The 144179-nt window shown below is 39.9% G+C and overlaps 3 protein-coding genes and 1 pseudogene across 3 annotated transcripts in view; 3 read left to right on the forward strand and 1 right to left on the reverse strand.

Moving 5' to 3' along the window:
- Positions 1–36903: 36903 nt before the first annotated feature.
- LOC127238877 (60S ribosomal protein L29-like) lies at positions 36904–37398 on the forward strand (annotated as a pseudogene).
- A 1858-nt stretch (positions 37399–39256) lies between these two features.
- Positions 39257–58839, forward strand: LOC127238873 (bile salt sulfotransferase 2). The gene is made up of 6 exons (XM_051207636.1): positions 39257–39419; positions 40803–41011; positions 42623–42749; positions 49793–49887; positions 55266–55443; positions 58619–58839. Exons 1-6 carry the CDS (start codon positions 39287–39289, stop codon positions 58729–58731), a joined length of 855 nt encoding a protein of 284 aa, XP_051063593.1. The 5' UTR covers positions 39257–39286; the 3' UTR covers positions 58732–58839.
- Positions 58840–77287: 18448 nt separating this feature from the next.
- LOC127238874 (bile salt sulfotransferase 2) lies at positions 77288–98529 on the reverse strand. Its single transcript, XM_051207637.1, has 6 exons — positions 98308–98529; positions 96628–96836; positions 94576–94702; positions 90291–90385; positions 82911–83088; positions 77288–77588 (listed from the first exon to the last, which is right to left on the reverse strand). The coding sequence occupies exons 1-6, from the start codon at positions 98438–98440 to the stop codon at positions 77476–77478; spliced, it is 855 nt and encodes a 284-aa protein (XP_051063594.1). The 5' UTR covers positions 98441–98529; the 3' UTR covers positions 77288–77475.
- A 34803-nt stretch (positions 98530–133332) lies between these two features.
- The window catches only part of LOC127238448 (binder of sperm protein homolog 2), a 16339-nt gene continuing 5492 nt past the window's right edge, over positions 133333–144179 (forward strand). Inside the window, exon 1 of the mRNA XM_051207066.1 lies at positions 133333–133401. Within this exon, the coding sequence (XP_051063023.1) occupies positions 133333–133401 (69 nt within the window). The remainder of the gene's footprint in view (positions 133402–144179) is intronic.

A 144179-nucleotide genomic window follows, 5' to 3' on the forward strand; every position in this document is an offset into this window, starting at 1 on the left:
AAGATGAATATGGCGATTAGCATGTTCCCTCTGAAACTCCAAATAAATAATGGAAGGAACAGGTTGTGTTCTCAGGGAACAAAAGTCTCTACTCATATCACATTTTGTCTGTCCTTGCACCCAGGTATGAATTAAAATGTGGAACTTGCCATTGATGACTGAGTATGAGATTTAGGTCTGTTTTTGTCTTGCCCTTCTCTTCGGCAAGCAGACTAGCCTTGGTAGAAGTACATTAATCAGAATCCTACAGCCTCGGTGATTCCTCAATATTTCATGCTGCTTAGGACATTTGTGGGAGATGAATCTTTGTGCTTGCATGGCTGGAGACAGTTCTTATGTGTCACCCTGGGTACCACCTTGGAGCCACATTATCACATAGTTTCTCTAGCCTTGTTTTGTCACATCATACCAATCCTCCATCCTACCTCATTTTATGTATCAAGAGTCCTACATGTCTATGTGTGTTTCTGGGTAGTTGCTAGAACTAAGATTTCCAGCCAGCATTCTCACCAAATCATACATGTCTTTCTCTGACTTCCTTTTTTTAATTATTATTATTTCTAGATCTGGTAGATCTGTACTTAGAACCAATGTTCTAAGTACAAATGGAAGACTCCCCACAATATTCCAGAGAGAAGCCAGAGTTAAACAGAATTCTAAAGTAGTTTTGGAGTCAATCCATTCATTTGGTCACCTATTTATTCTTAACTCTGCCAAGGGAGAATCCATCCTTACAGATAGATGCTCTGTGGGCTCATTTTCCAAAATGAACTCCAGTCTGGAACCTTCTCTTCTTGATTATCCTCCAGGAAGGATTCAAAGTTTAGTCCAAAAGAGTACCTTAAAGATGCTCAAACCCCAGTTAAAGCTGCAAACAATGGTCAACCCACAGAAGGGGAAACCTAGACTGACCCAGCAGTGGCTGAATGTCCAGCCTCAGTGGAAGCTTCATGCAGTTCACAGCAGAGATGTAACCCAAGGAAATAATTGATACAAAATACTTATCCTCATACTCAATTTCTATGCAGCTCTGATAATGGATTTTTAAGGAGCTGGACACATGTGCAGACTCAGACTTGGAGTTACATTCTCAATCCGATACCTCTCAATCTGGACAAACAGAGGATGCTTATCTATCACTGCTCCTGCCAATGCAGATACGGAGTTTCTCAGCACATGCAGAGAGAAGAGTTCTATTCCCAGTTCAAGCCCAGCTTGGAAATTTTGTGCCATGGTGATCAGGCCTGTCAGAGTACCCTGCTTAGACCCTACAAAGAGTTTGTGGATGGCCAAGACGCACATCAGCACCTGCTGCCAACCTTAGCCGTTGAATCCATAACAGATGCAACAGGAGCTGAAGGTGAAGCCTCAACCCAAGCTCCAGTTCTCACTTCAGCTGCATCCTGAAGGCCAATGGATGCTCATAGCTCAGGTCTGTCTACTAAGGTACGCTGCCTATGATTCCTTCAAAAACTGGTCACTCTTACAGACCTGGTGACAGATGCATCATTACCACACCCAGCCTCACTTTTCACTGTAATAACAACCCTTGGTCCAGGCTAAGAATTGGTATATCATGGAAGAGGTGGCTTTGCAGAAAATGTGCAGGATATTGTAGAATGTGAGGTATTGAAAGATGGGTCTTCCTGTGTTCTCAGGACTACAGGTCACATCCAGGTGTTGGTACAATTTACTTAATGTTGGGCCAAATTATGAAGAACTAAGAGAGCCAAGAGGAGTTTGATTTAAATCAATTTATTGGTTTAAGATGAGGTATACATAGGACAATGGTTTGATTCAACTCACTCATTCAAGAAGTCCATAGGCTGGGTGTATGAGCTCACACCTGGAATCTCACAACACGGTAGCAAAAGCAGCATAACCGGATGTAGGGGCCAGCCTGGTCTACGTGAGGGAATCCTTTCTCACAAATCCTGAAAACTCTTTACATATTGTACTCACATAATGAACAGTTATGTATGAAAGGATCCTAATACAACAAAAATATGGTCACTGAAAAATGAATGCTCTTGTGTCCAAATTCTCAGTTACAAATTTTACAAACTGATATGTGGGGACAAAAGCCGGCATTTCCCAGCAACACAAATTTGGAATTTACTCTCAGCAAAGAACTACAAAATGTAATTGCTGGCAACTGCCTATGATCCCCATCCCGCAGTAGTTGAGGGTAGTAGTGTCAGAACGATCAGAATCAAGAGTTGTTGTTAAAGGAACCCAAGTACTGAGAAGTGTTCAAAGAAGTCAGGTTGGCACAGGTTGTCTAGAGAGGCATCTAATTCACCCAGTTTTTCAACAAAGACCGGGTCCTGGGTGGCAGTAGAGCATAGATCATTATCTGTGGCTGGATTGTTGTCAGCAAGTCTAAAGTCCCTTCCTGTTCCAGCATCCTTAGTGGCAGTCTCTGGAGCTATTGTTGAATCTGTGATGATTTCATCAGTCTTGGTAGAGTCTCCATCTTGGACTTGAGCTGGGTGTGCAGGTGATGCAGTAGAGGATAACTCACCTGGGATTCTGTCTATTGTTGTAGGAGCTTGGCAAGCCTGGCCACACTTCAGGGCTTCATATAAGAGAAGCTTGTTGGTCTCCTCAATGGAGAAGACAGAATCCGGTTCCGGAAAACAACTCGGACTGAGTGGAGGAGCAAAGCTGACACTGCCATAGGTCTCACTTGTGAAAAGACTGGAATCTGAGTCAGGAGAAGCAATGGAGAGGCTGACTGCTGGAGGAGAACTAACAGGAAACTGTTTCTGCAACGTGGATTCCTCACAAGCAGAGGCCATGAGGACAGGGTCCTTGGAGATGGAAGGTTTATCATGGGCATCCTTGCCTTCCTTGCATGGTACTTCTCTAGACTTCTTCCTCTGCTCCTCCTGCTCTATGGATCTCTTCCTCTTCTTGTTAATTGCCTCACAAACCTGATCAATCTTGGACAAAATGGATGCCTGGTCTAGTGTATTGTTCAATGGATTGAGTTGACAAGGAGAGTTCCCAAGTGACGGTCGCAGACATATGGAAGAAAAGGACTCTGACCGTGGGGCAATATTCGAATGGCCGAAAACAGGAGTACTGGAACCCAGTGGTCTCTCACACACGGAACCTGAGCTGGACGAACATACAAGCGGGGTGCAATCTTTGGCAAGTTCATCTTTACCACAGGATAGGTGGCGTACCTTCCCATGTACTTCCCTACTATTTTGCACCTGCTGGCTCTCCCTAACTGGACTCTTCAAAAAGCATTCCTTCTCAAACTTGTAATCGACACTGGAGAAGTCTGGTTCATGCTGTGAAGAAGTGCTTGAAGGCATATCTTGAGGAGGACAGCTCACTCTTGAATGGCTCTGGCATTGGGAGTCTTTACTGGGTGATCTGTCAGGAAAGACGGAACTTGCTGGCGAGGCAGATGTCTCCTGAGATTGGCAGCCAGGACTCACATGTACTTCTCTGGCCTTTTGCTTATTCATTTTAGCACGCCTGTTCTTGAACCAGATCTGGAGAAACAAACCAAAGTGATCAGGAGAGACCGAGTGCCTGCTTTAGCTCAAAATCTGAAAACGCTGAAGGAAATGCCTGGATCTTCTTTCTTCTCCATCACCCTTCACCGATTTAGAAGAGGAAGTGGTACAAGTCGCATGAAGGCAGGATGCATGGAACTTGAAGCCAAAGATTATAGGAGGTTCTCAAACAAGGACCATATTTGAATGGAAGTCATTATGTAGAGGCTACGAAGACTCTTTGGGGCACCATTCTCCCTCTGTGTGCCACAACCATTCAGGATTAGGGAAATTATGAAGATAAAACCCCATACTTAGAACGATAACTGCAGAATTCAGGGAAGTGTTCAGATAGCTGTTGGAGGAGAGGCTACCCGATAAGAGGAAAAGGTGACAATAGACAGTCCATACCTTGATATGTTGCTCATCCATGCCAAATATTTGAGCCAGCACCGTGCACTCCTTCTTCAGGTACATGCACTTGTCAAAATGTTCTTGCAGTATCAGCTGTTGATCATGGGTAAACACTCGGCACTTCTGCGGCCTCCTTGGATCATTGGAAGACTCTTGTGAATTTAGAGGAACCTGGGCAGTCAGGACACCTTGTGGATACGGTGGAGCTGAGGTACTTGCAGAACCTTGGGTGACTGGGCTCACTGGAGAGCTAGAGGGTCCATTAGTTGGAAGTGTATCGGGTCCTCTAGTCAGTTTTTGACCAAGTGGAAGTGGGACGCCACGGGGAACATGATGTCCTGGGACGGCATAAGAACTTGGTTCCATTATGAGATCTTTGTAGAGTGGAGGAACTGGAAATAAAAACAGAAATACATCAGAGAATCCCACAGTCCTTTTTCCCTCCTCTCATAGATCCCAGTCATCTGTTGCGGTGTTGGGAGACAACATATCGCTCGGGTCTCCTTCATTCTGGAAAACACTGCACAAGAGCACAGTAGGTGAGGCAGTAGCCTGGAGTCTCATCAGTACTATTCTTCAATTTACACCCAACTTTGCCCTTATGTGATCCCAGCATTCACATCTACAACGTGATCCTGTAAACATTTCCTGTGTTTTAACAGGATTGTCTACCCATCTATCTGGGAATGGGGTGACCTTCAAACTCCAAGTACATATAAATCTCCAGCTTGTTAACAAATATTTTACTCTTTTCTCTCCCACTTCTCTCCCACATCAAAACAGCTTCCCATAACGTACCTATCATATACACACTCTTCCTTGAAGTCTCAACTTGCTAGGAAGTCAGTAGGTTGATTTGCCTTCCTCAGATCCCTGTGTTTGAACACTACTCCAGGGACCAGTGGTTAAATATATTCTGGAGACCCACCACTCTCCACCCACTCTCGGGCTCCTCCTCTCGACTGATCCTCAAATCCGTTGCCACACCCACACTTTGTTGCCCCTCAGATCTCAGTCACACCCCTGAGAGTCCTCACTGATTCAATTATAATTGTTTGTTTGGCTTGTTGTTGATGCATGTGTTCTCTTCTAGCCCCGCCTAATCTGGAATTTGTTATGCTCACCAGGTGCTCTCTATTCTCAAAGAGATTATCATGTTTACCCTCCTTACTGCTAGCCTTAAAGGTGTGGCTAATCTGGAGCCCACACTGTTTAAATACTCCTTGCAAATGAATATGGAGTGACAGGTTGTGTATCAAATGGAAACTGAGGGAATTGACCTGACCTGCTTCATGCTAAATTTAGAAGAAACGGGAGCTTTCTATATTGCCCAGTTTGGTGACTATCCAATTAAATGCCAATTACTTGAATGGTTATGGCATTTAGGACCATTTACTGCTCCTATAAGCCACATTGTGACAACTGTCCTGTTTGGTCTTGGTGTTGTCAAAGAAGGACCGGTAGTGGAAGGCAAGCCTACATTAACTACACAGTAGCTCCAAATCTTTCCTGAGGTACACGAGACCCTTCTTCAAAGGGTAAAACAAACACCGTGCTAAGTAGAAAAAAAGTTTCTCCATACCTCTCTACATATTCAGAGAAGAATATCCATATACTCTTTTTATTATCAGAGGCTGCAAAATAGCCAGGCCAGGGGCACATAGCTGGGATTAAAGGTGTGTGCTACCAATAAGCAGTTTCAAAAGTTACCTAGTTGTCACCTCCACCTTCTGATCGCCAGACAACCTTTCTTTTGCAGATAATAACTAAAATGTCATACAATTATATCATTTGGGTAAAAAGGAAAACAGGGCATGCACACTACAAATTTATCTGAGCGTGAAAGTTGCTCTTCAGTTTTTTTTGACAATGAACATTATTACCCTGATTCAATTGCCATTCTTCAGAAGAGAAGGAAATCAAGGTGGGGGGGGGCATGACTGAAATTTGTGGAGAAGACCTGGCATGAGGAAAATGACAAAAATTATCTGAGATGGCTGGAGATATACCTTCCAGCCTCATCCTTCATCCCATACTAGTACCCTCAGATTCAGCTACACATGCATTCCAAGTAGATTTGCTTTTAAAAATCTTTTTAAAATACCTTTAAAAATCACAATTTATGTCTTCTTTACCATTCACAAATATTTATTTACATGAAATTCCAGATACATGTGATACAATCTATTTACACAGTTATTTCAACAGACTTGGCTTCTCTATTTTCTCTACAGGTAATGAGAAACTCTAAACAATCTACTTCAATTTACTTCTCGGGGTTTTTTTTTTTTTTTTTTTTTTCTTTTTAACAAAGTGAGGTCATGCTCTTTCAACTTGACATTTGTTGCTAAGTGCAAATATAAGATCCTCCCCAGTTTTAAAGCAAGTAAACTGCAAGTGGGTTTGCAATTTCTCAGACCAGGAAGCAGACAGAGTTCGGCTGAGGGTTTTATGGGAGTAAAACTACAGAGAGTTGCTGTGCCACTGGTGTGGGTTTGGAACTTAACTCAGCTCCTCTGCAAGAGCAGTGGGTGCCCATCACCACTGAGCTCTCTCTCCAGTCCCATAGAGCAATAATGATTCAAATCATGTGTTCTATTCCCTGTCCAATATCATAATACACAGAGTCCATTGAAATACAATTTTCCCTTTGCATATATGTATGTATGTATGTATGTATGTATGTCTATTTGAAGTGACTGGATTCAGGACACATTTTGTCACAGTGCAATGGGTAACTTTATTTCCTGGGAAACTGAATGAACTCTGTCTACTTAATATGTAAGCACAGCACACATTCACATAATGAAAAGTCATATATCTAGTCAATAATGCAACTAAGCAACGCACCACAGAAGTATATTCTAGCTTCCTTGTAGAAGATAGGTTTGTGTGTCTGCCCACAAACTCTTAACTCAGTCTAGTAGAAATCAGAAGGAATCTTGTAGGAATTTTTGTTTGTTAGTTTTGAAGTCTAGGATCCTGTGATGAAAAAGAGACTGCTAGACTTTGTGTCAAACTCATTTCTCATGAGAGCTCCCAACCGTGGCCACCTGTATGCTTCCACATTTTTTCAACACAGAGTCTCAATAAAGTACCCAGACAGCTATATTTTGAAGATTGCCTGCCTCCCACATGAGTGGCTGGCATTACAGACCTGTAACCAAGACTCTGTTTTGTCAGCTTTTGAGGAATATCCAAATTGTTTCCGAGTGTACACTCCCATCTGCAGCAATAAGGGTTCCTCTTTGTCCACATCTTCACCAGAATGAAATGTCTGTTATAGTTGTTTCTCACCACTTTGAGTAGTTAAGAGATGATCTCAAAATATTTTTTATTTGCATTGACTTTCTTCTTTGGTTATGCGTGTGTGTTCTTTACACATTTTCCTTTTGCTTGTGAGTCTCATCTTTAACAGATGAGACTTTAACGGCCTACATTCACATTTGAAAATATTTTTTAATGATTTGTTTTTATGTTCATTGAAGTTTGCTTGTGTGTATGCCTGGGCAAGTGTGTCTGATCTTTGGACAAGGGTTCTTGTGCATTTGAGATGCATTTCATAAATGGGGGATTGAACTTGGGTCCTCTGCAAGTGCAGTTGGTACAATTAACAGACCAAGTAATGTTTTCTCCACTCTGGGACAAAGTCTCTCTGTGTATATCTCATTCATGGAACCAAGTCTGTAGGCTAAGCTGCCCTAAACCTCAGAATTGTGCCAGCCACTGGTTCTGCATTACATTACCACTAACCAACCCTCACAGTTTGTTGCAACTGGGAAAACAATCAGAATATATTCTGTGCCCCATATTCAGGTAAAATCATTGTTGGCTTAAATGGAATCCATATAATTTTGTGTTTGCATGTGTCATTTATTGATGTACTCATTTATTTTTTATGAAAGGAGAATAACCAGAAGTTGAATGGCCACAATGTGGTTAAGAGCTAGGGGAGTGGAAAGAATATGAAAAGTACAAATATGCATAGTGTATACATCCACTAACACATATTAGAGTATTTAGGGACTACTTTCTGTGTAGTTCCAGCATGCCTGGAAAGTTTGCATGGAATTCAAAGAAATCCTAGTGCTCCTACCTTTTCAGTCTTGGGATAAAATAGACCCTGTATAAAGGGACTAAACTATAGAGCATACAGGATAAAATATACTTTTTCAAAGAACAGTGATTACTGTGTGTCCCAAAAGGGCTTACTAGATAATTGGAATCATTTAAAAAATGTCAACTTGACCACTTTCATCCATTTGTGATAACACAATTAGCACATGAGAATATATGTAGTTTTTAAGGTAAGTTAAACTTGGACAAGTTATGATCATAGGGCCTGAAGGTCCATCTCCACACACAACAGAAATTTGCACTCATTTGTCTCCAGCAAGAACTTCCTTTGATAATGGAACCCTTGCTGATCCTCTAAAAGGGAGATTGAGTCACAGACTTGTTCATTGTGTAAATCTAAAGTGGTGTTCTGTGCATATGAATTTCCTATCTCAATCCCCTCTTTTTTCAAATGAAAAGTTGGGGTCACATATTCGTAGCTGGCCTGGAGTACACTCTGTAGCCCCGGATTCTTTGAACTTGCAGTTTTCCCATGTAACTGGGAGAAGATATCTGTGTCCCTGAGTCTGCCTCCTTTCCTTTGTAGCCTTTGATATTACTTAGATCGTAAGATTGTTCTTTGAATTTGAGAGCACGGACACTCACTTAGATATACCTGTGTTTTCCTTGATATCTTTCTTTGGAGGCAGGGTCTCTTGTAACCCATGTAGTCATTGGAGCTGTTGTTTATTCAGGTCTTTTCTTCAAGTCCTGATACCCTGTGTTTACTTCCATGGCAATAGATGCATGTTGTATCAACCAGGTATGCAGCTGCATTAAATTGGGCTAACTACAGAATGGTTTCTCAGATCTGACTTAATTTTACAGAACTTTAATTTGGAGGTTCCTACAGGATGTAAAGTTTCAAAAATTGTAATTGAAATGAGAAATCTGGTGTCAGCCTCTACTCTTCCTGTAGACATAACCTACTAAGTGCTCCAAAGCTTGGAAGATGAACCTTAAAGACATTTGATTTTGATCTTCATGGTTAACAGGATGGAAAGAGATAGATATTTCCTACCTGTTTCTTTTTATAATTTATTTTTATTTTTCATATCGATTGCAGTTCCCTCTCCCTCCCTCCCTTCCTCTGTCTTTCCCTCTCTCCCACCAGCTAATGCCCCCCAACAACCCTCCCCCATCTCCCCCCCCCCACTCCACATGTAGGGTGGTGCCCACCAAGAGGGGTCATCTAAATCCCTCCAGTCATTTGGAGTAGGCACTAAGCCTTCTCTCCTCTCTGTAGGTTAAGGGAGTATCCCTCCAAGGGGGATGTGCCCGCAAAGTCCTTTTGTGCACCAGGAATACATCCTGGTTCCACTGTCTGAGTTCCCTTAGACTGCTCAGGCCTTCTGGCTGAGACTCGTATTCAGGGAGCTGAGGCAGTTCCATGCTGAATTCCCCCCTATCAGTCTGGGGGCCCAGCCAGTTAGCTCCTCCCTGTTCAGGTCAGCTCTCTCTATGTGTTTCTGCAGCCTGGTCTTGTCCTCTCTCTCTGCATTTGGATTCCAGTTTGGCTCAGTGTTTAGTTGTGGGTGTTTGCTTCTGTTTCCAATGAAAGACCCCCAACACACTATGCATATTGCCTGTTTGAGCTGCACTTGGCCAACTTGCCAAGGTCAAGTTATGGGAAAGTACAGGAGGGAACCAGGTGTTGCTCTCATCTGACGCCAACCAGATATCTGTGGTCTGCAGCTTGGACCAAAGCAAGGTCAGCAGGAGGATATCCGGGAACAGAGGGTCCTGGGTACATTCTGTCCAGACCACCAGAATGCTGAGATAGTCATAACTGAATTCTTTGTATTCTTTGTGCCCAACCTGAATAAACAACTGTGCCCTCGGTTAACCACAATCGCTTTATTTAGATGGAACAATGAAATCCCTATAACCATGCTTCTGCTTCTGTAAGCCTGCTTCTTGCCACCCCAACCCTATATAAACTGCACATGTTTTAACCACGGCAGCTCAGTCTCCTGAAAGACTGAAGCATTCACAGGTATCTGTGTGAGCAATAAACAGCCTCTTGTGCTTGCATCCAGGGGTCTGATCTCATAACTCGGGGCAAGGGCCTCTCCCTGACAGACTCCAAACTCTCGGGGTCTTTCACCAACAGGTACATCTTTCACCAACAGGTACAAAATGAGGGCTCCATGATGGTGGATAAGTTAGTCATCAATCTCATTATCAGGGAAGCACATTTATGGTAGCTTTTCCACTATTGCTCAAATTGTTAGTTGGGGGTCAGTATTGTAGGTCCCTGGACATTTCTCTAGGTTCAGTTTTCTCTTCAAACCTATAATGGCTCTCTCTTTTCTGGTCTCTCTCTCTGTCTGCCTCTCCCTTTCTCTCTCTCTCCCTCTCTCTCCCTCTCTCTCCTCTCTCTCTCTCTCTCTCTCTCTCTCTCTCTCTCTCTCTCTCTCTCTCTCTCTGGTACTTTCCTATCCTCCCCTTCTCTTTCTCCTAGTTCCCTCTCCACTCACTGCCCCCCACTCTCCATATTCTCTAGAGATCTTTTCCATTTCCCCTTCTTTGAGGGTCCTTATATGAATCTCTTAGCATAAACCTTGTACCCTAGTTTCTCTGTCGGTGTGAATTATAGGCTGGTGATCCTTTGCTCTATGTCTAATATCCATATATGAGAGTGTATATATCATGTTCCTTTTCTTGTGACTGAGTTACCTCATTCAGGATGGTCTCTCAAGTTCCATCCATTTGCCTGTGAATTTCAAGATTCCATTGTTTCCCCCAACCCGTGCTGAGTAGTATCCCATTGTGTAAATGTGCCACATCTTTATCTATTCTTCATTTGAGGGGCATCTAGGTTGCTTCCTTGTTCTTGGTATTACAAATAATGGTGCTATGAACGTAGTTGAGCACATGTCTTTGTTTTATAGATTCCTACTTTTTTTTTAACCTCGAAATGTGGGTCCTATAAGGCTTGTGAAGTTACACACAACAAAAGACCTGTAGTGATATTTTATTTTCAATCTATTTCCCGTATTTTTCTTTTTTATCACCCAATGTTGATAGTTGATGCCAGGACCTAATGTAAGCTAGACCACTGCTCTGACAATGAGCATCACCTGGCCCTGCCAGGTTAAATTTACACTTGATTTAGTGATTAATTCATATCACCTGCCCATGGAAAGGATGCTTCCCGGAAACCGGCCCAGAAAACAGGTTTATTCCATGACACAGTATTCCTGGACAAGCAAAAGTTCACCTGGATATCCTGTATTTCCAAAGCTGGTAGTGACTGGACCCTGGGATGCAAATTGAGGTTCACTTGGTACTATTAAAGGGAGGCCAGTTCTTCACAAATAGACACCAGCACTGTCTATTAAAAACCTGCTTACTCTAGGAAAAATCTGTGAATGGACCTAAGACACTTTCAGGACTATGCCTTTAATGTTTTCATGAGATAAGGATCACCTCTTAGTAGTTGGGAATCCCCTGAGTTTGGGTATCAGAATGAGGTTCTATATGACCCAAGTAGATGGAATGTGTGCTGTCACTATTGCAGAAGGTGTTACAGACAGGAAATTCTAAGTCTGAGCATGCCCTTTGCCATCAACCTGGGGTAGTCAATCTCAGCACTGAGGAGGGAGAGGCAGTGTGAACTGTATGTGTTGGAGTTCTGCCATATATATAGAGTTTGATATAAGACAACACTGGCTGTATAGAGAAATGAAACAAGAAAAAGAAGAAAAACAATAAATTAGAAAAACAAAGAGCAAGCATAAAAGAAAGAAATAAAGAAACTAGGAAGGCAAGGAAGCAAAAAAAGGAAAAAAAACTACTGGGTGACAGCAATAGGAAGAGTGTGAAATTTTCTAGAGCAACAAGCTGTCCTGAAAAGGACAGCAACAACTGGAGGGCAATTTTTTCTGGATAGGTGCCCCAAGAGTACTGGATCCCCATGATTTGGCCAAGGTCCTGTTAGTTTATGTGCTCCCTAGGAAACTATTGTCCACACGTCAGTCCAATAAAGAAAGTTGCTCCTAAATGGATCCAGATTGTTGGGGCCATAGTGTGTCATTGTCTGCTGATTGTGAGGGCCAAGAGGCTGCAGAGGAGGCTGAGAGGGTCATTGGAGAAGACATTTAATTTGTCAGGTAATTGTAGAGTTTCAAAACCAGGAGGGGTCTGCTTAAGATAGGATAGCCTTAGTTTGCTGAGGGCGAGTTGGCCACAAACTCCTGTATTAATGGCGAGGCCTGTGTGGGGAGCCTTGAATTGACTACCCCAGGTTCCCTTCACTCCTTAGTTGGAGACAGAAACACCAGAAAATGAACAGACATCTGCGATTTTTATGCTCTGTTGAGTTTCCTTTGCATGGCTGGTCTTCCTGCTCTGAGAACTTCTGTTAACATAGGAGTTGTTTGTAGGTTTACTATTTAGAAAATGAAGAGCTTCAGGAAACAGAATTAATGGTAGTTAGAAATATGAGGCAGTGGTGTCAGCCCTCCTGCCTAGGAAGACTGAAAACACTTTGTTAGTGCTGGTAATCCTTGATGAGTATAACCCGGAGAATGTGGAGCTAATCTATCCATTTCTCACCTCCCAGGTTCTCCAGTATGACTCCATAGCCACCAGTGCATAGGGATCTCTTTCCAGATCCATCAAATTTGGGGCTGGAGAGAAGTCTCAGTGGTTAAGAACACTAACTTTTCTCCCACAGGTCCTGAGTTCAGTCCCCACAACCATGTGATTGCTCACAACCATCTGTACTGGTAACTGGTGCCCTCTTCTGGCCGATAGGGATATATGAAGACAGAACATTTACACATAAATAAACAAAAATGATGTTAAAAAGAATGTTCCTGCAAATGCATACAAAGTAAGCCCCATATTCCTCAGTTTTCTATAAAGCAATCAAATTCAAACTGCATTCACATGCATATATAGAAACAAGTTTACAGGTATATCAATATCCTGCAAGGAAGTTAAATATTCCATTATGTCTCCATGTGCCCTAGTACACTCAGGAATTCCAATGCAATCCAAAGTCCAAAATCAAACACCTGTGTCTCCAAATGTCTCAAAGTCCTCTACTTCCTCTGGGAAAGCTACTGCAAGGAAATTGTTCCTTGGGCCCTCAGTGCCTGAAAAGAGCCAAGGTCAATAAGTGTCCTCAGTACCATTAACAAAACCCAGTTTCCCTATTGACCTTGGTGGCCTAGTTTCCTTAATATCACCTAGTATCAGTTATTTCTAGTTGTTAGGGTTACCTAGGACCTGTAGGGTCATAAGATGAATATGGCGATTAGCATGTTCCCTCTGAAACTCCAAATAAATAATGGAAGGAACAGGTTGTGTTCTCAGGGAACAAAAGTCTCTACTCATATCACATTTTGTCTGTCCTTGCACCCAGGTATGAATTAAAATGTGGAACTTGCCATTGATGACTGAGTATGAGATTTAGGTCTGTTTTTGTCTTGCCCTTCTCTTCGGCAAGCAGACTAGCCTTGGTAGAAGTACATTAATCAGAATCCTACAGCCTCGGTGATTCCTCAATATTTCATGCTGCTTAGGACATTTGTGGGAGATGAATCTTTGTGCTTGCATGGCTGGAGACAGTTCTTATGTGTCACCCTGGGTACCACCTTGGAGCCACATTATCACATAGTTTCTCTAGCCTTGTTTTGTCACATCATACCAATCCTCCATCCTACCTCATTTTATGTATCAAGAGTCCTACATGTCTATGTGTGTTTCTGGGTAGTTGCTAGAACTAAGATTTCCAGCCAGCATTCTCACCAAATCATACATGTCTTTCTCTGACTTCCTTTTTTTAATTATTATTATTTCTAGATCTGGTAGATCTGTACTTAGAACCAATGTTCTAAGTACAAATGGAAGACTCCCCACAATATTCCAGAGAGAAGCCAGAGTTAAACAGAATTCTAAAGTAGTTTTGGAGTCAATCCATTCATTTGGTCACCTATTTATTCTTAACTCTGCCAAGGGAGAATCCATCCTTACAGATAGATGCTCTGTGGGCTCATTTTCCAAAATGAACTCCAGTCTGGAACCTTCTCTTCTTGATTATCCTCCAGGAAGGATTCAAAGTTTAGTCCAAAAGAGTACCTTAAAGATGCTCAAACCCCAGTTAAAGCTGCAAACAATGGTCAACCCACAGAAGGGGAAACCTAGACTGACCCAGCAGTGGCTGAATGTCCAGCCTCAGTGGAAGCTTCATGCAGTTCACAGCAGAGATGTAACCCAAGGAAATAATTGATACAAAATACTTATCCTCATACTCAATTTCTATGCAGCTCTGATAATGGATTTTTAAGGAGCTGGACACATGTGCAGACTCAGACTTGGAGTTACATTCTCAATCCGATACCTCTCAATCTGGACAAACAGAGGATGCTTATCTATCACTGCTCCTGCCAATGCAGATACGGAGTTTCTCAGCACATGCAGAGAGAAGAGTTCTATTCCCAGTTCAAGCCCAGCTTGGAAATTTTGTGCCATGGTGATCAGGCCTGTCAGAGTACCCTGCTTAGACCCTACAAAGAGTTTGTGGATGGCCAAGACGCACATCAGCACCTGCTGCCAACCTTAGCCGTTGAATCCATAACAGATGCAACAGGAGCTGAAGGTGAAGCCTCAACCCAAGCTCCAGTTCTCACTTCAGCTGCATCCTGAAGGCCAATGGATGCTCATAGCTCAGGTCTGTCTACTAAGGTACGCTGCCTATGATTCCTTCAAAAACTGGTCACTCTTACAGACCTGGTGACAGATGCATCATTACCACACCCAGCCTCACTTTTCACTGTAATAACAACCCTTGGTCCAGGCTAAGAATTGGTATATCATGGAAGAGGTGGCTTTGCAGAAAATGTGCAGGATATTGTAGAATGTGAGGTATTGAAAGATGGGTCTTCCTGTGTTCTCAGGACTACAGGTCACATCCAGGTGTTGGTACAATTTACTTAATGTTGGGCCAAATTATGAAGAACTAAGAGAGCCAAGAGGAGTTTGATTTAAATCAATTTATTGGTTTAAGATGAGGTATACATAGGACAATGGTTTGATTCAACTCACTCATTCAAGAAGTCCATAGGCTGGGTGTATGAGCTCACACCTGGAATCTCACAACACGGTAGCAAAAGCAGCATAACCGGATGTAGGGGCCAGCCTGGTCTACGTGAGGGAATCCTTTCTCACAAATCCTGAAAACTCTTTACATATTGTACTCACATAATGAACAGTTATGTATGAAAGGATCCTAATACAACAAAAATATGGTCACTGAAAAATGAATGCTCTTGTGTCCAAATTCTCAGTTACAAATTTTACAAACTGATATGTGGGGACAAAAGCCGGCATTTCCCAGCAACACAAATTTGGAATTTACTCTCAGCAAAGAACTACAAAATGTAATTGCTGGCAACTGCCTATGATCCCCATCCCGCAGTAGTTGAGGGTAGTAGTGTCAGAACGATCAGAATCAAGAGTTGTTGTTAAAGGAACCCAAGTACTGAGAAGTGTTCAAAGAAGTCAGGTTGGCACAGGTTGTCTAGAGAGGCATCTAATTCACCCAGTTTTTCAACAAAGACCGGGTCCTGGGTGGCAGTAGAGCATAGATCATTATCTGTGGCTGGATTGTTGTCAGCAAGTCTAAAGTCCCTTCCTGTTCCAGCATCCTTAGTGGCAGTCTCTGGAGCTACTGTTGAATCTGTGATGATTTCATCAGTCTTGGTAGAGTCTCCATCTTGGACTTGAGCTGGGTGTGCAGGTGATGCAGTAGAGGATAACTCACCTGGGATTCTGTCTATTGTTGTAGGAGCTTGGCAAGCCTGGCCACACTTCAGGGCTTCATATAAGAGAAGCTTGTTGGTCTCCTCAATGGAGAAGACAGAATCCGGTTCCGGAAAACAACTCGGACTGAGTGGAGGAGCAAAGCTGACACTGCCATAGGTCTCACTTGTGAAAAGACTGGAATCTGAGTCAGGAGAAGCAATGGAGAGGCTGACTGCTGGAGGAGAACTAACAGGAAACTGTTTCTGCAACGTGGATTCCTCACAAGCAGAGGCCATGAGGACAGGGTCCTTGGAGATGGAAGGTTTATCATGGGCATCCTTGCCTTCCTTGCATGGTACTTCTCTAGACTTCTTCCTCTGCTCCTCCTGCTCTATGGATCTCTTCCTCTTCTTGTTAATTGCCTCACAAACCTGATCAATCTTGGACAAAATGGATGCCTGGTCTAGTGTATTGTTCAATGGATTGAGTTGACAAGGAGAGTTCCCAAGTGACGGTCGCAGACATATGGAAGAAAAGGACTCTGACCGTGGGGCAATATTCGAATGGCCGAAAACAGGAGTACTGGAACCCAGTGGTCTCTCACACACGGAACCTGAGCTGGACGAACATACAAGCGGGGTGCAATCTTTGGCAAGTTCATCTTTACCACAGGATAGGTGGCGTACCTTCCCATGTACTTCCCTACTATTTTGCACCTGCTGGCTCTCCCTAACTGGACTCTTCAAAAAGCATTCCTTCTCAAACTTGTAATCGACACTGGAGAAGTCTGGTTCATGCTGTGAAGAAGTGCTTGAAGGCATATCTTGAGGAGGACAGCTCACTCTTGAATGGCTCTGGCATTGGGAGTCTTTACTGGGTGATCTGTCAGGAAAGACGGAACTTGCTGGCGAGGCAGATGTCTCCTGAGATTGGCAGCCAGGACTCACATGTACTTCTCTGGCCTTTTGCTTATTCATTTTAGCACGCCTGTTCTTGAACCAGATCTGGAGAAACAAACCAAAGTGATCAGGAGAGACCGAGTGCCTGCTTTAGCTCAAAATCTGAAAACGCTGAAGGAAATGCCTGGATCTTCTTTCTTCTCCATCACCCTTCACCGATTTAGAAGAGGAAGTGGTACAAGTCGCATGAAGGCAGGATGCATGGAACTTGAAGCCAAAGATTATAGGAGGTTCTCAAACAAGGACCATATTTGAATGGAAGTCATTATGTAGAGGCTACGAAGACTCTTTGGGGCACCATTCTCCCTCTGTGTGCCACAACCATTCAGGATTAGGGAAATTATGAAGATAAAACCCCATACTTAGAACGATAACTGCAGAATTCAGGGAAGTGTTCAGATAGCTGTTGGAGGAGAGGCTACCCGATAAGAGGAAAAGGTGACAATAGACAGTCCATACCTTGATATGTTGCTCATCCATGCCAAATATTTGAGCCAGCACCGTGCACTCCTTCTTCAGGTACATGCACTTGTCAAAATGTTCTTGCAGTATCAGCTGTTGATCATGGGTAAACACTCGGCACTTCTGCGGCCTCCTTGGATCATTGGAAGACTCTTGTGAATTTAGAGGAACCTGGGCAGTCAGGACACCTTGTGGATACGGTGGAGCTGAGGTACTTGCAGAACCTTGGGTGACTGGGCTCACTGGAGAGCTAGAGGGTCCATTAGTTGGAAGTGTATCGGGTCCTCTAGTCAGTTTTTGACCAAGTGGAAGTGGGACGCCACGGGGAACATGATGTCCTGGGACGGCATAAGAACTTGGTTCCATTATGAGATCTTTGTAGAGTGGAGGAACTGGAAATAAAAACAGAAATACATCAGAGAATCCCACAGTCCTTTTTCCCTCCTCTCATAGATCCCAGTCATCTGTTGCGGTGTTGGGAGACAACATATCGCTCGGGTCTCCTTCATTCTGGAAAACACTGCACAAGAGCACAGTAGGTGAGGCAGTAGCCTGGAGTCTCATCAGTACTATTCTTCAATTTACACCCAACTTTGCCCTTATGTGATCCCAGCATTCACATCTACAACGTGATCCTGTAAACATTTCCTGTGTTTTAACAGGATTGTCTACCCATCTATCTGGGAATGGGGTGACCTTCAAACTCCAAGTACATATAAATCTCCAGCTTGTTAACAAATATTTTACTCTTTTCTCTCCCACTTCTCTCCCACATCAAAACAGCTTCCCATAACGTACCTATCATATACACACTCTTCCTTGAAGTCTCAACTTGCTAGGAAGTCAGTAGGTTGATTTGCCTTCCTCAGATCCCTGTGTTTGAACACTACTCCAGGGACCAGTGGTTAAATATATTCTGGAGACCCACCACTCTCCACCCACTCTCGGGCTCCTCCTCTCGACTGATCCTCAAATCCGTTGCCACACCCACACTTTGTTGCCCCTCAGATCTCAGTCACACCCCTGAGAGTCCTCACTGATTCAATTATAATTGTTTGTTTGGCTTGTTGTTGATGCATGTGTTCTCTTCTAGCCCCGCCTAATCTGGAATTTGTTATGCTCACCAGGTGCTCTCTATTCTCAAAGAGATTATCATGTTTACCCTCCTTACTGCTAGCCTTAAAGGTGTGGCTAATCTGGAGCCCACACTGTTTAAATACTCCTTGCAAATGAATATGGAGTGACAGGTTGTGTATCAAATGGAAACTGAGGGAATTGACCTGACCTGCTTCATGCTAAATTTAGAAGAAACGGGAGCTTTCTATATTGCCCAGTTTGGTGACTATCCAATTAAATGCCAATTACTTGAATGGTTATGGCATTTAGGACCATTTACTGCTCCTATAAGCCACATTGTGACAACTGTCCTGTTTGGTCTTGGTGTTGTCAAAGAAGGACCGGTAGTGGAAGGCAAGCCTACATTAACTACACAGTAGCTCCAAATCTTTCCTGAGGTACACGAGACCCTTCTTCAAAGGGTAAAACAAACACCGTGCTAAGTAGAAAAAAGTTTCTCCATACCTCTCTACATATTCAGAGAAGAATATCCATATACTCTTTTTATTATCAGAGGCTGCAAAATAGCCAGGCCAGGGGCACATAGCTGGGATTAAAGGTGTGTGCTACCAATAAGCAGTTTCAAAAGTTACCTAGTTGTCACCTCCACCTTCTGATCGCCAGACAACCTTTCTTTTGCAGATAATAACTAAAATGTCATACAATTATATCATTTGGGTAAAAAGGAAAACAGGGCATGCACACTACAAATTTATCTGAGCGTGAAAGTTGCTCTTCAGTTTTTTTTGACAATGAACATTATTACCCTGATTCAATTGCCATTCTTCAGAAGAGAAGGAAATCAAGGTGGGGGGGCATGACTGAAATTTGTGGAGAAGACCTGGCATGAGGAAAATGACAAAAATTATCTGAGATGGCTGGAGATATACCTTCCAGCCTCATCCTTCATCCCATACTAGTACCCTCAGATTCAGCTACACATGCATTCCAAGTAGATTTGCTTTTAAAAATCTTTTTTAAATACCTTTAAAAATCACAATTTATGTCTTCTTTACCATTCACAAATATTTATTTACATGAAATTCCAGATACATGTGATACAATCTATTTACACAGTTATTTCAACAGACTTGGCTTCTCTATTTTCTCTACAGGTAATGAGAAACTCTAAACAATCTACTTCAATTTACTTCTCGGGTTTTTTTTTTTTTTTTCTTTTTAACAAAGTGAGGTCATGCTCTTTCAACTTGACATTTGTTGCTAAGTGCAAATATAAGATCCTCCCCAGTTTTAAAGCAAGTAAACTGCAAGTGGGTTTGCAATTTCTCAGACCAGGAAGCAGCCAGAGTTCGGCTGAGGGTTTTATGGGAGTAAAACTACAGAGAGTTGCTGTGCCACTGGTGTGGGTTTGGAACTTAACTCAGCTCCTCTGCAAGAGCAGTGGGTGCCCATCACCACTGAGCTCTCTCTCCAGTCCCATAGAGCAATAATGATTCAAATCATGTGTTCTATTCCCTGTCCAATATCATAATACACAGAGTCCATTGAAATACAATTTTCCCTTTGCATATATGTATGTATGTATGTATGTATGTCTATTTGAAGTGACTGGATTCAGGACACATTTTGTCACAGTGCAATGGGTAACTTTATTTCCTGGGAAACTGAATGAACTCTGTCTACTTAATATGTAAGCACAGCACACATTCACATAATGAAAAGTCATATATCTAGTCAATAATGCAACTAAGCAACGCACCACAGAAGTATATTCTAGCTTCCTTGTAGAAGATAGGTTTGTGTGTCTGCCCACAAACTCTTAACTCAGTCTAGTAGAAATCAGAAGGAATCTTGTAGGAATTTTTGTTTGTTAGTTTTGAAGTCTAGGATCCTGTGATGAAAAAGAGACTGCTAGACTTTGTGTCAAACTCATTTCTCATGAGAGCTCCCAACCGTGACCACCTGTATGCTTCCACATTTTTTCAACACAGAGTCTCAATACAGTACCCAGACAGCTATATTTTGAAGATTGCCTGCCTCCCACATGAGTGGCTGGCATTACAGACCTGTAACCAAGACTCTGTTTTGTCAGCTTTTGAGGAATATCCAAATTGTTTCCGAGTGTACACTCCCATCTGCAGCAATAAGGGTTCCTCTTTGTCCACATCTTCACCAGAATGAAATGTCTGTTATAGTTGTTTCTCACCACTTTGAGTAGTTAAGAGATGATCTCAAAATATTTTTTATTTGCATTGACTTTCTTCTTTGGTTATGCGTGTGTGTTCTTTACACATTTTCCTTTTGCTTGTGAGTCTCATCTTTAACAGATGAGACTTTAACGGCCTACATTCACATTTGAAAATATTTTTTAATGATTTGTTTTTATGTTCATTGAAGTTTGCTTGTGTGTATGCCTGGGCAAGTGTGTCTGATCTTTGGACAAGGGTTCTTGTGCATTTGAGATGCATTTCATAAATGGGGGATTGAACTTGGGTCCTCTGCAAGTGCAGTTGGTACAATTAACAGACCAAGTAATGTTTTCTCCACTCTGGGACAAAGTCTCTCTGTGTATATCTCATTCATGGAACCAAGTCTGTAGGCTAAGCTGCCCTAAACCTCAGAATTGTGCCAGCCACTGGTTCTGCATTACATTACCACTAACCAACCCTCACAGTTTGTTGCAACTGGGAAAACAATCAGAATATATTCTGTGCCCCATATTCAGGTAACATCATTGTTGGCTTAAATGGAATCCATATAATTTTGTGTTTGCATGTGTCATTTATTGATGTACTCATTTATTTTTTTATGAAAGGAGAATAACCAGAAGTTGAATGGCCACAATGTGGTTAAGACCTAGGGGAGTGGAAAGAATATGAAAAGTACAAATATGCATAGTGTATACATCCACTAACACATATTAGAGTATTTAGGGACTACTTTCTGTGTAGTTCCAGCATGCCTGGAAAGTTTGCATGGAATTCAAAGAAATCCTAGTGCTCCTACCTTTTCAGTCTTGGGATAAAATAGACCCTGTATAAAGGGACTAAACTATAGAGCATACAGGATAAAATATACTTTTTCAAAGAACAGTGATTACTGTGTGTCCCAAAAGGGCTTACTAGATAATTGGAATCATTTAAAAAATGTCAACTTGACCACTTTCATCCATTTGTGATAACACAATTAGCACATGAGAATATATGCAGTTTTTAAGGTAAGTTAAACTTGGACGAGTTATGATCATAGGGCCTGAAGGTCCATCTCCACACACAACAGAAATTTGCACTCATTTGTCTCCAGCAAGAACTTCCTTTGATAAGGGAACCCTTGCTGATCCTCTAAAAGGGAGATTGAGTCACAGACTTGTTCAATGTGTAAATCTAAAGTGGTGTGCTGTGCATATGAATTTCCTATCTCAATCCCCTCTTTTTTCAAATGAAAAGTTGGGGTCACATATTCGTAGCTGGCCTGGAGTACACTCTGTAGCCCCGGATTCTTTGAACTTGCAGTTTTCCCATGTAACTGGGAGAAGATATCTGTGTCCCTGAGTCTGCCTCCTTTCCTTTGTAGCCTTTGATATTACTTAGATCGTAAGATTGTTCTTTGAATTTGAGAGCACGGACACTCACTTAGATATACCTGTGTTTTCCTTGATATCTTTCTTTGGAGGCAGGGTCTCTTGTAACCCATGTAGTCATTGGAGCTGTTGTTTATTCAGGTCTTTTCTTCAAGTCCTGATACCCTGTGTTTACTTCCATGGCAATAGATGCATGTTGTATCAACCAGGTATGCAGCGGCATTAAATTGGGCTAACTACGGAATGGTTTCTCAGATCTGACTTAATTTTACAGAACTTTAATTTGGAGGTTCCTACAGGATGTAAAGTTTCAAAAATTGTAATTGAAATGAGAAATCTGGTGTCAGCCTCTACTCTTCCTGTAGACATAACCTACTAAGTGCTCCAAAGCTTGGAAGATGAACCTTAAAGACATTTGATTTTGATCTTCATGGTTAACAGGATGGAAAGAGATAGATATTTCCTACCTGTTTCTTTTTATAATTTATTTTTATTTTACATATCGATTGCAGTTCCCTCTCCCTCCCTCCCTTCCTCTGTCTTTCCCTCTCTCCCACCAACTAATGCCCCCCAACAACCCTCCCCCGATCTCCCCCCCCACTCCACATGTAGGGTGGTGCCCACCAGGAGGGGTCATCTAAATCCCTCCAGTCATTTGGAGTAGGCACTAAGCCTTCTCTCCTCTCTGTAGGTTAAGGGAGTATCCCTCCAAGGGGGATGTGCCCGCAAAGTCCTTTTGTGCACCAGGAATACATCCTGGTTCCACTGTCTGAGTTCCCTTAGACTGCTCAGGCCTTCTGGCTGAGACTCGTATTCAGGGAGCTGAGGCAGTTCCATGCTGAATTCCCCCCTATCAGTCTGGGGGCCCAGCCAGTTATCTCCTCCCTGTTCAGGTCAGCTCTCTCTATGTGTTTCTGCAGCCTGGTCTTGTCCTCTCTCTCTGCATTTGGATTCCAGTTTGGCTCAGTGTTTAGTTGTGGGTGTTTGCTTCTGTTTCCAATGAAAGACCCCCAACACACTATGCATATTGCCTGTTTGAGCTGCACTTGGCCAACTTGCCAAGGTCAAGTTATGGGAAAGTACAGGAGGGAACCAGGTGTTGCTCTCATCTGACGCCAACCAGATATCTGTGGTCTGCAGCTTGGACCAAAGCAAGGTCAGCAGGAGGATATCTGGGAACAGAGGGTCCTGGGTACATTCTGTCCAGACCACCAGAATGCTGAGATAGTCATAAATGAATTCTTTGTATTCTTTGTGCCCAACCCGAATAAACAACTGTGCCCTCGGTTAACCACAATCGCTTTATTTAGATGGAACAATGAAATCCCTATAACCATGCTTCTGCTTCTGTAAGCCTGCTTCTTGCCACCCCAACCCTATATAAACTGCACATGTTTTAACCACGGCAGCTCAGTCTCCTGAAAGACTGAAGCATTCACAGGTATCTGTGTGGGCAATAAACAGCCTCTTGTGCTTGCATCCAGGGGTCTGATCTCATAACTTGGGGCAAGGGCCTCTCCCTGACAGACTCCAAACTCTCGGGGTCTTTCACCAACAGGTACATCTTTAACCAACAGGTACAAAATGAGGGCTCCATGATGGTGGATAAGTTAGTCATCAATCTCATTATCAGGGAAGCACATTTATGGTAGCATTTCCAGTATTGCTCAAATTGTTAGTTGGGGGTCAGTATTGTAGGTCCCTGGACATTTCTCTAGGTTCAGTTTTCTCTTCAAACCTATAATGGCTCTCTCTTTTCTGGTCTCTCTCTCTGTCTGCCTCTCCCTTTCTCTCTCTCTCCCTCTCTCTCCCTCTCTCTCCTCTCTCTCTCTCTCTCTCTCTCTCTCTCTCACTCTCTCTCTCTCTCTCTGGTACTTTCCTATCCTCCCCTTCTCTTTCTCCTAGTTCCCTCTCCACTCACTGCCCCCCCCACTCTCCATATTCTCTAGAGATCTTTTCCATTTCCCCTTCTTTGAGGGTCCTTATATGAATCTCTTAGCATACACCTTGTACCCTAGTTTCTCTGTCGGTGTGAATTATAGGCTGGTGATCCTTTGCTCTATGTCTACTATCCATATATGAGAGTGTATATATCATGTTCCTTTTCTTGTGACTGAGTTACCTCATTCAGGATGGTCTCTCAAGTTCCATCCATTTGCCTGTGAATTTCAAGATTCCATTGTTTCCCCCAACCCGTGCTGAGTAGTATCCCATTGTGTAAATGTGCCACATCTTTATCTATTCTTCATTTGAGGGGCATCTAGGTTGCTTCCTTGTTCTTGGTATTACAAATAATGGTGCTATGAACGTAGTTGAGCACATGTCTTTGTTTTATAGATTCCTACTTTTTTTTTAACCTCGAAATGTGGGTCCTATAAGGCTTGTGAAGTTACACACAACAAAAGACCTGTAGTGATATTTTATTTTCAATCTATTTCCCGTATTTTTCTTTTTTATCACCCAATGTTGATAGTTGATGCCAGGACCTAATGTAAGCTAGACCACTGCTCTGACAATGAGCATCACCTGGCCCTGCCAGGTTAAATTTACACTTGATTTAGTGATTAATTCATATCACCTGCCCATGGAAAGGATGCTTCCCAGAAACCGGCCCAGAAAACAGGTTTATTCCATGACACAGTATTCCTGGACAAGCAAAAGTTCACCTGGATATCCTGTATTTCCAAAGCTGGTAGTGACTGGACCCTGGGATGCAAATTGAGGTTCACTTGGTACTATTAAAGGGAGGCCAGTTCTTCACAAATAGACACCAGCACTGTCTATTAAAAACCTGCTTACTCTAGGAAAAATCTGTGAATGGACCTAAGACACTTTCAGGAATATGCCTTTAATATTTTCATGAGATAAGGATCACCTCTTAGTAGTTGGGAATCCCCTGAGTTTGGGTATCAGAATGAGGTTCTATATGACCCAAGTAGATGGAATGTGTGGTGTCACTATTGCAGAAGGTGTTACAGACAGGAAATTCTAAGTCTGAGCATGCCCTTTGCCATCAACCTGGGGTAGTCAATCTCAGCACTGAGGAGGGAGAGGCAGTGTGAACTGTATGTGTTGGAGTTCTGCCATATATATAGAGTTTGATATAAGACAACACTGGCTGTATAGAGAAATGAAACAAGAAAAAGAAGAAAAACAATAAATTAGAAAAACAAAGAGCAAGCATAAAAGAAAGAAATAAAGAAACTAGGAAGGCAAGGAAGCAAAAAAGAGAAAAAAACTACTGGGTGACAGCAATAGGAAGAGTGTGAAATTTTCTAGAGCAACAAGCTGGATTGATTTCCTGAAAAGGACAGCAACAACTGGAGGGCAATTTTTTCTGGATAGGAGCCCCAAGAGTACTGGATCCCCATGATTTGGCCAAGGTCCTGTTAGTTTATGTGCTCCCTAGGAAACTATTGTGCACACGTCAGTCCAATAAAGAAAGTTGCTCCTAAATGGATCCAGATTGTTGGGGCCATAGTGTGTCATTGTCTGCTGATTGTGAGGGCCAAGAGGCTGCAGAGGAGGCTGAGAGGGTCATTGGAGAAGACATTTAATTTGTCAGGTAATTGTAGAGTTTCAAAACCAGGAGGGGTCTGCTTAAGATAGGATAGCCTTAGTTTACTGAGGGCGAGTTGGCCACAAACTCCTGTATTAATGGCGAGGCCTGTGTGGGGAGCCTTGAATTGACTACCCCAGGTTCCCTTCACTCCTTAGTTGGAGACAGAAACACCAGAAAATGAACAGACATCTGCGATTTTTATGCTCTGTTGAGTTTCCTTTGCATGGCTGGTCTTCCTGCTCTGAGAACTTCTGTTAACATAGGAGTTGTTTGTAGGTTTACTATTTAGAAAATGAAGAGCTTCAGGAAACAGAATTAATGGTAGTTAGAAATATGAGGCAGTGGTGTCAGCCCTCCTGCCTAGGAAGACTGAAAACACTTTGTTAGTGCTGGTAATCCTTGATGAGTATAACCTGGAGAATGTGGAGCTAATCTATCCATTTCTCACCTCCCAGGTTCTCCAGTATGACTCCATAGCCACCAGTGCATAGGGATCTCTTTCCAGATCCATCAAATTTGGGGCTAGAGAGAAGTCTCAGTGGTTAAGAACACTAACTTTTCTCCCACAGGTCCTGAGTTCAGTCCCCACAACCATGTGATTGCTCACAACCATCTGTACTGGTAACTGGTGCCCTCTTCTGGCCGACAGGGATATATGAAGACAGAACATTTACACATAAATAAACAAAAATGATGTTAAAAAGAATGTTCCTGCAAATGCATACAAAGTAAGCCCCATATTCCTCAGTTTTCTATAGAGCAATCAAATTCAAACTGCATTCACATGCATATATAGAAACAAGTTTACAGGTATATCAATATCCTGCAAGGAAGTTAAATATTCCATTATGTCTCCATGTGCCCTAGTACACTCAGGAATTCCAATGCAATCCAAAGTCCAAAATCAAACACCTGTGTCTCCAAATGTCTCAAAGTCCTCTACTTCCTCTGGGAAAGCTACTGCAAGGAAATTGTTCCTTGGGCCCTCAGTGCCTGAAAAGAGCCAAGGTCAATAAGTGTCCTCAGTACCATTAACAAAACCCAGTTTCCCTATTGACCTTGGTGGCCTAGTTTCCTTAATATCACCTAGTATCAGTTATTTCTAGTTGTTAGGGTTACCTAGGACCTGTAGGGTCATAAGATGAATATGGCAATTAGCATGTTCCCTCTGAAACTCCAAATAAATAATGGAAGGAACAGGTTGTGTTCTCAGGGAACAAAAGTCTCTACTCATATCACATTTTGTCTGTCCTTGCACCCAGATATGAATTAAAATGTGGAACTTGCCATTGATGACTGAGTATGAGATTTAGGTCTGTTTTTGTCTTGCCCTTCTCTTCGGGAAGCAGACTAGCCATGGTAGAAGTACATTAATCAGAATCCTACAGCCTCGGTGATTCCTCAATATTTCATGCTGCTTAGGACATTTGTGGGAGATGAATCTTTGTGCTTGCATGGCTGGAGACAGTTCTTATGTGTCACCCTGGGTACCACCTTGGAGCCACATTATCACATAGTTTCTCTAGCCTTGTTGTGTCACATCATACCAGTCCTCCATCCTACCTCATTTTATGTATCTAGAGTCCTACGTGTCTATGTGTGTTTCTGGGTAGTTGCTAGAACTAAGATTAACAGCCAGCGTTCTCACCAAATCATACATGTCTTTCTCTGACTTCCTTTTTTTTTTATTTCTAGATCTGGTAGAAGAACCAATGATCTAAATACAAATGGAAGACTCCCCACAATATTCCAGAGAGAAGCCAGAGTTAAACAGGAATTCTAAAGTAGTTTTGGAGTCAACCCATTCATTTGGTCACCTATTTATTCTTAACTCTGCCAAGGGAGAATCCATCCTTACAGATAGATGCTCTGTGGGCTCTTTTTCCAAAATGAACTCCAGTCTGGAACCTTCTCTGCATGATGATCCTCCAGGAAGGGTGCAAAGTTTAGTCCAAAAGAGTACCTTAAGGATGCTCAAACCCCAGTTAAAGCTGCAAACAATGATCAACCCACAGAAGGGGAAACCTAGACTGACCCAGCAGTGGCTGAATGTCCAGCTTCAGTGGAAGCTTCATGCAGTTCACAGCAGAGATGTAACCCAAGGAAATAATTGATACAAAATACTTATCCTCATACTCAATTTCTATGCAGCTCTGATAACGGATTTTTAAGGAGCTGGACACATGTGCAGACTCAGACTTGGAGTTACATTCTCAATCTGATACCTCTCAGTCTGGACAAACAGAGGATGCTTATCTATCACTGCTCCTGCCAATGCAGATACGGAGTTTCTCAGCACATGCAGAGAGAAGAATTCTATTCCCAGTTCAAGCCCAGCTTGGAAATTTTGTGCCATGGTGATCAGGCCTGTCAGAGTACCCTGCTTAGACCCTACAAAGAGTTTGTGGATGGCCAAGGCGCATATCAGCACCTGCTGCCAAACCTTAGCTGTTGAATCCATAACAGATGCAACAGGAGCTGAAGGTGAAGCCTCAACCCAAGCTCCAGTTCTCACTTCAGCTGCATCCTGAGGGCCAATGGATGCTCATAGCTCAGGTCTGTCTACTAAGGTACGCTGCCTATGATTCCTTCAAAAACTGGTCACTCTTACAGACCTGGTGACAGATGCATCACCCAGCCTCACTTTTCACTGTAATAACAACCCTTGGTCCAGGCTAAGAATTGGTATATCATGGAAGAGGTGGCTTTGCAGAAAATGTGCAGGATATTGTAGAATATGAGGTATTGGAGGAGGGTACTCTTGTGTTCTCAGGACTACAGGTAACATCCAGGTGTTGGTATATACAGTTGAATAGTTTAGTCAATCTTTAGAGTTTGTGCAACTGCCAACTTAAGTGTGTTATGCTTCAAGATTTATTTTATCTTTTAGATAGTGGGAGCTGTGCTGAAGCTTCTAGCACTTGTCCATCCTTCTCCAAGACTGCAGAGATTATAGGCACATGCCACCACAGCACTCAGAAAATTTATATGGTTTCACACTGGGGCTGAAACTATGCTGCCAAGGCTAGCCTCGAACTTTCTGTAGCCTGCTTCCTTTTGTCACCTGGTTGTTGGGATTATACCTGGTAATCGAGTTTGGATAGCAATTACAAAGAAATTGCACATAGAAATCCTGGGGGAAAAGGGAATTAGAATCGAAGCAGGTAGAGGGATCTAGGACAACATAAGAATATGGCCTCTGGAACCAAATAACCAGGACTCATAGGGCTCACAGAGAGAGAACTGACCCTGCAAGACCCTGTATTGAAGTGAATAAGTTAGTGTATGGAGAGATGGCTTAGGAGTTATCAGCGTGGGCTGCTCTTATAAAGAACCTGAGTTCAATTTTAAGTTCTCCTATGACTCACAGCTGAGTATAACTCCAGTTCCAGGAGATCTGGAATATTCACACAGACGCAAATGCAGTCCAAACTCCAATTCATGTAAAACAATTTTAAAAAGAACTGAGTACATTCTGAATATTTGTTATGATTATGTAACTTGGTATTTTCTAGGACTTCGAACAGTGGGAGTGGGGGTGTTTCTGATTCCCTTGAACACCCCTTTCTTTACATTGTGCTACCTTAACCTGCCTTGATAAGAGGTTTTGTGGCTAGTCTCATTGGATTTTGTAGTGACAGGCTTGGTTTTTATCACCGGGAGGCGAGCTATTTTCTGCAGGTAAATTGATGAGGAGTATGAGGAGTATCAGGTATAGGTATAGGAGTGACATGGGGAAAAGATAGTAGGAGGAGAGGAGGGACATGAAAATGCACTGAAGATGCATATGGAAGAAAAAGAAAAGAATCATCATGGAGTTTTCTCTTTGCTTTCCTTTTCTTTCTTTTCATTTTTTGTTGTTTGTTTTTGTGTTTTTTTGTTTGTTTTTTTGTTTTGCATAGGGTTTCTCTGTTTTTGAACACTGTATGTAGAGTAGGTTGGACTTGAACTGACTGCAATCTCTCTGCCTCTGCCTCTGCTACTGAGTGCTGGGATTAAAGGTGTGTGCTATTACTGCCTGGCTGAGGGTTTCCTTCCTTCTTTCCTTCCTTCCTTTCTTTCTGTTTATTATTTTTCTTATTTTACATTTTGATCCCAGTTTCCTCTCCCTCCTTCCCATACCCCCCAACTCCCCTCCCATCCCATTCCCCCAACTCGGTGATGCCTTCCAGGAGGGACCATCAAAATCTGTCAAGTCATTTGGAGTAGGGGCTAGGTCCTCCCCCTCAGGGTTTTCCTTTGCCAACTAAATTGGGTCAAATTTTGTGGTATACAAAGTAATTTATATATAGTATTTTCTTATGTAGCCCAGGCTATACCCCATGTTCTAGCAATATGATTCCTGCTTCCCAAGTGCTGTGATTCCAGATGTGTGTGGAATGCCTGTGTTATTGTAAACTATACATTACTAACTTTTCACCAGTTATTATTTTTCATTATTTAAAATGGTCTTTGAGTAAAATTTAATGTATATCTTACTACTTTGCATTGAAAAACATCAACGCTTGAAAATACTGAGAGTCAGCCGGGTGGTGGGGTGATGGTAGCTTGGTGGTGGCACACTCTTTTAATCCCTGAACTTTGAATGCAGAAGTGAAAGACCTGCAGAGTGTGGACCCTCACGCTCCCACTCAGGAAAGGCGACACCCCAAATCACTCACGAGAAGCGGTCTCGATGCAAATACCATGAGTTTTTATACCAAGCGCACTGGGGTCCACAGTCATACGTCACACAGGGGTAGAGGACTGAGGGCCTCGAGGGCAGAATTGAGATGGTTTTATAGGATTTACATCAAAGCTAACAAAGCCAGTTTCAAAGCCAGCCTGTTATTTTCACTAGGCCTAAAATCAAGATCATGGAATAGTTCAAAACTTGGAATGGTTAGTAAGGTTTCCTAGGCTACAGAGATTTAGTACACCTGCAAGGGTTTTCTTTCTCAAGAACCAGCGGGCTCAGTGGCCTTGTCCTTGAGCGGCTGGGAGAATGTACTTTTCACTCAGGGAGTTATCTATATCTATTAGCAGAGGTTCTTGTTTTCTCCATCTTTCCCTTTTTGCTATGAGTCCTATCTTTTAGTTACTATTTTTCTTTGTGGGCAGGATGACCCATAACAGTTCCCAGACTGTTGGTGTGGATAACAACATTCTTCAGAAACTGGGTGATTATGAATAACAACAACAAAAACAATAATATAATATCCAGAATCCAGTCATCGTAATCAAGCTATTTCATGTGCTTTTCCTGAGTTTTGCATGTAGCTAAGGTGATTGTTAAATACATGCTGATGGACTTTTTTTTTAACCCCTAACTTTTAGTGGTAATTAGAGAGTTAAGCTGTATTTTCATCCTTTCAGAAGGAAGTGCATCTATATGAGTTCAAGACCTATCTGGTCTACAGTGTGAGTACAAGGAGAGGTTCCATAGATAAACGGAGACACCTTGTCATAAAAACAACAAAAAATACTGGGGATAGAGATTGCAGACTCTAAGCTTGCATTCTATGGGACAGGAGAGATGACTCAGTGAGTTAGGGAAATTCTTGCTTTACCATGGAAGGGTAGTCCAGATTCTAACCTTTTTTTTTTTTTTTTTTTTTTTTTTATCTTGATACAGGCTTTCTGTGGGTAACAGCTCTGGCTCTTCCGGGACTCACTTTGTACACCAGAGTTGCCTCAAACTCACAGATGTAACTGCCTTTGCCTCCAAGGTGCTGGGATTAAAGGTGTGGGCCCTTAAAACCTGTTTGATAACCTAGAATGTTTCAAGCATGTGTTAGTTTACAGGAACGTCCCTAAAGTAGGGCATCATGGGTAATAGTCAGTCCTTAGTGACTGGAGGCCATGTTTGCTTCAACTTTGCATTCAAGGAGATTCCTTATGAAGAATAAAAGTCAGTGTTGTAAAAAATTGAAAAATAGCAAACTCATAGTTTTAATATTAATTTGTAAGTGGACTGTGTGAGATATAAACTTAGAGTTTGCCTTAGTAAAAGACAAAATACAAATGGGTGATGTATAGCTTAGTGGGCTGACTGGGACATCCTCAGCATCAAATCCCTGGTGTGGTGACCCATGCTGCAAATAGTTAATCCCAACTCCTCCAGGTCATCATCAGATACAAAGAAAGTTCAAGGCCAGTTAAGAATACATGAGGCCCCACCTTTAAAAAACAGTTGTGGGATACACCTTTAATCCCAGCATTTGGTAGGCTGTGATAGGGATATCTAATAGTTTGAGTTTAGCTTGGTCTACAGAATGAGTAACAGGATAGCCAGGACTACACAGAAAAAGTCTTTCTTGAAAAAAAATGGAATGATTAAAAAAGTATCCTTAGATAGAAAATTGATCGTCTCTTGTACAAAAACATTGTTCTCCTGTTTCCATAGCTTATATCAAGAGCAGCTGCAGGACCAGTGTTTTCAAAAATGTCGAAGAATTGAAAGGATGAAAATACAGCCTAACTCTCTAATGACCACTAAAAGTTAGAAATGTAAAAATATCCATCAGCATGTATTTAAAAATCACCCTAATTGCATGCAAAACTCAGGAAAAAGAAATCACATGAAATAGGTTGGACCCGATGGCCAGTTTCTGGAAATTATTATTATTATTCATAAACACCAAGTTTCTTAAGAATGTTGTTATCCACAACAACAGTCTGGGAACTGTTATGGGTCATCCTGTCTACAAAGAAAATTAATACCTACAAGATACGGGACTCATGGAAAGAAGGGAAAACTAGAAAGAACAAGTACTGCTGCCAGTAGATATAGGTAACTCCCTGACTTGAGAGTATATTCTCCATGCCCCCCATTATCATTTTTTAAAATATTTATTTATTTTATATAACCAAGTCCATTTAAATGAAAACAAACATTTATAGACAATATTTGGGAATTTGGACGTCGTTCTTTCCAAACTACTTCCTGCTGGTAAGGGGCGCTGTCATAGGGGATTCTAAGAAGATGCAGAAATCCTGGCTGTAGTCTTAAGGCTGCTTTGTCCAGCTGTTTTGAATGTAGGATCACCTCGTACTCTGTTTCAGGTGATCTGGCTTGATCAAACCACATTAGTCTGGAAGGAGTCCACAGCTTTTCATTTTCTGTGGAAATAAATATAGATATCCTTTTCCCCAGTAACTTGTCCTTGAACTTAAATTTTGGAGTCAAAGCATTTTTTATTTAATTTATTATTTTACATGTCGATCCCAGTTCCCTTTCCCTCCCTCTGTCCCTCCCTCTCTCCTTCCCTACCTCCTTCCCTTTTACCCTCTCTGCCCTCTCACATGCACCCTAACCACCCTCCCCTCCCCCCACCACAATTCCATATGTAGGGGAATGTCATCCAGTTGGGGTCATGTAGATCTGACAGGCCATGTGAAGTAGGGACTAGGGCTTCTCTCCTGTCTCTAGGTTAAGGCAGTTATCCCTCCATGGAGGATGTGTGCACAAGGTCCTTTTGTGCACCAGGGATACTTCCTGGCTCCACTGTCTGAGGTCGCTTAGACTGTTCAGTCCTTCTGGCTGAGACCCATATTCAGGGGGACCTGAGTCAGTCCCATGCTGGCTACCCAGCTATCAGTCTGGTGGTCTGTTAGCTCCTCCTTGTTCAGGTAAGCTGTCTCTATGTGTTTCTGGAGCCTGGTCTTGTCCTCTCCATCTGCATCTGGGTTCTACTTTGACTCAGTGTTTATGTATGGGTGTTTGCTCCTGTTTCCAACAGGCATTAGTTGAGGGCTCCATGGATAAGTTAGTTGTTGATCTCACTCTCCGGGAAGGGCATTTATGGTAGCCTTTCCACGGAAGCTCAAATTGTTATTTGGCAGCAGTCTTGTAGTTCTCTAGACCTTTCTTTGTGTTCAATTTTATCTTCAAACCAATATTGGCTCCCTCTTTTATGCTCTCTCTCTCTCTCTCTCTCTCTCTCTCTCTTTTTCCTGTCTTCTATTCCTAACCAGGCTCAATCTTCCTAGTCGCACGTGTTTTCCTTTCCTCCCCCTCGTTTTCTCCTACTTCTGTCTCCATTCGCTGCCCCCCCACTTCCCCTGTGCTCTAGGGGACTTGTCCCTTCCCAGTTCTGTGAGGGACTTTATATGAATCTCTTAGAATGCACCTTGTATCCTGGTTCCTCTGGCGGTGTGAGTTATAGGCTGGTGAAACATCACTATGTCTAAAATCCATATGAAATCCATATGTGAGTGAGTACATATCATTTTCATTTTTTTGTGACTGGGTTACCTCATTAAGGATGGATTCTTCAAGTTCTGTTTTCTAGTTGGTCATTTTTATGTTTCACGTTTTGTGTTCTTCCTGTCAGCTCTCTATTGCCGTCTCCAATATTCTGAACCTTTTTTCCAAACACTCTGTTTTTCGGTCTGTTTTTCAGGTCTCTATTGTCAATTTCAATATTCTGAACCTTTTTTTCTAAGGATTCTGTTTTGTGTTCTAATTTTCAGCTCTCCGTTGTCATTTTCAATGTTCTGCGTTCTGTTTTTTAGCTCTCTATTGTCATTTTCCATATTTTGAATCCTTGTTACTAAGTCTCTTATGGTTAGTTCCAGTTCCTTATTGTTTTCTTTAATCTCAAACCATTTCTTTAAGAATATCATAATAATGATGAAACCCATTACTATTACAAAAAATGTATATTTTGGTTAAGTCATGATTTTCTTCTGTTAAAATTCCTTCTATATATGAAGTAAAAGAATTCCTAAAGTCCTGCATCATAAGATTATCCACCATAGGTATGGAACAATTGATCTCAGATATTATATTTATGGTTGTGAGCCTAGCCTTTAACGGCTGAGCTATCCCTCCAGCCCGATCTCAGATATTATATCAGCTTAAATTGTGAAGAATGTTGCAATTACCTTAAGTGTAATTCTGCTGTCCTGGAACTTTGATGGTTTTAGTTGTAGATCTCAACTTGTAGTAGTTACGACTGGAGGTGACCTACCAAATAGTGTCCAGCAGTAGATGATCCTTCTGATCTTGGTCCCTGTAGAATAGCTCTAAACAAAGTAAGGCAAGTGAAATTTTGTTTAACGAATGAGTGAAAGGAGCCTTGTGCAAATTGCTGGGACTGCATGGCTAACAGGTGTTGCCTCCCACTGGTGCTGCTGGGCGCTGGGCCATGGGAAATACACAAACAGGATGGGCATCACGTGGCTCTGTGCTAATGCAAAGTGGGGAGATAGGCAAAAGATGAGAAGCAGTGAGTGCCTTCTCAGGGCTGCTGTGGAGGTAAAGGAGTTGTAGGACAGAGGCAAAGGCAAGAGACCCTGGCTGTTCGGGGATGGTGGGGGAAGGCAGCGGTGTCTGCTGCCTGGGTGAAAACCAGGTCCGGTGAAAATCCGGATCCTGCTTTTGACACCAGATATTGATGTTTAATAAAGATCAGGAGAAACAAATAGGCCGAATAGATGTTTATTCAGGGAGAAATAACTCACAGCATAGACAGATGAACACCAGCAGGTTCCTGGACTCAAGGATGCCTCCGGATGTACCCCTGTCCCTGTGCTGCAAGTAAGAGAGCTCTCCGAGCCCCCTCCTCAGACTTAGTTCCCCTAGGTAACATCCAGCCCTGTCTCCACCACCAATAGGCGTGGCCAATGTCACAGGTACAGCCATGGTGAATATCTCACTATACTGGAGAAACCCACAGACACAGCTGACCTGAGCAAGGTGGAGTTCATGGACTTCAAACTGGTAGCTGGGAAAAGCATAGGACTGATCCAGACCTCCTGCACATGGATGTCAGTTAGGAGGCCTTGGCAATCTATGGGGCCTCTGTTAGTAGATTAGTATTCATTCCTAGTATAGGTATGAATTTTTGGGGCCCATTCCACATAAGTGGATACTCTTTCAGCATAGACACTCGGGGAGAGGGGGAGGACCTAGGCCTTGCTCCAAATGATATGACAGATTCCCCATGTAAGGCTTCACTCTTCATGGGGAGTAGAAAAGAGATGGGATACGGGTTGATGTAGGAGAGGGGGTAGAGAAGATAGAGGAAACTGGGATGGACATGTAAAAAAACGTGTTTCTAATTTAATTTAAAAAAATTAAAATAAATTGGTCAACGTCTTTAAAATTAAGGAATTTAAAATTAAAACTACTTTACTCCAGTCATAATGAATGGCAATTATTGATAACCAATCAAAACCAAAGCTGGTGAGAATAAATATTTGTGAATAAATAAAGTCTAACTCTCATTATCTTTTTGTGTGATTGCAAACTGTTACAATAATTTTGGAAAACAGTGTGGAAAATGATGGCATGGCCTTGGTACACTATTCCTTGGAATATGATGAAAGAATTTCCTATGTTAATCTATAAATAGTTCCCTAGCCAGGTTCATTATTTCCCTATTCACATAGCTAAGAAATAAATACAACATGAATGTCCTTTATCCAATGAAAAAACTGATGAAAACATGGTACAAATACACAATAGAATTCTTCTGAGCTGTGGAAATACCTAAAATCATGATATTTTCAGGTAAAGGGGTAAAACTAAAACGTATTATACTACTATACTGAGTGAGGTAACCTAGACACAGAAATACAAATATTAAATGTTCGCCCTTATGTGTGCTTTGTGTATTTCAAAATGTAGATGTGAGTGTATAAGCAGGAATACGTGCAAAACCGGTGAGTAAAATGGGACCAATTGGGGAAGCAACTCCAGACACTGGATTAGCATGCAAGTGCTACAAATGGAAAAATAAAATTGTAAGACCCTAATTCCGGGGTTCTGATGGGCCAATGGGAGAGCCCCGCGACACAAACTCAAAAACCAGGAGATGCAACAAGCAAGAGGTGTTTATTTGAACGTGTGCACTTGGGTGTCAACAATCTCGGGGAAAGCTGCACACCCCGCAAAGGGTCCAGGGACTTTTTATAGAGAAAGACCGCAATCAGCATACATGCAATGGGCACAAGGTGATTGGTTACAAAGTATAGTCTCATGTTTGAGAGGTCAGCCAGGTGTGACCTGTTCTTTAAAGGAAAACCACAGAATGACTTGGGTAGTCCCCAGACTGTCCATTGGCCAGGCGTGAGCCAGACAGGGCTGGTCATCTGGAATCATTTGTTCCAGGGTTGGGGTCTATTTCCTTGTTGTGGGCCAAGGCCTGTGAGACACTTCTTATCTTTGTTTCTAAAGTCTTTCATACTCTGGCTTTCTCTTGGCTGTACATTTAGAGCCTTCACTTATTCCACAAAGGTTTGATGATTCAGTAACTAGCCCTATTTAACAAGATCAGTCCAGCATATAACCACTAGCCCCATCACCATAGTAACCCTTCTTGTTCTCATAATTCGTGATTTTCCCACCCATATCAACATCCATTCTTTGTGATTTTCTATATTCTGCTTGCAAGATCAATTATCCTTCCCTTTTCCTACATCATTGCTCTGTAAAGTCTTTGAAAGTAAACAGAGGAGCTTCCTCTTTCTCTTCCGGTCCCAGGCGCTTAGGGTGCCGCCGGATACTGTTCAGACATGGCCAAGTCCAAGAACCACACCACACACAACCAGTCCCGTAAATGGCACAGAAATGGCATCAAGAAACCCTGATCGCAAAGATATGAATCTCTTAAGGGGACTGACCCCAAGTTCCTGAGGAACATGCACTTTGCCAAGAAACACAACAAGAAAGGGCTGAAGAAGATGCAGGCAAACAATGCCAAGGCAATGAGTGCACGCGCAGAGGCCATCAAGGCTCTTGTGAAGCCCAAGGTGGTAAAACCCAAGATGCCAAAGGGTCCAGGCTGAAAACTCAGCCGTCTGGCTTTCATCGCTCACCCCAAGCTTGGGAAGAAGATTAGAAACTACATGGCCAAGGGTCATAGGCTCTGCCAACCAAAGCCCAAGGTTCAAACCAAGGCAGAGGCCTCGGAGCCATCTAAGGCCCAGCCTGCAGCTCCAACTCAGGCTCCCAAAGGCACCAAGGCCCCATAGAAATGGTTTCAGCCACTGTGAAGACAGATGGACTGGTGTGACACATCTACACACTATCTGCAGATGACCTGTGCCCTATGCTGTTTTTACAAATAAACTTGAGGCAAGATCTGTTAAAAAAAAAAGAAAGAAAAGAAAAGAAACAGAGGAGTTTTCAACTGCTTCTCAGTTCACAGAGAGTTATACAGAGTGACATAAAAGTAAGGATAATAAATAATACTAAAGGTGCTTGAAAAGACAATCATATTATCTCATATTTATCTAAAAAGACACATAAAATGCTTGTATATGTGTATATATTAACATGTATTTTTACAAATTTGTGGCACTTATAATAATATTCCCTGCCCCAAGTGCCATAGACTATGAAAGAAAACCTCAGTGCCATACATGAGAACCCTCCTGGGAAGTTTGGAGGTCAAGAGACCTCCAAAACAGCAATATGAGCTACTGTTGCCCTTGATTGGCTCACAGACCTTGAAGCTAGTTTTCTGTTGCAGAAGCCACAATACACTTCAGCACAGAAATTGGGGGACGTGAACTGAAACTGACCCGGAATCTCTTCCGTGAGAACTGGTTCTCCCGAAGTGAAAGCTGCAAAGGAGGAAGTGCAATCGCAGAGCCTCTCCAGGTGGGTTATATGTGAACTGTACAAAAACTGGACTGGCAAGACAGGCACAATGGGGCAATAGTGGAACTTTCACTTTGGGGGTTTCTAGTGCTGTCTAATTGGACTAAGGCCCACTCATCCAAAGGGAAGACATGCCTGGTACTATAAACATTCTAATGACAGTTTCTTAAACAAGTATACTTTTTAGCTGTTTTCTAAGTGCCTGTCTTTAGACACACAGGTAAATATAGTCCTCACCCCTCATCAAAGAAACTACTTTTTGCAATATATGGAGACTATCACAAAATCTCACAACTGGTCAGAATGCAGAGAATAATTGACTCAGTGGTGCCCAACTCCAACTGATATATCTGCAATGAATCCCTTCAACACAAGGCTTTGGAAAAAACAAAGAGGAGTAGAAGAATGTCCCCAGAGGTGGATAATCCCTGCTGATAGTGTATTTCCCAAGACACAACAGGGAAATACACCTACACTTGCAATAGTATATCTACACCAATGAACCAGCAAAATGGCACTTATGAGGATGGGTAAATTCTACATGGTCTTACCCTTAGGTGAAGAAATATGGCAAGACAATGGCTGCCAAAATACAAAGAATCATCTGCCTTAAGGGGGAAAATCACATATTGGTTGTCTAATCACACATACTCAGATCAGAAAACATTCACATACACACAGAACTAAACGGATTCTGTAGGTTACATGTACATGTGATCTTATTTGTGAAGCAATGAAAATTCAAGAAGAGATCACAAACATGTGAAAGGGAGGGAGGCATTGGAAGGGGAGTGGGAGGGTGGGAGTCATACAGTGCACCCAAGGCACCATGACCTTCTCAAAAAATGAGCACTACTCTTATAAAAGAATGGCACATGTTAAAATTTTGGGTGCTGTCTTCTAATTTTATGTATATTTCAAACCATTCTGAAAGCTAAACTGCATTAGAAAACATTTTAAATCATATACCATTTCTATGTCCTAGTACTTGTTATTGAGTTTCTAAATTGAGGTCATGAACTCAGGCTCACAAATGCTGTAGAATGATCTCCGAATGAGTTCATGGTTGCCTAATACAACAACCTTTGACTGGTTGTTACAAAACCTATTGCCCCCTATCAGTAGCTAGTTTTACAATAAACTTTGAGTGTTAATGATTTCTCTTGTCTGCATTATAAATTCTACCCCTTAAGATTTGCTATAAGCTGAACAGTTTGCTACAGCTGGGTCCTAACAGCACCCTCAAAGCTCTTTGCCATGTCAGGCTACATTTGGTTTGAAGGCATACCTTTTCCTACTGTACATATTCAAAAAGAAATACTTGAAGAAATCCGTCATAAGTTTGTCATCAGAGATAAAGATACAATCATAGTGGCTTACCCCAAATCAGGTAAGGACCATCAGTAAACGTGATACTAAATTGTATGAGGAAGGTTCAGTCTTTGATCCTCATTCATTTGGGTGGCAAATGGAGTGGTCTTTATATCTGATGTTTGAAATGTTTTGTGAGCACGGAGAGCTGTGCATGAGTGCGTTTCCACTGAAACTAAGATGTCTCGACTGGTCTGTGTTGGTGGAGGATAAGTTAAGGTGAAACAGCAGTGGCTCTGACACTGTTGTGTCTCTGTGTGGAAGTCAGAGTGGGAGAGGGAGGATGATAAGAATAAACAGAAGAAATAACATCAAGAGGAATGGCGTGGAGGAAAGAAAATGTGTAGGAGAGGCCACTGTCCAGTAGAAGAACTTGTCCAGGTAGTGGAAAGAGTCTCACAACACAGAGAACCAAAAAGAGGCACTGTGGGTGTTTTGGGGAGAGCTGTTAGAAGGGTGGTAGATATAGCGGACATTAGATAAGTATTAGCTTGCTGTGTAGCAAAGCAGCCAGCCAGTAGCTCTTGCCTCTACCAAGGCTGAAATGCAGATCTTGTCTTCCCTGTCACTGGAAACTGGATCCTTGAGACCCGGTGATTTTTTTTCCTTATATACCTCACTAGTTCCGGGTTTGAAGTTGTGAGCACTGTTACTCTTTTAGACTGATTCACTTTAGTGCATTTACCTCTGTCTCCTGAGTACTGGGATTAAAGTTGTGTATCACCACTTCCTGTAATCTATGGCTCACTACTGTGGCTGGATTTACCTTTAGATCACCAGTAAAGCTTTATTAATTTATAAACAATATATGACCGTATTGATGACACCGAAAGTTAAATAAAATGGAAAGGACTGGGGTGTTGGGTTGCATGAAAAAGATTCACACATAGGCCCAGAGAAAGAAGCAAGAGAGATATCCATTGACAAAAGAGCATTTAAAGAGAAATACAAGTGAGTGTGGTAACTAGATACAACACGATTTATTTACCTTAAAGAAAAGCAATACTCATCCATGCACTGCAGCACGGATATATCTCAACAGCATTTTATTTAATATAAGTAGCCAGTCTCAAGGACAGATGCCATGATTGCACTGATGGGAAATATCTGACATAGTCAAATTCCCTGTACCAGAATGTAAAATGATGGTGGCCTAGGATGGAGGGATGTTCAATAGGCAGGTGGAGTCTGTTGAGTATAGAGTCTCAGTTTTTCCAGTGTAAGCACTGGGGATGTATTGGATTAATGTTGTTTATACTTAAACAATGTGGATGGACACTGCAGACATCACATGCTTGTGTGCTTGAAAATAGCTACAGTAAAAATTGCATGGGCATGTACTCTACTTGAGGCTTACAAGTACTGCTGAAGTGAATTACCATATCTTTTCCTTCTTATTCAGGAACTAACTGGATGATTGAGACTGTCTGCTTGATTCAGACCAAGGGGAATCCAGAGTGGGTCCAATCTATACCTAGCTGGGACCGCTCATTCTGGGTAGAAACTGTATCAGGATATCAAAAATTAATCAACAAGGAAGGACCACATCTGATCAGCTCTCACCTTCCCTTCCATCTTTTCCCCAAGTCTTTCTTCAGTTCCAAAGCCAAGGTCAGTGTCTAGCACTTGAGAAATCTTGGCGAAATGTTTCTTGACCTTATTCTACTATGAGGGGCCTGAAGTGCACACTGAATGTGCAGGTTGTATTGTAGAATCTGGGATTATCATGCACTGGGTGATGTTGATGTGTCCCCTCCTCAGAATACATCAGAGTACACAGCTGTCAACCACCACACAGTGATGCTGACCTGATGTATGAGATAAAGTTAAATATCAACTAGAGCATCCAGAAAACTACATGCATAGGTCAGGCAGAGTTCAAACATTCATGTCCAGTGAATACTATTCTTTTTGCTGTCATTAAAGTCAATTAGCTAATTTTGGTTTTATATCAACCCCATACCTATTGGTGAATCACCTAAGGCAGGGTTGCTCTTAGGGGAAGTAGCCAGTGCAAACACCAATGGTTTAGTCATGGACATTGCTCAAACACAACTCATCTGTAGCCATTGTGACTTGCTGTGTCTAGCTGTCCATCCAAAACAGTAGCAACAAGAATCGCCCATGTCACTGATAGAGGACCCCCAGATTTGATCAGAGATATCCAGGTTCTGATCTATCATAACATTTTTTTTAGTAAGATAGTTCTCTGGAAATTCTTCCACCACAGAACCTAAAAATATTTTGTACTTAAAATACAAAGATAAACTTAGAGAAATTATCTCTCTTGAAAACATCACAATCAAGTTGTGTCCTATACGTGTGTCTTATCTGGATTTGGCAAACTCTTGGCTGGAGAACATGAGGCCTAAGGACATGAATTCTAGAATAATGTCACAAAGAGCATCAGTGTAAAATATAGATTTCAATTTATTTATTTTTGAGATTATAATTACACATATCATTTTTCCTTTGTCTTCCTTCATCCAGGCTTACCCATATGCCCCTACTTTTTCTCTTTAAAATGTATGGTTTCTTCTTTCATTAATTGTTGTTACCTAGAAATATGTCTTCTCAATTCTCAATTTTAAATACAACCTGCTTAGTCTGTACAAAGTTACTTGTATATATGTTTTCAGGGCTGAGAACTTAACAATGTATAACCCATTGCTATGCTTTTCACAGTGGATGTATATTCCTCTGACTCTACATTTCTTCATTGCCTGAATGTCTTATTGTTCACCATTTGGCAATGACACACTGGTTTTGTGCTCTGCACCATTATTCTTTTGAGAGTTGTATTTGTTAGTTACACTTACAGAAACCAATTGGATTGCCATATTGAAGATAGATTTAGCACAATACTCATCACCCTGTGTAAACAAGATGTCCTTTCACACGCGATGCATGGTATTAAATCAGAAAGATATTGATCTTTGCAAGTGTAGAATTAATCTTGGATTTTTGTTATAATTGTTTTGCTTTTTCAGTAATGGTGATCTCTATTGTTTACTGTTCCATTTTTTTGTAAACTAAATAAAACTGTGTAAAATGATTCTTTGTATAAATATTTTGTACTTACATATATGTTTTGTCCAAACAAAAATGATAAATGGTTTTAGAATCCTCATGGATATTTGATTGACATTTTGTATAACTTATGCTAGTTAAAATGTGGGGAATGACCATGTTGACCTTTGTGTACATGTTTTTCCATTTAAGATGATATATATCATGAGAAATCCCAGAGATGTTCTTGTGTCTGGTTATTTTTTCTGGCGTGCGGCAAAATTTGTCAAGAATCCAGAGTCACTGACAACTTATTTTGATTGGTTCCTCAAAGGAAATGGTGAGTGTCCTCTTTAACAAAGATGTTCAGGGAGGCTCAGTGACATTTTTATGACAAGGTGCAATTATAGCTTAGGCTGGTCTTGAACACTCTATATAGTCAGGAATGACCTTGAAGTTGTTTTTCTTCTGAATTTCCCTCTTGAGTTCTTAGACTACATGCACCTACTGTCATGTCTTATTAACTTAATTTTGGGACTCAAGCTCATAATATCAGGAATGTTATCTAACTTGGATACATTCCTACACTTCAATGTACTCTGTAGTTTTCACTTGGTTCCCTATTATCTCTCTACATTCAATCAATCTATGGCTCTATTTAAGGCTCGTTACCATTTTGAATGTTATATTGAAGTCATCCTGTTCTCACACACCATTGCATAACATGGCACAGCCACAGCTTACCCCATGACACACCTTCCTGGCAACAATGGGGTATCTGGTCTTCCCTGTGATCCTTTGTTGGTGTTAAGTGGGAAATTATCCAAATAGACACTACAATTTTAACACAAGATTCCCCACTTATGGCACTCTTTCAGAAGATGCACGAAGCACAGCCCTTCAGAAAGAAGTATATCTTTGAGTGTGGGCTTTGAGAAGTTTTTAATTATTCTTAATTAAATTTATGTATTTATTTTATATCCTGACCACAGGTTTTCCTCCCTCCTCTCATCCCATTCCTTCCTCCCACCTCTCTCTCTACCCCACTCCCAATTAACTCATCTGTTTCTCTTCAGAAAGGGGCAGGCCTCAGCATGGGTGTCAACAAAGCATGGTATATTGAGATCAGGTAGGACTAATCTCCTCTGCTTGTATTAAGGCTGGCAGATGCAGCCCATTATGTGTAATAGGTTCCCAAAAGTCAGTCAAACAATACAATCAGGCCCTGTGTCCCCCACTTGGAGTCCTACAAGTAGAACAAGCTACACAATAGTCACATATATGTAGAGACCCCAAATCAGTTCTATGCAGACTCCCTAACTGTCAGTCTGGAGAGTTTGAGCTCATACCAACCCATGTAAGTTCTTTCTGTGGGTTTTGTGACATGACCTTGACCCATGTGGATCATCCAATCCTTAATCTCTCTCTTCAATAATTGTCCTTGAGGTAGGCCCAGGGCTTTGCTGTGAGTTTATGTTTTTCTGTCAGTCACTGGATGAAGGCTCTCTCATGACAATGTGGGTATTCCCTACCAGATTATAGGAGATGGACAGTTAAGCCTACCTATCCACTATTGATAACAGTCTTAGTGTGAGTCATCCTTATACATTCATTGGAATTTCCCTTCCATCAGGTTTCTCCCTGATCCCAAAATGCCCCCATCAAGATATCTCATTCATTTTTTTCCCTCTCCAACCATGTCCCCAAGCTAATCTGTCATGCCCCCACCCAAACCAGCCCCAAGTCAACCCAAGAAATCTGTTCCATTTTCCTTCACCAGGAATAACCATGGGTAACTGTCTTGCTTTGGGCACTCCTTGTTACCTATTCTTTCAGAGGATATGGATTGTAGCATGCTATACTCTACTGTACATCTATTATTCACTTATGAGTGAGTACATATGTTTGTCTTTCTGTGTCTGGGTTGCTTCACTAAGGATGGTTTTCTGGTTCCACCCATTTTTCTTCAAATTTCCCGATGTCCTTGTTTTTAACAATGTTGAGTAATACTTCATTATGTAAATTTACCTCCTTTTCTTAATCCGTTCTTTGGTTGAGGGGCCCATAAGTTGTTTGCATATTCTGGCTATTATGAAAAACAATGCCATGAACATAGTTCAACAATTGTACTTGTGGAAAGATTGAACATCCTTTGGGTATATGCCCAAGAGTTGTATAGCTGGGTCTTCCATCAGATTGGTTCCCAGTTGCAAGTGGAGTTCTTAATTGGTTCAAATTTAAAAAAAAAAAAAAAAAAAAAAAAACAGGAGTCTGATATAGAGGAAAATGTTGACCGATCAGGAAGAAGGAACAAGCCATCAGCACACCTTACCTCCTTAGTATCTCAGCAGACCTTCACATTAACCCATTCAATTTTATGTTCCCTCCATTCACATTCATACCATAGGTGTTCAGGAGATCATACCTGTGAGAAGGAGTGGACTGGGGATGGACTAGGGAGGAGGGCAGGGGGGATGAAAGGAGGCAAGTGAGAAGTGAGGAGATGAAGGGTGGGAGGGGTGAGAGGGAGAACTGCAGTTGGATTGTAAAATTAAATAAAAAAAATGAAAACATGAAGTTATTAGCTGTGATTCCATCTCAAAATGTACTTCCTGCATTTTCCTGTACTAGAGATTTTTGGTTTCTATTGAGTTTCTTGGTGTATTTGGGAGTAAAGTGAATGCCAGTACCTCTCTGTCTCTCCGTCTCTCTCTCACTCTCGTGTGTGTGTGTGTGTGTGTGTGTGTGTGTGTGTGTGTTATGGGGGACTAAGATCTAAATTAACTCTCCTAGACTCTTCTAGTTTTCAAAGCACCATTTACTGAAGATCTTGTCTTATTTCCAAAGTATAATTTTTGCATTTTATAAAAAATCAGGTGTTTTCAGTTACATGATCATATGTCTTGGTTTTCTTTTTTTTATTTATAATTTTTTATTTAATTTTATATAAAAGTCCAATTAAATGAAAACAAACATTTATACACAATATTTGGGAATTTGGGCATCGTTCTTTCCAAACTACTTCCTGCTGGTAAGGGGTGCTGTCTTGGGGGATTCAAAGAAGATTCAGATATCCTAGCTGTAGTCTGTAGGGCTGGTTTGTCCAGCTGTTTTGAATGTAGGATCAGCTTGTACTCTGTTTCAGGCGGTCTGGCGTGATCAAACCACATTAGTCTGGAAGGAATCCACATCTTTTCATTTTCTGTGGAAACAAAAATAGAAATCCTTTTCCCCAGTAACTTGTACTTCAAGTTAAATTTTTATCATTTCTCACAAATCTTGATTTCAAATCTGTTCTGTCAGTAACTTTCTTGTTTTCTGGCTCTATTTGCCCTAAATATTTTCATTTTGTTGTAAGGTTTCATCCATCTTTTATGAGTATGCACACCAAATATATGCTCTCTACTTTTTAATTTCTATGTTTCATCCTGTGATTTTGATTAAGAATTTTTCATCATTAACATTTATTTAATACTGAAAGTTGTCTGTTGATTCTTACCATTTTGATGATTTTGGCAATAAACTCAAGCTAGATTTATGTTGAAGTTCTTTTACCACTTGGATTTGAATTTTGTGCAAGACAGTGGATATGGATCCATTTGCAGTCTTCTTCATGTTAACATACAGTTATGCTAGCATCATTTGTTAAAGAGGTTTTCCTTTGTTCATTGTCCTATTTTACCTATTTGTAAAAAATCAGGTGTTTGTAGGTGTGTGGATTGATATCTGTGTCTTACATTCAATTCCATTGACCCACCTATCTATTTTTATGCCAATATAATAAAGTTTTATTACTATAGTTCTGCAGAATCATGAGTAGAAGTTAGGGATGGTGATGCCTCCAGAAGTTCCCTTATTGTAGAGGATTGTTTTAGTTACTTTGTGTATTATTGTTTTCCACATGAAGTTGAGTATTGTTTTTTTTTTCAAGATTTCTGAAGAATTGTGTTTGGATTTCATGGGATTGCATTGAATCTGTACATTGCTTTTTGTAGGATTACCATTTTTATTATGTTGGTCCTACCAATCCACGTGCATCAAAGATCTTTCCATTTCTGATATCCTCTTCAATCTCTTTCTTTAGGAACTTAAAGTTTTTGTTGTACAGGTCTTTTATTTGTTGGTTAGTGTTACCCCAAGATATTTTATAATTGTAGTTAATGTAAAATGTGATGTTTTTCAGTCCCTTTATCATTTGTAAATGTGAGAACCACTGATTTTTTGAGTTATTCTTGTATGCTACCACATAACCGAAGGTATTTATCAGTTGAAGGAATTCCCAGGTAGAGTTTTTGGAGTTATTTATGTATATTAACTTTTAATCAGCAAATGGTAAAAGTTTGACTTCTTCCTTTCCAATTTGTATCATCTTTATCTCCTTTTGTTGTATTATTGCTTTAGCTAGAATCTTGAGTGCAATATTCACTAGAACATGAGAGCAGATAACCTTATCTTCTTCCTGGCTTTATTGGATTCATGTCTATTTAAGTTGTTTATCAGATCTCTATTTAATTTTAGTATGTAGTACATATCCATAAAATTGTACATTTCTTTTAGATTTTCCAATTTTTTTTTCTTACGAGGAGGCTTTTATTTTGTATGTAGAGCTGCTGGGGTGGGGGTCTTGCCTGTAGCCACCCTAGAGATTACACCGGGCTCCACACACTAGCTTGGAAGTAAGGTGACAGAAACAACGACTTAGCCAATCACATAATTACAAAGCTGGGGTTTCCAGCAGGGCTCCAGGTGGTCAGGTGTGGCTTCAAGGATGTCTTAGGAAGCGGTGGCATGGGAGGGACAAGCACTGAGCCAGCCTTGGGCCGCCATGATGACATCAGGGACAGGGTCTAAGCAGCAGGTGTTTCCAGGGATCTCCACCCACATTTACTTGGCCAGGGGGTTCCTGAAGCATCTGCCAGCAAACTTGGCCTTGCTGCCCAGCTCTTCCTTGATTCTAAGGATCTGATTGTACTTGGCCAGACGCTCAGATCGGCAAGGGGCACCAGTCTTGATCTGCCCAGTGCAGAGCTCCACCACCAGGTCAGCGATGAAAGTATCCTCTGTCTCACCAGAGCGATGGGACACCCAGCCATTGGACTGGGCCAGCTTACACGCCTGCAGAGACTCGGTCACAGAGCCAATCTGGTTGACTTTGAGCAGGAGACAGTTACAGGACTTCTCGCTGACAGCCTTGGCAATCCTCTTGGGGTCGGTGACTGTGAGATCGTCCCCAACCACCTGGATGCCTGCACTGGCGGTGAACTTCTGCCAGGCTTCCCAGTCGTCCTGGTCAAAGGGGTCCTCGATGGACACCATGGATGAAGGATTTATACAGGTTAGCCAGCTGGTCAGGTGTGATGTACCTGCTGGCATCATCAGGAGACTTGAAGTCCAGGTCATACTTGCCAGACCTGAAGAACTCAGAGGCAGCCACGTCCATGCCGATGACCAAGAACCCACATGTAATCATATCTAAACAATAAACAACTTATGGAGTGAGAGAGTATAAGCAAGGAAGTAATTTTCCCAGCCAGTTCTTTTACTAGCAGGCTTAATTTTGCAGTTATAAAGAAAGTATAAATTGCCTTATTTGTTATATCAAAAGGTAATCTTAGAAGTACAATTGAAAGAATCAGAAATCTAAACTTTTATATATGAAAAACACTTGCTTATCTCTGATTTAATTCCTCATGATGCATACCTATGCTTCCTATGCATTGAAAAAATTTTATATCAGGATGCTGATGGCAGAAATATGCAAAAGTAATTAATTGACATATTTGATCATCATCCTAACAAGAAAGTCACAGCAGCATAATAATTGGGCTGCTTTGTTCTTGTTCCTTCACATCAGTGAGTCCCTCTCTCTCTCTCAACTATGTGCCTTTCTAAACTTTGGACTATTTCCCCAGGGTTTTTTAACCTCAAAACTGTGATATGACAGACTCACCCTCCCTGGGGAGCAGAAAGGAGATGGCATGAGTGTTGGGAGGGGGCGGGAAGGATGGGAGGGTGAGGGAACTAAGATTGACTTGTAAAACAAGCTTGTTTCAAATTTAAATACAAATCTATCAAAAAAGTAGAGGCAATTAAAAGACTTAAAGTAAAAAAAAAAAAAAAACAAACAAAACAAACAAAAAAAGCTACTTCATGTCTAGCCTGGTCTACAGAGCATGTTCTATAGTAGGCTCCAAAGCTACACATGTTCTACCATGTAAAACAATATTTTTTTCCTAGTTATTGATGAAAGTCTCTACAACCTGAATGTGCCTGTACACTACTGTCTGGTATAGGCATTGGTTAAAATTCAGAAACTTATGAGTACTTTAGTGTGTGATGGTAATCCTAGAGCTCAGGAGGATGAGTAAGGAGGGTTAAAAATGAGTTGGTAGCAGACAGGAAGGAGTGATGAGCAAAGGGATCAAGACCAAGCTAGAGAAACTCACAGAAATTGCTGACCTGAACAAGGGAGAGTTCATGGACTTCAGCCTGATAGCGAAAACCAGCACAGGATCATCCAGACTCCCTGAATGTGGGTGTTAGTTGGGAGGACTAGGCAGTCTATGGGGCCTCTGGAAATGGATCACTATTTATCCCTAGTACATGAATGGACTTTGGGAGCCCATTCCACATAGAGGAATACTCTCTCAGCCTAGACACACAGGGGAGGGCCTGGGCCCTGCTCCAAATGATATGACAGACTTTGAAGACTCCCCATGGAAGGCCTCACCCTCCCTGGGGAGCAGAAAGGGGATGGGATGGGGGTTGGTGGGGGGACAGGGGAGGACGGGAGGGTGCTGGAACTGGGATTGACATGTAAAACAAGCTTGTTTCAAATTTAAATAAAAGACATTTAAAATAAAAAACACTATGAACAATAAGATTTTTGCCTAACTGTAAGTCATATTTATAGTTTGATTTTAGCTATAATGCACACTGAAAGCCATGAACACATCTCTCAACATTAAGATTAAAATGCTTAGCTAATTTAGCTTCTGGGTCAAAATTGTTTTCTTAACCATTGACCTAAGCCGTACATAGTCTGTATGTCTCTGCAACAGAAAAGAACTCTGTGATAGTTCCTTGTTCTTATTTTCTATCTTCTGCAGCCCCTGCTATATCGCTGGCAGGGGCTAAAACTACATCTTGCTTTTACCTATATTAGTTTCTCCATTAATCTTTGCTTCCTGGTGGACCAGTCTCCTGAAATTTTATTGCCACCTGCTGATGCTGCGACATAGCCACCCGTAAAATGTCACATTGAATATTGTAAATTTGATATTTCATAGTAAAACTAGCTGACATTTGCAGAAAAGTGAAAACTATCAGGCAGACCTCACACCCATTGTATGTACTCAACACTTCCTTTCTCCCTTCACACAGTGCCATATGGGTCATGGTTTGAGCACATCCGTGGCTGGCTGTCCATGAGAGAAAGTGAAAACGTCCTCCTGCTGAGCTATGAAGACATGAAAAAGGTAACTGCCTCTTAACAGCAACCACCCCGCCTCTCACCAACTCATCCCATGAAGCACCCCACTCCATATCCCCACTCCATCTACTTTGTAAGAGTTAGGTTCATGAAAAGTTCCTAAAAGTGAGACTATGCCCTATGTCCTTTTTGGACCTGCATTTGGCATTTCCTATCCAACATACTTCTCCATCACCCTCATCTTCTATACCCTACTCCATCCTGAGTTAGGGTGGGATTGGTCACACTTGAACTACAGATATTTTTGAAAACAGATATCTGTTTATGCAACATATTCCACACATCTGATAATCTAGTGGTGTGTGACAAATGGGTAAAGCAGGGTGATTTCACTCTTGTACCCAAACGTATGCCATCACCATTTGCCGAAGCACAAAGGCATGACATCCATCTCTGAATCCTGGGAGAGTAAAAGTGTGGGAGTCACATGAAGAGTACTCTGTGAGATTCAAATCTGACCAGGTGAGTACAGGGTGCAGCCAATCAGGGAGAATGGTGTCCTCTACTGTTCACTACAAATGGTTTTTTGCATTGTGGGCTCAAATACCATGGAGATTTCAAAAGTTGTATTAAATAATATAAAAAATGTTTTTGTATTACACAATGGCATATGTCTAAATATATTGATAGGCTATACCCTTCTTGCATCATGGCAACTCGCATGTAGTTGAAATGCCCCACAGAAGGTTAGAAATATGGTCAAGTACTGTGAGTGTGACTCAAATATACCTTACGTAAAATACTAAAATAAGCATCTTGCCATAGTGCTATATAACTGTAAACCTAGCACTGGGAGATAGAGACAGATTCAAGGGTTCTACATCGTGCTTGGTAGTTTGGTGATCTTGAGGTCAACAATTAAGAAAAATATTTTTTAAGTTAATTTATGTGTTTTATTTTCATTTAGTTAAAACATTTTTCCTCTAATGATGGAAATATAATGACACCAAACATTTGAGCAGTACCTCAAAAGTTTAAGTAGTTTGGAAGTTTTGGTTTAAAAGTAACCATCATTTACATATCAGATGAAAGCATCAATGTTACTTTTAACTATGCAGGAAAAATAATTATTATGTGGGAAATAAGAAATTATGGGAAACAAGGAAAAAATGTATGCAATTCGGACCCCTTGATCCAACCATGGTAAAAGAAATAGTACTGGGAAACTCTCCAGCTGGCAGTCGGAGAGTACCAGCTGGGGCAGTGTTGGTACACACCCTTAATCCCACTTCGACACTAGCTATCACATGGGAAACAAGATTCCAGGGCACAATATTGGCCGATGGATGTTTATTCAGGGATTAATCACTTACTGCAGAAACAGATGACTGCAGTTTTCCCTTCCAAGGATAACTCCAGATACTTCCTGTCTCTGACCAGGAAATAAGGGAGTGAGCTGGGGTCTAGGACTCCAGAACTGATCCCCACAGGTCAAACCTGCACCTGTCCCCATGCCCTAATGGAAGTGGTCAGGGCAACACGTGTGGGCAGGGTGGATATCTCACTACAGAAAAATGCACTAAGCACACAATCTGTCAGAGAAAACGTTACCTTATCCTTATAACTGTATAAAAAATTAGTTAAGGATGATAAGAAAGTTTTACAACTATTTTCTGTTTTTACCTTATAGAATTAGACTCAGTGATGATGAAGGCTACTGATAATTCTGCATTCTTTGTTTTTGTTTTGATTTTTCTTATTATAATTTTAATATTTAAAACAATTTTTAAATTTAAACTTATTATGCTCATATTATTTCCCTCCCATGATTCCTTCCACATATTGTCCTGCCCTTACCCACCCAACCTCAAACAAGCAAAAAACAAAACAATAAAGCCACCCTACCCAAAATAATAAAACATTGAAACAGAAAAAGTCAAGACACTGAGCTGTAACCAAATAAAAGGACACATACACACAACACTGTGGAGTCTATTCCATGTTGGTCACCTAACCCAGACCACGAAAACTGCCCTGGGATGGTTGATATACCCAGTGTCACTGCATTGGAGAAAACTGGTTTTTCCTCTCCCAGCAGGTATAAGTGATAGTTCAGTTGTTAACCTTTACCCTCGTGGCTATATTTTCATTCATTCATTTTAAGTATAACAAAATTAGATGCAATATGATGAAACAACATTATCACCTAAAATTTGGACAAGACAAACCAACAAAAATAAAACAGTGCAAGAAAAGGCAAAAGCAGAGAACCACATGTTCACACATCCAAGAAGCCCGTAAGAACACTGAGCTGGAAGCCCTGTTTATAAGCAGAGAAGTGGTACAGGCTGCTGTGACCCTGTGCATACTGTTGCAGTCTGTGGGTTTACAGTAGCTTTTCTCATGTTGGTGTGGAGAACTTGATTTGTTGGAGTCCTTCCCCTCTCTCACTCTTATACTTTTTCTTCTTCTAAAGAGTTCTCTGTGCTCTAAAGGGAGGCATTTGGTGGAGACACACCATTTAGGACTGATTGTTGAAAAGTTTCTCACTGTGCGTACTGTCTGGCTGTGGTCTCTATATCTGCCCCCAACTGCTTTGGGACAAAGCTTCTCTGATGACAGCTGAGTAAGCACTAATCTGAGCTCAGCAGAATATCATTAGGAGTCATGTTGTCACTCATTTTTAGGGCAGTATTATTTGGTTTTAATCTAGGTTCCCAATATGTCTAGTCCCTGATCACCAAGTATCAAGTATGTGTTCCATCTTGAGGAGTGGGCATCAAGTAAAATCAGTTATTGATTGGTTATTCTTTTTTATTTATTTATTTTATATAACCAAGTCCATTTAAATGAAAACAAACATTTATAGACAATATTTGGGAATTTGGGCGTCATTCTTTCCAAACTACTTCGTGCTAGTAAGGGGCATTGTCATGGGGGATTCGAAGAAAATTCAGAAATCCTGACTGTAGTCTGTAATGCTGCTTTGTCCAGCTGTTTTGAATGTAGGATCATCTGGTACTCTGTTTCAGGCAGTCTGGCTTGATCAAACCACATTAGTCTGGAAGGAATCCACATCTTTTCATTTTCCATGGAAACAAAAATAGAAATCCTTTTCCCCAGTAACTTGTCCTTGAACTTAAATTTTGGAGTCAAAGCATTTTTTTTATTTAATTTATTATTTTACATGTCGATCCCAGTTCCCTCTCCCTCCCTCCCTCCTTTCCTCCTTCTCTCCCTTTTACCCTCTCTGCCCTCTCACATGCACTCTAACCACCCTCCCCTCCCAACCACCACCCCAATTCCATACTTAGAGGAATGCCATCCAATTGGGGTAATGTAGGTCTGAGAGGTCATGTGAAGTAGGGACTAGGGCTTCTCTCCTGTCTCTAGGTTAAGGCAGTTATCCCTCCATGGGGGATGTGTTCGCAAAGTCTTTTTGTGCACCAGGGATACATCCTGGCTCCACTGTCTGAGGTCCCTTAGACTGTTCAGTCCTTCTGGCTGAGACCCATATTCAGGGGGACCTGAGTCAGTCCTATGCTGGCTTCCCAGCTATCAGTCTAGTGGCCGTTAACTCCTCCTTGTTCAGGTAAGCTGTCTCTATGTGTTTCTGGAGCCTGGTCTTGTCCTCTCCACCTGCATCTGAGTTCTACTTCGACTCAGTGTTTATGTATGGGTGTTTGCTCCTGTTTCCAACAGGCATTAGTTGAGGGCTCCATGGATAAGTTAGTTGTTGATCTCACTCTCCAGGAAGGGCATTTATGGTAGCCTTTCCATGGAAGCACAAATTGTTATTTGGCAGCAGTCTTGTAGTTCTCTAGACCTTTCTTTGTGTTCAATTTTATCTTCAAACCAATATTGGCTCCCTCTTGTATGTTCTCTCTCTCTGTCTCTCTCTCTCTTTCCTGTCTTCTATTCCTAACCAGGCTCAATCTTTCTGGTCGCACATGTTTTCCTTTCCTCCCCCTCATTTTCTCCTACTTCTCTCTCCATTCGCTGCCCCCCCACTTCCCCTGAGCTCTGGGGGACTTGTGCATTACCAGTTCTGTGAGGGACTTTATATGAATCTCTTAGAATACACCTTGTATCCTCGTTCCTCTGGTGGTGTGAATTATAGGCTGGTGATCCTTTGCTCTAGGTCTAAAATCCATATATGAGCGAATACATACCATGTTCCTCTTTTTGTGACTGGGTTACCTCATTCAGGATGGTTTTTTCAAGTGCCATCCACTTGCCTGCGAATTTCAAGATACCATTATTTTTTTTCTGCAGAGTAGTATTCCATTGTGTAGATATGCCACATCTTCATTAGCCATTCTTCAATTGAGGGGCATCTAGGTTGCTTCCAGGTTCTTGCTATTACAAATAGTGCTGCTTTGAACATAGTTGAACAGATGGCTTTGTTGCATGGATGTGAATCCTTTGGGTATATGCCTAAGAGGGGGATTGCCGGTTACTGTGGTAAACTAATTCCCATTTCCCTGAGGAACCACCATACTGATCTCCAAAATGGCTGTATGAGTTTGCACTCCCACCAGCAGTGGAGGAGTGTTCCCCTTTCTCCACATCCTCTCCAGCATGAGTCATCATTGGTGTTTCTAATTTTAGCCATTCTGGCAGGAGTAAGATGGTATCTCAAAGTTGTTTTGATTTGCATTTCCCTTATAGCTAATTCCTATTATTAGACTTGAGGTTTTCATAGTGCCCCAGTAATCCTGCAAGTTTTTGATGTGAATTTTTTGAATTTCACATTTTACTTGTCAAATGTATATATTTCTTCTACATTGTCTTAAATGCCTGATATTCTCATGTCACTCACTTTTATTTAGTTCATAATGCTGAGATCTGTAATATTTTTTTCTAGTTCCTAATTTTTTCTTTGCAGATTTCCTTCAGTTTGAATTTTCTTGATTAATTTTATTTCCACTTTCATGTATTAAATGATTTTAATAATGACTTTCCATTGGGTTTTTATAGATTTCTTTATGGGTTTTTGTCCATTTCTTCTTTAAGGTCCTCTGACATCTCCATACTGGCTGTGTTAAGTTTTTTTTTTCTTGTTTGGCACCTATACTGAAATTCTCAGACTCTGCTGTAGTAAGGTTTCTGGGCTCTAGTGAAGAAGGCATCCTATCTGGAATTTGGGTGAGGGAGGCTGCAGCAGATGTTCTACACAGAACTATGAATGAGACTAGAAGACTGGATTTGGATGAGCAAATTGAGAGGTGAAGATCTGCCTTTAGCTTATCTGCTTCCATGCCCAGCTTTACCTATGGGTTCCCTAGGAATGCTTTTCATTTCATGATGCCGTTTCTTTCTTCATGTCCCTTTTTTCATCATCCATCCATAGTCCCTGTCTCTGCATCTGTGCTCTCAGAAGTTTCTGTTTCTTACCCACATTTTTGTTTCTTCTTCATTTAGGAAACAAGAAGAATGGTAGAGAAGATCTGTGACTTCCTAGGAAAGAAATTGGAGCCAGATGAGCTGGATATGGTCCTCAAGTACAGCTCCTTCCAAGCCATGAAAGAAAATAAAATGTCCAATTTTAGACTTATGCCAAAAGAATCTGTTACTCATGATTTTGTTCTCATGAGAAAAGGTAAAAAATTTTCTTGCTTTAAAATATGTCAGAACATTTGGAGGGCTTATTGCTCTAAGGAAAGAATAAGGAAGAGTTGGGAATGTTTAATAATATGTTGCCCTTCAATTCATAGTTTCTCAAAATCTTATAGGGGAAATTTTCTATGGTGATCATGTGGGCTTCAAAAACTCTGAAAAAACTGATTTTTTTCTGGGAGAAAACTTAAGGAATGTAGAGGGTGATGTCCAATGCTTTCAATGCTAAACAAATTGGTAGACATATTGCAAGTAGGCTTTGAAAGGCTCCCTGTATCTTAGACCTCAACTGTAAAGAAGATGTTGAATTTATGGGATCAAAGATATATTTGGGATGATAACCACAGTAAACACTTGTATTAACACCTGGAAAAGATGATGAACATGTGAAAGATTGCTGACCCACACTATAAAGACTAAGCAAAATTTTCACTACTGTTAGAATCTGATAGTATTTGCCAACCTAAATTAGGATTCCTTCAGGCTCATGGCTGTTCTTTTTGTTCTTTTTTTTTTTTTGAATTGTCTGTCCTGAAATGGTTATATTTATCTTATCTATGTCAGTGCTTCCTTTCTATGCTGGGAGCAGATTGTGGTTGTGATTTCATAGGTGTAATATCAAGGAAGTATTTTCCCAGAAACTACCTGTGTTCTCACCTGCACCTTATTAGCAAACAAGTGTTGGTATAGAGCTCAGGGTTGAAGAAAGAAGTTGGGCATAGAAGCAGGAAGTGGGGAGCTATGATTTTAATTTTCTTCTCCCAATAATTTACATGTTTCAGGCTTAACCTTCAATCCTTCTCCATCATAGTGTGTAAAGATCATGTCCTAGGATTTAAAGACATGAAGAGTATGAATTGAAATAAATAAGTTCAAATTGTCAGCAGGTTGTATTTAATACAATACTCCTCATGTCCTCACTAGAGGAAGTTTCAACTCAGATTTGAGCACACATACATGCCACCTCAAGAATATGGTCATCTATACAGTAAGGACTGAGGCCTCTGGAAGAATCCACTGCAGTTTTAAGCTTCAAGCAATAATTTTTCACAAACAATTTTGGTCATTATGATTCCATATTTAAATACTGCAGAATATGCAGTCCATGGAGATGGTCATTACAATTCAGCCACTGTTTATTTAACAGAGCTATTATGATGATATTGTCATAATCAAGATATTTGATAGGAATTGTCTTCTGACAAACTTTAAATATATTGACCCTAACTAGTTCACAGTGGTGTTTCCTAGACAGAATGTGTGAACTATTAAACATTTACACTGGTTTCCTGAGAAGACATTAATCTGAGAAACAGAGGGAAGACGACCTAGGTAGAAGTCCACTAGCTTAAGACCAAAAAAGGAAAATGAAACCCAGAGAAGGTCTTCACAACAAACTTTTACGGGAACTACTGCCTCCAGAACTATGAGGAAGTTCCTTCATAACAAAAGTTAAATCACCATGAATTATGGTTATCCTGTCTGCTGACACCAGAATTTGAGGAGATTTTAGAAAGAAGGAATGAAGGGAAATACATGCTTGCATGCACACAATATTTTGACATAGGTGCACTTAGAACTTTGTGTATGTACCTGTAAGGACATGTTTCTCTCATATGGACTGAATTATTCCAGTGGGCAGTCCTACTGAATTTGCTGAGATTCTTGTGACTTGGCTTTCAGTCTGTCTTGTCAGGAGCCAGGCATGCTGGGAGAAACAATATCAAAATTTATTCTGTAATGAAGATAATAATGAAACTGAGAGTATCAATGTATATTATAGTTACCCATCTTAACATAGGGTAATCTTATAATCATATCAAAACTTTATTTGAATATGCTGTATCAATAATTACCATTTAATTATGAATGCTTTATATTTTATTTTATAATACCATTGGGGATTTTAAGTTAATAGACATGATACAAAAGAAATGTAATGTGATAAGGGAAAGCATGACATCTATTGTCAGTGTTTTTGGCTTCAAATCCACATTTATCACTATCATTTGGGATAACATCTCAAGGACTAATTTTCCTCATCAGCACAGAGGGAAAAAGGCCAGTACCTCCTTCACTCATTCACAAATGCTTTCAACAATTCTGTATTGAGTATGTGCTATATTTCTGGTATGATTTAATAATGAATCCTTTGTTGTTCTTAGAAACATTTTACTTTTCAAATATATGGGATATGTATTTCAGGCTTTTATACAAAGAGAAAATTTGTAAAAGTTTCATACCTATGAAATAAAATTGGGCAGGGGCTTCAGAGTTCCAGTTGGAAGGAAAATATGAAAAGATCATAGTGTCATTAATAAGGGAAGAAAAGTACAGGAAGTGACTATATGGATAACATCAGCAGTCTAGGATGAAGAAACACACAATGCAATGTGAGCAGTTACACAATTTGACATCTCTATTGTCAAAACTGAAGACATACTAGAATGGAGTGATGAGAACCAATGCATGGTAAAAGGGATGCGAAAAATATCATGTAGGTGTTCATGCATCAACAAACACCATATTGACTAAAACAGATATCAGCTGGTACTGAACTGTTCTACCTGGGAGTAGCTTGGTCTCCTGCATTTGATAGAAGGATCAAGATAATTAGCCTATATCTCACAACAGTATGTATCTCCAACATCAGGGGGTCTAGTACCTAAATCCATCAGAGGCACCTGTATTCATGTGCACCTATGCACATATAATTAAAATTAATAATAGAAGATGTTTTAAAAGTTCCTTGCATGCTTTGTAGAACTTCTATATGTAGAACCTAAAATGTAAAAAGAACAATTAAAATCTGCTTGGATAATTGCTATAAGAAACACTGTTGGGTTGGATAGTGTGATGGAAGCAGGTGTAAGGGGATGCAGGAATAATCTGGACATATATTAAGGTAGAGCCAGTTTTGATGCTGTTAGATTGTATGATTGATACACTGGGACAGAAGAAGGAAAGACTATGTCCTCACAGGTAAACGTTTGCATATTATTTCTAGGCATAAGGCATTTTCTCCAGGACGTCACCACAGTCCCACTTTTACCCGTGTGGCCCTTGTCAAGCAGATGCTAAGAACATGGGGAGGAAGGTGTGAAAGCAGAGCTGAGATCACCATTAACCCGCCTCTGTGTCTGCTTCACCTTCTCTAGGCGTAACTGGGGACTGGAAGAATCACTTTACAGTAGCGCAAGCTGAAGCCTTCGATAAAGTATTCCAGGAGAAAATGGCTGGGTTTCCTCCAGAGCTTTTCCCATGGCAATAACCGCTTAAGACTTCATGTGTGGACAGCTAGGTGTAATTTCAGGTTTATTTTTCCGTACATGTGAATGACTGCATGAGGTCATAGAATAAATCTTGTTATTGATTTGTGCGGCAGTCCTCCACTGTGTTGGCATCAGCTTGGCCGATTTAATATTTTTTGCTCCTCTTCTCTCTACCATTCAGTGTTTTTATTACTTTGGCCCATCCATTCATACCATCCAGCTTGGCACTGCTTTGCTGGTTCCCTATGTAACAAAGGGTCAGTCTTAGACCCCTGGTTTTGACCATATTTCATTACTGCTGCTTTCAGAATTTCATCATCGGTATTTGATCATAATCTGAGTCATCTTGGCAATGTAGTGGCCCACCAATTGCACAAGTGGAGCTTCAAGAAAGCAATAAAGGTGCTTTGGGTCACAGGATGCAAAGAGGCTAATTCCTCCAAAAACGACACTCTGCTTTGAAGAGATCTGCGTGCGCAGCAGTGGTTTGAGATCATTGAGATTGAATGACCTGCTTACTTTACACAATTTAACTGACAATATCTCTTTAAAAAGTAAACTGAAAATGAAGAGCTTTTTGAAAAAAAGACTAGCTAAGTACATAAGTATACCACATGAAAAAGTTCTCAGTCCTACACTCCCAGCAAACGCTTTGCTTCAGTCAATAAGTTATCTGAACTAGTGGAAGAAAGTCACAAGGAAACTTGGAGGTGGTGGTGTACATCTTTAATTCCAACAATTGGAAATCACAGGCAGATAAATGAGTTTAAGGTCAACCTGGTCTACAAACTGAGTTACAGAGAGAAACACTTTCAAGGGGGGGGGGGGTGGGAAGTACATGGACATGGAGTGATTTCTATCAGAAAGGTTGAATCTAGAAAACAATGTTGTAACTTACAATATCACAGATAAATATTTAATTGGAAAAGACCCACAATTTACTTCTTAAAAACCCAAAAGTTAAAAAGCACTCCATGTTCCTGTAACAGATGAACATTTCTGCTAAAATAACATAAGTAAAATAGATTTAATAGAATGCTGAATTTTTGCTGAGATATCCTTTCACTTCACAGACATTAATTCAGGGCCAGAACTACTATTCCTCTGGTTGTTAAAGTCTCAGGCTTTAGGCACTTATGAAATGAAATGTCTTTTGTGTCAGAAGTGGTAAACACATTTTACTACACTCCAGGCCATCTTTCCTGTGGCCTCAGAGTTTAGACAACTCTTCCATTACACAAAACAAATTAGTGTGTGCTTACTTATTGAGACAGGTCTCCATGATGTTCTGGTTGTCCTGTAACCCACTGCACAGTCCATATTGCCCTCAAACACACAGAGATCTATTTGCCTCTGTATACACAGTGGTGGGACCACTTCACCTGTCTTTAAAGGTTTGTTTCAAATTATGTATTTGTGGCTGGGCAGTGGTTGCACATGATTTCAATTATAGCACTCAGGAGGCAGAGGCAGGTGGATCTCTGAATTCAAGGCCAGCCTTATCTACATAGAGAGTTCCAGAACAGCCAGGGCTTCAAAGGAAACCCTGTTTTGAAGAACCAAAAAATAGTATATCCGGGGGGTGATTTGCGTAACTAAGTTCAGGTGCCTGTGGTAGCCAGAGACAATGGAAGGACAGGTGGTTGTGAGACCTGGGATTTCATCAAGTCAATTTGGGTAACCCAAATTCTGGCCTCTTCATGAGGGGTTCACACTCTGAATCACTGATCCAAATATCTACCATCCCTTTACTATATTTTAGTCATCCTTAACATATACAGCATTCTTCCATGACTTCCTGAGAACCCAAATTTTATCCCATCATATTCTCTAAAACTGTCCTTGACCAGATGACCAGTAAAATGTCTGTACAGTGACTACTTGAGAGTTTTAGAGACATTCCTTCTTTGAAAAACAGCAGACTGTGTCAGCAATAGGAATGTGACAACAACAAAAAATGTTATCTATTTCAAATACAGAGGCTCTCTATTTTATGATGATAATGAACAGCACCTCTAAACTGTAATCTGCCACTTTACTTAAATGTTTTACTTTATAAGATTGTTATTGTCAAGGTAGATTTTCACAGCATAGAAAATACTACCAAGGACAGAAGTATAGGGAGGAAATACTTAACCAAAGGAAGACGGAAACTTCAAATCCTTTATCTGCAAGATTCATGTCAGCAGGATAATATGGCTCTAAACTTCTGGTTTTTCTGCTTTCAAGAAACCAGTTCTTTCATAGGATTGTTACACTGCCTAGATGGGGCATCCTAACCCGTGTGTGTGTGTGTGTGTGTGTGTGTGTGTGTGTGTGTGTGTATTTCTCTAACACTCTGGTAAATGAGGAAGATAAGTGGGATGAGAATGAGGAGAACTCTGGGAAAGGTAGGCAGAATGAGCCTGCCAAACATGGTCACCATGTAGTAGAAAAAAAGGTAGACAGTCTGAAAATTCTCTGGTAAGCCAAGTCTATGTGGAAATACATAGATTAATAGAAATATGTCAAGAATTAAGATGGAGCTAGCCAGTAGGAAGCCCTAGCCTCTAGCCTCAGACAAGAGTTTCATAATTAATAAAGCTTCTGTGTGTTTATTTGGGTCTGAAGCAGTTGCAGGATCAGACAGGACAAGAAAAACGCCAGAAACAAAATGCTACCTAACAACAAATTTCCATGTAAATCCTGAAAATCTTAAAAAGGGTTTCTAAAAACAAAAGAACAGAGACAAGTATAGCTTCTTGGTAACATCATTTTTCTAGGATAGGCTCTGTTTTCTAGAGACAGAGCTTCTTTAAGGGAGGTTCCTAATGCAGCATAAGTAGCAAAAACCACACAGCTCTTTTATCAATGGTGTCTAGCAGATAAAAGACTCATGGCAGGAAAAGATAGAGATATAAAGTATAGACAGATTCAGATGAAGAAAAAACTCTAAAGGATTTTCAGTGTGTTTAAAAATATGTGGAGGTGGTGAGTGTATGGCCAGTTCAGATCCAACATGCCCACCCTCTCCTTAGAACTTCCTTGGTTGCCTCTGTGCATAGTGGATCCACTGAGTCATGAGGGACCATCGGAAGCCTTCCCTCACCTCAATATCTGGGCCCCTACACCCTCTTAAGGTGTGTCTGGGGCCATCTTAGGTGCAACCCCCAATTCTTTCTTTGGAACTTCCTGGGTCAGGTCTGCATCTTGAACCTGCTAGCCCACTGCTTGAGTGCACCTGCCCTTACATGGCAAATCATCTGGACTCTGCCTTGGCCCTCCTACATCCTCTGGTTGAGGTGAGTATTTGGCCAGCTCAGGTCCAACAATCCCACCATCTCCTTGTAACATCCTGGTCTTCTCTGCTCATAGTGGACCTGTCCTGCCAGGAGGAACCATCTGGAGCCTGTCCTCACACCAACCTTGCCCCCCTATGCCATCTGCTTTAGGTGAGTCTAGGGCCAGCTCAGTTCCAAACTGGCCATTCCTTTCTTGTAATTTCATGGGCCATCTCTACATCTTGACGCCCCTAGGCCCTTTGATGGAGTGGCCATACCCTACCACATCACATCAATCTTGAACCACCTATGCCCTCAGCTTGAGACATCCAAGAGAGCTCAGACCATTCAGAGTTACTGTCATTGAAGTCCTAACCAACTTACACCCGACAGGAGAGGAGAGGAGAGAGAGAGACCCCGACAGTACCCACTGGAAGAAGGGATGGAAAGACAGCCGTACTGGAACATATTCAACAATAGAAAGACCAATACGATACTAGCAGAATCTAAAGACTCGACTGAACATACCAGGACAGATGAAGCAGAAAAGAATGACCTTAAAAACAACTTTACAAAAATGATAGAGGTCCACAAAGAGGATATGAGAAAATCCCTTAAAGAAATGGAAGTAAAAAGGAAAAAGTTTTAAGAAATAGAGGAAAAGACCAACCAAAAAAATGCAAGAAATAAACAAATCTCTTAAAGAAAGCAAGGAAAAGCCAAAAGCAAGCAAGCAAACAAACAAAACATTCAAACAGATCAAGACTTGAAAACTAAAATGGAAACAACAAAGAAATAGCAAAGCTAGGAAAATGATCAGGAACTATAGATGTAAGTAAGCATACTACAAGAAATGGAAGGGAGAATCTCAGATACTCAAGATAAAATATAGGAAATAGTTTCGTTGAACAAAGAAATTTTTGAATCCAATAGATCCTGAGTACAAAATATCAAAGAAGTGTGAGACATCATGAAAAGACCAAACCTTATTGCAAGGCTTCTGCCAGATGTGAGTCTGGGACCAGTCCAGGTCGAATCCCCACACCCCAAGCTTCCCTAGGAACTTCCTAGGTTAGCCCAGAACCTCTTTCCCTCCTATATCCTGCCCCTAGTCCTGGTACTCTGATCCACAAACCAGCCCATGCAGAACGTGCCCTCCTGTGCAGTCCTGTGTCCTACTAGGACAACTGCTCCACTGCTCTGGTTGAGCACTGGGCCAGAGGGCAGGTACAACAACCCTTCTACCTCCGGGGAATACCCTGGATCTGCTCTGAGCACACTGGACCCACCTATCCACATGGGACCACCCTGAGAAAACACAAACTGAGAGAGTGCTGGATAGAAAAACTGGGCAAATGATCAGGAACTACAGATGCAAGCATAACCAACAGAACACAACAGATGGAAGAGAGAATGTCAGGCGCTGAAGATAAATTACAGGAAATAGATTCATTGCCCAAAGAAAATCATAAATCCAAAAAATCCTTAACACAAAACATCCAGGAAATGTGGCACACCATGAAAATGCGAAACCTAAGAATAAGAGGCATAGAAGAAGGCAAAGAAGCACAGCTCTGTGGTGCAAAAAGCATATACAACAAAATCATTGAAGAAAACTTCCCCAATCTGAAGAAGGGCATGCCCATGACAGTACAAGAAGGATACCAAACACCAAATAGGCTGGGTCAAAGAAAAAAGACCCCTCGGCACATACTAATCAAAACACCTAAAATACAGAATAAAGGAAGATTATTAAGAGCAGTGAAGGAAAATGGCCAGGTAACATATAAATGCAGACCTATCAAAATTACACTGGACTTCTCCATAGAAACCCTTAAGGCCAGAAGGTCCGGATAGATGTTCTACAAGTACTAAGAGTCCATGGATGCCAAGCTACTATACCCAGCAAAACTCTCAATCATTATAGATGGAGAAAACAAGATATTCAATGACAAAGCCAGATTTTTACAATATGTATCTACAAATCCAACCCCACAAAATGTTCTGTAAAGAAAACTCCAACCCAAGGAAGTTTACTATGCTCACAATGGCATAGGCAATAGATAATCCCACTTCACCAGAACCCAAAGGATCAAGCAGGACAAATATATTCCCAATACCACTGCCAACAACAAATCTAAAACAAACAAGCATTAACAATCAATGGTCCTTAGTCACCCTCAACATTAATGGCCTTAACTCACCTCTAAAAAGACACAGGCTAACAGGATGGATAAGAAGACAGAATCCATCCTTCTGCTGCATACAAGAAACACATCTAAGCTTCAAAGATACACATTACCTCAGAGTAAAGGGTTGGGAAGACATCTTCCAAACAGATGAACCCAAGAAGTAAGCAGGGGTAGCTATCCTAATATTGAACAAGTTAGACGTCAAACCAAAATCAATCAAAAGAGAAGAAGGTCATTTCGTATTCGCCGCAGGAGAAATCCATCAGCACAAAGTCTCAATTGTGAACATCTATGCCCAAAATACAAAGGCACCCACATTTGTAAACAACACGCTCTAAAACTCAAAGCTCACATAAATCCTAACACATGAAACTTCAACACCCAACTCTCACCACTAAACAGGACCAGCAGACAGAATCTTAACAAAGAAACAAAAGAACTAACAGAAGTTATGTCTCAATTGGATTTAACAGACATCTATAGAACATTACATCCAAACACAAAAGAATATACCTTCTTCAGCTCCACATGGAACCTTTTCTACAATTGACCACATACTAGCCAACATAACAAACATCAACAGATAAAAAAAAAATGGAATAGTCCCCTGTATCTTATCACACGACCAACCTTTAAAGTTGAAATTCAACAACAACACACAAATTGCAGACATCTTACAAATCCATGCATACTGAATAATTCACAATTGCACCACACCTGGGTCAAAGAAGAAATAAAGAAATTAAAGACTTTGTAGAATTTAACAAGAATGAAGACACAACATACCCAAACTTATGGGACACTTTGCAAGCAGTGCAAAGAGGAAACTTCATTGCACTAAGTGTCCATATAAAGAAAATGGAGGATAGCTACACTAGAGAATTAACAGTAGAAACTGAAAACAAGAGGAAGAAAACTCACCATGAAGGAATAGACACAGGAAATGATCAGTTTGAAGGCTGAAATCAAGAAAGTAGAAACCAGGAAAGCAATTAAAAAAATCAATGTAACAGTTGGTTTTTCGAGAAAATCAACAAGATAGACAAATCATTATTCAAACTTACCAAAAAGCAGAGAGAGAGAGAACATGCAAATTAACAAAATTAGAAACAAAAAGGGGTACATAACAACAGACACTGAAGAAATCCAGATAATTTACGGGTCATACTTTGAAAACCTATAATCCACAAAATTTGAAAATTCAAAAGAAATGGACAAATTTCTGGATAACTACCACTTACCAAAATTAAATCCAGAACATATAAGAAACTTAAATAGACTTATAACCTTTAATGAAATAGAAACAGTCATCAAAAGTCTACCAACCCAAAAAAAAAAAAAAAAAAAAAAAAAAACCAGGGCCAGATGGCTTCAGTGGCAAAATTTTACCAGAAATTCAAAAAAGAGCTAATACCAATATTCCTCATAATTGTTCCACACAATAAGAGCAGAAGGTTCACTACAAAACTCTTTTTACGAGGCCACAATAACCTTGGTACCTAAGACACACAAAGACATAACTAAGAAAGAAAACTACAGACCAATATCCCTCATGAACATTGATACAAAAATACTCAATAAAATACCAGCAAATCCAATCCAGGAACAGATCAGAGAAATCATCCACCATGACCAAGTAGGCTTCATCCTCAGGTGGCAGGATCTACATACAAAAATCTATCAATGTGATCTACCACATAAAAAACTGAAAAAGAAAAACCACATGATTATCTCACTAGATGCTGAAAAAGCCTTTGACAAAATCCAACCCCCCTTCATGATACAGGTCTTGGAGAGATCAGAGATAACAGGAACATACCTAAACATAATAAAAGCTATATACAGTAAACCAACAACCAACAACAAAATGAATAGAGAAGCTTAAGGCGATTCATCGAAAATCAGGAACAAGACAATATCTTGTCCATATCTCTTCAATATTGTTCTTGAAGTTATAGCTAAAGCTAGACAACAAAAGAAGATCAAGGGGATACAAATTGGAAAGGAAGAGGGAAAACTGTCACTATTAGCAGATGATATAATAGTTTACATAAGCAACCCATAGAATTCTACCAGTGAACTCCTACATCTGATAAACAACTTCAGCAAATTATCAGGATACAAGATAAACCCAAAGTAATCAGTAGCCCTACTATATACAGACCACAAAGGGGCTGAGAATGAAAGCAGAGAAACAGCACCGTTCACAATAGCCACAAACACCATGGAGTATCTTGTAAAACAAGTGAAAGACATATATAGCAAGAACTTTGGGTCTTTAAAGAAAGATATTAAAGAAGATATGGAAAGAAAATGGAAAGATCTCCCATGTTCTTGGATTGGTAGGATAAACATAGTAAAAATGGCAATCTTTCCAAAAGCAATCTACAGATTCAATGCAATCCCCATCAAAATCCCAGCATAATTCTTCACTGATCTTGAAAGGATAATAATCAACTTTCTATGGAAAAACAAAAGACCCAGGATAGCAAAAAAAAAAAAAAAAAGGAACTTCAGGACGCATCACCATCCCCAACTTCAAGCTCTACTATAGAGCTATAGTCCTGAAAACAGTTTGATATTGGCACAAAAATAGGCAGGTAGACCAATGGAATCAAATCAAAAATCCCACATGCCTACAAACACCTGATTTTTGACAAAACAGCTAAAATAAGAATAGAATCAAAACAATAAAGATAAACAGAGGGGTGTGGGCATGGCCATGTTTGAATTTTTTTATTACATTTGAGTATGGAGAATTATCTTAACCCTTTTCTGAGAGTGATCCCCTCCCACTGGTATTCACATCTTAGACCCCACTATTTCTTAATAGTGACTCCTGAAGGCCAAAGCCTCCAAAATACAGAAAACAGGAGGCCTTCCAGACATAACCACTGACATTCACCCCAAAGCATTATTTACATTTCTCGTAAGGTTCAATGTCATTTTCAGGTACATAGTGAATTTCTGGTCAACCTGTAAAACAGCAGATCCTGTTGCAAAACAACAGCAAAAACAAATAGCAATATCACAAAAAGTAAGGCAATATCACATACCTAGATAATAATTAACAGTGGTTCTGTGTTGTAAGTTGTTTCAAAACATAATTCTTTGTTTGAGAACAGGGATTTCAAAAGGTATGCCAACAAGTCTTGGTATGGCCTTGAACTATTGATCTGCTTGCCTCCACTGAAGAAAGAATTCTCAATAGAGGAAATAAAATAGGCTGAAAGACACTGAAGAAAGTGCTCAACATCCTTAGCTATCAGCAAAATGCAAATCAAAACAACTTTGATATACCATCTTACTCCTGCCAGAATGGCTAAAATTAGAAACACCAATGACAACTCATGCTGGAGAGGATGTGGAGAAAGGGGAACACTCCTTCACTGCTGGTAGAAGTACAAACTTGTACAGCCATTTTGGAGATCAGTATGGCAGTTCCTCAGGAAAATGGGAATTGGTTTACCACATGACCCAGCAATCCTCCTCTTAGGCATATACCCAAATGATCCACATCCATGCAACAAAGCCATCTGTTCCACTATGTTCATAGCAGCATTATTTGTAATAGCTGGAAGTAACCTAAATGTCCCTCAACTGAAGAATGGATAAAGAAGATGTGGCACATCTACACAATGGAATACTGCTCTGCAGAAAAAAAATAACGGAATCCCGAAATTCACAGGCAAGTGGATGGCACTTGAAGAAACCATCCTGAATGAGGTAACCCAGTCACAAAAAAGAGGAACATGGTATGTACTTGCTCATATATGGATTTTAAACCTAGAGCAAAGGATCACCAGCTTATAATTCACACCACCAGAGGAACTAGAATACAAGGTGTATTCTAAGAGATTCATATAAAGTCCCTCACAAAAGGGGGAAGGGACAAATCCTCCAGAGTGTGGGGGGGCAGCGAATGGAGAGAGAACTAGGAGAAAGGGAGGGGGAGAAGAGGAAAACATATGCAACTAGGAAGATTGAGTCCAGGTAGGAATAGGAGACAGAAGAGAGATTAAGAAAATGAGAGAGAGAGAGAGAGAGAGAGAGAGAGAGAGAGAGAGAGAGAGAGAGAGAGAAAAGAACATAAATGAGGGAGCCATTATTGGTTTGAAGAGCAAACTGAACCTAAAGTAAAGGTCTACAAGACTGACTCCAACTAACAATTTGAGCAACCGTGGAAATACTACCATGAATGCCCTTCCCTGATAGTGAGATCAACAACTAACTATCCACCATCACGGAGCCCTCATCTAGTACCTGTTGGAAACAGAAGCAAACACCCATAACTAAACACTGAGTCGAACTAGAACCCAGATACAGTGGGAGAGGACAAGACCAGGTTGCAGAAACACATAGAGACAGCTGACCTGATCAAGGAGGAGCTAACAGTCCCCCAGAGTGATAGCTTGGAATCCAACATGGGACTGACTCAGACCCCCTGAACATGGGTCTCAGCTAGAAGGCCTGAGCAGTCTAAGGAACCTCAGACAGTGGATGTATTCCTGGTGCACAAAAGGACTTTGTGGACACATCCCCCATGGAGGGATATCCTTTAACCTAGAGACTGGAGGGAAGTTCTAGTCCCTACTCTACATGACCCCACCTGGATGGCATTGCCCTACATGTGGAATTGGGGTGGGGGATGGGAGGGGAGGGTGGTCAGGGTGCATGTGAGGGGGGAAAGAAAGTAAGAGGGTGGTAGGGAGGGAGAGGGAACTTGGATCAACTTGTAAAATAAAAAAAATGAAAAAGTGAAATATTCATGCAAAAAAAAAAGAAAAAGAAAAAAGAAAATGAAAAAGAAAACTAGGGTACAAAGCTAAACGGGGAATCATGACCAGGAGAATCTCAAATGGCCAACAGACATTTAAGGAAGTTCTCACCATCCTTAGTGACCAGGGAAATGCAAATCAAAACAAACCTGAGATAACATTTTATACCTGTCAGAATGACTAAGATCAAAATACTGAGGATAGCATATGTTTGAGAAGATGTGGAGTCAGAGGAACACTCACTTCTGTTGGGAGTGCAAACATGCATAGCTAGTTTGGAAATAATGATGGTGGGTTCTAAGAAAGTTGAGAATCAATCACGACCCAGAGATACCACTCTTAGGCAATTACCCAAAGTATACGCAATCATACCATTGTTGAACAATGTTCATAGCAACAGTATTCATAATAGCCAGAACCTGGAAACAATCTAAAACAAAGAATAACCAGACTAGAATTTACAGCTGCAGAGAAGCTAGATATCAAACAGGACCCTCAAGGAGAACCTTGAGAAGAGAAATTGGATATCTACAGGGCAAACTGTGGTTGGGAATAGTAAGGGAGAGTGGAGGTGGATTAGAACACCAGGGAACAAGATGGCCTAGGCAGGGAGGGATGCGGTGGAAAATTAAAAAAAAAAAAAAGGATATCTTAATATCTTAATAATCTTAATAGAGAGAACCTGCAGTGAGACATCTACTCCACCCACACCTGTTGTACTGACCACGCCCATTGGGGCATAGAGACAGGCATGGGCTTGACCCGTGGAGTCTAGGTCTGAAACCCCAATAAGCCTGGCTTGTGTTCCAGAATCTTATTACCCACTTTATCTAGTGTCAGAAGTAGAATATAGAATTTTCAAGGGACCTGGGGATTTAGGTTTGACCCAGATGGCGGTCTGTGCCTCTGCTGCCCATCCTGCCCCCCAACCCCATCCACACACACACGCTGCACTGAGACTGGTGTTCTACAGCCACCCCACACTCCAGACTCCAGCAGAGGTTCAGTGAGCGGCTCCAAGGCACTCACACTCGCCTACTTCCCCACCTGGTGGGCTCCCAAGAGCCACGAGCCTGGTGGTGCTGGCAGCTTGGCACCCGCAGTTTGAGCTCTGATTCACTCGTGGCAGTGGAGCAGATTATTGGCACGGTTCCTAAGGCTTGCTGACTTAGTGGGTCTCTGCAATTTGTGCAAGCCTTGCCTTTCTCCTTTTCAGACAAAATTTCACTTGATTCAGACTACAATTTGCTCCAAAAATCAGGCAAAGGCATAGAGACTGAAAGTTGAATGCCATTTATTGAGGGGATGGAGTGGGCTTATACAGTGATTTACAGCACCGTGGAAAATAACAGGATTTCATGCTTAGCTCCTCCCCACCAAATGTGTGTTAGCAAAACAGGAAGAGTACCAATGACAACTCCAGGGGGCAGGAAGAGTACCAATAGCAGCTCTGGGGCAAAAAGTTCCAGCCAACAGAGTCAGGCTTGCTGAAAGTTCTCAGGGGTCCATGTAGGGCCCTACAGTGAAAGACCAGCAGAGCATGGCTCTTCACGCTTCCACTGAGGAAAAGTGACACCCCAAATCACTCACAAGAAGCGGTCTTGATGCAAATAGCATGAGGAATTTTTATTCCGAGTGCACTGGGGTCCACAGTCATACGCCACACAGGGGTAGAGGACTAAGGACCCTGAGTACAGAATTGAGACAGCGTTTATAGGGTTACAACAAAGTCCACACATTGTAAACCAAAGGCCTCATAGCATCCAGAGCCCCTGTGGTGTGGGCCAATCAATTTAAACCATCCAAACCTGCGCATTATAGACCAAACAGTTTTCTATAGCCCTGGAGGTCTGCATTTGTGTGGGCTCCTAGGTGTGGTGACAAATGGCAGTTAGGTTAGGTCACTGGGGCCGGGGTTTCACAAGCAGTTTACAAAGTCAGATAAGCGTCAAGGAGTGTGGCCTTTCGTCTATTTACTGGCTAAGGACAGGTTCTGGGATTTAAGGTATTTAGTATTTTTAAACTTCTAGCTTCCTGGGGTCATTGGAGAGTTAGGCTGTATTTTTCCATCCTTACAACAGCTGAAAGTTTTGCTTAGAATTTACAGATCTCACAGATTAGGAACAATTCAGTTGGAGAGCATCTGCCATGGACACTGTTCAGTGGTACACCTGCTCTACCTGTTGGCCAAACATAGTTCCTACAGATCAGCACCGTTGGATGAATGGGTCCTGTATACAGCCAACATTGAGTATACCAGCAATGACACTGAAACATGGGTAGGAGAAGTGATATCCAAAGGTTTGAGAAGACATATAAAAACATTTTTTAATTGCGGTAGAATAAAACATCTAAGAAGAAATTGTAGGCAACCCATTCCTAGAAATAACACTCCTTATAAGAATGAATCAAACAGAAGGCCTCAACCTTCTGGATTATGTAGAAGATGCGGCAAAGGCTGACACTGAACCAACAATGTAGATTGACCAGAGACAAATTGGACTTAGTGAGTTACTGGGGCGGGGGAAAGGATCTGGGTGGGGTCTCACATTCCTTTAATTTCAGCATCTAGGAGGGTCAGATGGAACTCTGTGAGTTCAAGCACATCCTGGTCTACATAGTTAGTTCCAAGCCATTCTGGGATATGTTGTGAAAACCTGTTTTGATACAACAAAATCAAAGAATACAAAGTAATATTTTTATTATTATTATTATTCTCTCTCATCTTTCAACTTTATTTTATGTGCATTGATAAAAAATGAATCAGATCCCTGGAACTGGAATTACAGACAGTAGTGAGTTTCCATGAAGATGCTGGGAATTGAACCTAGGTACTTCCTCTGGAAGAGTAGTCAGTGCTCTTAACCACAGAGGCATCTCTCCAGCTCTTTATTATAGTATTTTAATGTTTAGTACCTACTGACTCCTCACATGTATCCTTCCCCTCCTTAGATTCTTCTTCCCCATAGACTTTTTCTTGCTTGCCATGTACACATCCTTCTGGGATCACATATTATGATTCATTTTCCTTATGCTCACCTCTAGATGGCAATTGTATTCATTTATTTCATATGGCTGAGGATTGAAACCCGGGTCTTATGTGTTTGACCCTTATGTCTTTAAACTGTCCTACAGCTCTAATCTTATTTTTTACATTATAGTATATTCACATCATGTCCCACTTTGTTTTCCTCTCTCAAAACCCTCCCATAGACCTCTCCTCTATCTCTTTCAAATTCATACCTTTTACATTGTCATTACATGGATACACACATATGTCTGTTGGTATGTATGTATGTATGTATGTTGGGTATTTGATTTCATAGTGATAAGCCAAGACTGTTAATAAAGTTCAATTGAATTAAGGGCCTGGATCCATGACTAGCTGACCAGAATTAGTTATAGTTACATTGGAGGGCAGAGATAGAGGAACAGGAACAGATAATGATGAGCTTGGTGAGATTCTTAGCCTTCTTGATAAGGAAAACAGAGAGGCAAGATCACCTGATCATCACTCCACCACTTTCTCTAATTGATCTGCCCCCAATAACTGACTCCTTAGTATATATTAATACTAAAAAAAAACTTTAGATAGAAGTTTCATATATATGAAACTCAGTTTGTATATTTTGACTTGTGTGCTTTTAGTGCTGACCATTTTTGTTTTGGATAAACAATTTGGGAGATCTTTCCTGAACAAGACTTTCTCCCACTCTCAACATTCCGACTGGATAGCACTGGACCATTTTCTGTCAACTGGAATCAAGTTAGCATCATTTGAAAGGAGGAAACTTGATTGAAGAAAATGCCTCCATGAGATCCCACTGCATGTCGTTTCCTTAATTAGTGAATAATGGTGGAGGGCCCACCACATTATCATTACCATTAGTGCTCTGACTGTGATGGTCATTCTTAGTTGTATAAGAATGCAGGCTGAGCCAGTTATAATACACAAGCCAGTACGAGACACCCCTCCATGGCCTCTGCAACATCTCTTGCCTCCCTCTTCTGGCCCTGTTTGAATTCTTTCATTGATGCATAGTGATATGGAAGCATAAGTCAACCCTGTCCCCTCCATTTAGTTTTTTTTTTTTAATTTCCTTTCCTTGCAGCAATAGAAACCCTAAGACATTGATATATATATATATATATATATATATATATATATATATATATATATAAATTTTATTTTGAGATTGGGTCTAATGCTGCCCAGGCAGGGCTTGCACTGTCATGAGACAGAAAATGACCTTGGACTCCTGCTCTCCTAACTATAACCCAGAGTATCCTTTGTGCACAAGAGGTGTTTTACCAATACATATTTTATATGCAGAATTCTGTTGTTGTGTGTATTCAGTTTTCAGGAACTTTGATGATTGTCATTCATTTTAACTTATATTCACTTGACAGTTTGAGCACAAATAAATGAATTGTTATTTTGCAAATGTTGCTTCCTTTTGAATACTTTGCATGAAGTTCCTATTTCCTGGTAGTGTCGCTTGTCTTCTTATGGCCATTTTCGCACTACAGCTTGGTTCTATGCCTGATTTATTCTCATTTAGTAAATGCTCCAACCTTCTTAGGCCACGAGTTCTCAGTGGGGGCAGGATAGAATTAGATCAAATGTGAGGTGAGAAGAAAGGACAGTGTGTATGCTGAACTACCTTAAGAGAATGTCTGGGGGTTGTAGAGATGACTCAATAGTTAAGAGTGTGGGCTGCTTTTCCAGTGGATCTGGGTTCAATTTGCAGCAGCTATGTGGCAGACCACAAACATCTGTAATTGAAGTTTTTGTGGAACTGCAGTTGTGGACATGCAGGCACATGGACAGACCTATAAGCAGAAAAACACATAAGACTAATTATCATAGTGGACCAGTGTCACAGCTTAGGCTTGAGTGAGCAAAGGTGGTTCCCCAAGCTCTCCCAGCTCATTGGTGTATGAGATGAGATTAATTTGTTGCTGAACACACAAATGGTGGAGCCAGCACCATCTCATGTGAATTCTGTTGCGTGTTTTAACAGAACCTTTTCAGACATTCTCATCTCTTTATTCATTTTGTCACTCCGTAACCCTGGCTGTCCTAGAACTTTCAATGAAGACCATACTGGCCTCAAATTCTCAAAGATCCACTGAGTTTTCCTCTTGAGCACTAGGATTAAAAGTATGTGACCCATGCTCATCTCTTTCTTGGATACAGGCTCGCATGTACTTCAGGCTGGTCTACAATTCACTGTGTATCAGACAAACACCTTATACTCCTAATACTTATGTATCCATTTTCTGCCAACTCATCTCCAATCCAAGCTCCAGCTACCATGTCCGTGCACTTGTATTCCATGCTCTCACAGACATGCTTGGTTACTTGTGAAAAACTATTATCTTTTTTGAGGCACTGTCTCCTGTAGTTCAGGCTAGCCTCAAACTCCATATATGGCTAAGGATGACTTTGACATTCTGGCCTTCCTGCCTTCATCTCCTGACTGCTGTGATTACAGGTGTTGCTGGGTATTGAACATGGACCTTCATGAAGAATAGGTGAGCACTTATGCAAACCCATTCTCTATAAGGGTGACAGTATTTACAAGTCAATCAAATAAATAAAGTAGGGACTGGAGAAAGGGTCCAGAGTTTAAGAAAACACACTTCTCTTTCAGAGAATGGAGATTTAGTTCCCACCACCCATATCTTAGTTTACTATCCACTGCAACTCAAGTCTCTGGGGTATCTGATGCCCTCTTCTGTCCTTTACATGCAGTTCACCAACATTTGAATACACACACCCAGACAAATAGACAGAAAAAAAAAACAAGATAAAACTTTAAAATAGCCAGGCGCTGGTGGCACACACCTTTAATCCCAGCACTCAGGAGGCAGAGGCAGGTGGATCACTGGTATTTAAGACAGAGCTAGCCAATAAGAAGTCATAGCCTTCAGCCAACAGTTTTATAATTAATAAATGTTTCTGTGTGTTTATTTGGCTCTGAGAAGGGTGGCAGGTACAGGCTGGAAAGAAACCAGCTAGGCAAAAATTTAAAATTCCTTTTGTTGTTTTCAAGGTATAGACTTAAACATGCTTCTTGTTGTGATGAAAACATCTTATTTTAATCTTTGTATATCCATACCTCTGGACTGAGGAAAATGTGTTCATGCTTTGAACCCAAAGCCATAGCTTTTGCTATGACATTAAAGCGTGTGTTTACTAGAGTACACTACAGTTGTTTTAGATGCCTGTTAATTGCTTTCTCTACAGTGAGGATTTCAGTACAGATTATAAGCAGTGACAATGCTTATGTATCGTGTGTGTGTGTGTGTGTGTGTGTGTGTGTGTGTGTGTATTCTTGTAAACATTAAAAATCATGTAATTTTCCAGGAATCGTGACTTGGATCCACATGTCACAGGTCAAACAGACTCCAGATATGTACCCTGTCAATCAGCAGCTTAAACAAACTTCCCCACCTACCTTCTGGGTATAGTAGGTTCTTCCTCACTTTCTCTCTCTGCTACCCCTACTCTTAAGACCAGGAGTGCGGGTCTGGAAGTTTCTAAGGCACAGCCAAGAAAAATATTTTCCAATACGCTCCTTAACATTATCCTCTTTCTTTAATCGTTTTCTGATCCATCGGTTTTCTATTTACATGAAGGCTGTAAAGGGCTCCAAATGGAAACCAGACAGCCCTGGATACATAAAAAGCAATGTAAACCAGATGCTGCCAATAAAATTCCTAACTGGCCCGAGCCTTCCTTTTAACCAGAACTTTCAGATTGATCCAAAGCTCTCTGCATTTTGCTAGCACTTAGGTGGTCACACAAACTGGGAAGCCTGCATTTCTTACCTTCCTCCTAACCTTGGATCAGCACTCAAAACTTCCAAGGTCCTGACAATGTCCTAATTTAAGCTATGAGGAAGTTACAGATAGATTACATCTGCCCTTTAATCAACAAAAAGGCTGGGAAGTCAAGCCCAAAAGAAACTCAGGGCCAACGGCCTATTATCATGAAGGAGGGCCTAGTCCCTACTCCAAATGACTTGACAGCTTTTGTTGACCCCTCCTGGAAGGCATCACCCTCCTTGTGGAGTGGGGGGGAATGGGATTGGAGGGTGGTCTGGAGAGAGGGCATGGGAGGGAGGGAGAGAGGGGGGAAGGAGGGAAGGAGAGGGAACTGGGATCGATATGTAAAATGAGAAAGAAAAAAAAAAGTGCATGCTGTTCTCCAAGCTCTGTGAATAAGTAGCTGCTACTGAGTTCAAACAGGAATCATTGCTGGTTAACATGAGCTGGTCTCACCGAGCCTCTACCCTAAGCTTCTGCAGATCACAGGGTTCTCTTCCTCAGCTTCTGGTTCCTATAGCGACCTGCCCGTTTGACCATACGCCCTCTTGGTACTCTCTCTCAGCTCTCTCTCTGTTGGTCCTCTCTCTTGCTCCCGTCCTCATGGCCTGACCTCCTCTGAAGTCTAATACTTTCTTTACCTGCTCTGTACTCTTCCAGGTGCTCCTGGCTGTATGCTCCATCATATCGAGCACGGGAAAAAAAGAAACTCCTGCTTAACCGCAAAAAGAAAGACCATATTACACTCTTTCTCCTCTCTGAAAACTCCTATATGGATATAAGTGCATCTCTATAACGTGCAAACAGAGCAGGTTTTTGTGGGAGAAGAAGTTACTAGCAGAAGCAAAGGGGCAGCGCTAGGCAGTAGAAAAGCAAAGTTGAGTAAATAACAATGATGTGTAAGAACGCATTGAAGTTTCACTGTGAAGCCCAATATTTTGTACACCCTCTAAACTTTACAAAAAAATAATAAAAAATGAAATACAAGTATAAAATACTGACCAGACATGTTAGATTATAAATGTCTGATACCATAGGGTATTTGAAAACATAAGGTTTCAAGGTCAATAAATTAAATACAATTCATTTAGATTTTTGGCCCAAATGACACAGAATGAAAATTTCTTAGCTTCTCATGCTGTTTTTTGTTTGTTGGTTTGTTTGTTTAAAATATTAAAGGGACTGTTTTTAAGCTGAAATTCCATGAAGCCTATTGGTGTTAGCTGATAATGCATGCCAAGCCAGCAATAAAAGAAGCAAATATCTGATGACTCAAGAGTCTAAGTTTCAGGGCTGGAGAGTTGATTGAGAGGTCTAGAGCACTGTACTACCCTTATAGAGAATCTGAGTTCAGTTCCTTGGACACAAAGCAGGAGCATTACAGAACATGTAACTGCAATTCTGTGGGGACAAATGAACTCTTCTGGATGATAGAGTACACACACACACACACACACACACACACACACACACTCATGCACACACGCAGAGACATACACACATGTTAGATCTACTATTACTCCAGTGCTACTACCACTACTTCTAATGCTACTACTAAAATCTTAAAAAAAAAAAAAAAACTACACAATTCAGTAACAGGATTTATTCTATGACCTCATGCAATCATTCACATATACAGAAAATTACACCTAGCTGTCCATACATGAAGTCTTAAGTGGTTATTGCCATGGGAAAAGCTCTGGAGGAAACCCGGCCATTTTCTCCTGGAATACTTTATCGAAGGCTTCAGCTTGTGCTACTGTAAAGTGATTCTTCCAGTCCCCAGTTACGCCTAGAGAAGGTGAAGCAGACACAGAGACGGGTTAATGGTGATCTTAGCTCTGCTCTCACGCCTTCCTCCCCATGTTCTTAGCGTCTGCTTGACAAGGGCCACACGGGTAAAAGTGGGACTGTGGTGACGTCCTGGAGAAAATGCCTTATGCCCAGAAATAATATGCAAACGTTTACCTGTGAGGACATAGTCTTTCCTTCTTCTGTCCCAGTGTATCAATCATACAATCTAACAGCATCAAAACTGGCTCTACCTTAATATATGTCCAGATTATTCCTGCATCCCCTTACACCTGCTTCCATCACACTATCCAACCCAACTGTGTTTCTTATAGCAATTATCCAAGCAGATTTCAATTGTTCTCTTTACATTTTTAGTTTTTACATATAGAAGTTATGCAAATCATGCAAGAAACTTTTAAAACATCTTCTATTATTAATTTTAATTTATGTGTGCATAGGTGCACATGAATACAGGTGCCTCTGGTGGATTTAGGTATCAGATCCCCTGAAGTTGGAGATACACACTGTGGTGAGATATAGGCTAATCATCTTGATCCTTCCATCAGATGAGGAGACCAGGCTACTGCCAGCTAGAACAGTTTCAGTCCTGGGTGATATCTGTTTCAGTCAATATGGTGTTTGGTGATGCATGAAAGTCTACATGATATTTTTACCATACCTTTCCTATACATCGTTTCTTATCACTCTATTCTAGTATGTATTTAGTTTTGACAATAGAGATGCCAAAATGTGTAATGGCTCACATTGCATTGTGTGTTTCTTCACCCTAGAATGCTGATGTTATCCATATACTCACTTCCTGTACTTTTCTTCCCTTATTAATGACACTGTGAAGCCCTCTTCCTATCTTCCTTCCATCGACAACTCTGAAGCCCTCATCTCTGCTTATTTTATTTCATAGGTAGGCAAGTTTTACACATTTCCTTTTGGTATAAAAGCCTGAAATATGTATCTAGTATACTTGAAAAGTAAAGTGTTTCTAATAACACCAGAGGCTTCATTATCAAATCATACCAGAAATATAACACACTCAATACAGAGTTGTTGAAAGCATTCATGAATGAGTGAAGAAGGTACTGGTCTTTTCCCCCCACTTTGCTGATGAGGAAAATTAGTCCTTAAGATATTTACCCCAAATGATAGTGATAAATGTGGATTTGAAGCCAAAAAGACTGAAAATAGGAGTCATGCTTTTTCTTATCACATTACATTTCTTTTGTATCATGTAAAGTTAACATCAAATCCCCAATGGTATTATAAAAGAAAATGTAAAGTATTCATAATTAATTGGTAATGATTGATACAGCATTATCAAATAGATAGCATTAATTGATATGACTATAATATTGTCATCTGTTAAGATGGGTAACTATAACCTTTAGTCAAAGGTCACTGTCCGTCTTTGCACCTGCTTTCAGTGTTATTGTGAAAGGTGTACTTTGTGCTCATTTCAGAAAATAAAACACAACCTTTCTCTTGAAAAAAAAATGGGTAACTATAATATACATTGATACTCTCAACTTCATTATTAGAATAAATTTTGGTATTGTTTCTCCCAGCATGCCTGGCTCCTGACAGGACAGACTGGAAGCCAAGTCACAAGAATCTCAGAAAATTCAGTATGACTGCCCACTGGAATAAATCAGTCCACATGAGAGAAACATGTCTTTTCAGGTACACACATGAACTTCTAAGTCCAACTATGTCAAAATCCTGTGAGCATACAAGCATGTATTTCTCTTCATTCCTTCTTTCTAAAATCTATTCAAATTCTGGTGTCAGCAGACAGGATAACCATAATTCATGGTGATTTAACTTTTGTTAGGAAGGAACTTCCTCATAGTTCTGGAGGCATTAGTTCCCACAAGAGTTTGTTGTGCAGACCTTCTCTGGGTTTCATTTTTCTTTTTTGGTCTTAAGATAGTGGACTTCTACCTAGTTCTTCTTCCCTCTGTGTCTCAGATTAATGTCTTCTCAAGAAACCAGTGTAAATGTTTAATGGCTCAAACACTCTCTCATGAAAACACCACTGTGAACTAATGGGGTTCAATATATTTGAAGTTTGTCAGAAGACAATTCCTATAACATGTCTTGATTGTGACAATATCATCATAAATGCTCTCCCTACTAACCAATGGCTGAATTGTAATGACCATCTCTATGGTCTGCATTTTCTGTAGTATCTAAATATGGAATCACAATGACCAAAACTGTTTCTATAAATTGTTGTTTGAAGGCTCAAACCATATTAATCCTAAGAAGCCAGATGACTAAGTTTCCCAGTTAAATAGTAACTCTTCAGACGCATTTTTCTTGTTCCTTGAGTAGCGCTAGAAAATGCTTCCCAGCTAAGTCCAGCATAACATGTAACATAGTTTTTCATGCATTATGATTTAGGTAAATGGGTATGTAATGGAAAGGAATGAGTTAAACTTTGATCTTCTCATAACTTCAAGACTGGAAAGAAGGAACAAACCATGTGTATTATTTGAAAAGACCGGAAGTATTCTCAAGTGTTTTATGTTTTAGAAGTGTTTCACAGTATATTCATATCAGCATCCTCTATTCTAAATTCATGAATCAGGGAGGGGTGGGCAATGAAGTTGGCCTCTCCCCTCAATGACCTGGTTTCCAGTGAGACTCATGACTTGTGAGTTTTACTATAATAAAAACAATTTTCTAAAGTATAAGTTACCTTCAAATGCAAAATAAATGGATATCACATATAATCATTACGATAATTTAATTATCTATTATATATATATACATATATACATATATATATATTTCCTTCTAGCATATATGGCAAATGAAAAATACTATGGTTTGAAAGAGATTAAACCAAAATCCTACTGTGGTCTCATCCTGGAAGAATCCAGCTGGAAAATAATGAGATCTGTCCTCATGGAATTGTGTCCTCAATTCAATTGCCTCTGCTTCTGTACACCTCTGATAAAATTTTCACTAGTTACTTTCCATGTACTTCATTTTGGAATGGATTTTCATTTAGTGATACAATTTAAGGTCAATTTTGTGATATCTATATTTCTCTTGTTTAGATATTGTATTTTATATTTTATATAGCTCAGTTAGAAATGTAATGTATAATTTAGTACAGATTTTAGATAGTTACCTATAATAGTAAAAACTTATAGCTAGGTGAGTTAGGTTTTCTAGATATATAGAGATTTATTTGAGATAGATAGGAATTCTTCAAACCTTTCAAAGACCTACAGAATATGACATTTGAAACGGTTTAGGGTTTTTCTTGACAGTGAGACATAACTGCTCCTGGCAACACCACCTGCATCAGAATGGAAGATGGACATTAAAGAAACAAACTCGTTATGAAGTTTACTTCCAATATGGCAAGACTAGCCATTTGGACAAGATACTGCTCTTGTCTGGACTGTTTGACTTTATGCTGTATAAACTGGACATGCAGGACCCACAGAAAAGTGACTGCTGATTCAAGATGGACAATGCTACAGAGTTCCTTCTTCATGGAAGAGTCTGCCAGACAGTCTGCAGGACATAGAGGAAAGTGACTAACAAACTACCAATATAAGAAGACAGTTTAACGTTTCCTGCTTTGCTGAAGAGTCTACCAGACACACTATGGCCTATGGACTGAAGATGGAAGATTACAGAAAAACTTCAGGTGCCTGACATGGCGAGTTGTCTCTGTCATTTCTAGAGTTTAAATATTATCCTTCTGTGGTCTTTAAAGGAGTTGAAGACAGATAGTTATGGTTATAGTTTTCCTTAGTTAGGCTTAAAGATAAGTTACATATAGGACTTTAGACTTTACATATAGACTTTACATATAGATAAGTTACATATAGACTTTAGGATAGATGATAAAATAGTTTTTTAATCTTGCTAAATGTTAATGGACTAAATATTGTTAACTGTGATTCTTATTTGATAACTGTTATGTTATATATTTTGCTATGTTAAGGTTAAAACCCTTCTTTTTATTTAGACAGAAAAGAGGAAATGATGGGAGATGTTATTCTGTATATGTTTCTCATACTGGTTAATGAATAAAGCACTATTGGCCAATAGGAAAGGAAATAGGAGGGACTAAGAGACAAGGAGGAAAGAGGAAGTAGTAAGAAAGAGTCAGCATGGAGAGACTTGGGAGATGAGATGCCAGCTCCACTGCCTGGTAAGAAGACCACGTGGAAATACATAGAAATGGGTTAATAATTAAGATAGAGGTAGCCGATAAGAAAATAGTAACTGGCCAACAGGATTATATCAAATACAGAGTCTCTGTGTGTTAATTGGGGCTGGCGCGGCGGCGGGACGAGACCAGGCGGTGGGCAGAAAAACCATACTCCTTACAATAACCTGCTGTCAACTTTAACTCACTTATTTCAATTTATACACTTCATGTCTTTAAATCCTAGAACCTGGTATTTACACTCTATGGTGGAAGAGAAGTGAAGTTTAAGTCTGAAACATGTAAATTATTGGAAGAAGAAAATTAGACCCACACCTCCCAGCACCCTTTATTTATGCACAATTTCTTTTTTATGCACATTTTCTTTACTCATACAAAAAGACATGACATATGACTCATTCCCTCTTCAAATCTGAGTCATATATCAACACTTATTTGTTAATTATGTGCAAGTGAGACTCCAAGCATGATTCATTCTGGCAAAATACTTCCTCAATATTATAGCTATGAAACCACAACCACCATCTACTCCAAGCATAGAGAAGGAGCACAGACATAGATAATATGGATATTCCCAACACAGCAGAGAAAATTCAGGAAAAAAAGAGAATAGTCTTGAGCCTGAAACAATCCAAATTTAGGTTGGCAAACACCATCAGATTCTAACACTGATGAAAATTTTGCTTAGTATTGATAGTATGCATCAGCAATCTTTGACATGTTCATCATCTTTTCCTGGTGTTAATGGAAGTGTTTACTGTGGTAATGATCACAAATTTATCTTTGGCCCCATGCATTAAATATTTTCTGTACACTTGAGGTCCAAGTTACAAGGAGCCTAACAAAGCCTCATTGCAGTATGTCTACCATTTTGTTTACCATTGAAAGTATTGCACATGACTCTCTACATTCCTTAAGTTCTCTCCCAGAGCAAAATCAATATTTTTTTCAGAATTCTTGAAGCCCACATGATTCCCTATAAAGTCTTTGAAAGACTATGATTTGAAGTGCAATAGATTATGAAATATTCCCAACTCTTTCTTAGACTCCTCATGGAACAACAAGCCCTCCAAATGTTCTGACATATTTGAATCTAGAAAATGTCTTTACCTTTTCTCAGGAGGACTAAACCATTAGGAATCATATCGTCTGTGATGAGACTAAAATTGGACATTTTATTTTCTTTCATGGCTTTGAAGGATATATTCTTGAGGACCATATCCAGCTCATCTGACTCTAATTTCTTTCCTAGGAAGTCACAGATCTTCTCTATTGTTTTTCTTGTGTCCTAAATGAAAAAGAAACAAAAAATGTTCATTAGAAAATAAAACATCTGAGAGTTCAGATGCAGAGATGGGGGACTATAGATGGATGATGAAAAGGTGACATAAAGAAAGAAATGGCATCATGCAATGAGAATGCATTCCTTGGGACCCTATAGGTAAAGCTGGGCACAGAAGCAGGTAGGCTAAATCCACATCTTCACTTTTTAATTTACTCACCCAAATCCAGTCCTCTAGTCTTATTCACAGTTTTGTATGGAACATCTGCTTGGCCTCCCTCTTTCAAATTCCTGTCTAAAGTGGCTCACATAGATCTTATCCTCCTCGTTTTTTTTTCTCTATTCATTACTTTTTCTTAGATATTAATTGCAAAAGACACTACCTAAGAACCCACAGTCTTCTCTAACTAGGAAAGCAGGTAGGCTAACTGTAGATCTTTAGCTCTCTATCCATTCTTCTAAGTACAATCCTAAATCTCAGAAGCAGCTTCATATCAAACCTTCTGCTGTGGCCTGTCCTCAATCATGGTCCCATTTACAGGTTACTAACTAAGCATAACCTGTGGGAAACTGAAATCTTCCCTCTTGTGGACCTTATTATGCCCCTTCCTAGCCCATCCCTATTCATTAGTGTCATCTTTCTATATCCAGAAAAACATACATTTTACCTGAAACACCAGTAGCCTCACTGGGGCCTGCACCTGCACTGGGGAGGCCAGCCACCAGACTGGCCTGTGTTCTGGTCATGCCACCCCCACAGAAGTTGCCCATCCTCTGGTGCCCTGCTCAGAACATCCTGAGGACCGGGGACTGTGCCCGGGGTAACAAATCCTAGAACATAGTCAATCTAGTGTCTGCCAGCAACCTAGTCCTACCTCCACCCACTTGAAGAGGATAGCCATTGGAGTATAGGACCTGCTTGGACCCACCGGAATGGAACCCTGGTCCGCCAGGAATCTGCCAGGAGAGGGAGAGACTTAACCATAAGCACTGGAAGAAGGGATGGGTAGACAACAGTATAAGAACACAGTCAACAGCCAAGAGTTGGTGGCATACACCTTTAAAACCAGCACTCAAGAGGCAGAAGCAGGTGGATCTCTGTGAGTTCAAGGCCAGCCTGGTCTACAGGGCTAGTTCCAAGACAGGCTCCAAAGCAATAAAGAGAAAACCTTTCTCAAAAACCAAAAAAGAGCACAGTCAACAACAGAAAGATCAATATGACACTACCAAGGTCTACGGACTCCACACCAGCAAGTCCTGAACATCACAGATGAAGTGGAGCAAGGTAACCCAGTCACAAAAAGATGAACATGAATGTACTGACTCATATATGGATTTTAGACATAGAGCAAAGGATTACTAGCCTACAACTCACCTCCAGAGAAGCTAGGAAACACAGACAACCCTAAGAGAGACATACATGGTCCCTCACAAAAGGGGAAAGGAACAAAATCTCCTGAGCAAATTGGGAGCAGGAAGGAGGGGAGAGGGAGTTAAGAGAAACAGAAGAGTTGAAGAGCAGGGGAGAGGACAACATGAGGAAGCAGGAAGATTGAGTTGGGGGAAGAATAGACTAGAACAAGAGAAGAGATCATAATAGAGGGAGACATTATAGGTTTAAAGAGAAATCTCGCACTAGGGAAATGTACAGAGACCTACAAGGATGACTCCAACTAACAATCTAAGCAATAGTGGAGAAGCTACCTTAAATGCCCTTCCCCAGTAAAGAGATTGATGACTACCTTATATGCCATGCTAGAGCCCTTCCTCATCCAGTAGCTGATGAAAGCAAAAGGAGGCACCCACAGATGAACACTGAGACAAACTCCTGGAATATAGTTGTGAAGAGGGAAGAGTGATGAGCATAAGGGTCAAGACCAGGCTGGAGAAACCCACATAAATAGCTGACCTGAACAAATGGGCACTCATGGACCCCAAACTGATAGCTGGGAAACCAGCCTAGGACTGACCCAGACCCCCTGGGTGTTAGTCAGGAGGACTGGCCAGTCTATGTAGCCTCTGGTAATGGGTCAGTATTTATACCTAGTATATGAATTGACTTCGGGAGCCCATTCTACATAGAGGGATACTCTCTGAGCATAGACACATGGCAGAAGGCCTGGGCCCTGCTCCAAATGATATGACATACTTTGAATATTCCCCCATGGAAGGCCTCACCCTCCCTTGGGAGCAGAAGGGGGGAATGGGGGTTGGGAGTGGGATAGGGGATATGGGGATGGTGAGGGAACTGCGACTGACATGTAATACAAGCTTGTTGCAAATTTAAATTGAAAAATACTATCATAAAAAAGAAAATCCAATATCTAATAATAGGAATAGAGGGAAAAGAAGTAAAACATAGGCCTATGGCACAGAAAGTATTTTCAACAAAATATAAGAAGAAAAATGTTTGGTTTTTTTTTTTCTTCCATTTAAGAGATTTTCTCACATTGTCTTTGAGGATCTCTATCATTTTTATGATGATAATTTTTAAGTCATTCTCTTCTGCTTCATCTGCTTTGGGGTGTTCAAATCTAGTTGGTGTAGAGTCCCTAGATTCTGGTAGTGTTATGCTTGTCTTTCTATTGTACTCACTCATATGTGGATTTTAGACATAGAGCAAAGGATCACCATCTTATAATTCACACCACCAGAGGAACTAGGGTACAAGGTGGATTCTAAGAGATTCATATAAGGTCCCTCACAGAAGGTAGAAGGCACAAGTTCTCCAGAGCACATGGGGAGTGGAGGGAGGCAGTGAGTGGAGAGGGAACTAGGAAAAAGAGAAGGGGAGGAGAGGAAAGCACGTGGGACTAGGAAGATTGAGTCAGGGGAGGAATAGAAGACAGGAGAGAGAGAGAGAGAGAGAGAGAGAGAGAGAGAGAGAGAGAGAGAGAGAGAACATAAAAGAGGGAGCCATTATAAGATTGAAGAGAAAACTGAACCTAAAGAAATGTCGAGAGACCCACAAGACTGACTCCAACTAACAATTTGATTTGAGCAACAGTGAAAAGGCTATCATAAATGCCCTTCCCTGATAATGAGATCAACGACTAACTTATCCACCATCATGGAGCCCTCATCTAATACCTGTTGGAAACAGAAGCAAACATTCAAACTAAATACTGAGCCAAACTAGAAGCCATATGCAGAGATGGAGGACAAGACCACGCTGCAGAAACACATAGAGACAGCTGACCTGAACAAGGAGGAGCAAATGGGCCCCCAGACTGATAGCTGGGAATCCAGCATGGGACTCAGACCCCCTGAACATGGGTCTCAGCCAGAAGGACTGAGCAGTCTAAGGGACCTCAGACAGCAGAACCAGGATGTATTTCTGGTGTGCAAAAGGACCTTGTGGGCACATCCCCCATGGAGGAATGCTCCCTTAACCTAGAGACATTAGAGAAGTTCTAGTCCCTACTTCAAATGACCTGACAGATTTATATGACCCCTCCTAGATGGCATCACCCTACATGTGGAGTGGGGGGGATGGAAGGGGAGGGTGGTTGGGGTACATGGGAGGGAGAGAGAGGGGAAGAGGAAGAGAGGGAGGAAGGGAGGGAGGGAGAGGGAACTGGGATCGATATGTAAAATAAAAATAAATAATAAATAAAAGAAGAAAAATATCCTAACCTAAAGAAGGAGATACCTGTCAATTAAAAGGTGCATACAGAACACCATGGGGAGTCTTCATACATATATACAACCTAATATAGTAGAAAATTTTTATATTTGTGTGTATACAAACATACACACATAAGAAGGCACTCTAAATAATATAATTTAATGGGGGAGATGGTGTTCCAAATGGCCATCACTTGTCACTAAAGTAAGACTTGCAGTACTGAAATTGGGTACATCTAATTGAATTGTTGGCCAAATGCATCCCATGAGAAGCTCTAATAAACACATGCTGTTGCTAAGACTACAGATTGTTCTACAAAAACTGACATCAAGACCACATTTCTGAATACAACACCTGTATAATTCATAAAACATGGATATTCTGGGCTTGTGACTGAACAGAGCTTTCACCTCCACTATTCAGCCTCTTTGTTATAGCAAGGTACTCTGCACTCTATCAAAAGAGAAATGTAAACATGAAGCCAGCCACATATCCTTTGCTGTACAGTAGTGAAGTACATGAAAGCTATGCTAGGAACCAAACTCATGGGAGTAACCAACCAATAGTTGATTTTATTTAAGGCCCACTCCTTAAGATAGAACACATACTTGACACTGCCATAGTGACCAGAGACTCTATAGACTGTGAACCTCGATTAAAACCAAATACTACTTGCATAAAAAAATTAGCAACACATCATCTTTATACATGCTTCAGTTGAGGGGCATCTAGGTTGCTTCCAGGTTCTTGCTATTACAAATAATGCTGCTATGAACATAGTTGAACAGATGTCTTTGTTGCACGGATGTGGATCATTTGGGTTTATGCCTAAGAGAAGATTGCCAGGTCCTGTGGTAGACGAATTCCCATTTTTCTGAGGATCCACCATACTGATCTCCAAAATGGCTGTATGAGTTTGCACTCCCACCAGCAATGGAGGAGTGTTCCCCTTTCTCCACGTGCTCTCCAGCATAAGTTGTCATTGGTGTTTCTAATTTACTCTGGCAGGAGTAAGATGGTATCTCAGGGTTATTTTGATTTACATTTATAGAATTGGTGGGAGCTTTGTTTTAGCAATATTTGTGACATGTTAACAGACTCAAGGCATTGTGTTCAGTGGCAAGTAGTTCATACATGTTATTTATGTTTGTATGCTTTTCCCTTCCTGGGCACATGGTGGTTAGATTTATTTCTCTCTTCAAATTATGTTTTACCATGGCTTTTGCATTGGTTAATGATATGAAAACCAAATAATACAAGCCACTTACAGAAAAAAATAATAACATAAAAAAATGAGTGACATCATGACTCCCAATTAGTGCTTACTCAGCAGCAATCAGAGAAGCTTTCTCCCAAAGAAGTTGAGAGCAGATATAGAGACCCACAGCCAGGCAGTACACACAGTGAGAAACTTTTGAACAATCAGTACTTGATGGTGTGCCTCCACCAAATGCCTCCCTTCAGAGCACAAAGAACTCAGAAGGAGGAGGAGGAGAAAGAAGAAGGAGGAGAAGGAGATGGAGGAGGAGGAGGAGAAGGAGGAGGAGAAGGAGGAGGAGAAGGAAGAGGAGGAGGAGAGTGAGAGAGGGGAAGGACACCAACAAATCAAGTTCTCCACACCAACATGAGAAAAGCTACTATAAACCCACAGACTGCAGCAGTATGCACAGGGTCACAGCAGCCTGTACCACTTCTCTGCTTATAAACAGGGCTTCCAGCTCAGTGTTCTTACGGGCTTCTTGGATGTGTGAACATGTGGTTCTCTGCTTTTGCCTTTTCTTGCACTGTTTTATTTCTGTTGGTTTGTCTTGTCCAAATTTTAGGTGATAATATTGTTTCATCATATTTATCTAATTTTGTTATAACTTTTAAAATGAATGAGTGAAAATGTAGCCACGAAGGTAACGGTTAACAACTGAACTATCATTTATACCTGCTGGGAGAGGAAAAACCAGTTTTCTCCAATGTAGTGACAATGGCTATATAAACCATTCTAGAGCAGTCTTTGTGGTCCAGGTTAGGTGACCGACATAGAATAGACTCCACAGTGTTGTGTGCATGTGTCCTTTTATTTGGTTACAGTTCAGTGTCTCAACTTTTTCTCTTTCAGTGTTTTACTATTTTGGTCAGGGTTGTTTTATTGGGTTTTCAATTTGTTTTTTGAGAAAGAATTTAAAGTTGGTTGGGTAAGGAGGGTGATAAGATGTGGAAGAAATCATGGGCGGGAAGTAATGTGAGCATAATAAGCTTAAATTTAAAAATGGTTTTATATAATAAAAATATAATAATAAGAAACAAAAACAAAGAATGCACAATTTTCAGTAACCATCATCGCCAGAGTCTAGCTGTAAGACTGTTTCTTATCCTCTTTAACTAAAATTTTTGAAGAGTTCTAAGGGTGAGCTATTGTTTTCTCTGGCAGACTGTGTGCTTAGTGTATTTTTTTCTTATGCAGTTAAAAGTAAAGTTGATACTTTTATCTGTGCTATGTAAATGATGGTTACCTTTCACCCCAAACTTCCAAACTATTTAAACTTTTGAGCTGCTGATCAAATAAGAATATTTTTGGTCTTATATGTTTGTTATCATTATATTTCCATCATTATAGGAAGGATATTTTAACTAAGTGAAAATAAAATATACAAATGAACTTAAAATTATTTTTCTTAATGATCTTTTGAAATAATGTCTCGTATATCCAAGGTTGACCTCAAGACCACCGTACAATGAAGCATGGCCTTGAACTACTGAGCATGTCTCTATCTCCCAATGCTAGGTTTAGAGTAATATAACTACCTGGAAAGATATTTTCTTTAGTTATTAAAATAAGAGATATGTGAGTCATACACACAGTACTTAACCATATTTCTAACCTTCTGTGGGGCATTTCAGTTAAATGAAACCTGCCATGATCAGACAATGTTATAGCCTATCAATCTACTAAGATATATGCCTTATGTAATATTGAAAAAATTTATATTATTTAATAAAACTTTTGAAATCTCCACTGTATTCTAGCCCACCATGCAGAAACTCTGTAGTAAACAGCACAGGACACTGTGCTCCCTGATTGACCCCACCCTGCACACACCTGGTCAGATTTGAGTCTTGAGTTCTGTTCATGTGACTCTAGCACTTGTACTCTCCCCAGGATTCAGAGATGGGTGTCATGCCTTTGTGCTTCTTCTTCTGGTCAAAGGGTGATGGCATACGTTTGAGCACCAGAGTGGAATTAAACTGCTTTACCCATTTGTCACTCATCACTGGGTTATCGGATGTGTGGAATGTCTTGCATAAACAGAATTTTTACAAAACAATCAGTAGTTCAAGTGTGAGATATTCCACTCTAACTCAAGGTGGAGTGGGGTATAGAAGATGAGGGTTATGGATATGTAGACTGGATAGGAAATGCCATCGTATCCAGGTCAAAAAAGGACACGGGGCATAATCTCACTTTTAGGAACTCTTCATGAGCCTAACCCTTACAAAGTAGGTGGAGTGGGAATGTGGAGGATATGTGGGCTGCAGCATGGGGTAAGTTGGTGAGAGGTTGTGTGGTTGCTGTAAGAATGGCAGTTACCTTTTTCATGTCTTCATAGCTCAGCAGCAGGAAGTTTTCACTTCCTCTCATGGACAGCCAGCCACGGATGTGCTCAAACCATGACCCATATGCCACTGTGTAAAGGGAGGAAGGAAGTGTTGAATACAAAAAAATGGATATGAGGTCTGCCTGATAGGCTTCACTTTTCTGCAAATGACAGCTAGTTTTACTATGAAAAGTCAAACCAGTATTTACAGTACTCAATGTGACATTCTACTGGTGGCCATGACACAGGACCAGCTGGTGGCAATAAAATTTCAGAAGACTTGACCACCCGGAAGCAAAGCTTAATGGAAAACTAACATAGGTAAAAGCAAGATAACATTTTGCCCCTTCCTGTGATACAGCAGGGATTTCAAAAGATAGAAAATAAAGAACAAAGAAATATCACACAAGTCTTTTCTCATGAGGAGAAATATGGACTATGGCTAGGGTAATGATTAAGAAAACAATTGTGACCCATAAGCTAAGTTAGCTAAGGTTTTTTTAATCTTAATGTTGGGAGATGTGTTCATAGCTTTCAGTGTGTATCATAGCTAAAACTAAACTATGAATATGACTTAAATTTAGATTAATATGATATTGTTAATAGTTTTAAGCTGAAAAACATGATGAAATAATCCAAAGTTTAGAAAGGCACATAATTGAGAGAGGGACTCAATGATGTGAAGGAACCAGAATAAAGTACCCCAGTTCATATTAGCTGCTGTGCTTTTCTTGTTAGGAAAGGTTGATGATCAAATATGTTGATTAATTCCTTGTGCGTATTTCTGACATCATCTTCCCAATATAAAAATTTGTTGATGCACAGGGTGAATGGGTATGCATCAAGAGGAATTAAAATGTAGAAGAGTGAGCGTTTTGCATATATAAAAGTTTAGATTTGTGATTCTTCAAATTCCCCTTGTAAGATTATCTTTTGATATAAGAAATAAAGTAATTTATCCACTTCGTTACTGCAAAATACAGCTTGCTAGTGAAATAACTGGCTTGGAAAATACCTTGCTTGCTTACACTGGATTGATCTATAATAAGTTTTTTAGATATGATCACATGTGGGTTCTTGGGATAATTTGTTTTTCATTCATAATAGGATGTTTAATAATATAAAGGAAATGAAAAACATGTGTTTTATGTATATTCATCATAACAATTTACTTGAAAAGTAGGATGACACTACATCATACTTTTTGTATTGTCGGGAAGATTTTGATGGGGTATATAAGGTGTAAAAGTATAAAGAACAACAGAGAGAGAGGGTGGTGTAAAGACACTAAATGTGTGTGTATTATTTTCCATTTATTACAGTCCCGGAGAGTTAATCTGAGGCCCTTTCACTGGCTGCAGAGAATTAAGTTTTCCTCACTCAGAAAGAAACTTCAAGTTGAGTGATTATTCCACTGACTCAGTGGTTTCCCCCAATCCCTGAGTTGCTGAAGGCTCTTTCTCATGGCAACAACATTTCACACACACACACACACACAGTTGATGAGCTGATAAAATCAAGTTCATTAGCAAACCCTTCTCTTTATAGACTTGAGATACCATGAGAAGACATGAAGACATTCTCCTGGCAGGTTGCAGTGACAGATATATGAGTTTGTGAATAGTGATGAAAACAATAGAGATAAAGTTTTGTGGGCATGGGCATGTTTGAACTTTTTATTACCATCATGTCTGGAGAATTATCTTAACCCTTTCTGAGGGAGATCCCATCCCACTGGTATTCACATGTTAGGTTCCATTACTTCTCAATAGTGACTCCTGAAGACCCAGGCCTCCAAAACACAGAAAACCTGAGACATTCCAGGTTTAGCCTTTTATATCCATCCCAAGCTTTATATACATTCCTAGTACTACTGGGATGTGATTGTTAACAGTCACACGATCTTCCCTGTTCCTGGACTGACTGTAGTCTCTTTATGTCTCAGCCCCCACTGAACACCTTCATTGTTCTCTGCTATATGAAAAACTAACTGAATCAAGTGTGGAGAGAAGATAAAACATGAGCCAGCGTCAGAGCAGTAGGAAATATGATTCAAGGAATCTAAGATTTGATTGAAATCTGGAGTAAATGATTACAGAAAGGAAGAGAATTGCTCAGTACACGGCAAAATTAAGTCACTTAAAAAAAAAGTGAAAGCTTGTCTCATGTGGTGTCTCGGTGGAGAACATTTACATTGCATGTGTGAGGAGGACCTAAGTTTGAATCCTCAGAAATGATTAAAAGATGGTGATGCAGCCTAGGGTTCACTCTATGATGTGGAATGTGGAGAATACCCAGAAGCACTGAACCTGCTAATATGGCACACACAGGGATGAGCAAAAAGAAAGACACTGTCTCAAACACAGTAGAAATTAAGGCTCAACACCTGATATTATTGTCTGTCTTTAGCACAAGATCATCAGTCTGCACACATTTGCATCCACATCAACATAAATACACATAGCTAGACACATAACAAGGAAGCTGAAAACCAAACTGAATATGGTGGCACACATCTGTAACACCAAAACTCAGGGAGTAGAGACAAGAAAAGACCAGAGGTTCAATGTATTTTCAAGTACATAATGAATTTCTGGTCAATCTAAAATATAACAGATCCTATTGTAAAACAACAATAAAACACAAAAGAAAATTAGCAATGGCACAGAAAATAAGGCAATAACATATATCTATATAATAATTAACAGTGTTCTTTGTTAGAAGTTGTTTTAAAAGGAACTTTTTAAAAAGGGATTCAAAAAAGTATGCCAACATGTCTTGGTATGTAGATTAAGATGGCCCTGACCTGTTGATCTACTCATCTCTTCGGCATTGTTTCTGTGATTGTAGGCCTGCTCCATCCTATTATGCCTGGATATTACCTATTTTGTTTCACTTTAATTGATATGTGTCAAGTAAGGAGACCTAGTGGATGTATCCAACAAACAAACAAACAAAACAGCCACAAGATCTGTCTGTTAGTGAGCAGTAATGTTCAATAGGCAGACAAGTAAGAACTTGTTGTGCAATGGTGTGTGAGAACAGGATGACTTCAATATTACATTCAAAATGAGATGAAACGTAAACTATCAACTGATTGAACATAGAGAGAGATAATAGGGAACCAAGTGAAGGCTACAGAATACATTGAAGTCTAGGAATGTAGCCAAGTTAAATAACATTCTTGATATTACGACTTGAGCTCCAATACTGAGCTAAAAGAACATGATAGCAGGTGCTTGTAGCCCAAGAACTCAAGAGGGAGATTCAGAAGAAGAAGAGTTTCAAGCTCATCCCTGACTATATAGAGTGTTTCAGACCAGCCTAAGCTATATCTCACTTTGTCTTAAAAATGTCTGTGAGCCAGAAGCGGGAAGGGACAAGTCCCCCAGAGCACAGGGGAAGGGGGGGGCAATGAATGGAGAGAGAAATAGGACAAAGTGAGTGGGGGAGAGGAAAACACATGCAACTAGGAAGATTGAGTCCGGGTAGGAATAAAAGAGAGAGACAGAGACATAGAGAGCATAAAAGAGGGAGCCAATATTGGTTTGAAGATAAAATTGAAACCAAAGAAAGGTCTAGAGAACTACAAGACTACCACCAACTAACAATTTGAGCTTTTGTGGAAAGGCTACCATAAATGCCCTGCCCAGATAGTGAGATCAACAACTAACTTATCCATGGAGCCCTCATCTAATACCTGCTGGAAACAGGAGCAAACACCCATACATAAACACTGAGTCGAACTAGAACCCAGATGCAGATGGAGAGGACAAGACCAGGCTCCAGAAATACATAGAGACAGCTTACCTGAACAAGGAGGAGCTAACGGGCCACCAGATTGATAGCTGGGAATCCAGCATGGGACTGACTCAAGCTCCTCTGAATATGGGTCTCAGCCAGAAGGACTGAGCAGTCTAAGGGACCTCAGACAGTGGAACCAGGATGTATCCCTGGTGCACAAAAGGACCTTGCGGACACATCCCCCATGGAGGGATAACTGCCTTAACCTAGAGACAGGAGAGAAGCCCTAGTCCCTACTTCACATGGCCTGTCAGATCTACATGACCCCAACTGGATGGCATTCCCCTACATATGGGATTGGGGTAGGGGGAGGGGAGGGTGGTCAGGGTGCATGTGAGATGGCAGAGAGGGTAAAAGTGAGGGAGGGAGGGAGGGAGAGAGAGACGGAGGGATGGACATGTAAAATAATAAATTAAATAAATAAATAAATGTCTATGAGCCTTCCCAGACACTTATATCAAATAGGGCACTCACCATTTCCTTTGAGGAACCATTCAAAATAAGTTGACAGTGAGTCTGCATTCTTGACAAGGTTTGACTTACTCCAGAAAAAGTAACCAGACACAAGAACATCTCTGGGATTTCTCATGACATATATCACCTTAAATGGAAAAAAAATGCACTTAAAGGTCAATATGGTCATTCTCCACGTTTTAACTAGCACAAGTTATATGAAATGCAAACAAATATACATGAGGTTTCTAAAAACACTTACTATTTTTATTTGTACAAAATATATAAATATAAAATATGTATACTCAGAATCATTTTATACAATTTTATTTGGTTTACAAAACTGGAACAGCAAAAATATTGAAATCACTAATACTGTAAAAACAAAACAACTATAACAAAATCCAAGATTAATTCTATAGTTATAAAGATTAATAACTTACAAAGTAAAAGACCATGCATCCGCTGTGAAAGAACATCTTGCTTATACAAGTTGATGAGTGCTGTGCTAAATCTATCTGTAATTTGGCAAGACAATTGTTTGGTGTAAGTGTATCTATCAAATACAACTCTCAGAAGAATAATGGTAAAGAACATAAAGCCAGTGTGTCATTGACAAATGGTGAACACCAAGACATTCTGGCAATGAAGAAATGTAGAGTCAGAGGAATTGAAATCTCCCTGTTAAAAGCATAGCAATGGGTTATACAATGATAAATCATAAGCCCTGAAAACATACATACAAGTAACATACAGACTAAACAAGTTGTATTTAAATATTGAGAAAAATGTAGCTACATGTACAGGTAGCAGCAATTAATGAAAGAAGAGACCATAAATTTGAAAGGGGCAAAGGATGGGCATATGGGTAAGCTTAGAGGGAGGAAGAGGAAGGGTAAATGATAAGTGTGATTATAATCTCAAAAAGTTAAATAAATAAGTTTAAAGTAACTAATAATCTTAATAAAATAAGATCTATATTTTATCTATGTTTTGTACCAATGCTCTTTGTGACATTAGCCCAGCATTCATGTCCTTAGACCTCAATATCTCCAGCCAAGAGTTTGCCAAATCCAGATAATGTAGACATATAGGACACAACTTAATTGTGATATTTTCTTTTATATATACATTTATTTTTTTCTTATTTTATATATCGATCCCAATTCCCTCTCCCTCCCATGCCCCCTAGACCACCCTCCCATCTCATTCCCCCCACTCCACAGGGAGGGTGATGCCTTCCAGGAGGGATCAACAAAATCTGTCAAGTCATTTGGAGTAGGGGCTAGGCCCTCCCTCCTGCCTCTAGGTTAAGGAAGTATCCCTCCATGGGGAATGTGCTCCCAAAGTCCTTTTTTGCAGCAGGGATTGTGATAGTTTTAAGAGAACTAATTTCTCTAAGTTTACCTTTGTTGTTTAAGCATTAAATATTTTTAGGTTCTCTGGTGGAGATATTTCCAGAGAATTTTCTTACTAATAAGATGCTATGATAGATCAGAGCCTGGCTATCTCTGATCAAATCTGGGGATCCTCTATCAGTGACATGGGCAATTATTGTGGCTACTGTTCTGAATGGACAGCTAGACACACCAAGTCACAGTGGCTACAGATGAGTCATGTCCTTTGAGCAATGGCCATGACTAAACTATTGGTGCTTGCTCTGGCGGCTTCCCCTGTGAGTAACTCTGCCTTGGATGATTCACCCAATAGGCATGGGGCTTATGTAAAACAAAAATTAGCTAATTGACATTAATGACAGCAAAAGGGAAGTATTCACTGGACATGAGAGCTTGAACTTTGCTTATCTTGTACATGTAGTTTCCTGGATGCTCTAATTGATATTTAACTTCGTCTCATACATCCAGCCAGGATCATCATGTGGTGGTTGACAGCTGTGTGCTCTGATGTATTCTGGAGAGGAGACATGTCACCTGGGATAAGAATCCCAGATTCCCTCCCACACCCAACACAACACAATCAGAGTGCACTTCAGGCAGAGCTCTAGGGCCCATCATGGTAGAATAAGGTCAATGAGCTTATTTGCTCAAGATTTCTCAACCACTGGACACTGACCTTGGCCTTGGAATGGAAGAAAGACTTGGGGAAAAGATGGAAGGGAAGGTGAGAGATGAGCAGAGGTGGCCTTTCATTACTGATCAAATATTTCTGTCCTATTTCAGTTTCTATCCAGGGTGAACGTTCCCAGACAGGCATGGATTGGACACACTCTGGATTCCCCTTGCTCTGAATCAAGGAGACAGTCTCAACCAGCCAGTTAGTTCCTGAACAAGAAGGAAAAGATATGGTAACTCACTTCAATAGTACTTGTGAGAAAGCCTCAAGTAGAATAAATGCCCGTACAATTTATACTGCAGTTGCTTTAAAGCACACAAACATGTGGTGTTCCCAGTGTCTACATGGTGTAAGTATGAAGTATATTCATCCAGTTCATCCCCAATGATTACACTGGAAAAACTGAGACTCTATACTCAAAAGACTCCACCTGCCTATTGAACATCCCTCCATCGTGGGCCACCATCATTCTATATTCTGGTGCAGGGAATTTGACTATCTCAGATATTTCTGAGCAATGCAGTCATGGCATCTGTCCTTGAGATTTGATCCTTTTATTAAATAAAATTCTGTTGTGATACATCCATGCTGCAGTGAATGTATGAGTATTGCTTCTCTTTAAGGTACATAAATTGTGTTGCATCTAGTTACCACACTCACTTGTATTTACATGCTCTTTTATCAATGGATATTTCTATTGCTTCTTTCTCTGGGTTTATGTGTGAATCTTTTTCATGCAATCCAACAATTTGGCTTTTCCATGTTATTGAACTTTTGATGTCAGCGATGTGGAGACATATCATTTATAACTTGATAAAGCTTGACTGGGGATCAGAAGGTAAATGTAGCCACACCAGTTAGCCACAGATACCAAGAAGTGGTGATACACACTTTTAATCCCAGGACCCAGGAGACAGAAGTAAATGGATCTCTGTGAGTCCAAGACCAGCCTTATCACACTAGAGTGAACAAGTCTAAAAGTAACAAAACTCACAACTTTAAACCCAGCACTAGAGAGGTATATAAGGAAAAAAGTAAAGTGTCTGATGAGAGATTCAGTTTCCAAAGGAAAGACAGAATCTTCATTTCAGCCTTGGTAGAATTAAGAGCTACTGGCTGGCTAATTTGCTTTTCTGATCTTCAGCTTGAACCCCAATATCTATCTCTGGCCTTTTATTATTCATGCTACACAGCAAGCTAATACTTAATTAATGTTCACTGCATCTGCCACCCATCTAATAGCTCTCCCCAAGACACCCACGATGCCTCTTTTTGGTTCCCTGTGTTGTGAGACTCTTTCCACTACCTGGACAAGGGTCATGGTAGTTCTTCTACCAGACAGTGGCCTCTCCTCCACATATTCTTTCCTCCACACCATCCCTCTTGATGCTATTTCTTCTGTTTATTCTTATCATCCTCCCTCTCCCACTCTGTCTTCCACACAGAGACACAACAGTGTCAGAGCCACTGCTGTTTCACCTTAACTTATCCTCCACCAACACAGACCAGTCGAGACATCTTAGTTTGAGTGGAAATGCATTCACACACAAGATCTTCATGCTCACAAAGAATTTTAAACCTCATATATAGAGAGCAGTCCATTTGTCACCCAAATGAATGAGGATCAAAGCCTTAAGCTTCCACATAAAACTTAGGATCACTTTTACTGATGGTCCTTACCTGATTTGGGGTAAGTCACTATGATCGTGTCTTCATCTCTGATCACAAACTTATTACAAGTTTCTGTAAGTATTTCTTTTTTATACCCTAGAATAGGGAAAGGAATTCCTTCAAACCAAGTGTAGTCTGACATGGCAAAGAGCTCTTTGTGGGTGCTGTTAGGATTCCAGCTGTAGCCAACTGTTCAGCTTATAGCAAATCTTAAGTGGTAAAGTTTATAGTACAGACAAAAGAAATCATTAACAAAACATAGTTCATTGTTAAACTAGCTTCTGGTAAGGAAAAATAGATTTTGTAACAACCAGTCAAAGGTTGCTGTATGAGGCAACTGTGAACTCATTCAGAGATCATTCTACAGCATTTGTAAGCGTGAGTTCATGACCCCAATCTAGAAATGCAGTAACAAGTACTAGGATATAGGAATGGGGCATGATTTAAAATGTTTTCTAATGTAATTTAGCTTTCAGAATGGTTTGAAATGTGCATAAAATAGCAGAAATCATACATAACTTTAACATGTGCAATTCTTTTATAAGAGTTTGTTTTTGAGGTCATGGTGCATTTGGGTGCACTGTATGACTCCCACCCTCCCTCTACCCTCCCCAAACATCCCTCCCTTTCACATGTTTGTGATGTTTAGTTGATGCATGTATATGATCACATGTACATATAACATACAGAGTCCATTTAGCTCTGTGTGTATGTGAATGTATTCTGAGCTGAGCACTTGTGATTGGACAACCAATATGTGATTTCCCCCCTAAGGCAAATGATTCTTTGTCTTTTGGCAGCCACTGCCTTGCTATATTCCTGCATTGAGGGGTAAGACCATATAGAATTTACCCATCCTCATAAGTGCCATTTTGCTGGTTCATTGGTGTAAATATACTATTGCAAGTAAATAGGTGTATTTCCTTGTGATGTCCAGAAGATATATACACTATCAGCAGGGATTATCCGCCTCTGGGGACATTCTTCTACTCCTCTTTGTTTTTTCCAAAGCCTTGTGTTGAAGGGATTCATTGCAGATATATCAGTTGGAGTTGGGCACCACTGAGTCAATTATTCTCTGCATTCTGACCAGTTGTGAGATTTTGTGATAGTCTCCATATATTGCAAAAAGTAGTTTCTTTGATGAGGGGTGAGGACTATATTTACCTGTGTGTCTAAAGACAGGCACTTAGAAAACAGCTAAAAAGTATACTTGTTTAAGAAACTGTCATTAGAATGTTTATAGTACCAGGCATGTCTTCCCTTTGGATGAGTGGGCCTTAGTCCAATTAGACAGCACTAGAAACCCCCAAAGTGAAAGTTCCACTATTGCCCCATTGTGCCTGTCTTGCCAGTCCAGTTTTTGTACAGTTCACATATAACCCACCTGGAGAGGCTCTGCGATTGCACTTCCTCCTTTGCAGCTTTCACTTCGGGAAAACCAGTTCTCACGGAAGAGATTCCGGGTCAGTTTCAGTTCACGTCCCCCAATTTCTGTGCTGAAGTGTATTGTGGCTTCTGCAACAGAAAACTAGCTTCAAGGTCTGTGAGCCAATCAAGGGCAACAGTAGCTCATATTGCTGTTTTGGAGGTCTCTTGACCTCCAAACTTCCCAGGAGGGTTCTCATGTATGGCACTGAGGTTTTCTTTCATAGTCTATGGCACTTGGGGCAGGGAATATTATTATAAGTGCCACAAATTTGTAAAAATACATGTTAATATATACACATATACAAGCATTTTATGTGTCTTTTTAGATAAATATGAGATAATATGATTGTCTTTTCAAGCACCTTTAGTATTATTTATTATCCTTACTTTTATGTCACTCTGTATAACTCCCTGTGAACTGAGAAACAGTTAAAAGCCCCCCTCTGGGAGGGCCCGGGCCCTGCTCCAAATATATGACAGACTTTGAAGACTCCCCATGGACTACCTCACCCTCCCTGGGGACAGAAAGGAGGTGGGATGGGGGTTGGTGGAGGAACAGGGGAGGGTGGGAGGGTAACTGTGTTTAATGTGTAAAACAAGCATGTTCCCAATTTAAATTTATAAAATTATTTTATAAAGCCCCTCTGTGTCTTTTATTCCTCCCTTCGTAGCACCTGCATGCAATTGCTCTATCTAGAGTTGCTTCCCCAATTGGTCCCATTTTACTTTCTTGGTTTTGTACTTATTTCTGCTTATAAATTCACATGTACATATACAAGGACAGGAATCGCAGTAAGAGATAACATTCAACATTTGTGTTTCTGTGTCTGGGTTACCTCACTCATTATAATACTTTCTAGTCCTACCTCTTTATCTGAAAATGTCATGATATCAGGTTTCTGCACAGCTCAGTAGAATTCTATTGTATATATGTACCATATATTCATACGTTACTCATTTGGTAAAGAACATCTATGTTGTATTCATTTCTTAAATATTTGAATAGAGAAATAATGAATAGTTCCCTGGGTAGGGAACTATTTATGGGTTAGCATATAAAATTCTTTCATCATATGCAAGGGAATTGTGTATCTGGACCAAGTCACACACACACCGTTTTCCAAAATGATTGTAACAGTTTACAATCACACTAAGAGTTAATGAAGGTTAGCCTTTCCCTACATGCTCTCCAATATTTATTCTCGCCAGCATTACATTTTGTTTTTTGGGTTTTTTTTTTTTTTTGCAATAATTGCCATCCATTCTGACTGGAGTAAAATAATATCTCAAAGTAGTTTTAATTTTATTACCTTAATTTTAAAGATGTTGACCAATTTCAAAGATAGCTCTTAGCTGTTTTAGTTTCTTCTCTTGAGAACATTTTGGTCAAAGATAGCACCCAGTATTCAATATATCCCAGGTTTTGTACAGATCAACACTTTTTAAATGATACTTTTTAAAAATTATTTTCCTATATTTTATTTAATTTGTTTAATGTCATATATTTTGTTCATAATTTTCACCATACCCAACACCTTCCAGACCCTCCCCAAATTTCTACCTACTCAACTTTATTCACTAGCTCTAAAAATGAAAGCACAAATAAACATTCAAAACCCCAAGCCAAACCAAAATTAAATAAGAGGCCCCCATCAAGTAAATAACTTTGGAGTTTGTTTTGTGTTCAACAATTAAACCTGGATATAAGGGCTACACTGCATTGTGGTTGATACAAACAGTGACAATTCGTTGAAGACAACTGACTTTGCCTTTCCTAGATGGAATCAATTGCATAGTGCTCCTTTGTATGGAATGAGGTTTTGTGCCTACATCCATTTCTCTGTGCTGGAATTTTGTCTTGTTTGAACCTGTGCAAGTGTCATGAATGCTACCAAATGTGCGCAAATCCTGTTTCTGGAATTCTCTGCTTTGTTTAAGTCAACCAACACTTATGGCTCCTACAATTTATCCATCTTCTGGTTTTCATAGATCTCAACACCATGAGTAGATGGATTTTGTGAAAACATCCTGTTGTGGAATGAGTGTTCCAATTTTTCACTCTCCACACATTGTCCAGTTTTGAGCCTCTGTGTTAATTCCTATCAATTGCAAAAAAAAAAAAAATAGCTTTTCTGATGACATCTGAGCAATGCACTGAACTATGGCCATAGCAATAAGTCATCAGGAATCACTTTATTACCTTGACCATTTATCAGAATAATACTATTAGATTTTCCCTAAGTTCATGACCTATGTAAAATCAGGATCTTGGTATCATTGTCAGTGTAATGTGTAGGATCCATCTGATGGAGTTGGATTTAAATCCAATTAAAAAGTTGTTAATTACTCACATAACATTTGTGCCTTTATTGTACTAATATATCTTGAAGTTAGGACACTGTTCTAGGTTACAGGATTTGTAGATGTGTGAGACTGGAATTCTTTTTCTCCTGTATTGTGCAGAGTACATTCCAGCACTATTAATGCTAACAATAGATATGTTAGACACCAGCTCAGTTTCTCCAGTTCATAAGTTAATAATAAGGTCTTACCATCAGTTTGTAGAAGGTAATCAAAAGTATTGACAATAGCCTATAATGTTTTGGGGGAATTCAAAGGGACTCCTTTGACCAACAACTCACAAGATGTAACCAAATCTTTGTACTTGAAATTTTACTTGGTAGCATATTATTTGTAGTTGGAGCATCATCTCCTTTATATGACATAATGCAAACTAAACTATTTGTTTTAGGAATCTTCTAGAGTAGCAGGTTTCCATATGGCTTTTCAAAACATACTTAGTAATAATTATAGGAACATACTTAGTAATAATTATAGGAAATACTAGGTGATTTTCTGATGTCTGTGTCCATCTTTATCGTCACATGCACTCTTTCCTCATTCTCTGGGTATCTGAACTGAGGCCCTTTTTGAAGTTCTCATTTAAGCTAGTGTCTGGCAGAATCAGTCATATTTTCCTCTTGGTCCTTTGTGCTGAGGGTGGATGATAACTCAGATCAAACAACCTGTCATAGTTTCATTTCTGGTTTTTCTTTTTCTTTTTCTTTTCTTTTTTTTTAACATATTAATACCAGTTCCCTCGCCCTCCCTCCATTTCTCCCTCCTCCCATGAACCCCGACCACCCTCCCATTCCACCCATCCTCCACTCCATAGGGAGAGTGATGCCTTCCAGGAGGGATCAACAAAATCTGTCAAGTCCTGCCTCTAGATTGGGGGATATCCGTTCATGGGGAAAGGCTCCCAAAGTTCTTTTGTGCACCAGGGATACATCCTGGTTCCTCTGTCAGAGGTCCCTTAGACTTCCCAGGCCTTCTAACTGAGACCCATGTTCAGGGGGGTCTAAGTGGTTCCAATGCTGGTTTCCCAGCTATCAGTCTGGGGGGTCCATTAGCTCCCCCTTGTTCAGGTCAGCTGTCTCTGTGGGTTTCTGTAGCCTGGTCTTGTCCTCCCTCTCTGATTCTGGATTCCAGTTCAGCTCAGTGTTTAGCTGTGGGTGTCTGCTTCTGTTTCCATCAGCTACTACATGAGGGTTCTATGATGGTGGATAAGTTAGTCATCAATCTCATTATCAGGGAAGGGCATTTATGGTAGCCTTTCCACTGTTGCTCAAATTGTTAGCTGGGGTCAGTTTCATAGGTCTCTGGACATTTCTCTAGAGTCAGTTTTCTCTTCAAACCTATAATGGCTCCCTCCATTATAGTATCTCTCTCTCTCTCTCTCTCTCTCTCTCTCTCTCTCTCTCTCTCTCTCTCTCTTCTCTCATCTATTCCTCCCCCGACTCAATCTTCCTAGTCCTACTGTGTTAATATGGACCAAGAAAGTGAAACTAAAGGAGAAAGGCCTATTGCTCCACTGTACAACCTATTATTGTAAAGAAATCGAGGCAGAGAACCTTGAAGTAGCTAGTCACATCACAATAGACACTCAGGCTAGTGTGGAAATTTTGTTAGAGCCATTATACCAGGCATGTACTTGAGAGCTAGAGGTGAACTTCGCTTTGAAGTACTTTTTGAAAATAAGCAGTATTTGTTATCTGAGATTTATGGAGTTGCTTTTCTTATCAGAGCTTCGGAATATTTGCATGACTTCAGTCACAAGATGTTCATGGCAAACCAGGAAGTTTTAATAGCTGAGAATTTCTTAGGTAATGTGTTCCTTCTGACAATTGCTACATCAGATCAAAGGTGGAAGTTGACTTGCTAAAATAACTTTTGTATAACAATTAATAAAATGAGTCCTCAAGGCTGCTCAAGCTTCAACTCACTATGATTGTTCCCCTTGCACCTTCAAGGTCTCATTGCACACTTCAGGGTTTCTCTTTCTTCAGCCATCTCACATGAAACTGTTACTGACATTTGGCACCCAGCCTGCCTGTGGGGCTCAAAGAAATGAGGGTTCCTCATGTGCTCCAGGACTTAGGTGAAGTACATCCACATGTAGGTGAGATGACAAGACGAGGCATTGACATGAAGAATTTCTCCATTCAGGCACAGCAATACGTGCTGTTGCTAAAATTCTTGTCAAAAGGAAATGTAGTGAAAATGAAAAAAAAACAGACTAATTGAGAGTTTAGTACTAATTAAGTGGCATTAATATTGTTTTCAAGCAACTATTTATATCTAATTAATATTGACAGTGTAGAAAGTATTGTGTGCCAGTGGACAAGACCAAACGGCAGCCCACAGACTGGGAAAAGATTTTCACCAATTCTACATCTGACAAAGGGCTGATCTCCAAAATATACAAAGAACTCAAGAAACTAGTCAACAAAACACTGAGTTTTGTTTAAATTTAAAACTGAGTTCAGAATTGAAGAAAGAATTCTCAATAGAGGAAATCAAAAAGACTGAAAGACACTTAAGGAAGTGCTAAACATCCTTAGCTATCGGGGAAATGCAAATCAAAACAACTTTGATATACCATCTTACTCCTGCCAGAATGGCTAAAATTAGAAACACCAATGATGACTCATGCTGGAGAGGATGTGGAGAAAGGGGAACACTCCTCCACTGCTGGTGGGAGTGCAAACTCGTATAGCTATTTTGGAGATCAGTATGGCAGTTCCTCAGGAAAATGGGAATTAGTTTACCACAGGACCCAGCAATCCCCCTCTTAGGCATATACCCAAATGATCCACATCCATGCAACAAAGACATCTGCTCAACTATGTTCATAGCAGCACTATTTGTAATAGCAAGAACGTGGAAGCAACCTAAATGCCCCTCAACTGAAGAATGGATAAAGAAGATGTGGCACATCTACACAATGGAATACTACTCTGCAGAAAAAAAATAATGGAATCTTGAAATTCACAGGCAAGTGGATGACACTTGAAGAAACCATCCTGAATGAGGTAACCCAGTCACAAAAAGAGGAACATGGTATGTATTCACTCATATATGGATTTTAGACCTAGAGCAAAGGATCACCAGCCTATAATTCACACCACCAGAGGAACTAGGGTACAAGGTGTAGTCTAAGAGATTCATATAGGGTCCCTCACAAAATGGGGAAAGGACAAGGCCCCCAGAGCTCAGGGGAAGTGTGGGGGCAGTGAATGGAGAGAGAAGTAGGAGAAAGAGAAGGGGAGGAGAGGAAAGCACATGCGATCAGGAAGATTGGTCAGAGGAGAAATAGAAGACACGAGAGAGAGAGAGAGAGAGAGAGAGAGAGAGAGAGAGAGAGAGAGAGAGAGAGAATAAAAGAGGGAGCCATTATAGGTTAGAAGAAAAAACTGAATCTAAAGAAAGGTCTAGAGACCTACAAGACTGCTGCCAACTAACAATTTGAGCAACCGTGGAAAGACTACCATAAATGCCCTTCCCTGATAGTGAGATCAACAACTAACTTATCCACCATCATGGAGCCCTCATCTAGTACCTGTTGGAAACAAAAGCAAACACCCATAACTACACACTGAGTCCAACTAGAATCCAGATGCAAAGAGAGAGAACAAGACCAGGTTGCAGAAACACATAGAGACCGCTGACCTGAACAAGGAGGAGCTAATGGGCCCCCCAGACTGATATGACTTGAACGTTTTCTTAATTCAAAAAATGCAAATCTTAGTTTCTTGATAACAACTGGGGAGAGTTTCATTGAAAGTGCTTGACTCTCAACTATTTTTGGATGAAAACAATGGCTGCAATCAACTGTGAGAACTGTTGATTTCTTTGTCGTTTAAATGTCTAATGTAGTCAGTATAGAGTGTCACTTTGTATGTAGTTTGAGTATATATGTGTGTGGATGCTGATAATTTTGTATTTTGTCGGGAGTGGAGAGGTAAACAATTGAAACTGTTTTTATAAATTTTATTAAAGAGTTTTGTTAAAAAAAAAAGTGTTGTGAGCTGTGAGAAAAGCTCATCAAAGTAGAGTAGCTATATGAGAGATCTGGTCTTTATGTAAATTAATTCTCAATACTTTGGAGATGCTAGAGATGCTACAAAGAGAAGAGTCAAAAAAGACTCCATCAGATTTGGAAAGGGGAAGTAAGAAGAAGGATATTCTGGTGAAGAATTGTCACTTGGCAGAGGAGAATGTTGTCTCAGAGGAAAATAAAAATGTTTTAGAGTAAGGCAAAGACGAGGGGTCAAGACACTGGGATCTACTCTTCCTCCTTAAGATGAAATAGTCAAAGATTAATTATATTGGATTAATAAATGTAAATCAGTGAGAGATGTGCATGTTAATCTTTACCACGGGAAATCTGATAAGGGCTCAAGGCCAGGGAACAAACAATGTGAGCCACTTACATCCTGTCAGCAATAGAATAACTCACCAACCAATTAATCAAGAATGTAGACTCAGTATTGGAGATTTAACTCATGTTGCTAATATCCACTAGGGTATATGACCCTTTTTCCTCGTGGACAGTGGGGATAATATTTGGAAGGAGTATATTAACGTCTCAAGGACTTGTGGTACACCCAGGAATGATAGATGAAGACTGAAAAGAAGAAATTAAATTGTGAGCTATGTAAAAAGGATTTTTCAAAGGATTTCTATTTTTGTTTCCACAGAAAATGAAAAGATGTGGATTCCTTCCAGACTAATGTGGTTTGATCACGCCAGACCGCCTGAAACAGAGTACCAGGTGATCCTACATTCAAAACAGCTGGACAAAACAGCCCTACAGACTACAGCTAGGATATCTGAATCTTCTTCGAATCCCGCATGACAGCGCCCCCTACCAGCAGGAAGTAGTTTGGAAAGAACGACACCCAAATTCCCAAATATTGTGTATAAATGTTTGTTTTCATTTAATTGGACTTAGTTATATAAAATTAAATAAAATAATAAAAAAAAGAAAAGTAGAAAAAAGGACTTTTCAAATAGAAGCTAGTGATAGAATTTATCAATTTGTATTACTCCCATATTTTAAAGATAAAGCAGCTGTAGGATGTTGGACAGGAGGGTTTAGAAGAACTGGAATAAAGGTATTTAGACCTCTTGTTATCATTGATAAGAGGCCAATGTTGAAATGACAAATAAATGGCCTTGAGAAAATCTCAGGCTATACATGTTTTTAGCAACAAGGCAAAGCTTGGCTTGGGTACCCAAAGTTGGAGTAGGGAACACTTCTGGAATACTAACTGCTCTATTTTAAAATGGCTAACTAGTAAGCATGTTTGTGTGGAGCAGTAGCCCCTAACTAAAGAACAATTGCAGGCACTTGAGTAGCTAGTTAAGAATCAGTGAGATGCTAAACACATTGTGGAAACTACTAGTCCTGAGAATTCGCCTATATTTGAAATAAAAAGAAATCTGGGAAGTGGAAAATGTTAAGTAATGTAAGAGTTGTTAATAAAGTGACTCAACATATGAGGTATTTATAGTATGGAATTATTTATTTATTACCTAAAGATTGACCTATTACATTATTGATTTATGCATTTTTTCTTTACTATACTTTCCAAGAACAAGATAGAGGTTTTTTTACAATGATTACTTATAATAATCCCCAACATGTAAACAGACATCTACAAATAGTTCTTACACAAGAAATATTAAACAGTCCAACTTAATGTCAATTTTTTGTGCCTCAACCACTGGAAGTGATTCATAAACAATTTTATCAATCCATTACTTACCATTAAATAGATGCTATTTTGTTGGATGCTTCTGATACAGATACCTTAGAAAAACTGTTTATTGAAGCAGGAAAATGTTTCTTTGTTTGGGGATTACTGATTTCACCTGAGATGTAACAGAGAGGAAGTTCTGTAAACTATTTAGAATTTAAATTAAGTCCATAGAATACTCAGCCTCAAAATAATCAGATCAGAACAGAGCAATTGCAAACTCTTAAAATTTTTCAAATATTATTAGGAAAGAATAATTGGGTATGACCCACTATGACTGACTACTCCAGGATTGTGATTTACTTCAAACTTTGATTGGTAATTCAGATTGAAATAGCCTGTAATATCTAACAGCTGAACCAGAGATAGAACTGACCAAAAGAAAAAAAGATTACAAAAGGAATATCTGGATCAATTAGATCTGAAACTTGAGATTATTTTTAGTTATTTTATTTTCTACAAATTCCCCTACTTGACTTATTAGGCAAAAAGATTATTTTTGAATGGATTTTTTAGCCACCAAGCATAATAAAAATTTAAACTCCCCCATGGAACGTATTAGGACTGATAAAGGGAAGGATAAGATTTTGTCAGTTGTCTAGAATGGATCCATTTGAGATTTTAGTATTCAATACTAGTGCTGAAATTATAACTTGTGTTTAATTAAGGATGACTGGTGAAGAGCTTATAGTAATTACTAAGGAGAAATCAACAACAAATATCCCAAAATTAAATTAATTCAATCTAAAGAAATAACAATTTATAGTTCCCCATGAGAGGGAAAATGTCACCTGTTTCTGGTGCTCTTACATTTTATACCAATGGAAAGTGAATTAGGAATGTCTGGTTATAAAGCAGGAAACATTATTAAATTAATTGAAAGTCTATATGTTTCAACTACAAAAACTAATCAGAATTATATGATATTCTAATGGTTTTATTAGGATTTAATGAATCTTAATAAAATTACTAATTCTCAATGTGCAGAAAAGTTTGTATTAGATATATAAACAGATGAACTTATTCATGGTAATGCAGAATTAACTTTATTATCCATACAACTACAACAAATAATGTGTGCCTACTTGTTCTTTGTTCTTTAAGAAGTAATCCTAATGGTACACAAAGAAATAAAATTTAGCAAATGGAAGTATCCTATTTAGTAGTATTTGGAAAACTAATATACACATCATATTATTGATACATATTCTGGGTTTCAATCAGCATCTGCTTTGTGTTCTAAAAAGAATTATTCTGTAATTACACATTTATTGTATGCAATAGCTGTAATGACATACTGATACAAATTAAAACTGAAAATGTCCCTGATTTCCTTTCAAGTAACGTGAAACTTTTTTGCATATTACAATATACAACATCTTACATAAATTCTGAATAATCACACAGGAAGAGCAATTGTTGAAATATCTAATCACACTCTATAAGAAATACTTATAAAAGAAAAAAAGGGCGAGACCATGTGGAGCCTGACCCTTGGGCCCCTTCAACCTCTGCTTGAGGTGAGTCTGGCACCAGCCCAGGTTGAAGACCCCCATCCTTTCCTTAGAACTTCCTGAGTCAGCTCTGCATCTTGACCCCCCTACTTGAGTGCCTGCTTGAGTGGTCCTATCCTGGCACTTCAGACCATGTAGAGCCTGCCCTCCCCTCATCCTTGGTACTGCTGGGCCCTCTGTTTGAGGTGAGTGTTTGACCTGCTCAGGTCCAACATCCCCATCCTCTCCTTGGAACTGGAGCTCTGCTCACAGTGGGCCCGCCCCTCCATGTGGGACCATTCAGAGCCTCCTCTCACCTGACCCTTGAGCCCTTTCACCCTCTGGTTGAGGTGAGTCTGAGACCAGTACAGGTCAAATCTACCCCCCCCCCATCCTTTCCTTTGAACTTCCTGGGTAGCTCTGCATCTTGATCCCGCTATGCCATCGGCTTGAGTGGTCCCACCCTGGCACACTGGACCATCCCAAGCCTGCCTTCTGCTGGTCCCTTTGCTTGTGGTGAGTGTTTGGCCAGATCAGGTCCAACACCCCCATCCTCTACTTGGAATTTCCTGGATGAGCTCTGCTCATAGTGGACCTGCTCTTCCACATGGGGCCATCAGAGCCTGCAATCCCCACATCCTTGGCCCTGCTGTGCCCTCTGCTTGAGAGACATCCAAACAAGCTCAGACCATCCAGAGTTACTGACACCTATGTCCTGAACCACCTACTCCAACTGGGAGAGGAGAGGAGAGAGAGACTCCAACTGCACCCACTGTAAAAATGGATGAGAAGACGACAGTACAAGAAACCATTCAAATAGAAAGACCAACATGACACCACCAGAATCTAGGGACTGTATATTAAGTAGACCTGAACACACCAAAGCAGATAAAGCAGAAGAGAGGCCTAAAAACAACTTCATAAAATTGATAGAAGCCCTCAAAGATAATGTAAGCAAATCCCTTAAAGAAATGAAAGAAAAAAAAAACAAACAAAAAATGGAAGAAATAAAGGAAAAGACCAAGCAAAAAATGCAAGAACTCAACAAATCTCTTAAAGAAAACAAGGAAAGCCAAGAAAAAAACAATCAAACAGATGAAGGAATCAATTCAAACAGTTCAACACCTGAAAACTAAAATAGAGACAATAAAGAAAAGACAAACTGAGGGCATGCTAGAAGTAGAAAAGTTGGGTAAATGACCAGTTACTACAGATGCAAGCAAGCATAAGCAACAGAAAACAAGAGATCAAAGAGAGAATCTCAGGCGATGAAGATGAACTACAGGAAATAGATTCATCAACCACAGAAAATCTTAAAACCAACAAATCCTTAACAAACACAAAATATCCAGGAAATGTGGGACACCGAGAAAAGACAAAACCTAAGAATAATAGGTATAAAAGGAGGCAAAGAAGCCCAGCTCAAAGGTGCAGAAAACATATTCAACAAAATAATTGAAAAAAAAAAAAAAACTTTCCCAACCTGAAGAATTACATGCCTGTGAAAGTCAAGAAGAATAACGAACACCAAATAGACTGGCCAAAACAAAAAAAAAAAATCCTCTCACCACATAATAATCAAAACACCTAACATACAGAATAAGAAAAGAATATTAAGATAGGGAAGGGAAAAGGCCAGGCAACATATAAAGGCAGACATGTCCAAATTACACCTCACTTCTCCATGGAAACTCTGAAAGCCAGAAGTCCTGGATAGATTTTTTACAAAGAAGGGTCCATGGACACCAACACAGGCTACTATACCCAGCAAAACTGTCAATCGATATAGATGGAGAAAACAAGATATTCCATGACAAATGCAGATTTACACAATATATATCCACAAATCCAGTCCTAGAGAAAGTTCACTAAGGAAAACTCCAACCCAAGGAAGTTAACTACAGTCACCAAAACATAGGCAATAGATAATGCCGCTTTATTAGAACCCAAAAGAAAAAGTAGGACATAATAGCAGACACAGATAAGCAACTTAAATAGACCTTTAACCCTTAATGAAATAGAAGCAGTCATCAAAAGGCTCCCACCACTAGACAGGACCACCAGACAGAAACTCAACAAAGAAACAAAAGAACTAACAGAAGTTATGTCTCAATTACATTTAACAGACATTTTCTCAGCTCCACGTGAAACCTTCTCTAAAATTGATCACATACTAGGCACATAACAAACCTCAAAAAATATTGGAACAGTCCCTGTATCTTATCAGACCACCATGCTTTAAAGTTGGAATTCAACAACAACACAAATTGCAGAAACCGTACAAACTCAAAGAAACTGAACAATGCACAATTACACCATTCCTGGGTCAAGGAAGAAATAAAGAAAGAAATTAAAGATTCCCTAGAATTCAACGAGAATTAAAACACAACATACCCAAACTTATGGGACACTTAGAAAGCAGTGCTATGAGGAAAGTTCATTGCACTAAGTACCCATATGAAAAAAAAAAAAAAAAGGAGGATAGTCACATTACGGAATTAACAGCACAGCTGAAAGCCCTAGAACAAAAAACGCAAACCTATGCTGGAGGAGTAAATGCCAGGAAATAATCTATTTGAGGGCTGAAATCAAAAAAGTAAAAACTAGGAAAACAATACAAAGAATCAATGTAACAAAGAATTGGTTTTTCAAGAAAAATAAATGAGATAGACAAGCCTTTATCCAACTAACCAAAAAGCAGAGAGAGAACATGTAAATCAGCAAAATCGGAAATGAAAAGGGGGACATAAAAACAGACACTGAGGAAATCCAGAGAATTTTCAGGTAATACTTTTAAAACATGTACTCCAGAAAATGTGAAAATTCAAAGGAAATGGACAAATTTCTGGATAGATATCACTTACCAAAATTACATCAATAACAGATAAGCAACTTAAATAGATCTATAAACCCTAATGAAATAGAAGCAGTCATCAAAAGCCTCCCAACAAAAATATACCCAGGGACAGATGGCTTCAGTGCAGAATTCTACCAGAAAATCAAAGAAGAGCTAAGAACAACACTCCTCAAATTGTTCCACACAATAGAAGCAGAAGGTTCATTACCAAACTCTTTTTACCAGGCCAAAATTATCTTGGTACCCAAGCCACACAAAGACACAACTAAAAAAGAGAACTATAGACCAATATCCCTCATGAACATTGATGCAAAAATACACAATAAAATACTGGCAAATCCAATACAAGAACACATCAAAGAAATCATCCACCATGACCAAGTAGGATTCATCCCTGGGATACAGGGATGGTTCAACATCTGAAGATCTATCAATGTAATTCACCATATAAACCACCTGAAAATGAAAAACCATATGATCATCTCACTAGATGCTGAAAAAGCCTTTGACAAAATCCAACACCCCTTCATGATAAAGGTCTTGGAGAGATCAGTGATAACAGGAACATACCTAAACATGATAAAAGCAATACACAATAAACCAACAGCCAACTTCAAAAGAAATGTGATTCCTCTAAAATCAGAAACAAGACAAGGTTTTCCACTCTCTTTGTGTCTCCTCAATATCATACTTGAAGTTCTAGCTAGAGCAATAAGACAACAAAAGGAGATCAAGGGGATACAAACTGGAACGGAAGAAGTCAAACTTTCACTGCTTGCAGATAGTTTACATAAGTTATCTGGAAAACTCTACCAAGTAACCCCTATATCTGATAAACACCACCAGCAAAGTGAAAGGATACAAGATTAACTAAAAATAAATAAATAAACAAATAAATAAAAAATCAGTAGCCCTGCTATATACATATGATAAAGGGGCTGAGAAAGAAATCAGAGAAACAACACCCTTTACAATAGCCACAAACAACATAAAATACCGTGGGCTAATGCAAACTAAACAAGTGAAAGACCTGTATAACAAGAACTTTGAGTTTCTTAAGAAAGAAAGTAAAGATAATATCAGAAAATGGAAAGATATCCCATACTCAAGGATAGGCAGGATCAATGTAGTAAAAATGGCAATCTTGCTAAAAGCAATCTACAGATTCAACACAATCCCAATCAAAATCCCAGAACAATTCTTCATAGACCTCGAAGAACAATACTCAACAATATATGGAAAACCAAAAGACCCAGGATAGCCAAAACAATCCTGTACAATGTGGTACATTTACACAATGGAATACTACTCAGCAGAAAAAAAAAACAATGGAATCTTGAAATTCACAGGCAAATGGAAGGAACTTGAAGAAACCATCCTGAGTGAAATAACCTAGTCACAAAAAAGAGGAACATAGTGTGTACTCACTCATATATGGATTTTAGACAAAGAGCAATGGATCATCAACACATAATTCACACCACCAGATAAACTAGGATACAAGGAGGAACCTAAGAGATTCATACAAGGTCCCTCACAAAAGGGTATAGGAACAAGATCTCCTGAGGATATTGAGAGTGGGGGGGGAGTAAGTGCAGAGGGAGTTAGGAGAAAGAGAATAAGAGGAGAGGAGAACATGTGGGACCAGGAAGATTGAGTCAGGGGACAAATAGATGAGAGCAAAAAAAAGAGATACCAAAATAGAGGGAGCCATTATAGTTTTTGAAGAGAAAACTGACTCTAGAGCAACATCCAGACCTACAAGGATGACCCCAAATAACAATCTAGGCAGCAGTGGAAAGGCTACAATAAATACCCTTCCCTGATATTGAGATTAATAACTAACTTGTATGCCATCATAGAGCCCTCATCTAGTAGCTAATAGAATCAGAAGCAAACACCCACAACTAAACACTGAGCTGAACTCCTGGAATCCCATTGCAGAGATGGAGGAATGATAAGAAAAGGGGTCAAGACCAGGCTACAGAAACCAATAGAGACAGCTGACATGAACAAGTGGGAGTTCATGGACCCCTAGACTGGGAAACCAGCATTGTACTGACTTAGACCCCACCCCCCGGAATATGGGTCTCAGTTAGAAGGCCTGGGCAGTCTAAGAGACCTCTGACAGTGGAACCAGGATGTATCCCTGGTTCATGAACTGACTTTGGGAGCACATTCCCCATGGAGGGATACTCCCTTAGCCTAGAGAAAGGAGGGAGGGCCTAGAACCTACTCCAAATGACTTGACAGATTTTGATTATTCCTACTAGAAGGCATCACCCTCCCTGTGTAGTGGGTGAGGAATAGGGAGGGAGGGGTAGTTGGGGGTATGGGTGCATGGGAGGGAGAGGGAACTGGGATCAATATGTAAGATAAGAAAAATTAGAAAAATTATATATATTATATATTATATATATGGAGAAATTGCTGTCAGTATGCTTCTATGAGATAATGAAAATAAAAAGTAAGACAGGAAGAAAACAAAGGAAATCAACATGATTAATACACACAATTAGCCAAGTGAATGGGTATTAAGAGCATAAAAATGAACCTTTTTAAGTTAGTAAATCAAAAAAGAAATAACTTGACTGTGTTAAAACTTACTGTGTAGTTCATGTGGCTGTAAAGTCATATGGGCTAGGCTTGCCTGAGTATCACCTCCCAGGAATACTCAAGGAACATGGAAGCAGTAGTAGGTGCTCTAAAGTAGTCTCCTTCTGAGGAGCCGGGTGAGTAGAACAAGTGCTTTAAACCAAGAACTGTTTGTGATGACAAGGTAACAATGAATTCACCCCACCTTCCATCCTGATTGAGGGAAAACTGGTTGGGGAAACTTAGGCCCAAAACTTAAGACTCACAACCAATGACTGGCTTAAATGTGTTACATCGCCAGCTGTCATCACTTGCTTTCTGTTGCCAGGATAAAACACTGACCACAAACAACTATCAGAGTAAAGGGTTTGCTTCACTTCTATGTCTCTTGCCTCACTACTCACCATCAAGGATAGCCCAGGCAGAAACCAAAGTCAGCACTGAAACAGAGGTATATAGGAGTGCTGCTTGGCTTGCTCCCCATGGCTTTCTCAGTCTGCTTCCTCACACACCCAAAGGTGGGCCTCCTCACATTAATATGGAAAATACCCCACAGGATCACATACTTGACTATATGATTGTTTTGGAGTACTGATTCAGATTACAAGTACTGTGACTTGATATGTTACAAGACAGCCATGGCCTTCCATAGCAAAGCTTGCCATGTTGCAATTACAACAGAGCCCAAGGTGTGAATTTAATCTCTTTTGTACCTTGGTTTCCTGTGTATAAAATAATGAATGTTGGTAATCATTAGGTTAATGAGACAGTGCTTATGAAGTGTATAGCACTGTGTCCCCATTTAGTACATCCAGGATCATGTTCACAATAGAGAAAGCTAAGGAAGCAGGAACACCCCCCCCAGTACTATTATTTGGATAATTTCTGCACAGTTGATTTATTGTAGTATCACAAATGTTCTTTAAATTCATTTTTATACACTTGTTTTCAATGAACCAAAAAGATTTATATTGTTAATTTAATTCACCATGCCTCAAATATGTGAAGAGACATGCTAACACATCTGGGTTAATCTTTCAAGCCTCTACACCTAGATGAAGAGCTAAAAGCATTTAACAGGTGCTGAAATAGAAAGAAATCATTCTTCTCTTGGGATGAGCCACCTTGTAGGTTATTCAATTCAAAGTGATCACACCTAAACACATGTACATGTAAGCAACACTAAATAGACTCAGCATGTTAATACATCCATACACACACACACACACACACACATATACACACACACATCCAAATTAAAGAAGAGTCAATAACCTGAGAGCAAATGGGGGCAACAGGAGAAATGGGAGGGAAAAGAAGGAGGAGTGAAGATGATATAAATAAATGTACTCATGTATGAAAATCTAAAAGTGAAATAAAAATTTTAAATAAAACTCAAAAACAAAACAACAAAAGCTAGAGCAAAAGGAAAATTTCTCCATTCATCTTAAGCATTTTGCCATTGATTGTTTCCAATACTTGAAAATGACAATCTGTTTTACTGAGAACCTAATTGCCTCATATATTTGAAAAATCAGTTCCCCCTTGTTATTCCTTTAGAATCAAGTGTAATATCCTTGTGAAATTGACAGCCAGCTCACAATTTCTGAAACCTGTGTTTCTCTCCACAGCTTTCCTAAATCCTTAGCAAGAGGCACAACCCTGTTTTCCATTGCTCTCATTCTGCAATTCCCAGGCAGGATTGTTTCCTTGCCTCACGCAGAGGGAGACAGCTCAAAAGCAGCTTACATAGTGCATATCCCACCCACATCACTGCCCATCTTCAGTTTCTGTGACACAGACATGAGAAAACCAATAGACAAAAAAAAGCACACAAGTTGGGCCAGGTCTAGATGGGAATAAAGTAGCTGATAATTCATGCTTTGTTATTGTCCTCCCTCTCCTCCTACAAACATTTCATATTCAGTCTTTTGGGAGAGATTAGATAGGCTTTCTTGATGGGAGATGTCATTCTGTAAATATGGTTCTCGCATCGGTTAATGAATAAAGCACTGTTGGCCAATAAAAAAGCAAGATAGGTGGGACTAGGAAACAAGGAGGATTCCAGAAGGGTTAGGAAGGAGACTCAAGATGGAGGACCTACAGGGTAGTACGCCAGGCCCTCTCTCTGGTAAGATGAGACCATGTGGAAATACTTAGATTAATAGAAATGGGTTAATATTTAAGACAGAGCTAGCCGATAAGAAACTAGTAACAGGCCAACAGCTTTATATCTAATACAGAGTCTCAGGGTGTTATTTGGGGCTGACACAACTGTGGTTCCAGACCGGCCAGGAAAACCTACTCATAACACTTTCTACTCCGTCCTCTGGCTCCATGAAAACTTAGCATACAGGAAGGTTTGTTTCCTGGACATTTCTAGAGTCACAAGATCACTGATTAAACTAACATATACAACCATCCCTGGCCCACAAATTGACCTTGACCCCAATTTATTTCTCTGCTTCATGGTGTGAGATTGTTGATTGTAGTCTGATTATCCTTTGTTCTGTGTCTAAAATCCACTAGAATGCCTTGCTTTTAATACTCAATTCTGCCAATTATGGGTAGTACATGCTTTAATCCTAGCATTAAGATTGTAGAATTAGGTAGATCTCTGTAACTTCAAGTCTAGCCTGATGTAAAATTTTAATTAAATTAAAAGTAAACATAAACATAAATATTTTTGAATGAATATCCATGACCTTGGATGTGGCACTGATTTTGTTGTTGTTGTTGTTGTTTTTCGTTTTTAACTTGCTATAGGTGGCATGTGAAGACCAAAGCAAGATGTTTAGGAATTGGACTCTCCTGTTTCTGGTGATTGAACTCAGGTCATTGGGCCTGGCTGCAAGCATCCCCACTCTCTCTGAACTGTCTGCTTGTCCTGTTTCTCAGTTTAATAAATAATTCCCCTAGAAACATGTCAAAAGCACTGGTTTTAAAGGGGATAAAAATGCAAAGAAGTGGAAGAGACATAAGAAATCATCACAAGACCTGCCACAGTGCTAGTCTTGTGGTGGGGGGGGGGAGGACACAGGGACCTTGAAAGAACAAATAGACTTCAAAGCCAGCTTTCTTCACAGAATTATAAATTTCTTTGTTCTGCTTCTCCCTCAGAGAAGAGTGGTAATTCTTTTTAAGTGTTTCTTTTTGAAACTTACATAAATGTACAGAACAAAATAAAACCATATCTACTCATCATTTTCCCCCTTCAAACTCACCCCTATATGCTCACTGTTTGCAAGAATATTCAACAAGGCAGGTGAAGCTAGGAATAATTTGCCCATTCTTGCAAGGTGTCAATTTAAAAAAGGGAAGATGTTGATGTTTTATTTTTATTTTATGTGAAGGTCTGTTTGTCTATGTGCCACATACATACATTACCTACAAAGGCCAGAAGATGGCAGCAGGTCCCCATATCCTCTGGAAGAGCATTCGGTATGCTCACCAAAGTTGCCCCTGAAGTACCTATGCTTTATTGGGCTTGCACACAAAGGCCCAGTGAAGGCTTGCCAAGAGAAGACTGGGTCAACCAAAAGCATCCTCACACAAATTCTTCATCCTAAATGGATAACGGCTTCTTCTCCATAGTTGCTCAGGTGGAGGCCATTCTCTCTAGTCTTCCCCAACCAATTTTCAAAAGCAGTTCCAATTAGGGCAGATTTGTATACAACTGGCTGGCAGTTGTATACAGTTTGGATACCCAGGTGAGGTGCCCAAACTCTCCAAACATGAGGAAATATCAACAGCCAACAAGCCCAGCTTGAATGTTCTTTTTGCAAGTTAGCATGGGAGAGTGTATACAAATGGCCAGTGTTGGTGAGAGGTCACCAGTGTGTAGCATCAGGACCCTCCTAACTCCATGTCTTTTTTTAATTACCCACTGAATCTCATGAGTGCTGCTTAAATGTGTATGAGTGTGGGGCCATCTACTGAATTATGGAAGTTCTAACAGTGGTCACATCCCCTAAACAGAATAATGTTCCCTCCCCTCCCCCAGCAGTTAGAGCACAGAGTCTGGAAGACACTATTATACGCTACCAGGTCTATAGTGGAAATTAAATCCTGGTTATCTGGAGAACTGTGAATATTTCTAACTGCTGTGCCTTCTCTCTATTTCATCTGTCTAATTTTTTAAATGTTGGCATAATTTTGGGAGGTTCTGTCCATGTAGAAATTCATCCATATCTTTTGGATTTTATAGTTTAGTGGAATATGTTTTAAGATAAACTCTAATAATTCTCTGAAATTTACTGGAGCCTGTTATGTCTCCCTTTTGTTGTCTTATTGTATTCATTTGTGCCTTCACTTTTTCTTTTTTAGTTTAGCTAAAGTTTTGTCAGTATTTTTTATATTTTTGAAAGAACCAAGTCTGTTGTTTTGACTCTTTTTTTTTTTTTTTTTTTTTTTTTTTTTTTTTGCTTTTTGTTGTTTTTCTTTCTATTTTTCTAATTTCTACTTTGATGTCAAGCTGCTGATCTTTGTGTTTGACTTGTTTCTTTTCCAAGGACCTTGGGTGAATAATTAACTAATTTAGTAATGATATCTTGATTTCCTAATTTAGGTAATTTGAGTTTAAAATTCCCTGTTAGAGGTAATTTCATTGAATCCTACAGGTGATAGGATGTTGTGTCTTCATTTTCATTTGATAATAGAAGTTTGTCTGCTCTTGATTTCTTCAAGGACTCGTTCATCATTAAGAAGTGAATTGTATAATCTCCATGAGTTTGTTTACATTCTAAAACTTCTCTTATTTATAAGTAGTGTTTTCATTGTTATCAAGTAAATTATAAACATTATTTTAATTTCTCCATATTTGCTAAGTCCTTCTATGTGTTCTAATATATGATCCATGTAAGAGAAATTTGCATGGGCTTCTGCAATCTGCACAAGTTTGTGAAATCTATTTTATATGTGAAGTCTCAAACAAAGATTAAAAACAGCTCAAATTCATGGGTATTAGCATATAGATATATATGTTTATGATGACATGAATGCAAAAGTGTGAACATGTGCATGCCAAGGTTTGAATGTGGAAATTAGAAATCAACATTGAGTGCTGAGACTTTATATATTGGCTTATATCATACGGTCTTCTTAATTAATATGGTGGTGAAGTTACATATCAGGCACACTTTTTAATCTCAGTAAAGATAGCTGCCAGACCCAGAGTTGCTTCCATACTGATGAGATCATCAGTCAAAATGGAGACAGACTACATGGTTGTTATTTTAAAATATGTATTTTCCTAAAGAAATTTGAATCCAAGGTACATATACAGTATGTTTTAGCAGATCTATTTTTTTTAGACAAGAGTTTATTCAAATATGTAATGTGCTGTGGCAAATTAGGATTACTTGTACAGAGATTTTTAAACTACACACATATGTATATATACATATATAGTAACAATTTATATATATTTTATTGATATTTAAGTATGCTCAACTATACTTTCAAATTCTGACTTAAAATTTTACACAATAGTTTTGAAAGATGTATTGAGAGCAGAATGCAAAGAAATAGAGAAAGAGATTTTCAAGAGTGGACAGTAGAAAAGTTTATAAATAAGATACTTTTGGGATTGTAGAGCAGATTAAGTTTAGATATAAGAGATTTTGTGATCATTTGTTTGTGTATGTCAGAAGTTGTTACCATAAGACATAGTTTGGAGATCCAGTGGTCATTGAGCTCTAACGTTGCCAAGGCTTTTGTAGAACAACAACAAGCCTTAAATGAAATATTTGAGTTTGAGGAAGAAATTTAGTCTAAGGCAGAAATGAGAAATGGTCACAAGACAAACTCTACCAGAGAGTAGGTTTCAATAAGATCCAAGAGGAATTTGAGAGACAAAGAACAGGACACTATAAAGGACAATGGTCATGAGCAAGAACTCCACCAAAGAGAGGGTTCCAACACCATAAAGGCCCAAGAGGGAGTAAGGAAGAAACAGACCAGGAGGCAAGGAAATTCCAGGGGCAAGCTGATAAAATGTGCAGATTGAGAAAGCCAAAGGGAGAGAAAGTTAAGTTTCCTTGTGGCAAGAATTTCAATACAGATCTTTCACAAATGGACTGACAAATTTGTCAGAGAGAAATGTCCCACATCACAAAGGAGAGGCATCCCTTTCTATGTAATAGGAAATCCATAGGGCAAAAGGAACTATCTGGCATAAGGGTGTAGCTTTTGTAATAGTCCAACATGGAGAAAGCAGGAAGCTACAGGGTGACCCTCACCTAGTAGAGGAGAGATTAGTAGTTAGAACATGTAGAGGAAAAAAAAGCAGAATCAGACAAAATCAGCAAACTACTAAATAAATCAGTTACAAATTGTACAGCCACTTTGGAAGTCAGTATGAAGGCTTCTCAGGAAAATGGGAATCGGTCTAAAGATCCAACAATTCCACTCTTAGGCATATACCCAAAGGATGCACATTCATGTGACAAGGACATCTGTTCAACTTTGTTCATGACAGCATTATTTGTAATAGCCAGAAGCTGAAAGCAAACTAGATGCCCTTCAACCAAAGAAGAGTGAGGTAACCCAGACACAGAAAGACAAACATGGTATGTACTCACTCATAAGTGTATATTAGACATAGAGAAAAGGATAACCAGCCTATAATACACAATCCCAGAGAATCCAGGAAACAAGGAAAGACATACATGCCCCCCCAGAGATGGGGAAATGGACAAGATCTCTTAAGAAAGTTGGGAGCATAGGGCGAGTGGGGAGGGAGTTAGGAGAAAGAGGTAGAGTAACAGAACTTAAAGAATAAAGTCTCTCTCTCTACACACACACACACACACACACACACACACACACACACACACACAGGCTGTATAGAAAAATCAAAGAATCCAGTAGTTGTTCAGCCCATGAAATTGAATATCTCAGGGTTGTGGATTGTAGGCTGGTTATCCTTTGCTCTATGTCTGTGAGTATATACTTAGTTTGTATTTCTATATCTGGGTAACATCACTCAGGATGGTTTCTTCTAGTTCCATCCATTTGCCTGTGAATTTCAAGATGTCATTGTTTTTTACTACTGAGTAGGGCTTCACTGTGTATAGGTACTATGATTTCTTTATCCATTCTTTGGTTGAGGGGCGTCTAGGTTTCTTCCAGGTTCTGGCTATTATGAGGAGATTAACGACTACTTTAAATGCCATCATAGAGCCTTCATCTAGTAGCTGATAGAAGCAGGAGTAGAGATTCACAGCTAAGCATTGAGTCAAACTCCTGGAGTCCAGCTGTAGAGAGGGAGGAGTAATGAGCAAAGGGGTCAAGACCATGCTGTGAAAACCCACAGAAAAAGCTGACCTTAGAAAGTTGAAGCTCACCTACTCCAGACTAACAGCTGGGGAACCTGCATAAGAGCAAACTAGGAATCGTGAGCATAGGTGTCAGTTGGGGGACTTGAACAATCTATGGAGCCTCTGACAGTGGAAGTAGTATTTATCCCTAGCATGTAAACTGGATTTTTGTAGACCATTTCCTATTGAGGAATACTCTCTCAGCCTAGATACAAGGGGTATGGCCTAGGTCCTGCCTCAAATGATATGACAGACATTGTTGATTCACCCATGGGAGGCTTCATCCTCTCTGAGAAGTTGATGGGGATGGGAAATGAAAACAGCTTAACGGTTCTTCAATTAAAAAATGACTAATGAAAATGTGTTATACATGCACAATGGAATTCTACTCAGCTGTGAAGATAAATAAAATCATGAAAGTTTCAGGTAAACTGGAAAGTAATATATTGAGACAACTAATACCCAGGAAGGCAAACCTAATGATCTCTCTCATTTGTGCTTTCTTGCTTTGGAATTGTAGATGTGCATTTATAACCTGGATGAACTGATAAATTAGAAAACTAAATTGTGACCAATTTGGGGAGAAATTCTAGCAACTGTATTAGTACACAGGACTACAAAGACAGAAATAAGAAAACTGGGGGAATACATTATACATAGTGACAGAAAAAGGAGGGATAAATAAAACCAATGATATTTAAAAAGACAAAGAGAACCGTGTTATTTAACATTTAGTTAAAATCACATATAATATACATGTATTGTGAAATATAAATATGTAGTTTAGAGATATTGTGCCATTTGGAATGAAAACACCCCACCCCCGTGCCAAGATCCATGGACTATATAACAAAACTTCAGTAACATGGAGGAGAAATTCCCTTTTATATCATTGGTCAGGAGAGTATAAAGACCTCCAAGACAGGGCTGACCTCTCTCTCCATATCTCTTAAATATCGTACTTGAAGTTCTAGCTACAGCAATATGACAATATAAGGAGATCAAGGGGATACAAATTGGAAAGGAAGAAGCCAAACTGTCTCTCTTTGCAGATGATATGATAGTTTACATAAGCAACCCAATAAACTCTACCAGGGAACTCCTACAGCTGATAAACCCCTTCGGCAAACTAGCAGGATACAAGATAAACTCAAAAAAATCAGTAGCCCTACTTTTTTTAGACGGCAAAGAGACAAAAAGAAATCAGAGAAACATCACCCTTTACAATAGCCACAAACAACATAAAGTATCTTGAGGTAATGCTTACCAATCAAGTAAAAGACCTATATAATAAGAAATTTGTGGCTCTAAAGAAAGAAATTAAAGAAGGTACCACAAAATTGAAAGATCTCCCATGTTCTTGGATAGGTAGGATAAACATAGTAAAAATGGTAATCTTGCCAAAAGCAATCTGCAGATTCAATGCAATCCCCATTAAAATCCCACCACAATCCTTCACTGACCTTGAAAGGATAATAATCAACTTTATATGGAAAAACAAAAGACCCAGGATAGCCAAAACAACCCTGTACAATAAAAGAACTTCAGGAGGTATCACCACCCCTGACTTTAAGTTCTACTACAGAGCTATAGTCCTGAAAACAGCCTGGTATTGGGACAAAAATAGACAAGTAGACCAATGGAATCAAATTGAAAATCCTGATATTAACCCACACGCCTATGAACACCTGATTTTCAACAAAACAGCTAAAAGTATACAATGGGGAGAGGACAGCATCTTCAACAAATGGTGCTGACACAATTGGGTGAGGGTGTATAGAAGACTGTAGATAGACCCATGTCTATCGCCATGCACAAAATTCAAGTCCAAATGGATTTAAGGCATCAACATAAATCCAGCCATGCTGAACCTATTAGAAGGGAGGGACCCTTGAAGGAATTGATACAGGAGACTGATTCTTACACATAACCCCAGTAGCACAGACACTGAGATGACAATTAACACATGGAACCTCCTGAAACAGGGAAGCTTCTATAAGGCAAAGGATACAGTTGACAAAAACAAGTGGCAGCCCATAGATGGAAAAAAGATCTTTACCAACCCCACATCTGACATAGGGCTGATCTCCAAAATATACAAAGAATTCAAGAAACTAGTCACCAAAACACCAAATAAACCAATTAAAAATAGGACACAGAACTGAATAGAGAAATCTCAACAGAGGAATCCAAACTGGATGAAAGACACTTGAGAAAATACTCAACCACTCCCTGGGTTGGCCCCGGATCCCCTGCTTCTGTGTCCTGTCCCCATTGAGAGCACCCTTGGAGCTCAGATACACCCCCACTCATCCCCACCATGAGCCTGCCCCCCTACCCTGTGCCCTACCCTGCCCACTGTCCCGCTGCTCTGGTTGAGCATGAGGACAGAGGGTGGAGCCAACAGTCCACACAACTTCGGGGGACTTCTTGGAGCAACTCTGAACACAGGAGATCTGCCTATCCATGTGGGACCACCCGTAATTTCTACCTGCTTGGTCTCCAACACCCACCTCCAGTCCTCTGCTAGAGTTCCAGGCCCCACCCAGAGATCCGCCTATCTCTGCAGTACCACTCTGAGTTCCTGCCAACATCTTCTACTGGAACCTCATCGCTGATGCCATCCCCGGGCTCCTGTCTGCAGAGAGACCTCCTAGACAGCTTGGACCACCCAGAGCTACAGATATTGAACCTCTGACCCACATGAGCCCACCGCGGAAGTACCATAGAGAGAGGGAAGGATCCCACCAACACCTATTGGAACAAGCTAAGGGAAGATGGCAATACAAGAAAACACCTAACAACAGAAAGACAAGCATGACACCACTAGAATCTAGGGAATCTACCCAAACTAGAACGGAACACAACAACAAAGCACAGGAAGCAGAAGGGAATGACTTAAAAATTAACATCATAAAAATGATAGAGGCCCTCAAAGAAGATGTGAGAAAAATCCCTTAAAGAAATGGAAGAAAAAACAAAAAAAGTGGGAGAAATGAACAAATATCTCAAGGAAAGTAAAGAAAGTACAGAAAGCCAAGAAAAAAAATTAAGCAGGTGAAGGAAAAGGTTCAAGACTTGAAAACTGAAATAGAGAAACAAAGGCAACACAAACCAAAGAAATGGTGGAAATAGAAAAACTGGGCAAAACATTTGGAACTACAGATGCAAGCATAACCAACAGAATTCAAGCCATGGAAGAGAGAATCTCAGACACAGAAGATAAACTAGAAGAAATAGATTCACTGACCAAAGAAAATCATAAATCCAACAAATCCTTGACACAAAACATCCAAGAAATGTGGGACACCGTGAAAAGGCCAAACCTAAGAATAATAGGCATAGAGGAAGGTGAGTCATCCCAGCTCAAAGATGACAAAAACATATTCAACAAAATCATCGAGGAAAACTTTCCAAATCTGAAGAAGGATATGCCCATGAAAGTACAAGAAGCATACCAAACCCCAAATAGGCTGGAACAAAGAAAAAAAGACCCCTTGACATATAATAATCAAAACACCTAGCATACAGAATAAAGAAAGAATATTAAGAGCAGCGAAGGTAAAATGACAGGTAACATATAATTGCAGATCTATCAAAATTACACCTGACTTCTCCATGGAAACCCTCAAGGCCAGAAGTTCCTGAATAGATGTTCTAAAAGTATTAAGAGAACACGGATGCCAGCCCAGCCTACTATACCCAGAAAACTCTCAATCACTATAGATGGAGAAAACAAGATATTTAATGACAAAACCAGATTTTCCCAATACGTATCTACAAATCCAGCCCTAAAGAAAGTATTGGAAGGAAAACTCCAACACAAGGAAGGTAACTACATCCACAAAAATGTAGGCAACAGATAATCTAACTACACCAGAAACCAAGGGTAAAGCAGAACAAATAAATTCACAATACCACTGTCAACAACAAACCTAAAACAAACAAGTATCAACAAGCAATGGTCCTTACTCACCCTCAACATTAATGGTCTTCACTCACCTATAAAAAGACACAGGCTAATGGAATGGATGTGAATACCGAATCCATCCTTCTGCTGCATACAAGAAACACATCTAAGCTTCAAAGATAGACATTACCTCAGGGTAAAGGGTTGGGAAAAGATCTTCCAATAAAATGGAACCAAGAAGCAAGCAGGTGTGGCTATCCTAACATCTAACAAGTTAGACTTCAAACCAAAATTAATAAAAAGAGATGAAGACAGTCATTTTGTATTCATCACAGGCGAAATCCATCAACACAAAGTCTCAGTTCTGAACATCTATGCCCCAAATACAAAGGCACCCACATTCGTAAAAGAAACGCTACTAAAACTCAAAGCTCATATAAAACCTCACATACTTATACTGGGAGACTTCAACACACCACTCTCAACAATAGACAGGACCAACAATCAGAAACTCAACAAAGAAACAAAAGAACTAACAGAAGTTATGTCTCAACTGGGTTTAACAGACATCTATAAAACAAAACATTCCATCCAAAGGCTATCATAAATGCCCTTCCCGGAGAGTGAGATCAACAACTAACTTATCCATGGAGCCCTCAACTAATGCCTGTTGGAAACAGGATCAAACACCCATAATAAACACTGAGTCGAACTACAACCCAGATACAGACGGAGAGGATAAGACCATGCGGCAGAAACACATACAGACAGCTTACCTGAACAAGGAGGAGCTAACGGCCACTAGACTGGTAGCTGGGAAGCCAGCATGGGACTGACTCAGGCCCCCCTGAATATGGGTCTCAGCCAGAAGGGCTGAGCAGTCTAAGGGACCTCAGACAGTGGAGCCAGCATGTACCCTGGTGCACAAAAGGACTTTGCGAACACATCCCCCATGGAGGGATAACTGCCTTAATCTAGAGACAGGAGAGAAGCCCTAGTCCCTACTTCACATGGCCTGTCAGATCTACATGACCCCAACTGGATGGCATTCCCCTACATATGGAATTGGGGTGGGGGGATGGGAGGGGAGGGTAGTTAGAGTGCATGTGAGAGGGCAGAGAGGGTAAAAGGGAGAAAAGGAGGGAGGGAGGGAAGGGAGGAGGGAAGGAGAGAGGGAGGGAGAGGGAACTGGGATCGACATGTAAAATAATAAATTAAATTTAAAAAAATGCTTTGACTCCAAATTTAAGTTCAAGGACAAGTTACTGGGGAAAAGAATTTCTATTTTTGTTTCCACAGAAAATGAAAAGATGTGGATTCCTTCCAGACTAATGTGGTTTGATCAAGCCAGACTGCCTGAAACAGAGTACCAGGTGATCCTACATTCAAAACAGCTGGACAAGGCAGCCTTACAGACTACAGCCAGGATTTCTGAATCTTCTTCGAATCCCCCATGACAGCACCCCTTACCAGCAGGAAGTAGTTTGGAAAGAACAATGCCCAAATTCCCAAATATTGTCTATAAATGTTTGTTTTCATTTAAATGGACTTTGTTATATAAAATAAATTTTTAAAAATTAGAAAAAAAATAAAAAATAAACATAAAAAAATTATATCCAAACACAAAAGAATATACCTTCTTCTCTGCTCCACATGGAACCTTCTCTAAAATCAACCACATACTAGGTGGCATAACAAACCTCAACAGATACAAGAGAATAGGAATAGTCCCTTATATCTTATAAGACCACCATGCTTTAAAACTGGAATTCAACAACAACACAAATAGCAGAAAACCTGCAAACTCACGGAAACTGAACAATGTGCAATTGCACCACTCCTGGGTCAAAGAAGAAATAAAGAAAGAAATTAAGGACTTTCTAATATTCAACGAGAATGAGGACACAACATACCCGAACTTATGGGACACCTTGAAAGCAGTGCTACGAGGGAAGTTCATTGCACTAAGTGCCCATATGAAGAAAACAGGATACTCACATAAGAGAATTAACAGCACAACTGAAAGCCTTAGAACAGAGAGAAGCAAACTCACCCTGTAGGAGTAGAGGCCAGGAAAAATCAACTTGAGGTCTGAAATCAACAAAATAGAAACCAGGAAAACAACACAAAAAACATCAATGCAACAAAGAGTTGGTTTTTTGAGAAAATCAACAAAACAGAGACAAATCTTTATCCAAACAAACGAAAAAGCAGAGAGAGAACATGTAAATTAACAAAATCAGAAACATAACAATGGATACAGAGGAAATCCAGACAATTTTCAGGTCATACTTTGAAAACCTGTATTCCGCAAAAATTGAAAATTCAAAGGAAATGGACAAGTTTCTGGATAACTATCACTTACCAAAATTAAATCAAGAACACACAAACAACTTAAATAGGCCTATAACCTGCAATGAAATAGAAGCAGTCATCGAAAGCCTTCCAACGAAAAAAAGTCCAGGGCCAGATGGATTCAGTGCAGAATTCTACCAGACATTCAAGGAAGAACTAATGCCAATACTCCTCAAATTGTTCCACAAAATAGAAACAGAAGGTTCATTGCCAAACTCTTCCTATGAGGCCACAATAACCTTGGTACCCAAGCCTCACAAAGACACAACTAAGAAAGAAAACTACAGACCAATATCCCTGATGAACATCGATGCAAAAATACTCAATAAAATACTGGCAACCCGAATTCAAGAATACATCAAAGAAATCATCCACCATGACCAAGTAGGCTTCATCCCTGGATTGCAGGGATGGTTTAAAATACGAAAATCTATCAACGTGATCCACCATATAAACAAGCTGAAAAAGAAAAACCATACGATTATCTCCCTAGATGCTGAAAAAGCCTTCGACAAAATTCAACACCCTTTCATGATAAAGATCTTGGAGAGATCAGGGATAGCAGGAACATACCTAAACATAATAAGAGCAACATACAGCAAAACAACTGCCAACATCAAACGGAATGGGGAGAAACTTAAGCCCATTCCTCTAAAATCAGGAAAAAGACAAGGCTGCCCTCTCCATATCTCTTCAATATCGTACTTGAAGTTCTAGCTAAAGCTATAAGACAAAGTAAGGAGATCAAGGGGATACAAATTGGAAAGGAAGAAGTCAAACTGTCTCTCTTTGCAGATGATATGATAGTTTACATAAGCGACCCAATAAACTCTACCAGGGAACTCCTACAGCTGATAAACCCCTTCAGCAAACTAGCAGGATACAAGATAAACTCAAAAAAAAATCAGTAGCCCTACTTTTTTCAGACAACAAAGAGACAGAGAAAGAAATCAGAGAAACATCACCCTTTACAATAGCCACAAGCAACATAAAGTAAATTGGTGTAATGCTTACCAAACAAGTAAAAGACCTATATAATAAGTACTTTGTAGCTCTAAAGAAAGAAATTAAAGAAGAGACCAGAAAAGGCATCACCATTCCTGACTTTAAGCTCTACTACAGAGCTATAGTCTTGAAAACAGCCTGGTATTTGCACAAAAATAGACAGGTAGAATGTGTGATGACAAAGTTTCCTTCTTGTTCAGGAACTAACTGGCTGACTGAGATTGTCTGTTTGATTCAGACCAACGGGGATCCCAAGTAGATCCAATCTGTGCCTACGTGGGAGCGTGCTCCCTGGATAGAGACTACAAGTGGATATCCCAGTTCTTGTCAATATGGAAGGGCCATGTCTCATCAGAAATCACCTTCCCATCCATCTCTTCTCTAGGTCTTTTTTCAGTTCCAAGGCCAAGTTCAGTGCCCAGATATTATGAAATCTTTGACCAAATGTTGTTTGAACTTATTCTACCATGACAGGACCTGGACCTCTTGCTAAAATGTACTCTGATTGTATATTTTGGGGGAGAGAATCTGGGATTTTCATGCACTCCCTGATGTTCATGAGACCCCTCCTCAGTCTACATTAGAGTACCATTACCAGTGCTGTCTGGAACATCACACAATGATCATGACAAGATACAAAGGAAAGTGTAGTGTTACACCAGAACATCCAGAAACTGAATATACAGGACAAGCAGACTTAAAATTCAAGTGTCTGGTTGATTTTACTATGCTCTCGTCATCAAAGTTAATTACCCAATTTTAATTCTACAAATACCCCCTGCCGATGAATCACCCAAGACAGAGACTTCTGAGGGAAGCAGCTTGTCTAGTCATCACGACCCAACTCATAGAAATTGTTCTGCAGACGTGGATCATTTTAAGCAATGTTTCTGGATGTCTATTGAGACCAGTAACCACAAGAACCTACTATGTCAGTGACAGAGGATCGCCAGAAGGGAATAGAGATAGCCAGGTTCAATCCCATCATAGTTCCTTGTTAGGAAGAAAGTTTGCTGGATGTCCATCTACTGTGAAATCTAAAAATAGTTAAACCCTAAACTGCAAAGACAAATGTAGAATCTGTCTCTTGAATCTGTCACAATAAAGTCATTCCCATCCCCCTTGATGAATGTGTCTTTTATGGATTTGGTTAACTCTAGGTTGGCTAAATGGAAGCTTAAAGATATGAGTGCTAGAATAATGACACAAAGAGAATTAATACAAAATATGCAGTTCATTTAATTAAAATTTTTTCTTATTTTTATTTTTTCTTTTATTTTTTGAAATTATAGTTGCATCATTCCCCCTTACCTTGCCTCTATCCAAACCTGCCCATATACGCCTCTTTTCTCTCTTTCTAATGTAGGGTTTCTTTTTCATTAACTGTTGTTACATCTGTAATTTATAAATATTATAGTCATAAATACAAAAGAACAAACTTCTCAGTCTGTGCAATATTACTTGTATGTATGTTTTCAGGGCTGAACATTTTGATTGGATAACCAATTACGATGCTTTTCCCAGAAGTAATCTTTTTCTCCAAATCACAGCATTTCTTAGGTGAGTGTAGGTCTCTGTGTTCACCATCATGGAATGACATACTGGCTTTAAGCTGTAAGCATGCTTCTTTTGAGAGTTATATTCGATAGTTACAATTACAGAAACTACTTAGTTTGCCCAGTTGCAGACAGGTTTCACACAGTACTCATCACTCTTGGTAGCTTAGGTATTTTGCTGACTGGCTTGATCATCTGTCACACACATCTTTGAAGCTATTAAATCAATCTTTTTTTTTTACAATATTGGTGATCTCAGTCATTTTGCTATTTTATTTTTGCAAACAAAAGTATAAAAAGGATTCAAAATGTAGATAATTTGCACACACACACACACATATATATATTTGTTGTCCAAATAAAAATAATAAATTTTTTAAAAAATACAATTACATGGGCATTACATTGGCAATTCATGTCAGTTAAGCATATTAAAAGTTGAGGGATGATTGTATTGACATTCATTTACATGTTTTCTCATTTAAGGTGATCTATCTCAGAAATGCCAGAGATGTTCTTGAATCTGGCTATTTTTTCTGGGGTAAATCAAATATTACTAAGAATTCATATTCGCTGGAAACTTACTTTGAATGGTTCCTCAAAGGAAATGGTGAGTGTCCTCTGAAATATAGGAGCTGGGGGAAACTCAGAGACATTTTTTAAAGACAAGTGGCCACACAGGATGAACTGGCTTTGAACTCAGTATTTTGCAAGGCATGACATGGGAATTCAGTACCTCTTAACCTACCTCCTGAATTCTAGGACTACAAACACCTCCTACAGTGTTCTGCTTATTTGATGCTGGAGTTCAAATCTACATGTTACCAAACTTAATTACTTCTATACCTTCGTTATCTTCAGTAGACTTCACTTGGTGCCATTTTTTCCATCTACATTAAATCAATATGTGGGTCCAAATATTGGAACCTGATTGTCATGACTTCCTTGTCTCATGAACCACCGCACAACAGGGCACAGCTGTTGTACCATTTGGAGTTTATTGTCTTTCCAGTACCATTTAGATATTGACATTTGTGAAGTGTTGAGTAAGAATTTCCCCCACATATACTTGATGCTTGAACCCTTGCTTCTTAGTTGGTGAGAAGATTTGTATTCCATCGGGTGTGTGAGGCACAGCCTTGCTGGAGGAAGTATAAAATTGAGGATGTACTTTGAGAGGTTAAATCCTCAAATCACTTCCAGGTTCCCTCTCTCTGCTTCCTGCTTTTGGTTCATGTTGAAGACTTCATGTTGAAGTCTCAGCATCCCATTCCTATAGCTCTGCCTGTCATTTCTTGCCATTAGTCCCTTAGCTGTATCAATGATTCTTGTCCCTTTAGAATGACAAGCCAAAAATAAGCTCTCTCTTAAGTTCACAGCAGCACAAAAACAACACATGCAGTTTTCCTCTTACCATGTTTCTCATCTGTGGATTTTCATACTTTACTTAATTAGTTTCTCATACATTAGCCTGACCAGCCAACATTTTTTAAGATGGATCATTCCAGATATTGTAAATATTGTTTTCTTATTTGTCTCACAAATATTTTCATAGGTGGGTATTCTTTATATTTTGTTTTCATTTTAACTTTTATTGGGATATGTTAATTGTTTTTAATTACTAATTTTATTTTACATGTTGATCCCAGTTCCCTCTTCCTCCCTCCCTCCCTTCCTCTTACCCTCTCTACCTCCTCATATGCACCCTGACCACCACCCCCTCCCATCCCCCCACCCCAATTCCACATGTAGGGCAATGCCATCCAGGTGGACTCATGTAAATCTGTCAAGTCATTTGAAGTAGGGACTAGGACTTCTCTCCTGTCTCTAGATTAAGGCAGTTATCCCTCCATGGGGGATGTGTTCCCAAAGTCCTTTCGTGCACCAGGGATACATCCTGGTTCCACTGTCTGAGGTCCCTTAGACTGCTCAGTCCTTCTGGCTGAGACCCATATTCAGGGGGGCCTGAGTCAGTCCCATGCTGGATTCCCAGCTATCAGTCTGGGGGCCTGTCAGCTCCTCCTTGTTCAGGTCAGCTGTCTCTGTGTGTTTCTGCAGCCTGGTTTTGTCCTCTCCCTCTGCATCTGGATTCTAGTTCGACTCAGTGTTTAGTTATGGGTGTTTGCTTCTGTTTCCAACGGGTACTAGATGAGGGCTCCATGATGGTAGATAAGTTAGTTGTTGATCTTACTATCCGAGAATTGTTTTTAATAAAGGGTTTCATTGTGAAATTTCCACATATTTGGACATGCATTTTGACCACAATAATGGCCCGCTTGTCTTTCTTGTCATGTCCTCACTCTTGATGTTCCTTTTGCTCTTCACAACTTCCCCTTCTTCCTACTTTCATGTCACGGTTCTTTACATGTGTGTCTTAGATAGGATCTCTGTTGCTATGACAAAACGCCATGACCAAAGAGCAAGTTGAAGAAAAAGTTTATCAGGCTTACATGTCAGCATTGCTATGTACCACTAAAGTAAGTCAGGACAGGAATTCAAAACAGGGCAGGATCTCAGAATCAGGGGCTGATGCAGCTGCCATGGAGAGGCATTACATACTGGCTTACTTCCCCTGGCTTGCTCAGTTGATATTCTTACAAGATCCAGGACCAGAAGTCCACAGATGACACCACTCACCATAGTCTGGGCCTTCCCCCACTGATGACTAAATGACAAAATGCTTACGGCTGGATGTCAAGAAGTTATTTGTTCGGCCGAGGCTCCTTCCTCTGAGAAGTCTAGCTTGTGTCAAGTTGACACACAAAACCATCCAGTACATACTAGTTTGATATTTCTTAATAAAGATGTCTGCCATGGACAGAAAAGTAAAGAATATCAAGCTGCCCACATCATTATGCTTTGCATTTGACACTTTCTTTCTCCCACACAGTCCTATATGGATCATGGTTTGAACACACCCGTGACTGGCTATCCATGAGAGAATCAGATAATTTCCTGTTACTGAGCTACGAAATCATAAAAAAGTAAGCATCATTCTTTTTTCCTTTTTTTTTTTTTTTGAATGTTTTAGATGTATTTTATTTAATTAATTATGTTTAAATTATAAACAATCTTATTTTACATATAAGTCCCAATTCCTTCTCCTTCCCATGTACTCATGCCCCCCACTGACCCGACAACCCATACCCATCCACTACCCAGGAAGGATGATGCCTTCTATAGAGGATCATCTGTCACATCATTTGGGGTAGGACCTAGGCCCTTCTCCATGTTTCTAGGCTAAGGAGGCATTCCTCCATGGGGAATGGGCTCCCAAACTCTGTTTGTGCACTAAGAATACATCCTGGTTCCACTGTCAGAGGTCCCAAAGACTGCCCAGGCCTCCTAAATGAGACCCACGTTCAGGGGACCTGATTTGGTCCTATGTTGGTTGCCCTGCTGTCAGACTGGGGTCCATGAGTTCTGGCTTGCTCAGGTCAACTGTTTCTGTGGCTTTCCCCAGTGTGGTCTTGACCCTTTTGTTCATCAAAACTGGGAGGATTACAAATGTAACTCAGCAATTGGAAATCTCAGGCAGGAAGATTGTGAATTTGATGCTCACCTGAGCTACAACATGAAATCATAGCTCAAAACACAATGAAATCTCTTAGAAGTACCCAAATTAATAATTAATGAGAACATTTTCATGAAACTGCTGTAAAACTGAATTATTGTTAGTTACCCTGAGAAAGCAGTATTACTTGGCATAAACATTAACCCCTGTCAAGCTTCTTGTGCACATGCCTTCACTCTACACCTTCATCGTTGTCTAGAAGTAATTAATTAAGTTTCTTCAAACATCTCAAGACTGGTTTGGTATGGGTTTGGTATGGTTGTGCATACTTTTAAGTACTTGTGCATACATCCATGCGTGGGACACAAAGTCATGTGCAATGATCTCTGATCTCCGTAAGCTCAAAATCAGTGTGTTCTCAAAGCAACTTCTGTCCCACCAGACAGAATTCCACAGTGGACAACATCTTGATGTAAAACATCCTAGTGTATTTGGTAGTTATTGTGCCAAACACCAGTGATCATGGTACCTTGGAGATACTGGAAGGAGAGTCTAAAATTCAAAGTCATCATTCTGTACTAATCAAGTTTGAGTTAAACCATGACTGTATGGTTCCCCTTGCCTAATATTCTCTCTTCTTCCTAAAAGAAATACCAGAGTCTCTATTGTAAGGGCCAGATATCAGCTATATTGGATTTCCATTCAATGAATATACAAATTGCATGTTTGTCTCCCGCCCTCTCTCCAAAGCCTATTTCTTTTATAATTCAATGTGTTCTCATTTGATGGTGCCATTTATTTCTTTGTGTCCTTTTTCACGTCCTCCATCTACAGTTTTGTTCTCTTCAACTTTCTCTCAGAACTCTCTGTTTATTACCCTTATTTTTGTTTCTTCTTCATTTAGGACACAAGAGGAACCATAGAGAAGATCTGTGACTTCCTAGGAAAGAGATTAGAGCCAGATGAGCTGGATGGGGAACAATGCCAGTACTTTCCTCACAAAATTATGAGTACATAATTTCAATAATCTTGTACTGAGTATATTGTATATTTCTGACAATACTTGAGAAATGAAATGTTGGCAATTTAAGAAACATTTTACCTTTCAAATATAGTAGTTACATATCCTGTGAATAACTAAAAAAGTAAATTCACAGTGCATATCAAATCCCCACACCTATGAAATAAAATACAGTACGAATAGGAGTTTTGATTATCTAAATGGGAAGAATAGTTTTTTAAAAGTGGATTAAAGTGACATAAATAAGGACACAAATGCTCAAGATGCAATCATATGAAAGAAATCACATCTCATTGTTAAAGGAACACATAAAGAAGTTAGTACAATCTGATGTCTCTAAGTCAAAAACTACTAAGTCAAAGACCTATTGAAATGGCTTTTTGAGAAGCACTATATGGTCAAAGAGAACAGTACTACAAAAAAGGGAATAAAATCATATAGATATTCATCCATCATCAAACACCAGGGCTGAATGAAAACAGAAGTTCTGAGATGTTCTAATCTAGAAGTTGCTTGATATCCTGTAACTGGTGCAGGGATCAAAATGGCCACCATGCAGCTTACAACCATGCATATGTTCTGCATCCACCTGCAATCATGTGTACCTACCCACACATAAGTAAAAATCATTCTTAAGAAATGTCTTTAAAGATGCTTGTGTGCTGTGAAAAACTTCTGTAACTATACACTGAAAGCTAAAAAGAACAATTATGTTTTGATCATGGAGATAATAAACACAGTTGGGTTGTATAGTTTGATGGAAACAGGTGTGAGAGATAGGAAGAGTCTCAACATGTAAAAAAATTAGAACACATATTCCCAAAAAAAAGAAAAAAAAAAAAAAGCGGGCCTCCCCAACCAAAAAAAAAAAAACCCAACACAAAAAAAAAAAAAAAAAAAAAAAAAAAAAAAACCCCCCCCACAAAATACTCTTCAAAAAAAAAACACAAAAAAACACACTCACTACACAAAACCCCCCCCCTTAAAACACCCCAACCACAATAAAAAAAAAAAAAAAAAAAAAAAAAAAACATAAAAAAAAAAACACAAAAATTTTTGGCGTCCCCCAAACAACAACAACAAAAAAAAAAACACACAAAAAAAAAAAACACAAAACAAAGAAACAAAAGAATTAACAGAAGTTATGTCTCAACTGGGGCTAACAGACATCTATAGAACATTCCATCCAAAGACAAAAGAATATACCTTCTTCTCTGCTCCACATGGAACCTTCTCTAAAATCGACCACATACTAGGAGACATAACAAACCTCAACAGATACAAGAGAATAGAAATAGTCCCCTGTATCTTATCGGACCACCATGCTTTAAAATTGGAATTCAACAACAATACAAATAGCAGAAAACCTGCAAACTCATGGAAACTTAACAATGTGCAATTGCACCACTCCTGGGTCAAAGAAGAAATAAAGAAAGAAATTAAAGACTTTCTAATATTCAACGAGAATGAGGATACAACATACCCGAACTTATGGGACACCTTGAAAGCAGTGCTACGAGGGAAGTTCATTGCACTAAGTGCCCATATGAAGAAAACAGAGGATAGTCACATAAATGAATTAACAGCGCAACTGAAAACCTTAGAACAGAGAGAAGCGAATTCACCCCGCAGGAGCAGACGCCAGGAAATAATCAACTTGAGGGCTGAAATCAACAAAATAGAAACCAGGAAAACAATACAAAAAATCAATGCAACAAAGAGTTGGTTTTTTGAGAAAATCAACAAGATTGATAAACCTTTATCCAAATTAACGAAAAAGCAGAGACAGAACATGCAAATTAACAAAATCAGAAACGAAATGGGGAACATAACAACAGACACAGAGGAAATCCAGACAATTTTCAGGTCATACTTCGAAAATCTGTATTCCACAAAAATTGAAAATTCAAAGGAAATGGACAAGTTTCTGGATAACTATCACTTACCAAAATTAAATCAAGAACAGACAAACAACTTAAATAGACCTATAACCCGAAATGAAATAGAAGCAGTCATCGAAAGCCTTCCAACGAAAAAAAGTCCAGGGCCAGATGGATTCAGTGCAGAATTCTACCAGACATTCAAGGAAGAACTAATACCACTACTCCTCAAACTGTTCCACAAGATAGAAACAGAAGGTTTATTGCCAATCTCTTTTTATGAGGCCACAATAACTTTGGTACCCAAACCTCACAAAGACACAACTAAGAAAGAAAACTACAGACCAATATCCCTGATGAACATCGATGCAAAAATACTCAATAAAATAATGGCAAACCGAATTCAAAAATACATCAGAGAAATCATCCACCATGATCAAGTAGGCTTCATACCTGGATTGCAGGGATGGTTTAACATACGAAAATCTATCAACGTGATCCACCATATAAACAAACTGAAAAAGAAAAACCATATGATTATCTCCCTAGATGCAGAAAAAGCCTTCGATAAAATTCAACACCCTTTCATGATAAAGGTATTAGAGAGGTCAGGGATAACAGGAACATACCTAAACATAATAAGAGCAATATACAGCAAACCAACTGCCAACATCAAACTGAATGGAGAGAAACTTAAGCCAATTCCTCTAAAATCAGGAACAAGACAAGGCTGTCCTCTCTCTCCATATCTCTTCAATATCGTACTAGAAGTTCTAGCTAATGCTATAAGACAACAAAAGGAGATCAAGGGGATACAAATTGGAAAGGAAGAAGTCAAACTGTCTCTCTTTGCAGATGATATGATAGTTTACATAAGCGACCCAATAAACTCTACCAGGGAACTCCTACAGCTGATAAACACCTTCAGCAAACTAGCAGGATACAAGATAAACTCAAAAAAATCAGTAGCCCTATTTTTTTCAGACGACAAAGAGGCCGAGAAAGAAATCAGAGAAACATCACCCTTTACAATAGCCACAAGCAACATAAAGTATCTTGGTGTAACGCTTACCAAACAAGTAAAAGATCTATATAATAAGAACTTTGTGACTCTAAAGAAAGAAATTAAAGAAGATACCAGAAAATGGAAAGACCTCCCATGCTCTTGGATAGGTAGGATAAACATAGTAAAAATGGCAATCTTACCAAAAGCAATCTACAGATTCAATGCAATCCCCATTAAAATCCCACCACAATTCTTCACCGACCTTGAAAGGATAATAATCAACTTTATATGGAAAAACAAAAGACCCAGGATAGCCAAAACAACCCTATACAATAAAAGAACATCAGGAGGCATCACCATTCCTGACTTTAAGCTCTACTACAGAGCTATAGTTCTGAAAACAGCCTGGTATTGGCATAAAAATAGACAGGTAGACCAATGGAATCGAATTGAAAATCCTGATATTAATCCACGCACCTATGAACACCTGATTTTCGACAAAACAGCTAAAATTATACAATGGGGCAAAGACGGCATCTTCAACAAATGGTGCTGGCACAATTGGATGAGGGTGTGTAGAAGACTGCAGATAGACCCATGTCTGTCGCCATGCACAAAACTCAAGTCCAAATGGATCAAAGACCTCAACATCAATCCAGCCACATTGAACCTCTTAGAAGAGAAAGTAGGAGGTACCCTTGAACAAATTGGTATAGGAGACCGCTTCTTGAACATAACTCCAGGGGCACAGACACTGAAAGAAACAATTAATAAATGGGACCTCTTCAAACTTAGAAGCTTCTGTAAGGCAAAGGACACAGTTGACAAGACCAAACGGCAGCCCACTGACTGGGAAAAGATTTTCACTAATCCTATATCCGACAAAGGGCTGATCTCCAAAATATACAAAGAACTCAAGAAACTAGTCAACAAAACACCAAATAACCCTATTAAAAAATGGGGTACAGAACTGAAGAAAGAATTCTCAATGGAGGAAATCAAAAAGGCTGAAAGACACTTAAGAAAATGCTCCACATCCTTAGCTATCAGGGAAATGCAAATCAAAACAACTTTGAGATACCATCTTACCCCTGCCAGAATGGCTAAAATTAGAAACACCAGTGATGACTTATGTTGGAGAGGATGTGGAGAAAGTGGAACACTCCTCCACTGCTGGTGGGAGTGCAAACTCATACAGCCACTTTGGAGATCAGTATGGCGGTTCCTCAGGAAAATGGGAATTAGTTTACCACAGGACCCGGCAATCCCCCTCTTAGGCATATACCCAAAGGATTCACATCAATGCAACAAAGACATCTGTTCAACTATGTTCATAGCAGCACTATTTGTAATAGCAAGAACCTGGAAGCAACCTAGATGCCCTTCAATTGAAGAATGGTTAATGAAGATGTGGCACATCTACACAATGGAATACTACTCTGCAGAAAAAAATAATGGTATCTTGAAATTCGCAGGCAAGTGGATGGCACTTGAAGAAACCATCCTGAATGAGGTAACCCAGTCACAAAAAGAGGAACACAGTAAGTACTCACTCATATATGGATTTTAGACCTAGATCAAATGATCACCAGCCTATAATTCACATCACCAGAGGAACTAGGATACAAGTTGTATTCTAAGAGATTCATATAAAGTCCCTCACAGAACTGGGAAGGGACAAGTCCCCCAGACCTCAGGTATAGTGGGGGAGGACAGCTAATGGAGAGAGAAGTAGGAGAAAATGAGAGGGAGGAGAGGAAGGCATGTGCGACCAGGAGGATTGAGCCTGGTTAGGAATGGAAAATAGGAAAGAGAGAGAGAGACAGAGACAGAGAGAGAGAACATAAAAGAGGGAGCCAATATTGGTTTGAAGATAAAGTTGAACACAAAGAAAGGTCGAGGGAACTACAAGACTGCTCCCAACTAACAATCTCAGCTTCCGTGGAAAGGCTATCATAAATGCCCTTCCCGGAGAGTGAGATCAACAACTAACTTCTCCATGGAGTCCTCAACTAATGCCTGTTGAAAACAGGAGCAAACAGCCATACATAAACACTGAGTCAAACTAGAACCCAGAAGCAGATGGAGAGGACAAGACCATGCGGTAGAAGTACATAGAGACAGCTTACCTGAACAAGGAGGAGCTAAGGGCCACTAGACTGATAGCTGGGAAGCCAACAGCGGTCTGACTCGGACCCCCCTGAATATGGGTCTCAGCCAGAAGGTCTGAGCAGTCTAAGAGACCTCAGACAGTGGAGCCAGGATGTATCCCTGGTGCACAAAAGGACTTTGCAAACATATCCCCCATGGAGGGATAACTGCCTTATTCTAGAGATAGGAGAGAAGCCCTAGTCCCTACTTCACAGGACCTGTCAGATCTACATGACCCCAACTGGATGGCATTCCCCTACATATTGTATTGTGGTGGGGGGTTGGGAGGGGAGGGTGTTTAGAGTGCATGGGAGAGGGTAGAGAGGGCAAAAGGGAGGGAAGGAGGGAGGGAGGGCTTGGGGGGAGGGAGGGAGGGAGGGAGAGGGAACTGGGATCGACATGTAAAATAATAAAAAAAAAAAAAAAAAAAAAAACGCTTTGACTCCAAAATATAAGTTGAAGAACAAGTTACTGGGGAAAAGTATTTCTATTTTTGTTTCCACAGAAAATGAAAAGATGTGGATTCCTTCCAGACTAATGTGGTTTGATCACACCAGACCGCCTGAAACAGAGTACAAGCTGATCCTACATTCCAAACAGCTGGACAAAACAGCCCTACAGACTACAGCTAGGAAAACTGAACCTTCTTCCAACCCCCCAACACCGCCCCCCCAACCAAAAAAAAAATATTAAAAAAAAAAACCCCCAAAAACAAAAAAATATTAAAAAAAAATTTTTTTCAATAAATTAAACTTTTTTAAAAAAAAAAAAAAAAAAAAAATATATAATCAAAAAAAAAAAAAAAAAAACAAATAGCCTATGGTGTAAGACCTTCATAAAGCAGCATTTCTGCTCAATATTTCACTTTTACTTCCTTTTTGGTAAATTTTAGAAAGAGTATAAAACAATAGGTTTCATTATAAAACTTTTATGCATGAATACAACATTGTAATTTACTCATCATTGCTCTTCTACTGTCCAGATCTTCTCCTTTCCCCTAAGATAGCACATTCTCCTCCCATATAGTCCTGCTCTACTACCATGTCATATAGACAAACATATGTATGTATGTATTTGCAGAAGAAATTGTCTTTTTTATGGTTGAGGGGAAGGTTTCTCTCATACATAATGAAGAACACATCCAGGGGCATTGGTAAGCATCTAGAGCATGGAGCTTAACTGTAGACTGAACGTGGCCAACAGATTAGTCTAGGCCATGAGGTGGAAAGCATTAGAGAAGAACAAAAATAAAGGTGTCCAAAAAAGAGAAAAGACAAGATGAAGAAAAGAGCCAAGAGGACCCATGGCCAAAATAGTAAGGTTACAAAGAAATCAGAGGTGTAAGGGAACACAGGAGTTAGAGAAGTTAGGGATAGGGGCTATAATGATAAGAGCTGATGGAAGCCAGGATGCCAGACTCTATAACAGGCACTTAATGAGAAAGCCTAGAGACCAGCAAACGCTTTTGTGTTCTAATATGTACCACAGTTAGTGATTTGTCCTGAATTTATTTTGAATATGACATTCCACTATATTTGTTGATGGTTGAGTAGTGATGTAATCTCCTCTGTAATTCCTTCTTAGTTAAAATTAAGATGTCAATTTCTAGACTCAGGAAGGCCGGAATTCTGAGAAAATGTTGGAAGGAAGGAAAGAAATACAATCTGGGAGACACCCGTTACCCGAAGGACCACTTGGGATTAGAAAAGTCCAGACAGTACTTGAGCAATCCGAAAATGCTGATTCAAGCTAGAAGCTTGGTATAGTTTGAAATCCATCAGAAGCACCTATTTTACATTGGTTTTCAGTGAGTCCAAAGCTGCCTGGTTTCGATTTATAGCTGTTTGTAGTCTTCAGCTGATTGGAAAAACTTTTGGGACAGATATAGACAAGAGAAATCAAGTAAAGAACCTTACAGGAACATTTACTTGGGTATACACATGAAACTTTCCGACTTGTGGTAATGGGAATTGAGGTCTGAAGGTAATCCAAAGACTAGGAGAAGCATCAAGAGAGATATAAAAGGAGAGAAATAGTTTTAGACAGAGACAACACACTCAAAATGGGCAATAAGTGGGGAAGCTTAAGCTTTTGATTGACAGAAGTACTGCTACACCTGTTTGACTTTTAACAGTTTGACTTCTAACAGTTGGATGCAAGTGATGACTCACTGGTACATGCATGAATTTTTTTACGTTTATAAAAAGAAATAAAGGTTTTGTATATATTGACATTATCAGTGCTTTTAATCTGTACTGAAATCCTCACAGTAGAAAAAGCAGTTAAAGGATGTCTGTAAATCAGCTGGAGTAGCCAGGCTGTGGTGGCGCATGACTTTTATCCCAGCACTTGGGAGGCAGAGGTAGTTGGATGTTTGTGAGTTCTACACAAGCCTTGTCTACAAGTGCTGGTTCCAGTACAACCTCCAAAGCCACAGAGAGACCCTGTCTGGAAAAAACAAACCAAAACTAACCAAAGAAATCCACAGCTGGAGTAGACTCATGCCTTAGCTTTGTTTTAGTTTTGAGGTTTCTGTGGATTGGACGGGGCTTGCAATGTCTAGACCCATCTTTTAAATAAAGAGTAAAATGCAAATGCATTGAAATACCTCTTCATTTTTGTGTTGCACTTAAAATTCATTTTTTATACATTCTGTGTGTATCCAAATCACTGTCCATTTTCTTGGATCTGAAAATGCAGTATTCATAAAGATGCTTTGGAATTGAAGTTCACTCTGCCATTTTGTAGGATTTTTAACTCAAGTTAAATTTTTCTTTCAAGCTTGCTTCAATCTACCTAGTATTGTTGATAAAAATACCAGCCTTAGTTCTGAGAAAATGGGAAAACGTTATCTTTTGTACACATGAAAAGAGCCTCAGGACATAATAACTATTCAGTTGAGCAAGAAAGGAATAATGGGTTCTCTCTGATGATTGTCAAAGTCTTTGCAGAGGGTGAGATGTTCTGGTCTCTGATCAAAACGTCCCTTAACATGTAGCACAAGGCAAATCTTTAGGCCTACTCCTTACTCACTGTGCACACGTTTATCATAATTTCCATAACTTCATGAATATTCAGGAACATATCTGCCTTGTCACAGGGAAAAGTTATAGCCACAGTAATGAAGATTCGAAGAATGTTCTTCAACAAAGCAGGAAACAAGCACATAAATAATTCAAGAGTGAGCTAACTCACAGCCACACGTGTCCATCTATGAATAAGAGGTAGGTATGAGAAAGCACATTTCATTCCCACAAGTGTGTGTTTGTGTGTGTGTGTGTGTGTGTGTGTGTGTGTGTGTTGGATTATGATAGTTCTGATTAAAAACTGTGCTATATGAAGTAAAATAATTAACTTTAAACAGTACACATTTCTCTCCCAAGTTGGCCTCCAAATGGAAAAGCAATTCTCTGGAGTCATTCAAAAGGCAAACATTAAAAAGGAAAATAAATTTTGTCTTCTGGGTTGCCATCTCCTTGTTTTCTATGCATATACAATGAGTTGTTCTATAATTACACGAAGTCAATCTTTTCAAACGAATATATGAGTATCACTTTTCTATCCATGCCACAAAGAGAAAATGATAGAGATAAAAGATAACAAGTCAAAGCTTTTCAGATTGGCTGTCGTGTTAGCAAAGTGAAATTCCTCCATAACAGACAACACTTTCAGAAAGACACCAT

Source organism: Phodopus roborovskii, unplaced genomic scaffold (genome assembly GCF_943737965.1).
Source record: "Phodopus roborovskii unplaced genomic scaffold, PHOROB, whole genome shotgun sequence".
NCBI classification, from domain to species: Eukaryota; Metazoa; Chordata; class Mammalia; order Rodentia; family Cricetidae; genus Phodopus; species Phodopus roborovskii.

Bases quoted from the DNA above. Each gene is read 5' to 3' on its own strand.
- LOC127238873 (XM_051207636.1), top strand. From the start codon at position 39,287: ATGTCAGGCTACATTTGGTTTGAAGGCATACCTTTTCCTACTGTACAT. The intron at 39,420-40,802 runs GTAAGGACCATC...CTTCTTATTCAG, and splicing joins AGTGGCTTACCCCAAATCAG to GAACTAACTGGATGATTGAG. The intron at 55,444-58,618 runs GTAAAAAATTTT...CACCTTCTCTAG, and splicing joins TTTTGTTCTCATGAGAAAAG to GCGTAACTGGGGACTGGAAG.
- LOC127238874 (XM_051207637.1), bottom strand. From the start codon at position 98,440: ATGTCAGACTACACTTGGTTTGAAGGAATTCCTTTCCCTATTCTAGGG. The intron at 96,837-98,307 runs GTAAGGACCATC...CTTCTTGTTCAG, and splicing joins AGTGACTTACCCCAAATCAG to GAACTAACTGGCTGGTTGAG. The intron at 83,089-90,290 runs GTAACTGCCATT...TTTTTCATTTAG, and splicing joins GCTATGAAGACATGAAAAAG to GACACAAGAAAAACAATAGA.